At 44.0% G+C, this 121896-nt stretch overlaps 1 protein-coding gene and 1 long non-coding RNA gene across 7 annotated transcripts; one reads left to right on the top strand and one right to left on the bottom strand.

The window, feature by feature from the left end:
* Positions 1–5152: 5152 nt before the first annotated feature.
* Positions 5153–76679, bottom strand: DIO3 (iodothyronine deiodinase 3). 6 transcript variants are annotated; one of them, XM_063332989.1, is made up of 6 exons: positions 76595–76679; positions 67024–67109; positions 21170–21217; positions 11295–11600; positions 10901–11008; positions 6000–9441 (listed from the first exon to the last, which is right to left on the bottom strand). In XM_063332989.1, exon 6 carries the CDS (start codon positions 7439–7441, stop codon positions 6194–6196), a length of 1248 nt encoding a protein of 415 aa, XP_063189059.1. In that variant the 5' UTR covers positions 7442–9441; positions 10901–11008; positions 11295–11600; positions 21170–21217; positions 67024–67109; positions 76595–76679; the 3' UTR covers positions 6000–6193. The 6 variants fall into 6 exon arrangements, 4 of the variants coding, with proteins under 4 accessions (XP_063189063.1, XP_063189059.1, XP_063189061.1 ...); XM_063332993.1 differs by having other exon boundaries at positions 5153–9441; positions 10901–11600; positions 76595–76665; XM_063332991.1 differs by having other exon boundaries at positions 10901–11600.
* On the top strand, positions 24445–26671 carry LOC134514773 (uncharacterized). Its single transcript, XR_010070806.1, has 3 exons — positions 24445–25715; positions 25840–25962; positions 26083–26671. It is a non-coding gene; the product is annotated as an uncharacterized LOC134514773 (long non-coding RNA).
* Positions 76680–121896: the final 45217 nt, after the last annotated feature.

Raw genomic sequence — 121896 nt, 5'->3', positions numbered from 1 at the left:
GTGGGCACAGGAACTCCTTGGACCAGACTGTGGGATCCTTGCTTTTGTGAGCATAAGCATTATATCCTGAGAAGACTTCTTATACAAAACATTAGCTGAAGGATTTGAGCCTTGCCTAGTGATGTATTTTCACACAGGAAGGATTGAATAGTGCTTACTGTTCCAGTTAGGATGTTTTTGGCTGTTGATTGTTAGTGCATTTACCACTGTAAACCACTTCCAAAATATCTGAAGAAGCAGGTGGAAGGCCAAGAAGATGAGAAATGCATGGAGCAGTCAATTAAGCGGAGGTCATAAATGAACCCCTTTTCAAGAGCCATCATCAAGCTTTTGTCTGAAAGGAGAAATTTGCAAAGGAAGCAGGTGTCAAATTCCTGTTAGCAGCTGGATACTTGAGAGTGTTTAAAATGAAAAGCTACCTGATCTAAAACTCAAGACACCAAGAGGGTGTGCCTTAAGAAGTGGAGGGGAACATGTGTCGATGGGGTTTACAGCTCTCGTGCTGTAGGGAGGGTGCAGACGGTGAAGAAAAGTGCTGACGTTGACTGAGTTCTGGCAGGATTTAGGACACTGGCACTGTCAGTGAGGAGGAACTTGAGAATGATTTTTGAGCTCAGTATTCAAACAGCTGTCTGTCTTCCGCAGCGTGCTGTAGAAAAAAAAATCGAGGTTTTGAACCGTTAGAAAAGCAAAGGAAGTGCAATAGCCCAGATTTTGATCATAATTACACCCAGGTGGTTCTGAAGTGACTACACCCGTGTCATTGAAGTTACACCAGTGCAAAACTTGTGTGAGAACTGAATCAAGCCCTTTGTTTTCTTGCATTTGTGTACCAAAAGAGCACACTAACAGCTCTTAGTAAATAATGAATTAATAATGATATGACGATCTCCCTTATGACTGGAAGAAGTACAGAAAAATTAGTGTCAGAGTAAGAATTTGTTTGCAAGATTCTTTGAATGTGTTGTTTCTAGATGTGTATTGGATAGATGATGCTTTGCTGGACTGATTTTAATTTCTGGACTGATTTTAATTTTTATTTCAAACATCAGAAACATCAAATTTAGCCATTTAGTGTGTGGTGAACGATAGAAAACCTACAACATAAAGCTCATAGATCAAATGAGCAAGATCTCCAGTTTGTTCATTGTAAAACACCTTTAAATCTCCAGCAGAAAGTAGTAATGAAAACAACAAATGAAAGCAAGTGCTTTGGCTGTCTCCCTGCTGTAAAGCAAATAATATTTTAGTAGTTGGTTTCGTTTGTGTTTCCCCATTTGTGCCTCAGAATATGCCAGATTGCAACGTTACATCACATTTTTAATGACTGGAACCATGTCCTGAGATCCCCCTTCGACCACACCACAACTTCCTTCTTTCTTCTCCCCTCCAGGCTAGAGGACTGTATGTAATTATGCTGAGGACGTAATTCAATTAATTATTGACAGGACACGTAATCACCACTCAGATCTCTCCCTGATAAATCTCTTCGCTGCTCTCTGACTTCTGTTTGTCATGCACTAGGGGGGTGGAAAGGCAGTAAAAATGCGTTTTAAAGGTAGGACGTTTTTCAGTACTCTGTATCAGCCAGAGAGGCTTCTGACACCCTGGGCGCTTGAGAAGTAACGTGTATCCGTCTCATCTGTGCTAAACAAGTGTCCCCGAGAAAGCTCAGTGGGATGCAGGCTTATGATTCATTTTAAGTGGAGGACATAATAGGAGCAGATAACTTTGATTTTTGCAAAGGAAAAGTGTGATCTCTTTCAGGGATTCCAGGCATTCACGGCAGATTTTTCTTCTGCTGCTGATTAAAGAGAAAGTGATAAGTAAGAGCTCTGTGTTCGCTTTAAAGGAGGAATGTAGCTTTAGAAAGCTGACTTATTTAGAAAAAAAAAAAAAATTAAAAAATCCTGACCTCCGATAGCCTTTGACCAAAATCTGCTACTAGCAGAAAGTAAAGCCGAGGCTGTTTCTGTAACTATTAAAACCCGAGTAAGGACAGTGATCATTTCTGTCCGTATGACCGGAAAATGTGCAGGGGTGGGGACGTGCCCGGGGCTTGCCCGTAACTTCGGATTACAACTAAAGCATGCCAAAATCGGATAAGAAAAAGAGATAACGAGGTGAGAAAGCAAAGAAGGGCTTTATTGTAAAGTAAGGAAAAACTAAGCTGTGGGGGGAAAAAAACCCCAAACAATCTGGTAGGTAGAGGCAACCTCGGATCACTTGGAGGGTGGGCGCGGAGCCGCACGGCCTCTGTCACCCCGAGAGCCGGGGTGGGTGCTGGTGCTGCGGGCATCAGCTCCGGCCTTCACGCACCCCTGGGAGCCGAGCTCTGCGTGTCCCAGTGACCGGCTCTGCCTGGGGCTTGTCCCCCGCCTGCGCCCGGGCTGGTACCGGCCCCGCCGGGCGGCTGCGGGGCGGCACGGAGGGCACCCACCGCAGAGCCCCTACATCGCTACATGAGGAAGTCCTTTACGGCGGCCTCCTGCGAGAAGACCCGCTGGGCGGGTTTGCGAGAGCCCCTCTAGCTTTGGTTTCCACGGCACGACACGCGTGGGGCTGGGAAAGCCGCTGCGTGGGGCCGGGACCGGGCTGGGCTGGAGGCCGGCGGGCAGCAGGGGGGTGTGCGGCCCCGGCAGCCGCCCTCCGCCCGGCTCTGCCATAGCAGCGGCACCTTCACCTGGCCTGCGGAGCCCGGTGTGGCCGCCCGTCTCAGCTCCTCTCCCCTCCTTCTGGATGTGACAAAGTGACTTTTGTGCCTTCCATGTCGGGAACAACGTGCGAGGGGAGAGAGGCGTCGCCGTTCTCAGCCGGGTTTTGCTGATGCTTGTGGGAGTCTGGGACCGGGGAGAAGCGCCCGTTCGTCCCGCGTGGGGTCGCGGGGAGGGAGCCGAGGCACCCATGCACCAGGCGAGAGGGACGGACGGTGGCTGGAAACACCTTTACCGTGCCTGGGCGGGCGCTGCCCAGGCCGGGAGGAGCGGGGTGATGTCCCGCCGCAGCCTGCCCTGCTGGGGCTGCCGCGGAGATTCCCCCTCCGCGTCGGGGCTTCGTCGAGGGCTCTGTGCTCAGCGCCCAGCCGGGGGAAGCGAGCCCACCGCGGGCTTTTGCCCCGCCGCCCCGCCATCACCGGCGGTGCCCGAGCCGGGCGGAGCCGGTGCAGCCCCGAGCCCGGTGCCGCGGGAGGCCGGGCGGGCTCCGCTCATGGGGCAGAGGAAAGGTGAAGCGCTGAGGGGTTTCAGGGACCGGCAGAGCAGGCTGCACGGCCAGACGGGTCGGGAAGCCCGAAGCGGGCACCTGAGCCGGATCTTTTGACGCCTCAGCCAAAGTGGCCCGATTTCCAGGGACTCCGCGCTCCCGCCACTCCCGCCGAGGGCAGGGGCTGCAAGGGCGAAGGGGACCAAGGAGCGGGATCGGAGCCGCTAATTGAGCCCTGAGGGACCTCCCGGTGCTGCTTGTCTTGCAGGGTAGCGGCGGGAGCGGTTACACGGGCTGATGTAAACCGTGAATGTTGAGGGACAGGGGCGTTGCGGGGACAGGGGAACATTGTCATGGACACGACAGCGGCTATAACGCCCTTACAAACAGCTTTCCGCAGGTTTAGCTCAGTACTGCGGGCGCGACTCGGTCCCCCAGCTGCGGGGAGCGGCGTCCCCCGGCTTGCTTTACCTTCGGGCGGTGCATCCCTCTCCGAAACTTGGGGGTGAACAGCCCGGGCGCCTCGTCCCGCTGCTGTCAAGGTCAAGGAGGCGTTCAGAGGCACAACGGGCGGTGCTTAAAGACCCGCTCTTTCTGGGCGGCTTCGCACAGCTCCTGCGGGGGTTGCGGGATGCTCTCCACGCTCGGCTTCACCTGTCGGGCTCCGGGGAAGCGACCTCCGGCACCCCGCACCCAGCTGCTGGCCCCCGGGGAGGGGGAATGAGCCCCGCACCGCCGGGCTGGGCGCTGCCCGCCTGCCCGAGCCCCGCAGCCCTTCTCTCGGCGGGGCCGACCCCGCCTCGCCGCAGGTGCGGGTCGCGCTGCCCCCGGCCGCGCTCCGGCTTCGGCACCGGCGGGGCGCCCGCGACGGGGCGTCCTCGGCGGGGCGGCTCTCCTGTCCAGGACGGCTTTCCCTCGCCTGTTTTTTTGGCCGGGATTCACTTGCCTGCACGGCGCCGGCCAGCCGCGCACCTTCACCCTCCCAGGGCTCAGCCCCGGGGTGGTGGTGGGGAACGTCTCGTCGGGGTGAGGGAGGCAGCGCACAGTCCTCCGGTCCCGTCCCTGGGGCCACCGAGGTGCTCCCTGCCCCGGAGGTTTGGATTTCCCGCTGGGGACGCCCAGTGCTCCCCCCCTCCTTCTCCTTCTCCTCCGTCGCGGGCTGCCGCAGCCGAGCGGGAGCCCGTCGCGGTGCGCGGCAGCGGCTCGCCGCCCCCGAGCCCCCAGCAGCGCATCCTCTCCCGCTCGCCGCTTCGCCCTCCCCTCCCTCCGCGGCTGCGGAGAGGGTATTGCGAGGTAGGCAAAAAGGGAAAGTGAACGTAGCGGTCTGAAGATAGAGAGAGGCAGTCAAGGTTAGACGTGTATTTACTCAACCTTTATTATTTTAAAAAAATTCATAAAAAAAAAAAAGGTGAACGAACGTCTTACAAAACCCCCCCACATAAATAGGACATTCCGTTCAGCTCTGGCTATTGGCAGTTCTAGTACTTGACAACATCAGACGCGATTTCCTGGCATTAGAGAAACCCATTTCAAAATCGGTCATCACAAAGAAATACTAGAAATCCCAGTTAGCACTTGCTAGGCAGCACGGAGCACTTGTACACAACTTTTCAGACATACACCCGCGCACACACGCAGCTGGGAACAGATCCCGTAGGAAGAGAGCCTCCTTAAAAAATAGTAAACGCTTCTCGAAAGAAAAAAAAAAAAGAAAAAAAAAAAAGAGGGTTATTTACAAAACGCACATGGAAATACAGTATTGACAGAGCGTGGCTGGCAAATCAACATGATTTGAATAGAGAAAGGACTATGGCACATCTTGCTCGAAAGCTCGCACAGCAGCCTCCTTCGAGTGTCCCCGGGGGAAGACAGCTCCTGCCATCCGGGTCGCAATGCCTTCTCCCTCCCCACCTCTCCTCCCGCCCTCCCCTCGCCTCTCCACCCCTGCGCTTCTTGCCAGGTCCTTTTTACACTTGGATGACCACCGTGCTGGGGCTCTGGAGCCGGGTTTTGTACTGGTCTAGCCAGGTCCTCAGCTCCGAGATCTTGTAGCCCTCTGGTCCTCTGCCTCCCTGGTACATCACCTTCTCCTCCTGGATGATGTAGAGCCTCTCGAAGTAGGCACCGTAGGCGGCGCTGGAAGCATTGTCCATGGTGTCCACGGCCAGGGGGCAATCGGGCGCCCCTTCCCTCATCAGCTGAGCTGCCCGCAGCCTGTCCTGGAGGCACTGGTGCTTGGGGATGTTGTAGGCTGCGTCCGAGCTGACCCAGCCGTCGGAGGGGTGTGCTTCTTCGATGTAGACCAGCAGGAAGTCAGCAATGTCCACGAAGTGCGCGGCCAGGCGCTGGAAGGACCTCAGGCGGGCCATGAACGGGGGTCAGGTGCAGCTGCCGAAGTTGAGGATGAGAGGTCTCTTGCCGCGGGCGAAGTCCAGGATGCGGAGCCTCTTCTGCCCGTCCAGCTGGATCACCTCGGGGTTGGGGGCCAAGGAGCCCACGTGCGCCGACTTGAAGAAGTCCAGCTTCTGCCCGTGCCACACGGCTTTCAGCGATTCCAGCGTGAACATGCGGTTGGAGTCGGACACGCAGACCGGGGGATCGTCGGGGGGCGGCCCCTCGCTGGCGCTGGCCGCCTCCTCCGCCGTGGGCATCATCAGCATCTTCTTCCGAATGCACAGAAAATCCAGGAGCCAGAGCATCACGGCGGTGAGCAGGAAGCGGGGGAAGAGGAGGATGCAGGCGGCCGCCTGGGTGAGCAGCTGCAAGGTGTGAACGCCAAGGGAGTGGAGCATCGCAGCGGCTTGTGCTGCAGGGCGCTGGCTGCCTGGGGGCCCCCACGCACCCTGCTTGCCGGGGTCTGTGCTGCACAGCTGAGATCCCGCTTCTCTTTAAGCCCATTTTATAGTCAGGGATTTAAATGAAAAGTGACTCCACCTCCGGACAGAACCCGCCCCTCTGGAACTTGAGCCTGGGGATTACCTACCCCTCCACTCTAATGACCTAAAAATACACAGACAAAAGGGGAGAGAGCCCCGGCGGGAGCTGCGAGGGACGTGCAACGAAGCAGGGAGCAGCCGCTATCAGGCACTAGCAGAGAGTCCGAGATAGGGCACCGCCGGGGTCCCCGGCCGCAGATAGCGGCAGGCGCTCGCAAACAGCCCCGCCAAGGGCGATGCAACAGGCGCAGCCCGACCCCCGGCCCGGCCCGGTTCCCGTACGGGCTGTGCGAGCGCGGAGCCGGCGCCGCGCCGGAGCGGCGGCGGGAGCGGGGGCCGGGGGCCGTCCCGGCGGGTGCCGCAGGTGACAGGGACGGGCCGCCCGCGCCGCGTCCCTCCTGGCGCCTCCCTCCCCTCCCCGCCCCGCCAGCCCGCTCGCCCCCCGGGCACGGCCTCCGCCCCGCCACACGCCCCCGGCACCGCGGGGGGCACCGGGGGCTCGAACCCGCGGACCGGCTGCGCCTGCATCCTCCCGCCGCGGCGGCGGGACGGCATGCGGCCGCTGACCCCGGCCCGCGGGCAACGCCTCGCCTCACGGCGGGAGACCCGGGCCCGAGCCCCGGCGGGACCCGGTGCGGGGGGTGCCAGGTGGGCGCGGGGCGGCGGGCGCTGCCCGGCGGCGGAGGAGGGGCGCGGGGCGGCGCTCCGGCCGCTAGGGGTAGCTGTTGCCCGAGAAGCGGCGGCGGCGAGGAGCCGCGGGGCCCTGCCGCCCCCCGGCCCGGAGGTGTCCGCCCCCCACCCCCCCCGTCCTTGCGCCGGCCCGCGTCGGAGGGGGCGTCCCCCCGGCGGTGGGTGTCCCCCCGGAGGGGGTGGCACCGGCCGCCCCCAAGGGCCCTCGGGAATGAGGGTCGCGGCGGGGCCGCAGGAGGCTGCGGGGCGGGGGGGGACGGGCTGGCCCCGGGGCTGCGCGTTTGTACCGGGTGCGAAGGCGGGGCCCGGCCGCTCTGCGGAGCGCGCTCGACGCCGGCCTGGCTGGGCCGGCCTCCGCATCCCCGGGGAAGACCGTCCCGCCCCGTCCCGTCCCGCCCCGGGGCGTGCATCCCCCGGGGTTCCCCCAGCTCAGCCGCCACCGCGCTCCCCCGCTCCCCGCAGAGCTGGGTCGGTGCCGCGGGGTTCCCGGGGGGTGATGGTGGAGGTGGCCGGGGAGCGCCGCCTTTGCGATGTCCCCCTGTTCGCTGGGGGTCCTGCCGCGGCCAGGTCAGTGAGGGCGGGCGCTCGCTCAGAGACCCGCGGGGCAGCAGCATTTTTTCTGTTGTCAAGGGAAGTATAAACACAAGCTTCTGATGCTGAGTAGGTCTAGCAAAGTCCTTAAACAGATGGCTGAAGTGTCACCTCATGGACAAGGTCAGGTAGACCTATGTACTGTCCACGGAGCGGACCTGCGAGGGCTGGTTTTAGGTTGGGTGGGCTGTGTGCGAGTCGCAAAGTGCTTGCAGTACGCAGAGCTGAGCGCACACTGGCCACCTTCAACCTTCATCCAGTCAGGAGGAGTTTATGGCATGTAAATTCCTTCTTATTGGACTAGATGGAGACCTGTCCCAGAGGTAGGGAGCTTAAATTTAGTTTGGTGTGTAGACACAGCCCTAGAAAAATTACGCCAGCTCTGCTCACAGCCTTGCTGCTCTGTCGATGCAGGGTTCCCAGCTTGCAGCGTGCACATCATCTTCTCACCAGCTTCTTTGGAAAGGGATATGAGTTGTCCAAAATGCTGAACACTGCCCTCTGCTATGCAAACGTGACTCACGCATCCCTGAGCTGCTGCCACAGCTGCCACTCACCCAGGTGCTTGCCGCCGCTGACTTTGGGGACACACGACTCAAACATTCAATGTGCGTATGTGTCCTGACCCCCATTTCTGCCTGTGGCCAACGCCAGGTCTCCGTCTGCAGATTCCCAGAGACTCCAAAGACCTGCAACTCCCCCTGGGTGCAGCCCGCAGTTCTCCGAATGTGACTGTGCATGTCTCCGTGCCTCCCATCTAACATCTGCAAAATGGAAAAATTAATGCTGAGCCTCCTCATGGGAGTCTCAGCGGCTTACTTCATTTTTATGTAACTTATTACGAGAACTCTGAATAAAAGGCAAAATTAAAATCTCATTTTATTTTTTCTTTATCTGGTTCCGAATAGGCTGTTTTAGAGCAATCTAATCAGGCGCCTGGTTTGCAGCCCCCCGGTGCATCGTCTCTGGTTGGTGTCAACAGCAAGTGAAGGGAATACAGCGTTTTAGCATCTGAATGGAAATGTGTGCTCCAGTCCTCATAAAGCCACGTTCACACACTAGCCCGATTAATAACTTTTTTTGGCATTCTGTGGTGCTCAGTCCAGGGAAAATTACTGAGTAGATATTTACTATATTGTCAAACTTATTTTGAACTCTTCATGTGGGCCTCTCACCACCTCTCTGTGCAGTTATGCAATCCTGAAAACCACAAATTAAAGCCTCTAAACAGACGCAATAACAAATTGTGGTAGCTCTGAAGAAACCCCCAGGAAAAAAAATTGATCTCTCAAAGCGACCTCTTCAACTATGCTGACAGACAAAAGCCTGAGTAAACAGATGGGTTTGCAACCCTGAATATCAACAAACTTTGCTCTACTAGATCAGTCAGAGATATTCCGAGGTAAAAAAAAAGTATTTGGTCTTATATAGCATATTTGTAGCTGGATAGGGACTTTGGAAATGACTTTTTCTCCATTCCCTGGAAACAACTTTGCTTTATTTTTATGGCTTGAAGGAAGCTTTTCAATTGGGGTTTCCTATTCAACTGTGGATAGAGCAGAGAACTGAAGTATTTTGCTACAGCGTCCCACCGCTACACTTTCCTAGCAGAGGAAATTTCATATGTAACCTGAGGCCACTGTTTCGTAGCGAAACGGTGGCTCCGCGTGGCCCTACACGCCACGCACCGATGCATTCAGTCGAAGTACAGCGCTCGTGTATTTGTCCAAAATTCCGTGGGAAAGGGTGGAATTCCTTCTGCAGCCCTTTGGTTCTCGGGAGGTTTGAAGTGACGTGTCGCTGCTGTTCTCACTTCTGTGTTATGCTGGACGGTTTTCAAAATCATGTGTTTTCACTCCAGTAAACCTTCTCTGTACTTCACAAGGGCCGTACCTCCTGGTCGGATCTTGGGTTATTTTTAGGTACGTGAAGGTAGTCGGTCTTTCTAGGAATCCGTATCACTGCTACTAATAGTGTGGGAACTCGTGTCTTCCTGCGCACTGAGGAGTTCATCGACTATATCCTAAAATATGGGATTTACAGTGGCACATCTGGTTATGGGTGGTTTTTACTCTTCTGCATGTGGTCTGTGGTTCAGCAGTCACTAACTTAAATATATATATAAGTTTGTGTGTGACCGTCTGCATGCATGCACATACAGGGTTCAAGTAATTTCCCTTTTTGAGAACGTTATGCTTGCAGTTTTTCTTCATTTGATAAACGTAATTTATAACTCTTTTAAAGTTCTTTTCATAAACAGGAGCTACAAAATAAATTCAGCAACTTATAAAAACAAAACCTCAAAAAGCTGAAATTAAAAACATCAGGTCTGCTTTGATGTAGAGGATGTGTTGAAATGGTATATTTACATGTTTATTTTCTATTTTATAATTTCCTGCACAAAGGCACGCAATACTTTCTGACAGGAAACTAAATGTATTTTGGGAGAGTTCCACCTCTCATGTCATCTAAGCTACATGTCATTAATGTGTTAGAACAGAACTTTATGTGAAGGAAACGAAAAAGACTTTGCTGAAGTTTGGATCCGTCCCTGAAATGAGAGCTCGTGTAAGCAGCTACCCAGTGACTACAGAGAGGCGCAGTGGGAAATTACTCCTGTCTGCTGTATGTAAGAAGTGGGTAGATGTTATATTGCTGAAATTGGAGGCGGATGAACTCCATTTGCAGTTGTTTGCTCTTGGTGACACCTCTGCAAAGAAGTTACCGTAAGCTGGAGTCTGTGCATGGTTCTGGCTGTCTCTGGACCTACATCCCTCTTAATCTTTCACCGCTTTTAGATGACACCTGCTTTCCTTTTCCTCCCTCCCGTTTGTTTGGGTCTTTTTCTTTTTTTCCCATATATGTGACTCAGAAAAAAACATGCAAAGTCAAGCACCTAGCTAGTGCTTTGAGTAGCTTTGAGAACTGAAAGAAAAAAGTGCCATGCCACAGGTTGCTCCATGAAATCACTAGCAGAGCCATGGACTTTGACTCTCTGACCCCACCCTGGCATTCTCACCTTCGAATACATGAGAAGTATGTCATCTATGACAATGAGGTCCCTGCACTGAACCTTTTTTTAAATTTTTCCCCCACTTCTTGCTGACTCTGGCTTGAACTGGGAAGGAATTGTTTAATTTGGAGGGAGGACTGATTCCACAGCTACAGGTCTGGTAGTGCAACACTCGGGTCTCGCCCTGAGGAAGCGGAAACCAGCATTTTCTTGAGTCTGTGAGCCACCTACCAAAGCTTTGCAGCGTGACCAAGTGTACAGTTCCCCTGATGTGTTAATGGGTTTCTGCACCTGCCTCCACACTGCTGCTCGCTAGTGCCCCTGTCGTGTTACCAGCCTGTCAGGCTGTGGGAGAAACTAGATAACCAAAAGGTTCTGGATTAAAGAATTCTGGTTTTAAACCCAGATGATCTTGGTGTCTGGGTTTACCTTAGGAACCCTAAAATAGTGTTGTAATAGCACAACTTACGGTGCAGCTTGATGAATGCCAGAAGGTGCAACTTTCCACCCCATTAATCCTTCCTCACTTCTGCTTGCACTCAGTCTTGCGTCATCCTGTGGTGACCTGGTTCGGGGACTAAGGGGGCAGAAAAGGTTGACTTTAGAAAAATGAGTTATTTCCTGCCAGGTTCGTTCCCTAAACTGGCTCATGACAAAAGGGAATGATCACATGTGTGACGCAGAGAAAGCACAAGAGAAATGGCCTCAGCGTGTGGCCAAGGCAGGGGTAACAGGACCATCCCATCAGACTGCCTTAGCAGTATTATGAAACTGCCCCTGGGTGGAACAGCGTAGTGAGAACGTGTTAAGAGCAGAGATTTCCTGAACAAGCTTCACTGCAAGGAAAATGTATGTCGTCTTACCCTTTTGTGTAGTGGAGGGTATAGGAGATGTACAGGAGATGACAGTGGCTGTCACAAGGTCCTGCTGGGCAATGTAGCCGAATGGGGTGCGCAGACGGCTTCTGGGGGGAGCCAGCGATGTCAACTTCAGCAGCAGCTGCTGACACGCTTCTTCCAGCATTAGGAAATCAGATTATCCAGAAACCCCCGTGCCAAGCACATCTCTGCTACCCATCAAGCAAACTGCTCAAAAGCTGCTGTGGCTCAAGAGCGCAGGCTGGACCCCCCGGTAGTACGGTATAATTACAGTCATCTGAATGGTTTGCTCTGCAGCAAAGACAACAGTCTAGTCAGAGTTCCACAGAAGTGGAACCCCATGGAGTTATACTTAAGTGGCAACTTCATACACATTGAATACAGAGGAAGTCCTTGGCAGAAAGAGAAAATACTTCTGCCATTGTCTTTGTTCACACCGGCTTCAGGTGTGACGCAGAGGAGGATGAGGAGATGCAATTTGCTTGAATCTAAATCTCCTTTAAGAAGATTGTAACAGAATTCAGCATGTGCAGTGCTTTATAACACAGTCAACATACTCGGTTATATGACAGCAAACTTCAAAACACTGACACTGTTTAGAAAGATGAGAATAGCAGGCTGATAACTAAGGTTAGTTTTTCATCTTTTAAATGGCAGCCCAGCAAGAGCATTTTCTCAAAATGTTAAGAGGATACTTTTGAGTTCACAGACCCAAGGCTTCGTTGGGGCAGAGGAAACACCGCTCGTTTGAGCTCCTTTGCCACAGGGAAGTCTCCCTGCTGCCTGGCAGCCTTTGTTACCGCCTGATTCTCAGAGCCCCGAGGTCGGTGTGGTGGAAGCCGTGAGCCATCCATGGCAAAACTCCCGGCACCTTCCTTGTGATCAGGATGTTGCCCAAGCCGTGCAGCACGATAACAGACAAAAGGAGGGCTGAAGACTCAGGGTGCGATTTCCGTCATCTCACTTTCCTTAGCAGGCGCAGTAAAATATAAAGAATTTTAAAATAACATCATTTAATAATTCACAGGTTTTCAGGCGATTGCATGTGCCCTGCCTGAACTGACATGCACGTTTGAATTTTCAATCTGTAACAGACTCAGAGGGGGAGGCAGGAAAAATAGCATTTAAAAAAAGCATTTATTCAAGAAAAATCTTTAGGGATCATGTCTAGGATAATCTTTTTCAGGGTGACCCTCATTTTCTACTATATAATGGTTTTACCCAGCAGTGGTTTAACGGTTTTGAATTAAGCTGTAGAGTGGAGGAACAAATACTTCAGCAAGAATGGAGGAGTTTACTCAGAAAGGCAGCAGTATCAGCCCACTTTTGAATATAGAACAGAGATGATTAATCTGCTGACCTTTTATCCCCAACATCACTAAAAAGTATATTACATACATAACGTGATCTGGTTTTGTGTAAATGATCGGTTTAAGCGTGACAGACCTGTTTGAAGCAAGTGGCATGCCAAACAGGAGGCGAGAAGGCACCGTCGCTCTGCACTGAGGCTCTCGTCAAAAAACTCCCTCACTTCAAGCCTTTTCTTTGAACATAAATGTTTGTGAAGTTTTCCAGTGATTTTTTTTTCCTGGCGTTTGCCCCACGACTCTTATTATTTTTAGCCATGTAAAATGGCATTATGCAATTGCTGAAATTTGTTTCTTTCAGCCTACGATGATTTATAAGTCTTAATTTCCAGGATACTCCCTTGAAGTTACCTTCTCTTTGTGACCTCAAGATTTCTCTTCCCAGACCTTTGGTATTTATTTTTACTATTTCTGTGGTCAGGGTTTGGCAATGCTGTTTTGGATTAATGACTAAACATACATAAGAACTGGAAGGAATACACATCCTAATCTCCTAATTTAATGCGTGGCTTGTTTATCAATAGTAGAAAGAAGTTTCTGGACAGGTTTGACACATCCTAATAATAGGCCTCTGCAGCCAGAGAGAAAGATTTTGACAAATGTGAACTGCGTGTAACTCTTCACTTGTTCCAAAATAGATGCAATTTGCTTATTTTATATTGCAGTGCAGTATTTCTTTCTCAGACTTTGCCCAGAAAGAATTGGAAGTGGAAGTCAGTTAGTTTGGACAAGAATGCATTGTTTATATGGAATATTTTAATTGACATAAAATTGTGTAAACCTGCTAGCTTCTCTGCTCTTGGATGAAGAAAAGATCTTTGGCGTTACAAGGGCCTGAATTTTCTGTTCTATTTTTTCCTTTTATGCAGGAAACTGCAAATAATTTAATGGTCAGATGAAATTACTCAGCATTTTACTCAGTCGTTGAATTTTCCTCATAAGCAGTATATTTTGCTTTCAGCATACATCCAGTAATTTTTTAACTGGCATCTTCTGATGATCTTTTCACTTTCTCTGTGTATTCGTGTTTACCTTCATTGTTTATTTACTTAGGCTTAATTCCTTCCCTACCCAGCCTACTGTGAATAAAATGTTCCTCTGAAAACGATTAATTTTGCACTTTGTTTACAGAATAGTCTTGCAATGTTGTATCTGATACTCATTAGCAGGAAAACAGAAATAAAGGCAGAAACATTAGTTCTCACCACAAATCATTTTGAATTCACTGGGATCAGGATCTGACCCAAAATGTTTAGGTTAGCTCAACAGCTTAAATGGATTCGAAGGGTCTCACTCAATGTTTATGCCTCACAGCGCGTCCTCCTATGACTTTTTATTTTTAGCTGTTCAACAGTTCTTACTTTCTGTGAATTTTAAAGTTATTCTTAGACTAAGCAATACAGTCTCTTCACAGGGAGAAACTGTGACAAGCATCGCTATGTGATACAGCTCATCATTTCATAGCGCCCAGCGTTTCCACCTGAAGCTCCGGCAGAAAAAAAACCCAACCAAAGATTAAACGGGTACTTTAAACTTAGATATTAAATTTTGGTTTCCAACTCACTCTCCTCAGTGCATGAATTATTGTGGATACCTGGAGCGGTCCACCGTCCTCTGTGAAACTTAATTTAAGGGCCACAAATTGCCTCTGAGTATTAGCATATGTGCAAACCTGCTTCCCGGAATCCAACTGTACTTTTATTTCTGACATTTTAATAGAATTGATTTTGTGAGAGTACTAATCCCTTGCTACTAGTTCTTACCTGAAACCGGGTCTGAATTTCTTGAAACAAGAAAACGGTGCTTTTTTATTAAAGGTATTCACAACCCCCTTTTTTTAATAGGATTCATATACTTACATAAAGCGCGGAATACACATGTGAATAAAATGGATCAGTGATCTAAGCCTGCTCGTAGAATGGAGAGAGAGTTCTGAAATGCATATTTATTGCAAACAAACCCTGGATTTACTAGGTATTGAGGGAACATTTTTTAAAGAACAATTATGTTGTATTTGGAAAACCTGACATTTTCTTTCTTAACTAATTTTAATTGGCATTATGCTGCCACTGAGCCAAAAAAAAAAAAAGCAAGACAGCAGCAAAATATAAATTAAAGTAGGAGTAAAGTATCTTAGCTGATGAAAGCATAGATAAAAGGCTCTAAAGCCTTTCTTACGAATACCTTCTTCAAAACGGGGTGGTCCTCGGGCAGTGGTGGCCCGTGCCTATTCCTTGGCCTCTTTTACAGTCGTTGACATTGCGCTGCCAATGAAGCAGCTGTCACTTTTTACCAGCGTAATGCCTGCCAGCAGCCGGCTCAGAAGAGCTGCTTTTAATTAAATTCCTGATTTCAATTGGATTTCGGTTTGCAGTTCACAGCTAATGGGGATTTGTGGGGTGGGGTCTTACAGGGCATCTAGGAGTATTTCAGACACCTCTGTGTTACAGACATCTGTTCAGAAACATCAAGCATCACCTTAAAATTAGTTAAATTTTTGCCCCCATTACTTGCGAGAGCTCCTCCAAGATCTCACTGCCGTAATGGTTAGAATTATTCATTTTCCAGCTTAAATGTATCTACGGCAGATTTACAGCGTTTGTTCATGTGCCAACATTGTCTCTTTGCTGAGGCAGTTTTCCTGCCTCCCCTTTCTCCTCGTGTTAAGGAATCATAGAATCATTCCGGTTGGAAAAGACCTTTAAGATCCTTGAGGGCAATCCTATCCCCTTGGGCACTGCTCCACTGGGGTTACCAAGCCAAACTCTTGTGGGGTGTATTGGCACCAACAGGGACAGGCAGGTTCAGGCTCTTTCTGCTAACGATCTGAGCGAGCTGGGATGTGAATTGGCCCTCTCCTGGTGCCTACAGGGCTATGGCAGCGTAATGCTAAGCCTGAGCTGGTGAGTTCTGCTGGAGACTTCATTAACACTGTGCTAATTCAGTCTTATCTGGATTCTGGGCCAGTACGAGGCCAACTGAGGCTCACATCGGTCTGCACCTGTTTATTCAGATGTGCTCACAGTCTCTTCTTGTGAGATGGATTTTCCATTTCTCTGATCCTCCTAGAAGCAATCTTCTGCACCTGTTTCATGTCAAGTCCATTTTCCTGCATCATATGCAAAGAGATTAATTGGAGAACAAGAGATGGCTCTACCCTCTCCTCTTTTCCTTGCGTTGGCACAGCATACGGTCACTGGTTCAGCGCAATCATTCTCATCAGTCTGGTTGACGTCTGGAAGTCGCGGACAAACACATATGCAGCTTGACAGCTGAACACCTGGGCAATGAACGTGTCACGTCAGGGACATGCTGGGTGTACCCTACGCGCGCTCTGTTATTTGATCGGTGCTGTGCAGTACAGCTTGGACCTAGCTGAAACCCAAAGGACAAATGAAAAGTTTACGTAGGGTAGCTCTGGAGCCTCTCTGCTCTATCAGCCAACGCTCCATGGAGTCAACCCATCTTGGTGAGCCCAGTACACAACCGGAGAGCGCCGGGCTGTTTGTTCCCTCTCTGGCCATCTGTGTCGTTCACGTTTCCCACAGGCTGGATTTCCTGCTCATGCAGTGCATGGCATGGGATTTCCCAGACACAAACATGGGAGCCCAGGCACATGCTCGGGGGCCATGTGACAGGGCTGTGGCGGTGGATCTCCCCCATATGGAGCACAGCTGTGTCTGTCCTTGAAAGGGGTGACCTAAATTTTACACAGTATTCCAGTGACGTATGACCGGCACATCCTTTGCTGCTGGAAATACCCTCTGTGTTTTTGAATTGTACGTGTTTACCATAGCTGCCTCTCTTTAGGGGCTCATGCTAACCATGAATTTGACTGAACCATCTAGAGTTTTCCCCTCCATGCGCAGCTGGCAAGTGCCCAGCTTATAGTGACATTTTTTGCTGCCAGCTTCGCGAAATTGAGTTAGGCAATTCTGGATTTCATCCTGTTTGCACTGCTTCAGTCCTTGAAGTCATTCAGTTCTTCCAGTGAAATATCCCTGTCCTGTTCTGTACACCCACAGATCTCATAAGCTCATTCCCAATTTTTGCACCTGTGTTCTCTATGTCATTTCTGCTGACCATATTCTTGTAATGGTGTTTAGTTGTGATAATCAGCAGACAGCAGATAACCTTAGCTGATGTAAACTGTCACAGCTTTTGCTATCAAAATAGTGCTGGTAGTGTTTCCAGCTAAGGTTCTGCCAGAATGTAATTAGAAATATACCTTTAAAACATGGTATTTCTTTAACCACCGTAAACATCTTCTAAAAAAATTCAAAAGGCTTTGCTTAAAAATACCACCGTGCTTATGAAATAGTTACTCTTAAGCCAAATGAACACTGAGAGTACCATAATATTAAAAGTGTTAAAATATTAAAGATTTAGATTTCCGTTATTAGGAATATCCCCTCTCGCTTAACTCTGCTCTGTAACTGTGTCTCCTATATGCAGATGATGCCAGTTATTGCGATAAATCATGCTCCTCTTTCTCGAGTGAGATGCCAGAGAGATATTGCAACAAGCACTTGCTTCTTGGCATGACATCAGTCCCTTTCAACAGCGGCTTTGGAGCTGGCCTTTAAAGCAGTTTTATTCTGTTACCCAAAGAACCGGGCGCTATGTTGCTATCTTTTCTGTGCCACGAGGGCTGTCTTCTGCCAGCGTTATTCCCATCCTGTCTCTCCAGCTTTATGGCTGAGAGGAAAACCTAAGAAATATAAACCAAATGCAACGGTGCATCTGAAAGCAGTCTAGGTAACGACTCCAGGAGGTACAAACTGGGCCACATCTCGCATATGTTCAGTACTGGTGATTTAAGTGTTGACATTGTCATGGTGACAATTAAGAAGCAAGAAGGGGAGGATCCTAGATTTTTGTGGTTTAATGGGAATATTTTTTTGCTAATAGTCACCTCTCGTCATGATCCAACCAAGCTGAGGCCTGGCAGGCTCCATGGGTATGACCCCGTTTTAAGGGGGGAACCAAGCTGGAAGAGCGTCCATACTGAGAAAACAGGAACAGGTCCTGTACTGAGCAGTCCTGTTTTCAGTGAGCCGTGTCTCATCCGGGAAATTGGGACAGATGTTGCTTCACTAGTGGGTGCCACCATCACTTTGGCCATTTGGTCTTTGATAGGAGATGATCAAATTTGAGCACGTGACAATAGGAGGCAGTGATGCAGCCGCCAGCGTTTAATGATTCACACTTTTGAAGGTGTCTGGAACTTTTTCTCATTTCTAAGCTGTAATCCGTCAGAGGAGGACTTTGTAAAATATTTACCCTTCCTTCTGTGTGTAAAAATGATTTACTTTATTTGGTGTTTGATGCATTATTTTTTCCACTAGGAAATCAAGCCATAATTTGTTAAACACTTGCGTGGAAGTATCCCAAAATGACCCGATATGATGAATACTGTTATAGACTGTAGTTGAATAGGTGCTGCTTTTCCCAGCTGTGGGAACTGTAGAAACTGAAAATATTCTTTCTGAAAAGTTCTGGAATCAATTTTTTCTCTTACAGAGAGATTTCTAGTAAAGAATTAAAGTTGCTTAAGTATATTTCCTTGCAATGAACATTCTAAAAATAAGAAGGGATGATAAATAAGGTGACATTTATATTCAGTGCAGTGTTCATTGCCGTCAAATTCCATAACCGCAGCCCTCTTGTATAGACATTCAATTTAACAATACATCACCTTTCATTCGCAGCTCTGAATAGCTGAAAAATCCTCTTGTAACGCTTGCCCTTGGCCCCCAGTAACTTGCTGTTTGCTTGAATTACATACGATGAGTAAGCACTTGAAGCAGTGTACATCTGTACATGTCAGTAATGTGTGTGTAAGGTTTAATTTAGCACCGTATATTATATTGCAGCCTTCACTTTCTGGTAAAGGTGATGTGAGGAAATTGTTTTGCCAAGTAAGGACTGCAAAATTCATTACTTGCTGTGTGTTATTTCAATGTACCATTTTTTAATTCTAGATGGATTTTTGCCATTCAAGGGCTGAACTATGTAATGTTGGAGTTCAGCCTGGGCATTTGTGCCCCGAAGTACATGAAGATGACCGTTCTAAAGGGGTTACTAGCAGCTTTCTGCCAGTTCAGATATGTTGTGTACTGGGGGTGAAGTCACTCTCTTCTATATAAGACAGAGTAGTTGTTTGAATGCAGCATTTCTCTCCCTGTGTGCATTTCAAGAGTGCAAATATTTACTTCCTCTTCTGGTCTGATTGAGTTGTGTAAAACTGCCCTAGAATTTGCCATATTTGTAACTGGATAGTGCTATAAATGTGTGCAGGTGCCCAAAATGCAACTCTTCTCTTTAAAATATGGGGGGGGGTTAAATTTTTTTTTTTTTGGTGGGAAAAATGAGTTGCATTAAATTTGTCCAGCTGATATATTTGATCTCATCCAGCCTGGTATCATATGTAACTTGAACATCAAGATGTCATGGGAAACTATGAGTAATCTGACGCACTCAAGGTTTGACTAAGACGAATTTTCAAGGCCATACTGAGAGATAACGTACATTTTAAAAGACTGTTGGAAGTCCTGGTCCAAGCTGGCATTCCTTAATTGTGGTGGTATTATGAACGGTGCATCAGAAACTGCAGAAACTAATGTAAAGGATGTGCTTCTCTTTTCATCTGTGTTGCTGCGCTTCATTAAAAAGTTATCAACATCATGTCTAATTTTAGCAGCATCTCAGTTTCCATCTTTGAGTCCTGCACTTCTTCCTGTTACACATTCTTCCCATGATTTAATGTCATTTCTCCAAAGTGTCATTCCTCCAAACTGTACCATAATCAGCATGGGTAGATGTACATCTACTTGCGGACCACTGGAGACCAGTCTTCACCCAGATGTAACTGCAAACCTACTCGAAGACAATTCCATTAATAGCCACAGATCCATAGTTGCTGAGTGTCTTATGTGCTTGTCCAAAAGGAATTCACTCAGGCTATCAATGAACTTCACTCAATAACCACAAGTTCATAACAAATTTTGACTATTACTAATACAGTACAATACAAATGAATGTGTTAACAGTGCAGTAGTTGTTTGAAAACAGCAGTATTGCTTATGAAAGAATAGTTTCTATTTTCCTTGTACAATTTTCACACATTACTATTCATTTAAAGTGAAATAGAAATGAATAGCCACCCAGGCTTTGTAATCTGGATGTTTAATATGTCTGTTATACATCTATTTTTTTATTTTAACTTCTTCACTGTGTGTGTTTCTTCTCTCACTCGGTCCCCATTAATATCCTTCACAAATGATTGGGTTTTTTTGAAATATAACTTCAAAAGAGAAATGAGATTTTCCCAGCATGCTAAAATCTTGGGTGGTATACATTGTTGTCACTAGTCATATAATTTAAAATTAACACCATTGAAAAGTGCTGCTTTAAAGCTTCTATTGAAAAATCATAATATGTAAGTGCAGTTGGGCTTTTTTGCTGATCTGGATTTACATTTGTATAATGTACAGTTAATAACTGGCATGATCTCGTTATATATTGATTACTCTTCTTCAGTATGTCCCTTGTTTTGTATCCCATTATTCACTCGAAGGGCTTAATTAAATGAATCAGAGTATAAGCACATATTTGCTTCAACAATCGCAATTCCCCATAGATTATTTTCTTTGGCTTGTCTTGCTGGGATTTCCAGGAAAGTTCCCAGAAACTGTTTCACAGAATAAAGGGATTTCTCTTTTTAAAGCCCTTTTTGGTGTTACACAAATTTGAGCCCAGAAGAGTTTAATTTTTGAGAAATAACCATGAATACTACATGCATGTGTGCCTCTATAATAAAAAAAGTCTTCAGAATAAATTGAGTTTAAGTTGAATCCTATTTGATTTCTGTGGTTGGCTTTGGAAACATTTGGTAGTTATTTTCCATTGAAATTCGCACCCGCTTGGGGCAGCAGTATGTTTAAGTGCTTCTCCTGCTATTTCTCCTCTGTAATCTTGATTTTAAAACTCGTTTTCCATTTTTTTTCTATTTTTTCTGTGTTGTGTGTACTTATCTTTCACATGGTAATAAATAATTCTGCATTAGCTATTGGTGGTCTTGGTCTTAGTGTGCATGTATGTGTGTTGAAGGGGTACAATATATAGTCCTGTAAAGACCATTGTTCTTTGATTTTGAGAAAGAGAGAGGAGGGATTCTAATTTACATCCATATTGCTGAAATAAAAATGTGGCCTCTCCATTCAAGAATGTGGCTGCGATTTTTCAAAATGACTTGTAAGGCTTAGATGTCTTCATTTATGGGTGGCTAAACCGGGACATTTTTAAGAAACAAGTTTTTAGAGAACAAGGTTCAACGTTATAGAAATTTTAAGAGGACAAGCTGGTCCCAAAGAGCCAGTAAAATTCTCAGCTGCTGACTGTGAGTGCAGCGCAGATCTCTGGGTCTCTGTTGCATTTGTTGGGTCAAAGTGCTTTGTTCTGTATTAGACATTAAATAAAGGTGATTCATACCTCAGTGTACTGACAAGTCTGGTGACAGGCATTACAGAGAGGAGGCACCTGGAATGAGTCAAAAGGGAGAAGTTGTTTTGTTATGTTGGGATTTTTTTGCTTATTAACACAGAGATTAATTAGAAACATTTCCACGAAAGCAGGTGCAAACTTCCTCTGAGCACGTAGCAGGCTGACAAGGTACAAGTCAGCCTGAATCCAGCAGCTGTATCCCTGTGTCAGCATGACACTAGCAGGAACTATCAGCTCAGGCAAAGTAACCTGTTAACAGAGCTGCACAACATTTGCGCCAGTGCTGGGTTACTCCTTGCCAACTTGGGTAACTAAGGGGGAAGAGTGTCTCTGACTTCTCACCCATTTGCAGACACGCATCCGTGTTTGTGGGGATCAAAGCCTGGTTCTGAGGGTCCCCAAATCAGTGGAGACACACCGGTCATCTCTAAGGAGGTTTCTGTCAGACCTCAAGAGCTCTAACTGGCCTTTGTTGCAGCTGAGCGTCATACCCAGGAGCTCCAGCTGATATATGGTTTCGCAGGGCAAATACAAAGTAAGAAAAAGATCCTGCTTCCAAAACTTTAGCCTGAATTGAGAGGAAGCTTAGATGGAAATGATCATCCAGCCCAGCTCCTTTCCAGAGCAAGATTATATCCTGCAGGCTGTTTTCTAGCATTTGCCAATCTGGCTATAAAAGCACCAAGCAAATAGGATCCATTACTGGGAAGAGTCTGGGAGACTGTTCCATTGTTTAAAAGACGTCATGCAAGTACATTGTCTTCTGAAATTATTTATTTTTTTCTTATCTTAATTACATCTTATCCTTGCTTATGTTCTGAGATACCAAATTAAAATCTGATGCTTTTAAAGTTTATATAGTTGTTGGCTATTACAATTCACCTCTGTGTCCTCAAGCTGACCAACCTGGGGTGTTGGTCACTCCAGGGGAAAGGCCTGCACCGCTGCATGAACATAAATATTCTATGTCACAGGGATCAGGGCAAATGATGGCAATAAAACTCCCTTTGCCTTCTTTGTGTCTCTGGCCTGCTCTTTCCTAATAAATGAGTTCCTCCATCCCATCACAGGTTTTGCTGTTCTTCAACGAATGTTTGCCAGCAGCTGTATCTATGGTAGGAAGTGGCGGGGCCTAGTAAGAGTGTGGGGTGAATGCAAAACAGGACCTGTAGAGTAAAATGGTTGGTGCTGAAGGCTTAACTTCCACAATTATGCATGCGTTAAGGTTTTGGGATAGTTCTGGACTGTTCCCTCGAACTGGATATATGTACTGGTTGGAGGTCGTTAGGTGCACTCCTGGAACGCGCTTTCTGACTTAGTTTCTTCTGAAAGTCTTCGAGTTTGAGGCTGCTTTGTTGTGTGGACCAGAGCATAATGAGTAGAGATGATCTGGAGACTTGTCCACTTTTAAAGAAAAAGTGCACTTCTAGTCTGAACCAAAATGCTGATGCAGATACAATCCAGATCTTTTTGGGAGGGAGCTGAATGCAATGTTATATAGCAGCAAGAGAGATTTGAGTCAGACCTCAGGAAAAGGTTTGTAACGATAAAGGCAGCGAAGCACTGTGGAAGCTGAATAAATTCCATGATGAGAGTTTTTAAGGAAAAGGCTAAGCAAAACAGAATTTGGGAATAAGGTAGATTAGTTGTTCTTGCATAGAGAAATGGGAATGGATTTGGTCAGTTTATGGCATCCCTGCAAGCCAAATTTCCCCTATGATTCCAAAGTGCACCACCACATCTGTTCAGGAGGGACGACCTTTGTATAAATATCTCCAAAAGGCTTTGTTTTCTTGCTGTGTGACAGTGCATGCTATACCTGTGGTTTCTTTCAGTACCGCACCTCTTTGCGTTTCTTCCACCTGATGAACGTATGCATACATTTTCTTATGCATAACAGTTTTAAATTTTCCAGTTTTAATTTTCTGTCCTCCTTCCTGCTAGTCACTATATTTTTTTCTCTTCCTTGGCTGCTATTTGTAATTTCCCTTAGTTTAGCTACATCATGGAGTTTCACTGATGGCAATTTACTCTCCCAGCTGCTGAAAGTTTTCAATAAAGTTGAATCAAAACTGGTGTCCACCAAGTAATCTACATTGCTGGTGATAGTCTACTGTTAGCCGGATTTCAAAACACATAGCTGGTTCTCTTCAGGTCAGTTTAAATTCAGGTTCAGATGAGACATAATAGCGAATGTTCTACTGAACAGATAGCATATGATTGTTTCCTGCCATTCATTTGTAATTTGGTCAAGCAGAAAACTTCAAATTAATAAAATTGCAGCCATTCTCTTCCTCTAGGTTGTACATTATTCTGAATTATTAGGTGTCTTGAAACAGAACTGCTCCCTACAAAACACGTATTTCAGAGCTAAAACCCAAACAAGTCCCATTCCTAAGCCTCAGATCACTCAAAATGACCTCAATGTATTTGACCTTCTTTGCCATTGAATTTAAATGGGTGTTCAGGCTGTTAACTCACTAAGGTTCCTTTAAACCCCCCTCCCTTTTGTATAATGATTTGTTACTTTATGCATTTTCTGCTGTAGCTTATGAAGATCCCAGTGTCCCAAGAAAATTGACCTTTTCAGCCATGTATAGGTGTGCCGTTCCAGCATAGAGGACCAGTCTAGCCTTGCCTCTTGGCTGCTGCTTAATGCAGTCTCTGGGAAAAGGAAGAAGTAGACTCAAGTCTACCCTAGTAAAGTGCTTTAAAATCCAGGTCACTCATTTCACAATAATTTATCTTAACGTTGACTCCTGCTCAAAAGATAACAAAGATTTAGAGCTCCAAGGCCATTTCATGTGTTTGCTTCTGTGCTTTATGATGACATTTTAATTAGAAAAATGTATATTTTTCCTTCTCAGCTATTTCCATTTTACTAGGATAAATAGTATGCAGAAAGATTTTTTTCATGTCCCAAATTATCTGTATATCCCTATCCATTTCTTATGCTGAACGTAGTAATGTTAAAAAAGAACAATAAGGGGGAAACATTTTGGTACAAACATCAGTTTTGGAATGAAAACATTTTCAGCTATGAGGCTCCATTAGTTCTGCAGTTAGCAAATACTTCAATTGACACTGTTGTCAAACCAAGGACATAAAACTGAGAGTGTGATATGTTATCTGCTGCCAATTACGTAAGTTCATGATGCATAAGTTATTGCAAAAAATAAGGTCATGACTCCTAAATCAACTCCTTTTGAAGTTGTAGCTCTTCATAAAACCTCCCGCATATTTGTATATTTTAGTTGGTTAACTCTTAAGTGAATTTATGTGAGTGCTTATGAAAATGAAGTATTATATGACATTAAAGAAAAAGCAGAACCTTGCACGGTGTACAGGAATACCAACTTGTTGATATCAAATGCTTATAGAGAGGTGAATCCATTCAAAACATGGGTTTTATTTCCTAATCAAAGAGTTTAATCAAAGTTCCTTATCAAAGAGCTGTTTGAAAATAAATGTTTTTGACCACCAAGCATAAACATTCAAGTTATTACGGAACATTATCTAGTGGATAGGTAAGAGGATTAGAAGTCAACCTCCCCAGTCCTTGTCTTACCTTTTATATGGTCTTTTATGGTAATCTTACACTAGTCACTGAACTTTTCTGATTGCCTTTATTTATCTTTCTGTATGACTAAATATGACTAAATGTTGTATCTGTCATATGAAGATAGTATGTAAGTAATAGACTTAAACCTTCATTTGAAAAATGCCAGCAAAGCTGGGAAGAGCTTCAGAGGAACAAATCACCCCACTCAGAACTGAAATAGAGAGGTCCTTCTTCACGTCTGGGGCAGAGGTTTCAGGAACTTTAAGAATCAAGCTATCATGATGCTAAAAATGCTTAACACCTTCATCTTAATGCAAAGGAATTGTCAGGGAATCGTGTAGCTATGGATTTTTTTCACTTCAGAAAAAAATAGTATGACTTTCAAATATCATCTCTTCAAAATTCAGTGGAAGTATGGCCATTGGAGATGACTTGACAAAGCCTCCCCTAGAACAGCTAGTAGTCCTTGTTCTACCTTATTCAGGTCAAGGACTGAAAAACAGGTGTTTTGTAGTCTAGTAAATGACTTCACCACAAGGCTTTGGTTTTTTTTTCTTCTTTTCCTTGAGTTTTTGGGACCCCCTCAGCTACGTCTGTCTCTCTGCAACTTATCAAGTTTGTACAAATAGTTACCTATTCACTGGCCTGGAGAAAGACCAATGCAATAGTCCAATGGGCAGTCTAAGTCCTTCTTCCAATTAATGTTTAATTATTTATACAAAGTGAAACAGGTCCAACAGGAGAGACCGAAGAAGCTGTTCTTCAGAATAACTGATAGTTTGGTGGCCAGAAAGCTTGCCTGGGATGCAGGATTCTGACATTCAGACATCTTGCAGAACAGAAACTTGAAATCTGGACTCCTGTGTCACCAGTCAGTGCCTTGATCATAGGATGATTATCTGGGAGGGGTGGCACTTTTCTTACTCTTTGATGTATTTCAAGTCTCATCCTAGGCATGAGAACCTTTCCCAGGTAAGAGCTTCAGAAGAACTGGTAAGTACCCGCAAAAGGTTCTGGTCTCAACAGAATACAATTTGTCAGTGAACAAATGCATCACTTTGATGGGTGCCTGACTAGAGTTTTCACAACCATGTAGGTCCAGAGTGGTTTGGCCATTGTGATGATTCCTCAAAGTCCCGTGTTTGAAGGAGAGGTCAACAAGCAGTGCTGAAGGGCATGAGTCTCGGGAAGCCTGTAGAATGCCAAAGCATATGCCTGCGTAAGTGTCAGACTTGTAAATCATCTGTTGTTACAAAAGTTTAACAACAGAGAAATGGTCACATACAAACATTGGTTTGGGCATTAGGCTTATGAGTCTTGCTGTTTTTAAATACTTCAGCTGACATTGATATGAACCCAGGGCATAAAACCAGGAGCCTGATATGTGATCTGCTGCCAGTTGCCTTCAAACTACCATGTCTGATGAGGAAAAAAAGAGAGGAAGAGGATGGAGAAATGGGACAGGTCATCTGGACTCTGATAATTAATGTTCCTTAGAAAATAAAAGTTTTGAAACTTTCCTGGAAATGAGGTTTTATAATCTGCTACAATGGCCCACAGGGGGGGATGCTGCAACCTACACATATTGACAATTGTGGTATTACCAAGCAATTCATTTTTATGAGTAATTTCCAGAGCAACCCTCAACCATGCAGTCACGCATACAGTGCAGCAGTGTGCCATAGAAGAAAGGCTCAGCTAGGGGCCAAAGATTATACAGATTTGTTAATATTTGGAAAAAAGATCCTAACAGCAGAAAGCAAATTGAGCAACAGAGAGGGGGAGAAGGAATGGACTTGACAACAAAGCAAGCTCTGTAAGGATGGATCCAGAGGACAGTGAACTCAATGGAATGATTTCCATTGATTTCTTAAGATCTTGGATAGATCTCAAGGGAACAGAGATGCTCTGTCTTATACCTTTCCCCCTCCTTTCTCCGTCTGCATGGAAAATACATTCTTCCTCGTTCACAACAAGCATAATTTAATGACAAAGCATCACAGTCAAAATGTTGATGACACTTGTGATGTTAGAGCCAAGAATCCCTACCTAAGCAGTCCCAGAAGGAGCTTGACATTTCCAAGGGCTGAGCAGCTTGCGAATTCTAACAGTACCTTCATCTTTTTATTAGACTCAGAATAATCTTATCCTGTACTTAACTGTGCAAATCCACTCTGCTTTCTACTTTAAAACACAGAGAATAACGGAGCAGTTGGATCTATGATGTTGTTTCTCTTAAATCCTTCTCCATAAACACTTTTCTTGTAAAGGTAATGATCCATTTAGTCGTCTCCTATTTATGTCTAGTCTAAGTAGTTATAGCCGTTACTTTTAAACAGCTATTAGATACTTCAGTAGTTCTTAAACCATGCCAAGGAATACTTGGAATAAAAGAACAACGAGCAGAGATGACTGAAAATGAAGTTGTAGAACTGAATTTGATTATACATCATTCAGAATAAAAAAATAGTTCTGTCAAAGCCCCTGTAAAGGGCTGTTAAAGAAAGCGATATACTTTGCACTAAGTGAGGCTACACAGATCATGAATCATGGCCCCAGGTGATCTATCTCCAAGTTCAGCTTGGTTATCTAATTTCAAAATCCTTCCTTCTATGGGAACAGAAATTTGCTGCCTAATGTAAGTAGTGCTTGACAAACTCATCCTGCTGTGATAGCAAGTCTTAATTCATCCTACACACTGAAGAACATAATTTATCTTAACACTAGGCTTTGAGCAGGGCTAGCTGTGGGGAAGTAGAACTACTAGGGTTTCCTTTTACTGCTGAACTCAGTTGAAAACTGCAGGCAAGCCAAGCCTGGTTTAAGTACTCTGTTGGTTATTTTCTTTAACATGGTGTGAAAGACCAAGGCTGCTTTATTGCAATGGGTGTGTAAGTTACCAGCAAGACATGCTGAGATGAGGAGCTGGTGACAACACACAGGAAGAGAAATCGGCATTACTCCCCATCACTTTGGAGATACAAGAATAAAATTCCTTATAGAGAAAACCAGAACTTTTTCACTGGAGAACGCTCAACAGAGAGTCCTACTCTTTGTTGGATCTCAGTGACCGGGAGGTCAGGAGTGAACGCTTCCAGGTCCCTAAGCACAAGCTCCTCACCTTCCCCAGGCTGTACATGATTGGAGTGACTGCTCCTCATCTTCCTGTCCACTGGGATGCCACCAAATTCCACAGTCTGAGGATTTACCCATTTCCTTCACTAGCATTGAAGGTGTTGGCTTTGGCAGTTTACTCTGTGCCTCCTGGACCCTGTAAGGCAGCATCAGTGGAGACAGCTGTCCTTCACCTGGCCTAAACACACGCACGCACACACACACTAACAACAGGCATTGGCATGTCCTTCTGTAAGGTGATTCTTACCTAAGGGACACAGCACCAGCACTGTCTCAAGCTTTGCAACAGAGCAGAAGAAAAGGCAGTAGAATTGATTCAAAAGAGCAGAAATGAATAAAAAAGGCCATTCTGTCCTATTGCAGCACTGGACACTGAACATCAATTCCAGTCTAAAGTCTGTCAAATGATGAAGCACAGATAGTGGATTTGGAGTTTCCAGTTTAACTTGTGACCCAGACCTCCCTGAGGACAGTGGGAATCCCTCTGGGTTTGATAAGCCACAGTAGAGGCTCTTTCCTCAAGGACAGGTAAACACGCAGTCATTAACAGGTTGTAAAGGAGAACTGAGTTTACGTAAGGGCTTGTTTGCTCAGGTTCATCCTGCACTATCAGCTTAAACACATCTGTGAAGATCCCATGGGGGTCCTGCAGCTTTGCCTCTTTGGCTTGCTCTCAGCGTTGGTTTTAGTTCCCTGTCCCCAGAGAGATGTGACAGAGTGACGCTTGAAAACCTGGTTCTGTTCACTCTGTCTGTGTCACAGTAGGTCTAGTTTGTTTATCGGGAAGCCCCGGTATTGCAATCTGAGGAATGAAGGGGACACATACCTTCTAACTTTATTTGGAGGAGATATTTTAAAAACTTGGTATTGTTGCCACAAATAATGTCAAGGTGGAAAATCCTGATTCACAAATCAGGATACAAAGGTGAATATGAGTTTGTTGGGCACAGCCAGTTCCACAGTGCTGTGGAACAGCAAACCCACTGGCATCCTGAGCTTGGCTATATGCAGAAGTGATGATGATGGTAGACATGATGTAGCTCTATCTCTATGACAAAATTCATAGATTTTTCTATGGATCCAATCCAAACACTACTGGAGTCCCCAGAAAAAAAAAAAAAAAAAAAGAAAAAAAAAAGATGCTTTTCTGTGCCTGCACACTGATGGAATTTAATATCGGTTTTGCTGTCAAACGCAAGAATCTCAGGATGTATCCAAACACATCCAGCACATGACTGCACAGATGATGTGTACATTTCTCCTTTTTCCACTCTCACCAAAAGGTCCATCAAAACTGTGGAGATGTTTGATATTCCTGGTGAGACGAGGTCAGTGCTCCTCTCTTGGAGCTGAATCATGCAAAGTGGAAGCTAAAAGGGGACAGAGGGCATGGGAGAGAATAGGTACTATTTTTAGTGCCGGGACATTCTTCAGTAGCCCTGGCATCACTGGAAATCTGCAAGAAGAAGTTGGGGGCATGATTCATGAAATAATATACAGAAAAGATGCGGACACCTGCAAATAGCAGGCTCCCCTACAGTATGTCGTTGACACCTGTTTGCATTTGGATTTTACAATACTTGCGTGCCAATATTTCAGACTTATATTTTTTCCCTTGGTCTTTTAGGGGGTAGCACAGATGGTGACTTGTCTTGTGCGTTTTGCCCTTTACACTTGTTTCTAGTGACCATCTGACTGCCTTCGTGGTGTCCGTTCTTGTCAGAGCGCTATTGATTACATACCACGCTTTCGTGGGCAGCTGGTGTAACGGGACGGCTTTATAAGCCATCACGGGCTCCAGGTATCTATTTTTATCAACGCGAGCAATTGTTGCTCAGAAAAAGAGACCCCTGCTTCCTGGCCTGTGTGTGGCTGACCTCGGTTAGTCCGAACTCCTTTGACCCCGGCGCAGCTTAAGCAATGTGACAGCCGAGTCAGCCCCTTTAATTCCAGTCTTTGTGAGGCTCATGTGATAATCACGCACTTGCTCTGTCAGAGGAGCCGGCAAAGAGCGATTCTGTCTGTACTTGCTCCCTGCAGCAGACCTCTTTCTTGCCTTCGCTCTTCCACCAGATTCCTTTCATTTTGTTGGTTCTATTCAGGAACAAAGAGGACTTTGTTGAATTGCGTTTGTGGTTTATTTTCCTGAGCCTTGGAAGATAGCAGACTTTTGCCACTGTTTTATCCAACCCTTTATCACACGCACAATGCCCTGAACGCCTGAAGGAGGCTAGTGTGTGTTAGCCTAACTCTCTGCTTTTTTTTTTCAGGTTGGAAGCCAGGGCTGACTTCTGGATGCCAAGTTAGGAATAATTGCTGGAGTAAAAACTCAGGGAGGAGTCTGTCCACACAGCTGCCATAAAGGCTCCAGTCAGAGGAGCTACAGCCGTCAGTAGATTTCATCTTGTTTTTCATGTTCTCTGGTCTTAGCGGGTCCCAGGGTCTACGCAGACATGTGTTTATTTACAGATGCAGAACACATCCTCATCAAACGATCTTTGGGCACATGTTCAAAAGGGGGTAAAAACGCATTGACCGGCCACTGCAGCTGCTAATACTAAGCAGCTTTTATCTGAGCCCTTAAAAGTGTTTTAACATGATAAATTGCTACGATCTCCACAGATGCAGAAGGGAAGTTGCAGAAGAGTTAGAAGAGGGCCATTAGTTTATAGACTTTAAAGTAAAAGACTTCTTCAAATCTCAGGGCAAGTCAGTAGTGTGGAGACTAGAAAGAGCAGCTGACTCTAATCCTTTGCCTTAACCACTGTCCCGGCTGCCTTTCACATGACCTGCCACCCTACCTACTCCCGGCACAAAGCTCCCAACATGTTTCCTTTATTTAATGCATCAAAACATTTTTTTTTTAAGTGATGGAAAATGTAGCTGTTACTCAAGGCTGCCCTTGAGTGATAGCTTTATCTATTTTGTCTATTGCCAGAAGGACACAGTGTGGTCCTGGAGAGTCTCTGGACAAGGTAATAACAGAGAGTTGCTTCATCAAAGCTCTTCCCATGAGGGACGAGATCTATAATCTTTGTTTTTAGTGGAGCAGACTAACATCTCTGAAGGCGCAGCAGGCGTCAAAATACAGAGCTTCTGAGCTCTGTATGTGAAAGGCCAGGCAGTGTTTAATCCTGGGGGTGACCTCATGGACCTCGAGGGAATTTCATCAAGGATGTAGTTAGTCTGTATTTTGCAATAATCTGTAGGAAATAAGCTTGGCATTTCAGAGATAAAATTCGCAAGCAGTACCATTCCAGTCACCCAATGTGCTTTGTAGATGGGGGTTTCTGTCACTGTTTATTTCTAAAAAAGTCTCATGTTCAAAACTGAAACTTTCAGCCCTTGCTCGGGCAAAAATTGCACAGAAACCAGTAGGAATACTGCCTAGAGCAGAGTGAAATAAAAGCTGGAGGATCTGGTGCTGTGTTATTTGGCTCATGCTGCAAAACTTCAGCAAATTTGTCGCTAGCAAGCAAAGCGAGCAGTTTTGACAGCTTTTATTATATTGAATTACAATGACAAATAGGGGCATTGATTTGTAGAACATTTGAAAGCATGATAAACACAGTCCTAATGAGAAAGATGTTTCTTTTTATTTGACAGAACACCACTGTTTTTTTCTCACGCATACTCTAGGTGCACCAACACAAATAAAAGACCTGGTTATTTGAGGCAAAATTCCTGAAATATTATTCTCTAAATCTCTAAGCTTTCACTTACTACTTTTTATTCCCAGAAGTATTTGATGAGTTTATTGTCCACAAAAATGGTAAGAGTAATAAAAGAAAATAAAATTGTTAGTGCAAACATAGCGTACCTCAGTGCTTTCTTACGAATTCAAGTATGAATTTAAAGTCAAACATGCTTTTCAAAATCTTAATTTTTAAAAACCTTGTTGTGCAAAGGATAAATGGTGCTCATAGTAAGGGGATTGCTTTTATATCCCCTATGCAGCTATAGCCCTTGAGGTGTTCAACTCCAATTTCACCCACCGTGGTGCTTTTTGACCCCTGAAGCCTACAGTGAGTAACTTGTACTATGGAAGAAAATAAATTTAATATCCACATTCACATAACAGGCTCTTCAGAGAATGATCTACTTGGAAAGCAGCTAGTATGTTATGGGTGCTGCCATGAACAGCAACAATAGCAAGAGAATTTTCCTTATCCACCAGCAACGCTTGCAAGTGAAGGCATTTTGCCACAGCTGTTAGGAATTCAATCACTTCTAACTAGGTGTTTAGTCCAGGATGTTGGCGTTTTACAAGTGTTGATCTTGCTGAAAACAGTTTAGTTCTTCTGTCTGTTGCATTTCTAAATTTGCGTCTATTTCTCTGTAATCGAATACCTTTTTTAAACACGAAGGGTTGCACCGAGCACGTGCAGATTCATTCTGTTACCCCAGTTCCCACATGCGGCCCCATATATTTCATCACCTGCTTTAGTTTGGCTAATGGCATTAAAATGGAACCGGGAGGTTTATTGCTATTCACACGGGTGTACTCACGTGTCCAAGCCCTCCCCACGGGCACACATGCACGCCCTGCACACACAGACACATGCGTGGCCCCACGAGCACATGTGGTGTTGTGAAACTTGCTTTTTTTTCTAATTTTCCGAGGAATTTTCAGGAGACTTGGCTCAGCTGTGTCTCTGCTGGCTGAGCCTTTTCACTTACTTTTCACTTGCCCGTTTTTCTCTGCCCTCCCTGCACGCCTGCCTCAAACACTGCTGCAGCCTGCTGAGATCAATCCCTTCAGCCGCCTGGGGCAGGGATGCTTCTCCCTGCACGTCCTGACAGCGTGCCTGTCCTCTGCAAGTGCATCATCCCGGGAACTCCCTCTGTGTGTGCGGATGCGGTGGGGTGCGGGACCAGATGAGAGGGAGCTGCCAAGAAAGCCACAGGAGCAGGATGCATATAGAAATGAAGCAAGGTACGACAACTTTATATTCCTGGTTTAGGTGGGTGCTCAAGAAGCAGCTGCTGCTGGGGCAGCCTCAGCTCACCCAAACCGTGCTGAGAAGAGGCACAGCTAAAGGAATTTTTCATGTGTTGTCACATCCTCAAGGCTTGTTTTTCAGAGCACAGAAATGCTTTTTATTGTCTTGGAAGCCACCTCCTGCCCATTTACAACTTTTAAATCAGCCTTACTAGGATTCTGTGGAATTAGGGATAAGGAAATCCTATTAGGTCCCATTATCATTTGAGCTACCAGAGCAGTGTTGTTCTATATGTTAATTTGCCAAGCACACTGTTGAGGTTTGAATAACTCAGTGTAATAACCATGTAATTATTGTCTGTGCCCCTTAATACATATTCATATGTTTGTAAAAAGATTTTTAATATTTCTTTTAGAGTTCAAACACCTTCCTGCCTCTATTTAACCCTTTCAACCACTGCTCCTTTTCAAGAAGATCATGCTGTCCTAATTTTGTAGATGAGGCTGTGGAGGGCGGGTGACTCTACACTGACCACTTAACGCCTTTTTCCTTTCACCAGATTGCTTTTAGACCCTCTTTTGAATCAACTGATCTCCTTAAAAACAAAATCCAAGAGGAGGGTTTGCTCTTGGAACCTCTCCAGAAGCAAAATGAGGAAGGAAAAGCCAAGTTTGATTCCCTGCACCCAACATAGATTATCCCCCCGCTCAAAGTGATGTCTGAGAGAGTACCTGTCCTTTCATAAGCTCCAGCCCTTGGAGTGGCAGGACAGGTGGGAATCAGCTAGCACGACAGGCAGTTTATTTGGGTGAGATGGTGTTATCCCAACCGAGGCTGGAATGCTACTCCACCCTCTCCCCATCCAGCAGCCTGATTTCTTGGCTCCCATCCCCACCTTGCCGGGGGACCCCTTCCTCCTGCTCTCCTCCTGCCAACCATCTTCATCAAGGGACAGCCTGGCAGCCTCCTCACTCCATGGCCAGGGTTTCTGCAGAGCCTTGTGCTCTGGCATCGCACCGGGCAGTTCCGGGATATCTGGACTGTGGGCAGCACTGTGGCATTCCCAGAGCAATGAGGCTGTGCCTTCCCTCTGCAAGAGGGCTTCTGCCCTGGCCACGCTCAGGCCTGCCCCCATGGCAGACCTGAGATACAGAGGTGTATGCTCAAAAGAAAGGAGCCTTCTCACCAGGGTGTTTTCCTGTTGTAGGAAAGACACCTGAGGCCAGTGAAGATGCTGTCCTGATGTCAGGAGACAACTGAGTGGAGATCTTGAACTCCCAGGTGAGAAAGAAGATGCTGGTCTGAAAGCAGAAAGCAAGTGCCTAGGAGAAGGACTGACAGCTCTCATTGACAACATGGTGACACCTCCCCTCCTCCCCCCATGTTGTCACCAGTGCCCTGAGTGCTCCAGGCAGTGAAGCCCTTCTCCAGCTCCTGCCTTAGCTGCAGGGGATCTGCAGTTGAGGCACCAGCCATGCGGGCTGACCCTGCAGACCTCATCAGGACACAGCTGTGGAGGAGCTGGGGAGCAAGTCTGCTTTTCCTTTTTTTCATGCTTACTACCTCTTAGTATGCCAAATACTGTATTTTGATAGTACAGGTGGTTTGCAACAGCGCTGTGCTGCTGGGACATCCAGGGCCTGTTGTATATGAGTCAGTCCTCTCTGCAGGGTGGTGGGTGGGCAGGTCTCTTTATAGTGATGGTTAAAAAAAGAAGGGGAATATGTGGGGACACACTTCAAAGAAGCAGATGAGTAGGTAGGAAAGAAGAAAGTAAGGGCAGCAATAGCTATGGTGTTGACTTGGAGGCCTGGGGACATATGAGTGTACTTGGTAGCCCTGGGACTACCTCCCTGATCTGGAGAGGGCCAGAAGCTCCTGGTGGCTGGAACAGAAGTGGGATGAAACCTCTGTATGTCCTGTGTGACTGGCAGCGGTGCTGTAAAGGGACATTACCTGTGAGGGGTATGTGAGGAGAGATGGGGAAGACAGACGGGGAAGACAGACACTGCCAGCATGGGTTTATTGGTGACCTGGGTTATGGGTGGCTTGTTGGTGACCTGGTGCAGGTTATGCAAAAGGCAGCAATGACTTGTCTGGCATGTCTCCCCAGGTTTGTCATCCTGAGGTCAACTAGCTGAACACACGCTCTGCTGAGAGCACGCAGGCAGTCAGACCCATGCTTGTCTTGATATGGTGCCTCAATCGCTGTAGGAGGTGGCAAGCAGAGTTTGCCCAGGTGCTAAAGTGTGTTCCGTTGCCAATATCTCAGGTAGGAAGAGAACCCCAGCTCCCGTGGCACAGAGCAGAATTTTGGATAGCTGCTCTTTTGCAGTTGTCTGGTATAGTTCATGGTTCCCTTGGAGCCTTCTGCTTAGGGCTCAGAAAAGGGAAGAAGGATGTCAGTGCCATCAACCTGGGACAGCTGCCCTTATTTTGGCATCAGTCTTGCCCTTGAGGAACAAGTCTGTTCATCTGACACAATGCCTCAAGCAAATGGACTTTTTTTTGAAGAAGACGGCAGATCTATTGATAAGTATGAAATAGCAGCAAGGGCTGAAAGATGAGCACAAGGAACTTGTTCACTAGTGGTGAGATAAGCGGGAGCAGTGGTGATCATGCTGCTGCCTGCATGTAGGACAATGGCTAACAGAAAGCTTAGAACATGGCCTACTTTTAATGTGCTTGCTAGTGCTGTGGGGCAAACACGGGCTGAGCATGATGTGTGGGTCAAACTGGAGCCGTGCACGGGTAGGTTCAGAGGTCCATGGATAGGTACGGGGCTGTTTGGTGCAAATAACCCTGGCCAGTGTGATGTGGGCTCTCTGCTTTATTTGTCCCAGATATTTGTGACAATGAAGAGGGAGATACTGGGAGAAGAATAACTCTCCTGTTACATTAACAGGGGATGGATTTGGACTTCCTAAGTCCCAGTGCGTCTGTTAGATCCTACTGCAACTCCAGCACTTGGATCTGTTTCTCATATTATACGTTACTTTCCTTTGGGGAATCCCTCTTTCTCTGTAAAAGAACCACGAAGTACAAGCTGTTACAGGCTCTATTAAATTATCCAAGAGATGTTGTGCTGGAGAGCATCCCTGGAAGTCATCCCCTCGCTCTGAGGCAAGATCACACTTAGCTAGATGGTCCCTGGGAGAAATTCCTGTAACTCTTCCTTGACACCTCCACTGATGCAGCATCAGCTACAAACAGAGGCTGCAATGCTTCACTCCCCTTGCACTTAATTTATTGTTTTCCTCCTGACCTCAACATATCTTTGCTGCAAGTTGAGCTCGCACTTTCTTGTCCAACTCTTGCTGCATATGGCAAAGCTTTCTTTTGGTAACAGCCTTTCCTTCATATTGGACAACTCTTTGGAGGCTTCTTTCTCTCTATCGAAGCTTTTCTTTCCCAAAGCACTTAATTTTCCTGCTGTGCTCTGCTGGCCTCTCTCTGGCTCCCCTGCACTGCTCTTCTGGTGTGAGCTTTGTGTCCCTGTTGACCTTGTTCGCAATTTAGGTCTAACATTCAATGTGCAACACAGACCTTGGAGTGAGGTGACTTGCTCCAAAGACCAGGACCCTGGATGAATTCTAGCATGTGGTTCTCCTAAAGGATAATAACTCTATGAGGATTTGGTGACCCCTCTGTAAGTCCTGGGGAGGAGAGTGCTGGCCAAGGCCTGAGGAGTTCTTCTGTGGCATGTTGGCCCTCCCTGCTCCATCTGCTTTCTATTGAGCTTGAAAAGGAAATGAACTGAGCTAAATGATTTCAAAGTGACATTCCCCACACTGCACTCTAATTCCGTAATTGCCAGCTCCATGCAGTTCCCAGTTCTAAAATGTTTAAAATAATAGCCTTCGAAAAGAGCCAGGGCTTCGAAAGGGCCATACACCATCTCTGCTGGAGCAGTAAAATGGTGGCAGAATAATTTCCATATGCAGTGGATGGGTGTTTGGTTATTTGGGGGTCGAGCATAGTTTCTTCCTTTGCCAGGAATTTCTCTACGCCAGGAGTCAAAATTACTTTTTCCCTTTGTGAACTCTTTTTAAATGCTGCGTTGACTGATATATCAGCCGTGGTTTGGTCTCCAGTTGACCGCTCAAGCTTGCTGGGGTACATTTTTGAACAGACAAAAGAAACTTTCTTTCTTTTTTTTATTGACATGGACTACTCTGTATCTCTGTATAGATAGATGGGTGAAATAAATTTCTACTCTCAGCCCTTTGATCTGATTCATTCCCCATGTGCAGTTCTGTCAATGCCTCTGTGGCAATGATAGCAGTGGCTTGGTGTAGTCTGACATCCATTAACTACATCTTCAGTGTGATGTAACATCTGGGACAAGAAAGACAATGCTCAGCCAGCTGACAGCGGGCAGCCACCAAAGCTTTGTTGGCCAGTGGCGGTTTATACATCACAGCTCAGGGACTGCTGGCTTGGAGACTTCAGCATGCAAACCTGCAAGACTAGTTGTGTTTTTTACTAAACCATTAGCTGGTTTGTGTCACGTTCATTCTCTAATGCTACCTCCGTTTGCTTCAGGCACACCTCATGTTTTCCCTCCCCGTGTATTTTTGGTCAGATGTTTTTATTTCTTGAAATCTACCTCTTGAAACAGTTCTGCACTTTTGGCAAAACGTACCTACCAGCATGATTGACTTTACTGTATAGTATCAAGTCCACTCCTGGAACTCATCAAATTATTGTAAAGACTATTGTATGCATTCCATTAAAGGAATGCATATCTTGCCATACCTTTAAACAACCCTTCTGTTGGTTTTGACAGAGAGAATTCAGCTTTTTTTTTTTTTAAAGTAGAAAATAACAAGAATAAAAATAGCAAGCAATCTCTCCAGCAACGAGCAGTCAGAATTTATGTTCTCAGTGTGCATGGCTCTGAAGATGTGATGATTCCATTCAGCTGAGCATCAAAAAGATCAAAAGACTTTACTGAAGTGTAACTGTCACTTTGATCAGAAAGCTGTATTGGAAACTTAATGAAAATTAGTGGCTTCTTTTGACAGACGCGGTTCTTCCTGTTTCTAGTTGTGGTGTTGATACTATGGGAAAATAACCTGATCCTGTTGAGTCTAGACACTGTGGTTGGCTTTTGGGTGAGATTAGATCAGGCTTTCCTTTTTTTTCCAGTAAATATAGTTCCATTGAATTTTGGCTCCGTCCAGTTTGTTTCTGAAGTTGGACTTTTTTTTTTTTTTTTTTTTTGTCCTAATAGCAAGTTATTTCATTCATTTCAGATTTTCCAGCTTTCTCAATAATCCCTGAAATGGATGCTATTTCCTACAGTGAGCAGGAGAAATGATCTGATGTCTGAGGTCCTAGACTGACACTTGGAAAGTTTTGGTAGAATTGTGTGGAAAAAGCTGGCCATATTTTGTGGGAGAGTTCAATGACTTGGAAGTTTGGTTTTGTTGCAATTCCATTGTGCTCGACTTCACAGAAATCACTGTGGAGGCTAGGGAAGACTGTAGGATGGAGGTGGTTCGGGAGGTTGACTGCTGGGCTGGTGGCAGGGAATGAGTCAGGAATGAACAATGCAGGTCACTCCACGGGAAGCTTTTTGACTGAAAAGCTTCCTTTGCATTCTCTCACTCAGGTGGTAATTGAATATGGCTTTGAAGTGATTTGCCCCCAGCTAAATATAAATAGTTGGGGGCAAATCAACCTGCTTTTCTCAGCTTAGTTCTGAAGTTATGTAGAAAACTGCTGGTTCAGTGTATTCTGCATTCTTTCTTGGGCTGGGATCCTCGTTTCTCTGGAAAAAAACAATTTTTCTTCTTCTGCTGTTGGGTTTTTATTTTTTAAATCCCTCTTAAAAATATCTCAGATGTGAAGTTGGGGCATTGATTTCCTTAAGTCTTTTCTTTTAGTTTGTGGCCTAATCCTTAGAACATTCGCATATTACACGTTATCAGATGGTGATCTCAACTTTTAAAAAAATAAGATCTAAGAGTTAGTCCCAATGTGGGGCTCTAAGTGCCTGCAGATGAGGCATGCCAAAGGCTCTTGTCTCTCTCCCTAACCAGCTTCTACAAACACCAGCTGTAGTCATGTTCAGACATTAAACTGGCTAGATTTGGGACAAATTAATGTATTGAATTTGGATGCCCAGCTCTGAATTTTATAGGATTCAAACTGTTTATTGCATACTAGATTTGAAGCCCAATGGTGACCAGACCACAGCTTCCCATCACTGTAATTCTGCTGCTCCGGAGACAGGACCATCATCAGAGCGGATGGTGGAAACCAAGGAGAAATGTCCCTTGGAAGAGATGGCAGTAGCACTCGGTCTCAATTTCTGTTTTTTCGTCAGAAGTAAGCTGTCAGTTTTGTTGCTGTTGGCTCTCTGGTGATGCAGAGAGCCGACGTTTGCCTTTTGCAGAGCTCAAGCTGTCCCCGGGTGCTCTACAGAACCAGTTTCATGGAGGAACGTCCATGTTTTTTTTCCACAAAGTGACCACTTCCAACAATGGTTGGTGCCAGCTTGCTCAGAAAAAGTAAGCGGGTGGTTAAAGATTAGCTTGTGGCCTGAAGGCTATGGCCTTTTGAAAGTATCTTGTTTAAAAAAAACAAACAGAAAAAAACCACCAAACAGGAGGAGCTGTTTTGGGTTGTCTTCAATAAAAGGAGCAGTTGATAGTAGAATGGCATGTTTCTGCGGTGACACCTTGCGTCCCTCGCAATGAATATATCTAAATTCTTGTTTCCTGAACCGTGGAGAGGAGTCAAGCGTCTGAAGAGAGTTTCTTTGCTCACGGGTCCAAGACTTCTGCGTTCAGCGCGCTGGGCAGACAGTTTGTCTCCGCTTTCCTCGGGAGCACGTTGCCAGAGCTTGCCTGGCTGCTTCTGACAGCCAGTCCTTTCCGCAGCAGAGCGGGCTGCTGCCTCCTCCCTGGGTCTATCAGCCGCCTGGGAAGCCCAGCAGACAGCTCGGACCCCGCCATTCCCAAACCGTATACTCTAGCCCATGTGCAATGTGGGCCGTAATCCCAGCTTTTGCTAAAAAAAGAGAACATAGATGTTCTTGCATTTAGCCTGAGCAGCTGTCAGCCACGCTCCCCGTGGCCCCAGTGAGGCTGTGCGACCGCCTGGCCTCCACGGTGGGGATGAACCGTGAAGTTCTCCTCCTAATTCCTGGGTTGCTTTATGCCCTGAAGCTTGAAAGCGTAAAGCTTTCCAAAGCACTTGGCTTTATAAAACGCTTGTAATTCTGTTTTTTTTTATTACCCGTGTCAAGGCTTCCACCAGTGTAACTTCATGGATTTCGAGCAGAATTATTCTTGATTTCTATCCATGTGAGGAGAACAGGATCATATTGCAGGATGTTTCAGCCTGGGACCATTATATTTTCAATTGGAAGCATCAGCATTTGGTCTATAGACATTTCCAAACCTAAATTATTCTGATCTCTGAGTTCCACCGATTTATTTCATTGATATTTTGATTTCTTGGCTTGTTTTAGGATGGAAATGAAAGTTGAAATAACAGGATTCCCTCCAGATTGGAAATTCTGCTTTCTGAGCATGTCTTATGTTGCCTAATTTAACATATATATATATACACACACATATATGTGTATATACATGTCTCTGTAATAAGCACCTGGGGAATAAAATTTCATTACAGTTAAGTGTTCCTTGTAACAGCATTTGGCAATTTATCAGTAAACGGAGAAATGTCCAATTTGAATCCAGCAGGAATTGTATAGCAACTTCACGGATAAGCTTCGTATTGATCAGCTTTTAAAAATATCTTGTAAGGAATACAATAAATACTTGCGAATAGAAACCTTGTCTATTTACAAGCTAAACACAGCTTGCAGCGAAGAGAGCAAGAGAAGTAAACATGTGATACCCGGGTCGGTCTCATGTCCTTGAGATTTTTCTGTGTGGGAATTTGGCACAAGCAGATCTACTATGGCAAAATTAGAGTGTTTTGAGCATGCTGAGCATCCCTTTTAATCTCCCCCAGGCAGCTGTTTCACACTCCCCTCTTCTCCCCGCATGCCTCCCTCCTCTTCATCTCTGATGTTTGGAGCTGTTGCTTTGATGACCTTCATCTTTCCCAAACCAACTTCTCTGCCTTGCAGGCCTTTCTTTAAACAAAGACCTACCTATCTCTCCTTAAACATTTAGTTCAAAACCTTTGTTTCACATTTTAATTTCTCCTCTGTCACCAGGCTTTTCAGGATGGGGGCACCTGCTTTTGGTAGGAGTCCTTGGAGGGAGACAGGGAGGGTAAGAGGGCATCTTTGTGGCTAGGAATATGCAGGGGAAAGGAATTTAACTTTGTCTCTCTCCCTCCATCTAATACCAGGAGCTTCCTCTTTCTTGCGGGACAAAGTGAAATTTTCTCTTGTGGTGTTTTTTGGTTGCGTGATAGCTTAAATGTTCCTCTTCCCTGGGGGGTCACTGGGGACAACGGGTCTTGAGTGCCTCTGAAAATCCTTCTTCTTAGGAAGCCCTGCCTGGAAAGGCTGGGCTAGGTCAGGCTTGGCCCCACATGGCTACAGATCGACTCTGAATTGGGCTTGGACGCACCTGACATATGCCGACCCAATGGCTCAGCTAGTCTTTTGCTATTTTTGTCTTTTCTTTAGGGAGACAGCTTGACTGCTTAAGACGGCGCTTAATTCTCAGGTCACGATCTGCATGTCTTCAGGTCATAGGGGAATTTTGGCTTGCCAAGTGTTAAACCTTCTGTGTTTATAAGCATTAAACCTTAATGTGGTTACTGCTCACTGCTCTGTGTGTTTTCTTTCAGTCTTGTGAAGACTATGACATATAGCTCAAGGGCACTGCAGACAGTAACTCAAGCTTTGTTTAAGACATCGCAGCTAAAAATGTTTCATGGTACTAACACATTATGGTATTGTGGGACACTACGCTGTGTAAATGTAAAACTTGCGCGTTACAAGAATGAGAGATTTTATATTTTCTTGCCAAGGGAAATATTTACTTAGTTTTTTTTTATAATATTGATTTGTATATCATTAAAAAACCCATCATATTTTGTTAGCTTTTGTGTGAATTAAGGGACGGAATCTTAAATTTATTTTAAAAACAGAAACCACATCATGCAACCGTTTCTACACGATGCGGGAGTGCTGACCTCTTTAGTCACTTGCAAAGCGCAGGGATGTCTGCTTGGCTTTTCCCGTCGCTGCGGCGCTGACACCCTGCAGGTGAATGACACGTGGAGAGGACACACTCGCTTCGGGCTTCCCACCTTCTTATTTCTCTGATAGCTTTGGATCAGCACAAAATTCTTGTCCCGCTGAGCATCTGCTGACCTCAGTGATCTGCTGAAGTCAATCAGCCTCTGCTGACCTCAGTGATTTCCCTAAGAACTACCGTGAACACGGAGGCTTTCCTGTCCTTAAGACCTATATTTTAAGGGCCTGTCCCAAAACTCACCGAGTCGATGGCAAGCTTTTCACTGACCTAAATAGGCTTTAAATTGAGTCTTATTGCAGAACTTTCTCGTGGAATACAACAGGGATTTTGTGTCCTGGCATGTTTTAAGCAGAAGTGCCTTTCTGCTGCTGGACAAAGAGGGTAAAGCTGTACTGGTGTGGGACAGGCGATCAGTTCCTAATGTGGCTTCAGGGAAGTAATTCGTATGTAAGAGGCCATGAACAACTCGAGAATTGTTTAAAAAGCCACTTGGCAGCTTTTTAATCTAGTAACAGAAACGTGTGCAAATCTTATTTCAAGGTAAGTGGAAAAAACTAAATACTAAGCCATTAAATTTAATCTCTCTCCAGAACAGTGTAATAAATAAAGAAGGAAGAAAACACCTAACTACCACAGAACAATGCAAGCGTACTAGGTCTTGTAATTTTGTGTTTGCCTGGACTCCAGCCAATGCCTGGTTACACACTATAAATTTGCACATGGTATTTCTATTTGATTTGATTGGGTTCTCCAGATCTACCTCTTCTCTAGGTGGAGGGTGTGTGGAGGTGTTACTTTACTTAGCCATACGAGAAGGTTTTACACACACGCTTGGGTGAGGTCTCGCTATAAAAAGCGCTGATTATTTTGCCTTGTATGCATTGGTTGAGGGACAAGACCTATATAACAAGGTACTTTGCTCTTTCGTTGTTATGGAGCAATTGCTGGCATGTTGCAATGTGTTACTATAGGAAGCCAAATTCTGATCTCATTTGTAAATATGCAACCTTTATAGAATCTAAGAGGCTCAGATGAATGTAAATGAGAGCAGGAGTTTACTTCATTCTTTAAAAATTTAAAGTAAAGTGCAGTCACAGAAAAACAGGGGTGAAAGAGTCCTCAACAGATCCTCAATCATCAGTGTGGATCAAGGTAGGACCAATTATGTCTGTATCATTCCTGTCAGCTGTTCATTTAAATTGTGCTAGAAGCTAATCCAATATGGGAAACCCCACTCCTTCCCCAGATGACATACTCCAATGCTTCGCAGTTAGGTTTTCCTTATGTCAACCCCCAATCTTCCCTGTTGCAATTTTAATCCAATTCCGTTTTGTCCTATCTGCCATGCAATATTGCACTACTAATCTGATTTTTATTTTGCTAGCAATATTTTCCTGTGTTTTCTACCTGGAGGTGTTCACAGACGTGTTTTCCAACAGAACAATTGTAATTTAATTAAGGTGCTATGGGGCAACAAGAATAGAAACTATTACATCTACTAACAACAGTCCTATCTCTGCTTATCTGCGTAATCGAATTTAATTAAATGCCTCTGCTTAGTCAAGTGGGTTTGCAGTCTGAGTTTGCTATTCCTGTTAATGGATCCAAATTTGTTTATTTTGGGGGATTCCAGAAATTCATGTAACCTTTTTCCAAGAATGGCTGTTGTCAGCCAAATGATAGTAAAGTTGAATCGTTTGCGCTGGGTTGTGACGAGGATTTCCATTCCTGAAGAGATAGCGACTGAAAAGCAGGAGTCCGTGCAGTTACGAACCGTGGTGGGCATATACGGTGTTGATGAACGTGAAGAGGACAGAGGAGCTTTTAAGAGACCAGCCAGCCAACAGAGAGAAGGGGATTGTTCAAGGTAGGGCACCACGGACTTGGCAAAGGAGACGAAAACATCGTCCCTGTAAAGGAAACTTTCTAAAAATGCCTCACCGTTGGCTCTGCTCCACTGACATGAGTGAGGCTGGAAGATGTAGGAACAGCCTAAAGGATTAAAAGCATGAATGGGAGCTCTCTGCTGTGCCATACTGGTGGAGCTGGAGAAGTGCTCTCAGCAGTGGGAAGTCCTTAGTGAATATCCCTAGTGTAGACAGGGCCCCATGGAGCCGTTGTTAGGAGTTAAATCTGCAGGAAATAAAAAGAGGGGGAGGGAGTGTGAGAGATGCAGTACAGACCGTCCCTAATAGGAGTAAAACTGCACATAGCCCAGAATACAATATACGGAATATAATTGCAGAAGATGTTTTGAATGAACAATAACCTTTAAATTCTTTAGTGTGTGTTCTCTGAGCTGTAGAATGTTCTGATTGTTAAGGCAATTAGCTTTTAAAAATAGTTATTTTTTTAGATTTTAATTACATGCTGCATTTTGCCTTTGTTATTAGATGGGGTCAGTAAGGTTACTGAAGTAATTATTGCGCTCTGCTTGGCACTGGTTAAAGCATAACTGGAGTAACTGCATTCAGTTCTGTATGAAAAAACGTGGACAAATTGAAGAATTTAGAGGAGTGGAAGAAAGATGGTAAGAAGTTTGGCATTCAGATCTAAGAGGAAAGGTTAAGATAACTTGGCACCTTTAGCCTAAAGGCAAAGAAGAGTGTGGGGAACATAATAACGGGAGACATAAAGGAATGTTATAAAGAGGACAAGGATCAATTATTCTCATTAGTCAACAAGGATGGGACAAATAATAATTGGCTGAAGCAGAAGGGAAGTTTTAGGTTAAATATTAGGCAAAACTGTAGAAGAACTGTTCAGCAGTTGGGCAAGCTGCCAAGAGCCGTTGGACAATCACTGTCGTTGGAGTCATTCAAGGCCAGACACCCATCTACAGGAACAGTTATAGAATAATTAAATCAATCCTGCCGCAGGCAGAGGGGTAGGCAAGGGGTCCTTCTGGCCTCAGTGATCAACATTTTGTTACGGATCTACTTTTTCAGGATTCACGCCCACCCCCTATTTTGTAAACTGTGGAGTCGTCTTCAGCCTCCGCTAAAATCAGGGAGAGCAACAGTTTAAAGCTGCTCTTCGTAGGGTCAGAAAACATGTGAAACGTAAAATTATTGCCTGATCTGTGGCCACGCATTTCTTTTTACAACTTCTTAGAATCAGACTTCCTCTCCTCTGAGTGTCTCTGCTTTGTCCCTTTGAAAATATGAGCTCTGGGAGAATAAAGTAGTAACCAAACAGAGTAGAATGGCTTTGAACTTATTCACTGCTATTCACTACTTTATGGCAGCTTTTAGAAGTTGAATTGTAAATAACTTCTGCGTTTTATTGACAATATGCTCCTCATCTTCCTTGCTACTTATATGGAAGAAACTGATTGTGCCAACCGCAAACTCTGCCCTCCCGGTGTCAGCAGACCTCTTCCCATGGATTCTTTGAGATGCTGAAAACAGAGCAAACCAGGAGTAACTCCACGAAAAGTTGCTCTGGTACACAATGGTTACCAGCTGGATTTGGCCCGAAAGATGGCCTGGACAGATTCTGCTTCCAGCTTCATGGTGAATGTCAAGGGATGGCTCCAAATATTGGTCACTGTGTTTGCAAGCGGAGCACATAATTTTGAGAGGTACATCACGCTGTTTTCGGCACATCCAAGATTAGAATCTGGCTGCCTGATGGGCAACAATGAGACGGCTTACGTGCGCTCTGAGAGGCTCTGCAGAGATGGTATAAAGGGCATTGAGCTAATTTGTATTGCTAATAGTGGTCTTAAAGTGGTAATTACATATGCAATTATAAACCATGAGCCCAGCCTGTTTATTTTTCCCCTCTAGTGCTAATGAAAAACAAAGTAGTCTTAGTGTTTTGTGAGATCCTGAATGCAATGTAAGAAATCATTTGCTGACTAACTGGAAGGCAGAGGCACAGTACGACACTGCTTGGGTTAAACACAAAAAAAAAAAAAGAAAAAAAAAAAAAAAAGAGTGCTAGTGGCAAAGATTTTAAATCCCCAGACTAATGGCAAAGTCATACAAAATCCTTATATTTGCTAAGCCTGAAAACACCAAGCAACCCTTGATGTCTGGAATGCCCTGTCTGGCCGTGCTCTGTCCGCTTCTAACCAGTAACATTATCTCAGAGATACAGGGGTATGTCTGCTGTGGAGATTGCCTCTTAGTCAAGAGACTAGAAAACAGTCACAGAGCAGGAGATGCCATTGCGATGTGATGCGCGACCCCACGTGCAAACTAAACAACCCCATGACCATAACCGCAAGATGCCTTCGCTAAGCTCCATCCCTCTTTTTTCCTCCCCACTTCTGTTGCCCTTGACATAAAGTGAAAGGTGCTGGGAGGCTTTGAAGGGGGTGGCGTGGGAGGGCTCCCTGTGACTTGGGAGCCCTGGGAAGGCTGAGCTGGGAAATGTCCCCCCTGGGGTACCTGCAGGTGGTCTGTGTGCTGGCTGATTACTTCCAGCCAGAGGGCAGGAAGGACCGATGGGAGCCCACCTTGATCTCCATCGTGGCCCTTGTACACCCAGTGGCTCCGTGAGGAACCACAGCCATCTCATCTCCAGTCTTCACTCCCCCTCACTCTGAGGATGCTCAGATCATCTTCTACAAAGCGTGAGAAAAAAAAGGGGAGATGCTTTACGCAGGCAGGTTTTTCTGCTGTCGTGGAGTTGAAAGAGACCATCTCACAGCATTAGCTCTGTATGTCTTTTCTAAAAGCAGGTTGTACTTTTGACGAGTAACTAATACTTAACATCCATTAAAACCAAGCAAACAACAGTCTTCAAATTTAGTTATCCTTGGCAAATATTATTGATATGTATATGTCTAATAGGTCATGCATCTAAGCCGGGGGGGAATGAACCTTTTCTTCTGTAATGTCTATTAATGAGTCTACGTGCAAAACTTCATCCAATGGTTTTTGGAACTACAAACCCTTCCTTTCTTGGCTTAGTTCTTCAGGCTCTGCTAACTCTTTTTTTTTTTTTTTTTTTTTTTTTGCTGCTGTCTCATCCTGGACTAATTCACATGTGAATGTGAGGGGGAAGAGTACCTTCACCACCCCTTCAGTGCCGAATCCAAGCTGTCTGGAGGTCCAAGAGGCCAGGCATTTCTCCCTACAAAAGCGGATGATGTATTGGCGTGGAGGGCAACGCAGTCCTAACACCACCGGTACTTGAGAACTCAAAGCTGCTTGGTGTGGCTGTGCTTTTTCTGCTTGTGGGTCTCCTCGCCTGCTAGCACCACGTTGTAACCTCAGGCACCCTCGAGACCCAGCCCCCTCGCTTTTAATTCACTGGGGAACTTGTGACATAACAGCATTAAGGCACTGCCCGCCCTGGCTTTTTCTGCGACGGGGCTGTTTTAAACAAGATTCCTGCTACAAAGTTGAAAGAGTAGAGGAAGAAAAACCGGCATGACTTTGGGGTAGTGCAAACGAGTCATAGGAAATTCACTCTAGAGATATCTCCAGAGACTAGTCAAGACAAAAGTTACAGCACAAGCATTTGGAAGGGGGCCACTGCAAACAATTTGTCCTCATTCCAGTTGAGCAACTGTAAGCAGGGACATTTTCAACACAGGCCATTTAGGGACAGAAGGAAAGATTGGATGGCACTAAAAGAAACTACACAAATACATGGTGATAGGATGACTCGGCCACCCGCCACACATACTCTGCTGCTTCATTGTTCTTCCTCCTATCATCCCGACATCTGAAAAGGTCCCACCCCGGCACAGCGGCACAGCACAGCGGAGACCGGCATAAATTAACTCCAGGTGACAAAATCACCTTCCTCAGCTGGCCTCTGTTTGGCGGGGAGGGACGGCAAGGGTTGTATGTGTGGCGGGAGCTGAGGACAAAGGCGAAAAAGAGGATTTTTCTTGTCAAAGTGAGCAATATAGCAAACACAAGGAGAAAAGATGCTTTGCTCTGCTGTGGCATATTTTGCTCTGTGACTCTTGGGTTTAAAGGGCTGCAGTCATCCCGCTTTTTAAGGAAATGCTTGGATATAGTTATTCCAATTTCTTTAATCCTTCTCTTCCCCCTAATTTGCAAGCTGTTCTTGCTCTGCTGTTTCCCCCGGCATGCCAAAGGCACCATACCTTTCCGTGGCAAGTTTCTGCCACTCTCTCTGATTTTGTATTCATGCCGCATAAATAAGAACAAGACCTCCGTCCAGCACCTTGGCATGGGGTGGGGAGTTGGATGGGAGAACGGTGCATGATAGAAATATTACGTAAGCAAGGTCTGAATGTCTGCAGCCCCAGCTCTAGACAGCCGTTGTCCACAGATATTTTAAAACTGAGCTTCCCCCCCCCCCCCGCCTTTCTGAGCACCACAACACAATACAGTTTCATTCAGTGAAGAGCTGGCATTCGGGGGCTGGATGGCTTAGCTGGCCCATTTTGGGATGGGGCGCCTTTCATCTGCAGGTCACTGCTTTGAATTCTGCCCACATTGTTGGCAAGCGGGAGCCCTTCTCTTCTGATGGCAGCGCAGCAGCATATGCAAAATTGTTAGGAAGTCTCCGATCCTAGACACCATGTCTAGATCGTAAAAGCTACCGTAACAATTGAGTCTAAATGGCACCCTTCTTGGCAGCTGAAGCAGAGGCCAAGCAATAAAAGGGCTATGGAGAATGGACTACTGTCTAGCATCTATAAGCTAATGGTGAGGAACGCTGGTGAGGGAGTGTGAGAAAGTATGCACAGCCCATGAAGGCTCTTTTGGGTGAAGAAAGAGGATTTCAGTCTCCTAGGCTGAAAGGCCAACACCTTTCAATAGCAGAAGAATCATTTACAAATGTGAGAACAAAACCATTGTTAGTCCTCGTGCCTTTAACAATGCTGCTTCCTGTTGGCATCTTCTGCTTACTAATAACACAGTCCCACGATTTGTATCTTCACAGTGCTGCACGAGCACTAACTAATTAATCCTTTCTCACCCCTCTGAGGCAAGTAGTTTTTTATTTTTAATTGTCTGTAGCGGAGACGTCTTCCTTAGAAGAACTGCTGCAGATATGTTTGTAAAGGCGACATAACACTGGCTACGCAGTGTATGCTAACCTTAGGGTTTCTGCTTTCTGAATCAGCCATTCCAGTTCAGGTAGGCTACACCCAGCTATATGTTTTGCTGAACCAAGGTCTTAATTAAAAGAAACGAGAACTAATTCTTGGGAAAAAAAAAGCTCAGAGCAGGGCAGGGTTTCAGTATAATGATACGAAACAAACAAACAGCCCCTCCTTTCTGCCCCCCAAACAAATCAACTCCCCTTCACTGGAATAATCTCTGGCTGTCTGACCTTATTTATTCAGATGCTGACATGAATCATCATCTGAGCAAGTATTCCCTCCTACACCTGCAGTACTTGGGGTTATAGTTCTCCTTGGTTTTCTGCGGCAATGAGAGCTCAGTGTTACTTGGAGCCGTCTCCATCTGGCAGGCCATGGAGTCCACAAAAGCACAGAGGTCTTTCTGTAAAAATGGAGACAGCCCAGATTGCTTTCTCTTTACACAACATCTCAAGAGGACTCTGGACTTGTCTCTTTTGCAGTTATAGTCAAGTGTGCAGTCTCTATCCCTCCTATCTACATTTTGTGTGATGACCTCTTCTTGGGGTAAAGAACTGCGTGGGTGAGTTTGGGGGGAGGGGTTGTTCTTCTCGGGAAAGCCAAATTGCAGGATGCAGCACATCTTGAGCTTGGCAGCCTTTCTCACTTCCCCAAGAGGCAGCTGAAGGGCCCGAGCAGGGGTAAGACGTTATCAGCTCAATTCTAGCGTGCCAGAGCGTATCCTTACACACAGATAGTGACACAGTCTGTGCACCACAGCTGACCTTCGCGGGCCAAAGGAGATCCTTTGGTGGTGGCTGAGGGAATATCTCATGTCATCTGTACGCTGCTACAAGGCTGAGTGCTTAACAAATGCGTAGCTCTCCAGTGTTAGCCATAAAGCGTATACAAAAGTGAAGGCAGAAGTTAAACATTATGTTATCTGCCAGTCATTCGTTGTTTGGAGGGAATATCCCAAGAGCATGGCTGAGCGTCGGTCTCGTAAAGATCTATACGTTGCTGTTGGAATGGGGTCATTTGTCACCATCTGGGATTATACCACTAGGAGTATACGAGCGTATTCAGAGTAGTATGCAGCTCCAGGTTTCAGCCATATGGAAAAAGTGTAATAAAGTGAGAAATTCAATCCTTTAATAGAATCCAGAGCACCCTCCAGAATGTTTTCTTTAGTTTTATTTCTTTGCAATGCAGGCTTAATAAGCACTGATGTAGCATTTAAATTGGAAGAGATGCGACATCTAGATAAGCCGTGAGATCTGCTGATACCAACTGCCTTCTGATAGGAAAATCCCTTGCCGTTTCGGTGGAAAAACCCACCAGGCTTACTAGAGCCAGAGGAAGGGTATGGCACAGCTGTGGCATGCATTAACCTCTTTTGACTTTTGTCTCTATAGACACCCAGAAGGGCTCCCTTATCCCCAAAGAAATACTCTCAAGTAATTTTCACTCTGGAAATTGTCTTTGCACTCACCTCTTTCATGCATTGCTCGTACAAAATGCTAAAAGCATAAAAGAACTGTGACTCGCGACGGGATGCCGACGGTGCACAAGAAAACAGGAGTCCTTGTCTCCTTCCCTACCACCTACCCCTCTTTAGAGACTACGTTTGTGGTGGAGTAGCCGTGTTGATATGACCTCGCTGCTTTGTAGAAGACTAGGTGGGTCCGTGCAAACCCGTCAGCGACTGTAAGATGTCAAAATGGTAACACTGATGAGCTCATAAGCCAAAATTGCTTTTCTATAGTCTTGCCTGCTGGTGCCAGGCGAGCTTCCCCAATACTGGATAGAGTATATGAAACTGGATGCTATGTTGTTAAGGATTTGGAGTAATGGTGAAGCTGGGAGGAGCTCCTGTAAGAAATTAGCTCCATTGATTTAGAAGCATTGATATCTGGATGAGGCTCTGCTGCTGGCTGAGCATTGCCAGGAGCGTCTGAAGGAATTTGATGTAATTCTGAGCTTGACGTCTCCCAAAAAGGCTGTTCCTGAGATGTACCTGGCATGGCATTGTAGCCTAATGCCAGAGAAACGCAAATGTTCCCTGAAAGAAATGGTAGGGTTTTCTGAGGCCAGGAGCAAATAATATATGTTGCTGTCTGGGAAAGGTACAAATAGCTACAGCTCAGTGCAAAAAACTACATTATGGCCATATCTGGCTTAAGTGCTACATAGTTCTGTGGTCTGTTAACAGATGTTGCCAGAGCAACTTGTTATGACAAGCTGTGTTGTATTTCTGAACCCAGCAATGTTACTGGCACCACCTCCTCCATCTCCCAGCGAATGGGAGTTACCTTTGGTTGAGATACGTTCCCAGCCCATCCCAAACAAATACCCTTGAAGAGCCATCTGAGGAACTAATGAGGCTCTGAGCTAAGTTCAATGCGTGTTACCCATAGTCCTCCGATAGCCAGGTCTTCCTTGTCGCTGTACAGGTACAGAGAGCTGGTCAGGATATTATAAGAGCTACGTTTTTAGAGCTAGACCCGGGGAGGAGATGCCAGTGGGGAGAGCGTACAGATCATCAGAAAATGGGGAAAGAGGGCTGGAGGGTGGCAGAGAAGCTTTGCAAAACAGCCAGAAACTAAAAGAGTTGAGTGGCAGCCTCCTGCCTACATCTATACTCTAAATCGGATAAGGGAAGAATGTGTACCCAGATGGGCAGACAAGTTGCAGTCCAATTGGATTTGGTTGGGTAGATCCCTCCGTGTCTCATTTTTTGTAGAAAAGTTTAAACTTTTCTCAAGAAGTCCCAGGAAGATTTTTTAGAAAACTCTTTTTTTTTTTTTTTTTTTTTTAAATCAATCAGTTACAGCTGTCTTAGCCAGGTTATTTTCCCACCTTATGAAAGCCCTGCAAGTAAACTTTTTGGGAGAGCGTATGAATGGTGCGGTACACGGTATCTCAGCGAATCAGGCTAGTAGAGGATGAGCTTTTCGCACAGTGAAACAGATAAATCAATGGCAGTGATGTAGGGTGTAGGAAAGTCTGTGGGAAAAAAACAAACCACACTAGCATTTTGTAAGTCAGAGGAAAAAACCCCTATATTGTGTTGCTTAGTTACTTTTCTTTCTACTGACGCAAAAGAGAAAACAATGCAGAAGATCACCTCAAAGAACATTCCCACTTCTTTGGCCCTTCCTGTTGAGCAGCCAGAAATGAGGAAAAATGAACAAAGGCTCCTTCCAAGGGACAGCAGTGGGAATGGGTGCAGCGCATGACAGCCACCATTCACCCATCTTTCTTGGTTTGTGTGAGTCAAAGCAAAGTGTAATTGTGATGTAGCGCTTCTTCATCTCTCGATTACTTGACAGAACAATAACGCTGAAAAGATAAACGAAGTGATAAAATAAACAAATCCTCTACAGCTTTTATAATCCAACTGATTCTTTTCTCCCAAGCGCAGCCTGCCCGGTGGCAAGATGGGGAGCCGTAGCTGGTCAAAAACAACAGTCTACTGAGCCTGGAGAGGGAAATGCTTTGAGCAAGAGGCATTTCAGTCACTTTGCAAAAACTGGGCCTTTAGTCTCCCTCCGTATTTGATACGCTAAAAATAACTGTGATCAGGAGCCATGCTGATTACGGCTGGTCAGAGCCAGCAAGGAAAGCCTTGGGCCATTACTGCCAAGAGGACGGACTGGTATAGACCACAACTGGCTTATTCCAAAAAGCAAACAACCCTGAGGGTCTGATCTACAAAAGTGATGAAGTAAATGGGAGTTGTGGTTGCTCAACACTTCCACGGATCAGGCTGCTCTGTCCTCATTAGCCACGCTGCTGCTAACTCCTATGAATCCTGCAATTTCTTTTCAAGCCGATAAGATATCGTGCAGGAGTATCCCCACACCTGGCCTCTGCTGAGATCCTGCCACCTCCCAGCTGAGCATCAGCCCTGGCCCTGGTTCAGAAACTGCCCCAGCTGCTCTGAGAAAAGAGAAAGGTCTTAAAAGGCAGGTTCTGCACTGGAGCAGGGGCAGAAGTCCCCGAGTCTCTCACAGAATGAAAGCCCCTGGAATACTTTCACAGCATTGGTATTCATTTTTGGTAGCCTAACATCTGCGGATGCCTAATTTTCCTAATCCTGCCTGTGACTAGCTCAGGCAGGCTGGCTGATGAGTTCGCAGAAAGATGGAGCTAACATGTGCAAGATCAGGAAAAAAGCCAAACCCTCAATAGACCAATGAAGTCAAATGAGCAGGTTTCTGGGATTTGGACATGTCATGTCTGCCATCTAGTTACTAGTCAGGGCTTGTTCCACGTAGAAAATGAAGAGTAAATAATCCAGTACCACATAAAAGGGGTATAAACTTACTGGGACTTTTGACAAATGAGAGAAAGACTTTCAATGGTATTTTAATTGAGGTGCTTGGAAAACAATATGATTAATAATTAAAATTAAAATATGTGAATTCCTGAACTTATTTTATTTTGCCGTAAAAATAAGTGTATATGCTAAAATAATAGGCACGGACACAAGCGATGAAGTGTTACTGCAATAATGGAGTTGAAAGCCCTGGGTCCCACTCTCAAATACAATGAGGTTGTTAGCATGAGGTCTTCTTGGCATGAGGCGTGATTTGGTAAAAGTTTGACCAGTGAAGTGGAAGCCAGGACATCATAAGTTCTGTGCTGTTTTGTTCCTTGATTGATTGGGTAAGGCACAAATTGGCACAAAGAACCACTTTCAGTCTCAGTTTACCCATCTGTAAATGGAGACATATATCACAGTGATGTTATCAGACTTAATTATTGTAATGTATTTAAAGCTTCTCAGGTGTAAGGTATTGTAAAAAAAATGCAAAGTTTATTGTTCCTAACCTGAAGTACTATATGAGATTTTCAGTATTGACAATGTTGTATTCCATCTGCAACTTTAGTTGTGAATAATGTTGTGCCTTTATAAGCACACACATGTTCTAGCTGAAAAACAGCATTCTCTCTGCTTTCTAACAAAGCTTTCTGCAGTGTGGTTCAGCATTCAGAAATAAGGCTGCAATTCTGTTGAGCATTGATTTAGTTTAAATCTTCAATTTAGTCAATTGTTCTGAGCCATTTGAGGTGCCGATTTGCAGATAGTTATAAAGTAGCTAAAATACTGCTTAAAGATATAATACTGACGAACAGTTTATTCAAAATGTTTATTCAAAATGATCCCTTAACCTTACAAATCAGAGTTGTTCATTATAACGAACGCTAAGGTTTTGCAGAGGAACAGTTCATCTTTAATTTTAGATTTTCGTACGTAAAAGAAGATGCCCACAGCTATAGAAGTACCGGTGTTTGCTACGTATAAAAGGAAGAATGAGTTAAGGGTCTTCTGCTGAACATGGTACTGGCTCTGAAATACCGTGGCTGTCTCAATAGAACAAGATACTGGGTTTACGTAAAACTATATAAAAGGGCTGGACAACGATACTTTTAGTCTGTCTGAGCTCAGAAGGCAGAAGCACTCATTGAATAGGGTAGGACATGGCTCTGTTGGCCTCAGAGTCTGGCTCAAAGATGAGTTTTCAGTTCCTGGTGTCAGATCAGGTCTCCCTGACTTAGTGTCAGATGATGTCCCGGAGGGGACCTCGTAGCAGGAGCTGGGTGGGCAGTAAGGGGGATTTGGCAGGGCAATATACACGCTGCACGTTTCACCAAGGGCCACAGAGGGGAATGCAGCTCACCGAAGGAGGAGTGGAGCTGATACTGGACCGAGAAATCTGCATTTTCACCAAAGGTTAAATAATGTGTATGAGTAATCTGCGGTAACACGCTGAAGAAAAACTTGTGTCAATACCCTGCACTGCACACAGGGAATTAGGAGCCGGTGCCAGAAGCAGCCAATGCCCCTCTGCTGAGGGTGGCTGTGTTTGTCAGGGAGATAGGCCGAGTGTCCAAAAGAGACAATATCTCCAGGATATTCACCACAACCTGCATTTCAGCCCCCTGGTGAGGCAACCTGGCTCAGAGCAGCCCTGCCCCTTGGCCTGGGACTGACTGAGATGAGTTGGCGTCCCAGTAAAATTGAAGGACCTGATCTTCCCTGTGGCTTCCTTTGAGGTGGCCCCACCTGCTCAGTTTGTCTCTGATCCCAGCCCCCAGCTTTTTTTTCGCCCCGAGCCAAGCTGCCGCGGGGTATGTGACTGGAGGGGGCTGCTGCCGTCCCCGCCGGGGTTGGGCTCCAGCAAGCGCAGCCGGTCAGGGCTGCCCTCGTCTCGGATGGACGGGGCCGGGGGCAGGTGACACCTTCTTCCCTTTCACCGCTTGGGGAGGTCCTTTTCAGGCCTAATTCTCCCCCTCACTAATTTTAGTCTTATGTAATTCAATTACTTCAGTGAAGTTGCCTCCTGATTGATGTCAGTGCGAGTGAATGGAGTATCAGCCCTTGAACCTTTTACCGAAGTATGATGTTACACTATTTCTGGACATCGTCATGTGCTGGTTGTGCAACAGATAAGAATAATGCTTGGTAAGTCATTAGTACTTCAGTTCAATTTGTGCTAAAATCATCAGCTACATCCCATTTAGTTTCTAAAGCCTCCTCATTATTGCTGCAAACATCAGACCCATGACCTGCTTTCCACTCTGCGAGAGAGGGATAAGTGAATTTAATGCGACCTCTGCGTTACCAAAAGTCTGCGGCGGCTCCCCTGAAATCAGGTGGTGTCTTATCAGTGACTTCAGTGAAGGTAGGATCAGGTCCAAATTTCAAACACTTAATTTTCCAGCAGAGGAGAGTAAGGTTTAAACTGCTGCACTTCTTTGGCAAATAATGAATGGGACCTCATTATATCCGTTAGGACGTGACTTTACAGATGATTACATGCTGAAAGTATGCCACCGATAGACTGGCTCTGTCCCGAACTGTGAAATTTGCTCAGAGAATCAGAGACTGCTAACTTTCAAGACACTCCATTCATTCTCATGTCATGAATGGTTTTGTCAATGAATGGGACTACTGACCTTGATGATCCGGTATCAGCATTTCCATTGCTAGGTACAAGCACGCAGCGATGCCGTGACTACTGAGCATTATTCCTGCATTTTTTTCAGATTAAAAGTCATCCACGGTAGCATTTACCAGAATTTCTCTCCTTGTGAGGTATTACTGTGACCCTGTTAATTTACAAAGAATTTGATGTTTTTAAATAAAACAATGTACAGATTAAGAATCAAAGGAGTTGCTCCACAAATCTTACCTAGACAATCTTGGTCTGACTTTCTGAATATATATTTGCTGAACTGTTACAAAGCGAGAAATTACAAAATGCCTTTAATTAAATTTATCCTTATCGCATATTAGAGGCGAAATACAAAGAGCACAGAATTAGAAACGGTTTGACCACAATGGATCTTTTTGCTCCTGCCACGTATTCCCTGAACTCTAATTTTTGGAGGTATTATGGGGCTCAAATCGGTAGTCCATGCGTGCTTCTCAAGAGTATCTATGACGGGTGCTGCATAGAAAGCTTGTTAAGACAACGTAAGAGACTTAATGATTTATGGAGTTATTCTTACAAAACTTCTGCGTCAGATAAATACTGTTATTGCTGTTCTGCAGATGGGTAAGTTGAGAGACTGAAAGCTTAAGTAGCACGCACAAGATCACCCAGCAAGTCTAGAGAAAATAGGCTGGAACCAGAACGTTTCATTTCTATTTTCATGTTCTGTAAGTGTTAGATCATCTTTCTCCCATGATTAGCTGCTATTCTGGCATGAACTCAGGACCATTATGATAGAGCTATTTTTCATACAATGGGATGAGACTGCCATGGCTTTAATTACAAGCATGTGTTCACTCTTTTACGGCATTGTGATTGTTATGTAAGGTGATGTGTAAAATTAATGAATTTTAAATTAGGAGTTTACATTACAAACCCTTTGGGGTAGGGAAAATTTTCTTCCTCTCTGTCCACGCAGCACTTATTAACTTGGAGTCCCAGCTAATGACTGGACCTTGGAACTGCTACACCGATGCAAGACTAAAAGCAATTATGACATTATTTTTATTCAAAATAGAAGTTGTTTTAAATAAATGAAGAGGAAATCCCACCTTCAGGAATTTGCAGAAAAGACTGAAGTGCATACTGCTGGCTGAACACACTTATAGAATTTACAACTGATGGGACACACACTCTAAAGATTGAGTTTAGGAGTAGGGGCACCTTAAATGCATGCCCCACAACATACGCTCCTAAATTTTGTAAATTTAACCCAACTCTTTTGGAGGACAGCATGATGATTTCAGAAACGAATAAACGATGGTACATTTATAGCTTCTTTTCAAAGAAAAAGAAAGGTAGCCAATCCTTATGACTAATAACTATTATTTAAAGTACAATCTGAGACGCTCCTTGTAAAATTTCAGCCAGGGTCTTGGCATGACTTAGTGCCCAAGAAAAGGATATCTATATTGGGAATCAGCTGCTCTTACACAATCTTTGTGATGATTTGGAACCACTTAAAAACAAGGAGTTGATGATATAATACATTCTTTGGATTTGGAGATGTTCCCCTTATTCCTGCTTTGAATTAAGGGAATATATTGGTGGTTTAGTTAAATGTCTCTCAGTCAAAATTATACGTCTTTCTTTATCGTGCAACTGAAGCCAGATCTGTCGCTTACTGTAAAAAAAAATAAAATACAGGTGTGAAGAACTTTCAGCTGCTCTAAGGATTAGGTCATTTCTATATTGCAGTGGATTTCAAACTGTGATCCGTAGCTCACCAAAGACCTGGGGAGTGTCTGCTGGAGGTCTGTAGAGGAACTGGCTGGTCAGATAGGATCGCCTTTTTTTTTTTCTTTCTTTTTTTTTTTCCGCTCCGACAGCTTAATGGTGTTACAAGTAGCTAAAAATGTACTAAATATTTCCCAGTAGCACTTTTAAATGTTAACAGTTGTACTTGCCTCAGGGCTGTTATTCAGTCACCAAAGCCAGGAGGTGGCCCGTGCGATCAGAAGGCAGGGGTGAGTCTCGGTGACAAAATTTACGAAGATGCTGTCTGTAGTCTGAAACTCTTTAGGAATCTCTAGGCTATGTCATGCTTTAAAACCTGTTGGTAAAGCAAACATCTGACTTCGCCAAGTGACTGAGGTGTATTTATCTCATTGTGAGAACGCAGAAAGGGCTCTAATGAGTTGTAATGCTGTTTTCGGAAGTGACAGCGTCAGTGTACCTGTCATTCAGAAGACTTGCTGCTGGTAACATGCCCTGCAACAGCTAATGATCAGCATACTGCGAAGGACAGCTAAAACTATCTACTTCTCTAATGATATTCTCTAAATAATAAAATAAAGATATGATCTATTATTTCATCGCTTAATAGAACACCCAATCTGTTTTTTTTAATCTGAAAAGCTTATAAAGGATAGAAGATAACAAGTGCTAGCTATAGTAGTATAATACATACTCTGCATTTGATTAATAATTGTAAACACACGATGAGTCAAAAGGTTAGGCTACGTTTTGCTCCTGTGAAACTGCATTTAGTGTGTGCCTCAGGTTGGCAGAGAAATAGCCCAAAGTAAAATTCAGCCACCCACGGTGTGGCATTTCTAGAGCTGGTGTTCAGAAAAGACTTTGCTGTTGAAGGCGCTATTTTCCCACTAAATCTAGAAGGCAGAAAACTGTTTCACTCGTGTTTTCTTTCTGAGACAGAGAGCTGGCCATGGCAGGGACAAGCATGGGTTATCAAAATATTTTTTGCTGTGGCATATGCTCATAAATCACAGATTTCACAATGCTACTTATGCAGAGTTTATGATGGCAATTGTCTGTCCGTTACAACTGGGACTACTAAAAGGATTTGTCACTGAAATTCTTGAGGCGAGAATAATCTTTGGCCATTTTTAAACTGATGCAATACAAAATTACAAAGGAAAATAAAATACAGTTAAACCCTGGGTAAAGAAATAGACACAACTCCGGGAGCCCACTCTAGGTGACTGGTCTAAAACAAGAAATTGATTTCAACAGGCATAGTAGCTCAATCATGAATTGCCGAAACAATTAGTTAAAGCCATTACTTGGGAATCAATAGAAAAGAAACTGTACCCATTTGCTCAGTCCAGCAATTTAAATTTCTCAGGGTGCCATGAATAAACTGTGAAATGTATCTTTAAAATAAAATTTTTAAGTAGAACTGGCAGTTCTGAACCTGCTGTTACCAGGAGCCAACCTACTGAAAAAGAGCCCGATGCAACAGACTGTAAAGTGTGTCTGCTCGCTGCTTTAGCACTTAACAATTAAAAAAAAAAACAAACAAAAAAGAACAATCAACCTTTAAAACTGAAAGCTGTGTTTCAACATCAACATTAGAAGATTTTTTTTTTCTCTGTGGTTAAAGTAGTTTGGGATTTTTCAACTGTCATTTCTTACAATAGGTGCCAAATACAGCTGGTTTCCTGAAGGATGAAATTTGTTTTACAGGAAATCAAAAAAAAAAAAAAAAGGAAAAAAAAAAAGGAAAAAAAAAGGAAAAAAAAAAGGAAAAAAGCACCTGCTGTAGTAGCCTTAGCAATCTAAGTGCCATCCTACAATCCACTGCCAGAGTGCTGGTGTGAGTAATCCTCCTTGATTGTGACCTGATTGAAGCACTCAACCAAGAACATGCCGAATTACAGTTTGCTTAAATTGCATTGTCTTCATTGGGATTTAAACATGTGCTTAACGTTGAATATCTGTATTTTAAATAAGGAATTATGTATGACACCTACTTGGCAGGAATTACCCATTAATTTTCAAATATGCCTCACTGCGTGTTCCTGAGAATGCGAAGTGGTGCTAACGCTTGTAAAATTCCCATCCTAGGCTGAGTAAAATAGGTGAATTTGTTGTTTTTGTGAACGTTCATGGGGGGAAAAAATAAAAGCTTATGTTAGGGGCCAAAAGGTTAGGTGAATAAAAGAGCAAAGTGTCCCATGCCACCTGTCTCTGCTCATTCTTCTGAGAAGCATGAGTCGGTCTCCACTTCCCTTCCGCCTGTGGCTTAGGGGCCTTGGTGGCTTCTGCGTTCCTCTTCTTCTTTCATGTTGCTCTAACTGTGCTGTCATTTAGTAGGATCCATTTTCTCTATAGTCCAAACCCAGTAACCCTTGTCGCTGACCTCACCAGCCAGTGAGGATGACTCACGGTAGCGATGAGAAATCCTTTTTCTCTCTAATTTGGCCTTCCCAAGGAAAGGGGGGGGGCTTGGAGAGGGGATGGGGGAGATTCTGATATTTCCAAACTTGCTTGCTGGAAGCATTGTGTCAGTTACGATAATTTGGTGTAGCACATAAATCCTTAGGCTGACTTGCGATTCCCAGCACACCCCTTGTAGTCTAATTGAGGAATTGCATTTCTGTCAGTCACATATTCTGGTGGAAACGCAAGAATGTGAGAAACAATAGGAGCAGGCTAGTACTGAGTCAAAACAGATAAAGCCAAATTGCTTCTTGGACTGAAAGATGGGAGCAAGCAGATGAGAAGCAAGTTGGTCAGAAACCCATTGCGGCCACCGATGGCCGTGTGAAGGGCACGCTCGCTGCTCGTGGTGGCGCGTGAGCAAAGCGGGCAGATGGGCAAACCAGCAAGGATGCCATTACTCTTCTTTTTCTGAAAGAAAAAAGATAAGGGCATCAAAATAATACAGTAGGCTACAGCCTGCCGATGGGTTTCAGAGCGAGGAGAGCACTCCACAGATAGAGCGGGAGGAATGAAATAGCTGGGGTAAAATAAGCCCGTGAAGAGGGTGGGTATGAAGCGAGCGGGGCACGGGCTGTGCAGGAGGGAGGGAGCCGGGGCGGCCGGGGCTGCGCGCAGGCTGCCGGCTGCAGGCAACGCTGTGAATCAGTTCAAGATGGCTACCCAGGGGGAGCACGTGGTGGGCCTCTTTCTCCTCTGGAGACTTTTATTTGTTCTCCCTTTCTTGGTGATTTTCTCTAATCTGAAGAACAAGATGTCCTTAATGAAAACAGATGTTTTGCTCCCTTGCATATGGAAAAAAAAATCATTCTCCCAAAATAGAATAAACCCAAAGAATGCTGGGACCAGAGATGGGTTCCCGCAAAGTTAGGAGAGCAAACCCCTTCGTTAAGGCCCTCACCTGGCTGCTCCTTTCCCACCCACACGTGGTGGAAGACATTGATGCAAAGGTAAGACCTGGGTCTAAGAGCGGGCGAGCTGTGTGCCTCTGTAAAGCATAAACACCACCCTGAGCTGGCTCGCAGCTTTCCCCATCCACGGTCTCCCACTGCGAGATCCTGGTCAATGGCAGTTTTTGTCATTGGCTTCAGCGTAACTAGGAATTGGTCCCAGTATTTAATTTAAAGCACAGCACACAAAAACACAAAATCATAACATCCCTGCTACATTTATAGAGCTGCATAAGCCACTGATTAACAAATGGATGAGATACTGAACTTTGCTTTACCATCTGTCTTTAATTACATAAAATAACTTGAAGCAATTAACAAGAAAGAAACACTGTGACACAAATAAATAAAGCCTATTGATAGAAACAGATGAGGGAATACTTAGGATATTTGAATATATGGATGAAAGACACCAAAGCTGCATAATCCGCACCCAGTGATACTACAAGTATTATTGAACAGATTTACACTGCCATTGCCAATAATTTTTGAAAAGTAATAGTTACCTGTGGAGATGCAAAGAAACAAAAGGAAAGCTCTGTGTGTGTGTGACTAGAGAAGAAAATATGCGGTCCATCTATCTGCCGTGATGTCTAAGTTTTGTCTTTCATAGATAAGAGAAACTAATACCAACAGAAAAATATACAAAGCATGAGGTTTCATAACTGCAGACCTAAAACATAAGTCTGCATGCTTGTAAGTGTTTAGGCACCAGTGGGGATTAGGCTCTTTAACACTGCAGGATTTAGGCTCTAAGTCTGTTTTTTCAGCACTCAAATACACTTGTTTGCCTTCTCTGTTTAAGCACTTAGAAAAAAATGAGCGCTGTACAATAGCTATTGAGTGACTGCTGAGTGGATTAAGAACTGACTAACTGATAGATGTCAAAAAGCAGCTGTCAGCTCCGAATGAAAGCTCTGGAGTCCGTCTGCAGAAATGGGTGTTATGCCTGGCAGGCTACAAATCTGTCCTTAACGATTGAGAGACAAGTACATCCCTAGTAAAACAACGCTGGGTAAATTAGGGAAGAAATTCAGCTTGGTGGGATGATAAATAAATTATGAAGATGCGGCAGCCCAAATTCGGCGAGCGGGACCTCGGCAGACGAGATGGATTGTGGCTAACAGTGGCTGTGTTGATGCGCTAGAAATTGTATCCCAAGGGTGGTGCTTGAAAAGGCTTGGGTATCGTTGTGGGGAAGCAACTGGAGACAGGACTCGGTCTGATGGTGCGAAAGAGGATTAAAGTCGTCTTTGGACGAGTTAGCAGGGCCATACGAGTTGAATGCGACGCTGACTATATGGCAGTGGTGTGCTACAGTGCTGTGGGTGCTAGAAATCTAAAAAAGGGTGGGAGAAAAGGCGTAAGAACTGCTTGTAGATTGGAAAATATGCTTTGTTTCCTTTATCAAAACGAGATGGCTGGATCACAGTGTATAATTACCTTCACAACAAGAAAAAAAGTGTCTTGCATCAGATGAACGTATTACAAGAATCAGTGGGTGGAAATGTAAGCCAAGCAAATTTAAGGAAGCAATGAGGCTTGGATTTGTAACAGTAAGCGTGATGAACTGCTGAAACAAACTGCCCAAGAAAACGATAGCATCCATATCAAAACTGGATCCCTTTCTGGAAAATACGTGTCAGCCAAACAGAAATTTTTTGGCTCAGCGTACGGGGAATGGGGCAATGCTACAGTCTGTGACACAGAGGAGGTTAGACGGGATGAGTTAATGGCCTCAAAATTCATAAATCAAGGAAAATGTCTTAAACATTTTAGGCCAAATTCTTATTTCACACAGCTAAATCATCCACTAATCCCAAGGAAACACTGAGGCAGACAGTATCAGGAGCAGCAAGTGGTATGGGCTTGGACAGGATAAAGCTTATTAAATATACCTTTCGGGTTAGTATGCAACATCATACATTCTGCACATTATAGATTCGGGGACCAAGGCTGCCGGCTACGGTAGGCACGCTCCGAGTTAGCCCTCAGCGAGCAAGGGAGAATGCACAGCGAGTGAACCGAGAGATAAACAGCCTGGGTGGGTCTGTAGGAGGGTGGATATAGGGAGCACTGAATATGTAATTTGCTACTGTTTCAGGTATTCATGTGGAGAGAAAGAACTTTAATTGTTTTGGCGGGGAAGACTGCTGTGTAGACTGAAATGGGAGAAAGAATGTAAACAAAGGGCAACGATCAATTGCTGTGTTATCGTAGCTTGTAGAAATGTCTTGTAGGTCACGGCAGGGACTTTTGACAGACATCACTCTATTTAATATCTCTACGGTAATCTCAAAGCAGAGGTAAACAGCACAATAGCGAAATGTGCTGATGATACTAAACCAGGAAGGAATGCAAACAGGACACAGCAGATGAATGATATCAAAGGCCCGGCAGATATTAGAAAGCTGGATACAAAATACCCCAAACAACTCATTAAAAAAAAGAAAAAAGGAAAAAAAAATATAAGAAGATATATTTGAATGTACATGTTCTGGCCATGAATACTGCCGATAGACTTTCAAGGTATAGTGGACAGCATATCAGACGGGAATAAGATATGAATTTCCGTAGTGATAAAGCCTATGCACATACAGGCGTGTCACGAAGCAGGGAGGTAATAGTTCACATGCAAAGTTCTGTGTTACTACATTCAAGTCTGTGTTCAATATTGCCAGCCGCTGACTGACTGGAAGGAGCTGGAAGGAATCCCACAACAATTCAAAGGCTGGAAAAATCACTTTGGGGGAAAGACTGAGGCTGAAACCCAGCATCTCATTAAGCATAAACTTAACTTAAAGTGCATGAGCTGTGCTGCTGATTTACTGCTCCCTTTATGGCCCTACGAGGTGGCTTTAACAAAGAAACTACATATCAGCTTAAAGGGCGCACATGTTAGCGCTTTGTTAGACTGGAGCAGAAAGGGCTGGATTAAACCTGCAAGGAAACGTGACAAAAGTCTACGAGCCCTTGGCCACTGAAAGGTGCATATTGGCTGCCTGGAAATCAGCAGGCAGTGGTGTGTTTCCACAAAGCTGGGCTGCTGCATTCTTATGCATAGAACAAAGGTCTGCAGAGGCTTAAACCAACCAGTGTTATTTAACTGAAAGGGAAGAAAGCAGCAAACTCATGCCTTTTGGGTGTATTTTTTTAAGGTGAAAATTGGAAGGCTGTCAGATGGTGTTTCAAAGGGAGTTCATATTGCTGGGGGGTCTAGGATAGATTTGAATATAGCACCGGAGAATGCCTATAAAGCACAGCTTTATGTCTTTACACTGCAAGGCTGGGAGTTCTTCCCTATCCCATATATATATATATATATATATATGATCCCGATCATATGGAGTCGCCACAAAAGCTCCACAATTCAAGGTGGGAGGAACGGTTCCCTTCTGAGCTCTGAAATCATCTCTGCGACTGTTCATAAAAGAGTTCTCGTGAGGCTGAATTCCTGATGCTGATTTTCAAACCAAGGAAAATTAATCTTTAAAGAATAGGGCTGTGAAATGCTGAACTGGGATCACAGATAACGGTGGGAATATCTCTTCTGTGTAACCATTTATTGTGTTTATAACTGAGAATTATCTGAAGTAGAGAGCAGTTTGTTTTCGAAGAATGGCATTTTGGGGGAGTTAGTACTTGATTATTTTTGAAAGTCAAGAGAAGGTGAACACCCAGATCCTTAGACTCTTTTAAACATTGCTACGGACTGAGGTTTGGTTTTGTTTTTTAATTTTGCTCAGAAATAGTAGAAAACAACTCTCTTCTGGAAAAAATTAACACTTCAGTGTTTCGCCTAAATAATGATTCTAGACTTATAGTGCATTAGTATCACACGATTGTATAATTAGTATTAGCAAATCACTGTGTAAAAGAACATGTAATATTTAATTTCATCTTTCAGAAATTTAATAGTGAAAATAAGAGTGTTGACTTTGGCAGGGTTTTAGTCTTGGAAAGTTAGCAGGCACTCTTCTGGGCTTGACTAGCCAATACCCGTAAGAATTTTACAGAATACCTGCACAGATTATGAAAAAAGCAACAGGGAAAGACCAAGGGAATGATGATTAGGGTATGGCTTCCCTTTACAAATCTTGTCCGAACAAATACTTGAAAGTCATGTTTGTCATCACAGGATGGAAGCCGGGATATGGGGTTAAATTATTCACGAGTGAGTATCTACAGATCCTTCTCCTTTTTCTTCTTTCTCGTTGCCCTTTAGAGTCCAGTTTCATATTGCACTGCTTCGTTCGTTCCCTAGTGCGTTTCCTCTCCTGTTAGGATGTCCCTATAAGCTGGTTCAAGTGCCTAACTCACAACCTATTGCTCTCCTCATACAGTTACTTAGTTCTAGCATTCAGCACTCAGTCCCCTTTGGATGCTGGGTTGCTACAGCAGTTGTTGATTTTTATATGTAGTACAGTACAAAAGCTACCAAAAGAGGGCAACATATGAGCCAACAATGAGAAACGTATCCTGACAAGTTTACGGTTGTGTATTTGTGACACCCTCCCCCCCTTTCTTTTTGCTAGAGCATGAAATTGTAGCAGAGCTGGTCAGGAAACAGCATTTCCATTTTATGGGAAATTCCAACACTTGGGAAAACAGTGAAGGTGCTAAAGTTTTCATGGATTGAAAACTCGGAGAAAATATATTTGGCATGACGGAAGTGTTCCATAAATGCCAAATTATTCTCACACCAGAAAGCCTAAAAATTATAATGACATTAAAATAGTAAATTTAATAGGAAAAATGTTAAACATATGAATGCTGTAAAGTTCAAAACGAAATTAAATGAAACAAGGAGCACTTAAATGTTTTCACTTTATGGAAAACAATACTTTAAATATTATTGAATGTAAATGTTAATATAATGTAAATATAATTTGAATTTGTCTCCATTAAAAATGTTGTCAAAATAAGTACGCTCACAAAAAAGCAAGCTGATTAAGACCAAGTTGTATTTCCTAAAAGAATACGTTTCCTCTGAACATTGTTTAGTTACGTTTTCTCCGGGTGAAACGCTTGGGAGAGTTCCAAAATGCTCTTAATAATCCTGCAAAAGGCTAAGGTAAGTTGGCCACATCCCAGGGCCGTCCCCGATGCTGTGTTTGTGAAGGCAGACCAAGCGCCATCCCAAAGGCCAGGCGTGTGAGCTCAAGAGCTAGTATACCCTGGACAATGCCGAATGTGCGCTCATTGGCTAACAGTTTATCATAAACAAAGTTTTGGTTTTTTTTCAAAGTATTCAATAGTACTCCAAGGAGTTAGACGGTCTTGAACGCATGCCAGCATGGCAATGGATACGGTAAGCAAATATAATCCACCTCACTTAGGGTAAATATTTGGCTACAAATGTATTGAGAGCGCTTCAATTCTTTGTATGCTTCTATCGTGAGAACCAGAGGAAAGGCAGCGGAGATGTAAAGACTGAAGGGTGATTTTTTTTTTCTTCTCTTATCAGCTGCCCAGATAGGCCAGCTGCCAGTCAAATTAAAAACCTCACTGGAGGAAATGAATGAAGGCCTGGAGGTGTAGAAATCTGCTGTTTATACAGCTGCACCAAGTTCTGCTAATGATCAACCAGAATCAGCCAAGTCTTCATGGAGATATGCAAAATTCTGTGGCAATGTCCAGGAGGTTGACTACGGAATTTAGGACTTCCTCAGGGATTTTTCTTTTTCCTTTATTTGTCTCATCTCTTTTTTCAAGACAAACTTCTGCTCTATACTTGCTTCTATTATGGCTTAAAATGCTGGAAAGTATCTGGGAACGAGACGGGGGCAAATCTATGATCTATCTGGAGGGCAGTGAAACATTTGGAAAGTTTGGAAGTACTCACCCATCTTGAAGACAGGATGTTCTGCTTGCAGGAGCAATACCTTATCTTCTCTCATTTAGCCACGTCCTGCTTTTATATCTGTATTTCTGTGGATTCCAAAAGAAGGAAAGATTTACTTTTTCTAGCCAGAAACAAGTAGAGGTTTCTGTCTGGAGGGTTTCTCTATTGTCTGATCTATCACATGAACGATAACTTCACTTTGTTCACCTGACGGAGGGCTGCGGAACCACAGGGTGTCAAATAAGACGCTCAGTACAGGAATGACAGCTGTGCACGCTGTCTGTGTGGCTGGATGGAGTGTATCAACTCCTAATCACAATGTTTTCAAGCTGCTCCTGTATTCTGGATATGCAGGAAGCTATTTATACTCATCTGCTTGTCCTTATTTCTTGTACTGCTCATGTATTTTTGATTAATGTCTTGATACTCCCTCCCAGGCAACAATGCTACTTTTGGGAGACAAACGAGGAACAGTTATGGAATATAATACATGTATTTTAATGGCACTGGGAGGTGTGGCTAATTATCCGGTTGTGTTTATTTGTAGGAAAAAAGGTAAACTGCAGCCTTAAATAGCCTGCCTCGTGGGTATGAGCCTACACGTGTCTGACTGCCATCTTATATTCCCACTTTACCCAGCAGCCCAGTGACTGGTATTTATTCAGGAAAGGACTGGCCCATGCACACAGACACACTGATTCTCTAAGTGGTTCTGCGTATGCCATTGCTTCTTGACTTCTGCCAAACTCAAGCCTAAATTCTGGGAAGCAACAATAACACCAAGAGGAGTCACGTCAGAGTCGAAGGCGATTGCATTAGCTCTGCGAACACAAACCCGACTTCTTTTTCTTCTTTAGAAACAATTTTTACACGTGCCTTGGCTTCTCTGAGCTGGCATAGTTTTACCCTGTGTGTCGGGTTATGAAGAGGGATCTGTTACCCCCTTTGCAGATATGGTACGTGAGCCCAGTTACATCACATTTCGAGGCTGATAGATCTCCGAAGGGAACTGCAGTATCCAGTCACGTGCCTTCTGCCCCTTGCTATTGATTCTTGTGGTTAGTCTGTTTCTGATTTTATTTCTCTGTGTAGTTTAAGGGCAAGTCTGTGGTTTGCCCCATGTGCCCAAGCGAGGGAGCAAGGGTGCAGAAGACTGCATGGAAATAAATAAATCAGAAACAGATAGACTAATTACCAGGACAAATGCCAAGGGATGGAGAACACACACCATCCTCATGATCGGATACGCCTGTCCCGTTGGAGGAGAGGTGGATGTTTCACCATGTGACGTAACTGTACCACATCGCAGAAGAGAGCCAGAGCATCTTCTTCCTCGCCTGGCTGAGCAAAACCCTCTCGTGTGGTTTGCCCACACGGCGTGTCCCAGCATGGGGAGGAACGGCTTCCCTGAGGTCGGGGTGGGGAGGAGCAAGGCTGGGAAATGAGAGGCTGCCCTCGCCTCTCCACTGCCTGCCCCGACAGCCAGCAGGGCTAAGCTGACACGAGGAAGGATGTAATCTACTCCCGGTTGTTTTATGCTCAGAGCACATTACTTCCTTCCGTGGAATAAGAGGATAGTCATGGGTGTCGTCGTGAGTCATGGTCTCCTGGGGCAGCACGGCTCTGTGCCAGGCCTATAATCAAATGACCCGGGGGGTGAATTAGGGAGGCTTTTGATGTCATTCTCTGAGCGCTTCACCACAGGAGACAAAGACTTAATGTAACGTCAGGCTATCTCTTAAGCAGAACCATGAAACTAACTTTGACTTGCCAGCAGCTGGTACAGGCAGTGGCCTCCCTACACCGCTCTGGCACTTAGCATAAGAAATGTCATTATGTGGGTGGATTAGGCAGAACCTGTCAAAGTTGTGTGCGTGTTCTTTGGCTGTGTTTCCTTCCCTGGGCTAATAATGCCGAGGAGACGGGGAGTGGGTTGACACATTTTCTGGCATGTGTCACGTAACCCAGTGAAGTGGAGGACATGTCAGCCACAAGACTTTTCTGCTTTAGTAAGTCGCAGGCAGACGTGACATGCTGCAGCGGCTAGCAGTCTTAATCCTCTATGCATTCACACCGCTAGCGCCTTCATCGTGGTTTCAGCTTCCCCAGGGCTCTCTCACGGAGCCAGAGGTATGTCTGGAGAAAAGGGTAAGGAAATGTATCGAGACAGATATTGTTTAAACTCAGGGAAGCAGCAGTAGACCGAGGCATTTGCATAACATGTTACCTACAGACCCCGAAGAGCTTTACAACTTGACTGACACAATCTCCATAAGAACCACTGAATTTGGCACTGCTATACAGGGGGAAATATTAAGTGGCTGTTTTGCAGTGTGCAAAAATGCTCCATACCGGTTCAGCAGAGGATACAAAAAATAACCATACCTGATAACAAGAGGTTCTTAGGACAGAAGATGCTAAAGCAAGACAACCGGCGACTGACGAAATTTAGGACAGTCATTGTCCGTGGCTCCCTATACTGGTGTGAGGGCAATTGATACGAGTATTGAGGTGAGGGAATTTCCCAAGGTCTGGCACAATCTCAAGGTAAATTGTCCTCAGGGGAACAGGGGAGAGAGGGTACTCATTCTCAGAGAGAAGCCCGGTTTTGCACATTTCCCTGCGTAAAGTCTGTGCTGAGGAGATGCAGTTTAGTCCCTGGGCTGAGGCAATACGCCAGGTGGGTTCCGCACAAATCACCATCAGAGTAGCAGAAGATGGTATGAGCACGTCTACCCAGTGTGACTGAAATGCCACCTCCTGTCACTGCCAGTATGTTGCAGGCTGTGTTCAGTTGTCGGGAAAAGACGTATTGGCTGGGTGTCAGCTGCATGCTGCAAAACACACAGGTCATAGGTCTTGATGTGACTTATAGTAGTGACAGCACCCAATTCACCATGAAGAGTTACTGTACTGTGATTTCCCTGTAGCTCATAATTAAAAAAAAGAAGAAAAAAATAGGCCCAGCAGCTTCTGCAAGTAACTACATGTGAATGACAACTGCTACTCTGTTGTAGCATCTCAGGTCAAGAACTGCCATCCCCAGGTGCCATGTTCTGGTTCCCTGTAAAACTGAAGAACAGTAGTTGCGTAAGCATGTAAGTGGTGAAAATACAGCTTGGAGGGCACGGAGGAAGCCTGTGTGGTCAGGGAAACTGCACGACAGCGCCCCAGGGATGGGGGTGCCTCCTCCCTTCACTTGCTGGTGTTGAGCCACAAGCATGGGATTGTAGTAAGAGGGCAAGAGAAACTGCCCTGTAGCGCGCTCTCCTGCAAACACACATCATCTCTCCTGATGTGGGTGCTGTCCCTGTGTCAGACACAGCTGGTTAGCCGGTCAGTCAGCTGGTGCCTAGCATGCGGGGCTGAGGAGCTGTACCGAAGCTTAAGGGACTGCACTGGGATGCTCCAAGATGCCAATTTTGCCATAGGGGAGGAAGAGGCAGAGGATAACGCTGAGATGGGAGATGACTCTGCCACCCAATTTGTGCTTGCCTGCACCGCTTGACATTTGGGTGAAGTTGAGACAACCTGCATCAACACGATGCCTGACACAGAATTTGTATTGTCCCATGATCAGCGTGACCCTGCTCCGATTGCCAGATAACGTCACATCTCGGGTTGTGTAACACCACCATGTTCTCTACATCCCGGGCCTGCAATCATTATTGAGCTGACTGTTTGTGCACTGGGGAGGGAATTCAAATATTGTTAATCAGTGGAAATGTTAGCTACGTGTCCTTTGTGGGGAGTAAACTAACCCCATTCCTCATACATCCACATATTGAAAGCAGGAACTCATTGGAGAGAAAAAATATGTGCCAGGAGGGACAGAGGAAGAGCTTTCATCTGTGTATGAGTACATGACGTGCAGGGTACACAGCAGTGTTTAGGTATATACCACTGTTTTGTAATTCAAGGATCATGTAACTTTAAAAAAAAAAATCCACTGCTGCCACAAAATTTTTCATTTGCAGCCAAATAAAAATTAGGCTAAACTCTGCATGCTCATTTATTGCTTTTACTTCCCCCCACCCTGTTTGTTTGCCTGCTTTCTTGCACGGCAATGTGTATGTTGTTTGGTTGCTTGTTTGTTTTTATTTGAAATAATTTTCCATGTAATTTTCTGAACTCTTGCAGAGCAGAGAGACTAGTAAATGTGTATGTTTATGCACCTTTGTCCATGAATAAAGACTGATGGATAGCTAATAAAATGCATATCTCTGCAATCCTTTCATGCTTAAGATCCCCAAGCAGAAGTTGTGAGTATTCAAATAAAATAGAACTAATCCAAAATGTACATATTTAGCTTAGATAATGGCAGCCCCCAGATATGTGCCTCTTTCTGCAGTTGGAAATGTGTCAGTTGAACAAAGAGGAGGATACAGTGTGAATCAGGCTGTCCTAAAAGCTTTATGTGATAGACACACTTTATGGAGTTAGTTCCATTTCTCTCACATTTCAAAAGCAGACTCAGACCCTAATTATCAAGAGGAAAAATTCCACAAAATCATTTTTTGTAGTCAAGGATTGCAATGTATTTTAAAAGTCAGAATATATGTTAAAAGAACTCAGTTTGTTCCAAGGCTTATGGTTCAGCTGTACAAAGCTTCTCCTTGTTCCTTCCGTCTGAGAAATTATTCCTGAAAAGTCATTCTGCATATGGTTTTTTTTGCTATTTTTCAGGGAGAAAAGAATATAAATGAGCTGCAAAGCTTGTGTTGTTCTGAACTCTTTCCCTCCTCTTTCCCCGATGAGTTCATCAAACAAAATTCCACAAGAAACAAATGTTATTATGAGATTAGCAGAATGAACGCCAGAGTTGAGATACTAAACATTTTTTTAAAAAAACTGTGGGCTTAATGACGTGAAGGAAGTTGTAGTTTAAACATCAAGGTCAATTATTTCGTTAAATATTATTTAAAAGTTACTTGCCTTGAAACAAAACCAGAGCTATCCATTTCCCAAAAATGCAAACAGATTATTCTGCCCCTGTTCGTCAGCTTCACTAGATAACTTCTATCTGATCTTCAAATGAAAACAGTTTCTGTTTCAGATTCATACAACAGGCTGCCTCTAAAAAGAAAAAGATCTTAAGGTTGGACTGCTGTTTACTTTCCCTTCTAATCCTGTGAGAAGATTTGCATAAGAAAAGCAAGTAGATTTGAGTCTAGGTTTTTCTGTCTACATCGAAAGCATGAGGATCGGCCAGTCCTCCCCGTTTATTCAGAAAAAAAACAGTTGCTTTTGTAAGTCAGGTGAGCAGGAAATGTTTCAGTAAGTTCAGCAAGATTCTTTTAAAAGTAACAGGGGTTACTTATCAAGACCAAATGGAACTTAGTTAAATAATTATAATAGCCAAACACTGAGAGTCTAAAACCTAAAACCTCCAGTTCCAGGTATGTTTCCTGATGCTGTATACTTAGCTTTAAAACAACATCCAAAATTGCTATTTCCTGGACCGTGCAAAGCAGCCCCTTGTATTTACAGGTAGCCTTCACACAGTTTCTCCCAGCATCGGTCTCATTCGGGACCTCAGTGAGCAGAGAAGTGCTGGGTGGTGACAGGAGCTCCAAGTGAGACCCCTGGAGCAAACTCTGCTGTAGAATGCGAATAAGGAGTGGTACCTACAAGGGTGCTGTGAAGCAGAATAGTTTAACGTGTGCAACATGCTTGGAGGTTCTTTTGGTGCATAGAAAGGCAAATTATTATTTTATAGGAAGAGGATTAGAAGGGATGTTTTGGATCACAGGGTCAAGTCCCTTGCTGTGGGTGGTAACCACATCTCAGAAGCTGGTTCACAAACCAGTCAAATTCCATCTTCCAGCTGCTTTGATTCCTTCCCGCCAGTGGAAGGCCTTTCTGTGTCCTCAACACTCTAGTGGGCTGAAGGTGCTTTTCTGTTTCCAGCTTGAATCCCTTCCTGGCCAGTTTGTACCAATTCTTTCTCTTATAATTATTTTATTTGGGAGGAGGGGAGGGAAACTGTCTCATAATTTTAAGATTCATTTGAATTTTCCTCTGAGCCCCAGGCACCTGGTGGAAAGACGCCAGCAATGCTGTAGGCTGGTTCGATGTACCAATAAAAATAAAATAAAATTAAAAAAAAAAAAACGAGTAAGAAAAGCGCCATTCTTAGAAAGCCTCCAGCGTTCCAGCTAGAGCACAAACAGCTTCTTCTTTGGGACTCTCCTCGGGTAAATCAACAGCCCCGGGCCGAAGGGGCCGCAGCTCTTGTGGTCTCGCACAAACCCAGTTCCCCCCACACGGGGCGGGGGGCGACGGGGACAGGGGAGGGAGGGGGGAAAGGGGAGGGGAGAGGGGAACTACCCTCAAACCACGGTTGAGACCTCGCCCGCGGGGGGCGACGCTCCGCTGAGGCGAACCAGCGCGGAGAATCCCCCCCTCCCCGCCCCGGGATGCAGGTCCCTGGCCCGCCCCGCCGGGGTTCAGCCCGCGGCCCCCCGCCCCGCTCCCCCGGGGCTCAGCCCCTCTCCCCCGGGCTCCCGCCGCCGGGAGGCAGCGCGGAGCGGCCGGGCAGCCTCAGGGCTCGGCGGGGAGGCCGATCTCCGTTTTGCCCCTTGGCTCGGGTTCCCCCCCGGCCCAGGGAACAGGCGCCTTTGCGGGAGCTGCGCTCCCCAGGGCTGGGGGTGATTTTTCGTTTGTTCGGTTTTGACCACCTTCCCCCGCTGTCCCCCGCAGGCCGTCCCGGCCCCGCACCGGCGGCCCCGAGGGCGGGCGGGCAGCGCGCCACCGCCTGTCCCCGGGCGAGCCCCGGGCACGAGGAGGAGCACCCTGCGGGATTGAAACGGTGGCGAGCGGGAGGGATTCGGGAGCACTTCCCCCTCCCCGGGGTGGGGGACAGAGGCAGGCGGCCCGTGTCCCGCCGCGGCCTGTGCTCCCGCTCCCCACGGGTGAAGGCAGTGCGTGTCCCCCGTGGAAACGCGGTGGGGCAGCAGCTCTCTGCCGCCTGCAGCGGGATGGAGCACGGGGCCCGGTGGGCCATCGGGAAATGCCACCTCCAGCCCCGGACCGAAGAGTTATCAGTCCGTGGCTACACTCGGCTCGACGGGGGAGCAAAGAGCCCCCCTCGAGTCCCCCTCCTCCAACAGCTACACCCCCACCCAGCCCCCAAGCCCGGTGAGGCTGAAGCAACAACCACCAAACGCCCTCGAAAAGCCCTGGCCGAAACTCAGCAACCCCAAAGAAAATAGAAAACCAAAAAGCGAGCGAGCCAACAGCACCACTAACGAGCCACCCCAAAACGGCGGGGCGAGCCGAGCCGAGCCGCACCGCCAGCCCGGGCGCAGCGCTCCCAGCCCGCGGCCGGCCCCGGGCGACCACCCTCGCCCTCCACCACCGTCGGCTGGTTCCTAATTCCTACGAATTCAACCATATTCCCCAAGTGATAACGGGGGCGGGGTGGGGTTGAAACCCCCCCCCCGCCCCGAGCCCAATTACAGGGAAATGACAAGAAAACAGAAGGTGAGAGGGAGCGCTCCGTGAGCGCTGCCGCAAAACTTGCGCCACGCATAACGGCGCGCAGCAACGGGAGAGCCTCTCCCGAGGGCTCCGGCAGCGGGGAGAGAAGCCGAGGACGCGGGGCTTTTCCCGGGGAGAGGGAGGTGTGGTGGGCGGCGGTGGCCGGGACACCGCTCCGCAGCGATGCCCGCCGCGGGAGAACCGCCCCGCCGCGCACCTTCCGCCCCCGCGCAGCTCCGCCGGGACCTGCGCGGCTTTGACAGGGGCGATCGCGCCTGGCCGGCTCGCACCGAGCAAGAGCCTTTCCGGGAATAGGCTACTAAGAGCTCACCAGCGGGAGCGGGGAGAGTGGGGGCGCGGGGAATGAAATAAAAGGCTAAAGAAACAGCGCGATTTTGGGACCAGGACCAAATCCTAACGTGTTACATAAAAGCCACGGGCGGTTCTTATCAGCAAGCCAGGCCTGAAGAGGAACAATCCCCAGGAGCGGCTCCAAAACAACCCTGTTAAAGGAACAATTGTGAAATGCCAACTTCCCACCAGAGTATGAACAGCAGGAGCCGGGCATGTCCTGTCTGTAACCGGGCTTCTGACAACCAACAGAGAGAGGGGAGGGGAAGGGGGGGATCCTCTCTTGACAAGATTTATCAAGAAACATTTAACTGGGCTTTAATCATATTAGCAAGAGCCCAATTAGGGCTGAGAGCGAAGCGAGGCGGCCGGCGGGCTGGGGGGAGGAGGAGGAGGAAGACGGGGGAGGAGGAGCAAGCGATGGAGTCACTCGAGGATAAAGTCCTTTCATCAGGCTGCGCTCTCGGCAAGCAGAGGAGTGCGAATAATCAGTGCCCTTCACTGGGGGGACGGGGGAGGGAGCGGGCGGGGAATGTGTGTAAAGGATCATTAAGGCCAGGCAGAAGGGGGTTTTTGTTGTTGTTGTTTTTAATTATTACTGCTATTAAGGTGTTGTCTCTGGGCTCTCTCGGGCGCTGTTCTCAGGGACGGAGCGGGGAAGAAGCGAAGGGGCCCGGAGGCACCTGCTGCAACCGCGACGATCTGCTCTGCGTGTGCCCCTCCCGGGGCAAAGAGGGGCTCCCTCCCTCCCCCCCCCCCCCCGCTCCGAGGAAGAATTTCCTTAAAAGCCCTTTCCCGGGTCGCCTCTCCCTGATGCCGAGCGCTTCCCCGGCGGCATCCCCCCTCCCAGCGCGGCTCCTCGGGGGGAGCGCGGCGTCCCCTCCCCACCGCCCCCGCTCCGTAGGGCGCAGGCTGGGGGTGCGGCGCAGCCCCCGGCGGACGCCAGCCCGGTAGCCGGGGCTTGCCGAAAGCCCCGGGAGAAGCGCGGCGCTGGGGCAGGTCGGGACAAGGGGCAGAAGGTGTCTTCCCGGGGTTCAAACTTTCCATGCTTTCGCGTGGGCAACCTGCCCCCTCCTTAGGGACTCGCCCGCTCCAGCTGTCGGGGTTGGGGAGGGCGGACAGCAAAGAAATAAAGACAAAACTAAAGATGACAGGTGGGGAACAATGGAAGACGCTGGCGATGAGCCTCTCCCCCCTCCCCCGGGTTGCGCCACCTCGGGGACACGCCGATGGGAGCGCGGCAGCGGCGCCGGTCGCCGCGGAGAGCGGAGGCGACCGTGACCCTGCCCGCGGCTTTCGAGACATCGCCGGCAGCTGCCCCGGTGTCCTGCCGCTCCCCGCGGCCAGGAGCGGGGCGATAAGGCTATAGGGCAACGATACACCTTTCTCCCAAGAGGAGCCGGATCTTTGCACCGCGGGGCAGAGGATGCTGTTGTTTTATTTTTTTAACAGGGCAGGCCCCGGCGAGGGGGGTGTGTGTTTGCCATTCGCACCGATGAGCATCCCCGCTGCCGGGAGCGACACCCGCCCCCCCCCCCCCCCATCTTCTCCTTGTGCGGAGCGGTTCTCGCCCCCCCTCCCGCCTCCCCGGGGCGCCGACCCCTCCCCACACCCCGGGCCGCCGCAGCCGCCTCCTGGGGTCAAGGCGGCCTGGGGGGGGGGGGCAGCGCCTCCCCCCCTTCCCCCTCGCCCTTTTTGTGACCCTGCCCCCGCCGCACCTTCCCTGTCCCACGCTTACCTTTCCGGCCCGGCCGCCGAGGGGCTCGCCCCCCCCGCTCCCGCCCCCCGCCCCGTCTCCGCCATCCCCACCGAAGGGGTGTCGCACGCCGCCGCGCCGGCAGAGCCCCGGCTCTCGCCTTGCGCGCACTCGGCTGGCGCTGGCAGCCCCGCCGGGTTCATCCGAGGACAGCGGCGGCTCCGCGCCGCGGCTCGTCTGGCTGCCAACGCCGCGGCGGGGCTGACGCTGCCGCGGCCGGGGGGTGACTCACGGCGGGCCCGCGGCAGCCGCCGGTGAGCCGATCCGCCGGTCAAGCGGGGAGCGGGCACGGCGCGCCCGCTCTTCGCCCCCCTTTCCCCGGGCACGGCACACCCCCACCCCCCCAACCCCCCCACCGGCCCCCTCTGCTCCTGCAAACTGGGGAGTAAACGCCCGGTTTTCCGGCAAATATCCCCCCTTTCGACACCGAACGGGAGGTCCCCCACCCCGTCTTTGCGGGCCGGCACCCCCGTCGGAGGCGGGCCGGGGTCCGGCCCCGCGGCCGGCAGCGCTCCGGCGGCACCCGTCCCCCAACGTAAGTGACCGTCGGGTCCGGGAGGGGGTGGCCGTCCCTCGTATCCCTGCCCCGGGGCATGTGGCCGGAGGGGCTGCGCTCAGGGGATGGTTTGGGCGGGCGGGCCGCGGCCGACCTCCGGCCCTGGCCCCCAGCTTGGCCCGGCGGGGCTCAGCCCGGCTGGGCGCCCGCCCCGGCGATGTACCCCGGGGGGCGTCGCCTGCATTCATCCGGGCAAGGGCATACGGAGGCCAGAGCCAGCGGAACGGCGGGGAGTGGGTGGAAAGGGGGGCTGAGAGCTGGAAAGCGACCCGGAGTCAGAGTGCCAGGGAGCACCGGTGTGGCGCGGTGCTGATGGTTTGCCCTGTTCAGCAAACAAGCTGCAGGGTTTTAGCTGGATGTGGTTTCCATGGAGCCCTCGTGGCACGTCCCAGCTAGAACGTATGGCAGATGTCTTCATGGTGAGCGTGCAACGGTTCTCCCACTGCTGAGCAGAGGTCCCAGGTGGAGCCGTCTCAGATCCTTTGCACTGCAGTGTCTTTGAGAAACGTGCTTTGTGCATGACACCCTTATTCTGAAACAGGTTTCTGAAGCGAAGCTGTGGCAACCTACATCTTCCAGTCCACCCTGTCGGCTGGATGCACAGTTTTAAAAGCAGGGGCTCCCTAAAATTAAGATATTATATATAGCTCATTTATTAAGAAACTCAAGCCACAAAAGTAATGGGAATGAGTGCTACGTTCTCTGGATACTCCCTCAAGTTTTGGATATAGGAAGAAGGCATGCCTCGGCCTGTACTTAAAAATACTCCAAAGCTACTTGTCAGAAATGTGCTAAAATGATAAGCCGTGGATTTATGGACAGGGATTATGTTGTCAGTGCTTCAACCTTAAGTTCATTTTTAAGTCCAAATTTCAGTCCTTTGAGAAAAGAGAGTAGGAGGAGGAAGAGACTATTATAATAGAAATGCTGACATTGCTAACTGTGGCGGTGTGAATTCACTACTATAATAAGACCTCAGCTAGCAGCCTAATTCCAAAGAGGTGATGTTATCCAGTAATAATGTAATCAGTTTGTTGGCTGTAACATAGGAAACTGGGAATTGGTCTATTTTATTGCTATTTTTGGCCAAAATGAAAAAAAATAATAAAAAGCTATAAGATGCCAGGATCAAGGCAGGAGAGCTACCTTTGCTATTTAAAATAATAAACCAGAGCTCTTCGTGAACATTTTTCACTTCAATGCAGTTTTACAAAAGCATATTTAAAAAGGGACGGCTAGTGAGAATGCAAGCTTTCAAGCTAAGGATTGGAGGATGGAAAGGCCCAAGGGTGGAACATTGTTAAAAGTTTTCAAGAGAGGTCCCGAAAGCACAATGTTCACTTTACAAAATAGAAGTTTTCTCCTGGGTAATCGCTGAATGAGTTCGCATTGATTTGCAGCTGCAAATTTAAAGGAAAAAGAAGGAAAGAAAAGAAATGAAAAAGACAAATGCCCTGTTAGTAATTTAGAACTATGCTGCAACCATTAAGAAAATTGCATCAGATATACGAAGAATTGGAGCTGACCACTTAAGCTTTTGAGTTAATATATTTAGTATTCTCTAGCCCTCGCATCTTTCTTTCGATAATTGTTTTTAAGGAAGAACATTCTGACAATTTTTCTGGGCAGTTTGCTCTCAAATTAGAAGTAACAGCATAAGTGCATTAACTTGGAAGGCACATGTATCGGTGAAACCTTATCGGTGAAATCTTCTGTTGAAGGTTAGCCAGTGATGTCAGTGAAATCAGAATTTCACCCGCTGGAAGGTAGTACTGTTGCAGAAAATTACAAGGCTAGAGAGAGACCATATCATCGGTCTAGTTCCAGTTTAGATTTTGCCGTTGCTCTTGATGGTGTTCTTGTGTGTTTAACCTGATGCAAAGTTTGCTGAGATCAATGGGACTCATTGGGTTTTTCATGTTGCTAGGAAGCCCAGCAGTATCAAGGCCAAGATACATGAAAGTATGTTAAGGCAATTAAAACAAAGTAATGAGTATAGCCAAATCATAACTGTCTGTTTTTACAGAGCGCCTTGTAACTAACAGAACCCTACAAGAATACTTGGGTGTGTCTGAGTCAACCCGTTCTGGAAATCCTATGATATGCAGCTGCAGAAACTACACAAATTCTTGAAAAATTGTCAACAAAACCTGAAAGGACCCTAAGGGGTTTTATTCAAATTTGTTGAAATTTCTTGAAAATCATGTTTCCTGAGTTATACACGAGCTCTGTTCTGCTTATAAATAAATCACATGTTGTCCAGTAACTCTTGAAAAGTAGGCTAAAACTACTACAGTGACTTCCTTGTTCATCTGATCTTCTTAAGGCAACATTAACCCTCTTTTTGGACTTGCCCTTTAACAAAGCGTTATTATAAGTATTACAACCATTTGTGAACGTGTGTACTCTGGGCTGTGGAAAATCAGGGGCTGCCATTCGCCGTCAGGCTTAAATCCAAAAACATACGAGTTAATTTGCACCGGCACTACAGAGCGACGAATTGGAAAACGTATTTTGAGAAACGTGGATGGTTCCAGCGTTGCCCTCAAACACTTGCTGGAAGCTAGAAAACAGATGTGATATAATGAGAGTTGTTTTGTTTTTATTGTGGAAGATAATACCAGCTTGTGATTACTGACTGGCCGGGAAACAAAATTTTATGGCCACATGGACTGGATGTAGCACGTCAGCAGTCATCCAGCATGCTAGTGGAAGCACCGCATATAAATTGTAAAAAGATTCAAACAACAATTAATCACTGTTTCTCACAAAGACAAAAAGGAGAGGGCACTGAAAAATTACACGATTATATGGGTAGGGAGTATGGTAGTCTGGATGCCAGCTGCCACGCAGGAAATCCCCAAACCACTAATTGATGGAAATTTTAAGACCTTATCAGGTTAGAGATTGCTCCAAACAATGTGTTTTCACATTTTTTTCTTAAGCGTTCACTTCTGGCCACCACAGAGAGATTACATTAGCTGAGTACAGAGGTTTTTGCTTCCTTGGTGCATTGTTCTTGAAGTCCTACCTTCTTCTTTATCGTTACTCACAGTTACTTAGCTTTTTAGTTTTGATACAAAAAGTCCGCTCTGTTACTGAGACGTGGAGTATGATAGCGCAGAGGTGTGTCCTTGTGTATATAGGAGCAAAAGAAGCAAGCGAAAGAGGAAAAAAGGAAAGGAGAGGGTGTTTGGTGAGCAGAGAAGGAAGATAGGAAATTTGAGGCTCACAACGGAGTAACTGGTGATGGAATGGGACAGGAAGAGACTGGCCCACTGACCATGTAGAAAGCAGTGTTCAAAGACTGGCGTTTGATTGAATTACCCCTTATTGAAGCTGCCCTGCATTTCTCAGTGGGAATGCAACTTGCAATCTATGTGCAACAGCAAAAGACTGAAAAATTAAAGAGAGAATGAAAAAGTGAGAGGGAATTTCCTCATTTGTTTCTTTCCTTTTTCTAAAGACTGCCTAGCCCACACATTGGGTAGGGTACACTTAGAGAGAATCTTGGACAAAACTAAGCTGGAGCTAGAACAAAGTTGAAAATAAATTCCAGTAAGTTTAAAGACGATAAAGAAAAAATATTTGACCCCCCTCCGAAGGTACTTAATGTCCAGTGAAATCATCTACCCTTAGGCAAATGCCTGACAAGAACACGGTATGTGTATCTACTCTGAATTCAGAATTCAGGGTATATGTATGTAACTGCAACTCACACTTTGCCTTTCTGATAATATGTTGAGCTAGAACTTTCACATTGTCATATTTTTCTACCTTCTTTTTCACTCTTTTTTTTTCTCTTTGCTTTTGGGACAGAAAATCCTTCATGCAGTGTGGTCCAGGTTATACTGGATGTCTCATGCAGGGCAGTATCTTATTCCGTGCATGACTTACTCATGTTGCAAAAGCAGGGTGAGTAATGGGTGCTGGAATTTAGCTCTACATTGCATTTTGCATCTGGGGTTTCTCTAATAGGTTCATGAAGTTCACACACCACCGCTAGTAATTTTTCTATTTTTCTACCTCCCATTCCTGCTCTTTTGCCATTTCTCCAGAGATTTTCTGCGGTCCTAGAGGACTTTACAACTTTGCAAAATGATACAGTTATATAAAAGTGCTGTATAAACACATAGAGTGTATTTGTGATGCAAAGAGAGCAAGACCAGCATTTGACTGGGCACGATCCCTCATGGTTCTAGGACTGTGGGTCAGCATTGCATCTTTACCAGCAGCAAGGTTTGCAGCGGCTGCAGGTATTAGGGGTGCACCACGTGTGTGTAGAGGAGAAGTAGGGCTGGACTATTCATGTTGCAAATGGGATGCTTTAGATGGTACCCTGCAACACCACTCTTGGGTCTACCAGGTGAAAAACTGCTTTCCACGTACCAGTGATGCTCTCAAGTACATACTATAGGATTCCAAGTGCAAGGGCAAATTTGAAGTTAAAAAGAATCACAGAATCATAGAATGGTTCAGGTTAAAAGGGACCTTAAGGATCGTCTATTTTCAACCCCCCTGCCGTGGGCAGGGACACCTCCCACTAGACCAGGCTGCTCAAAGCTCCATCCAGCCTGGTCTTGAACACCTCCAGGGATGGGGCAGCCACAGCCTCCCTGGGCAACCTCTTCCAGTGTCTCACCACCCTCACAGTAAAGAATTTCTTCCTAATAGCTAATCTAAATCTCCCCTCTTTCAGTTTGAAACCGTTACCCCTCGTCCTATCGTTACACCCCCTGATAAAGAGTCCCTCCCCATCTCTCCTGTAGGCCCCCTTTAGGTACTGGAAGGCCACTATAAGGTCTCCCTGGAGCCTTCTCTTCTCCAGGCTGAACAACCCCAACTCTCTCAGCCTGTCCTCGTGGCATAGGTGCTCCAGCCCTCTGATCATCTTTGTGGCCCTCCTCTGGACCCACTCCAACAGGTCCATGTCCTTGTGCTGAGGACTCCAGAGCTCTGCAGTGCACTAAATTGCTGATGTAGCACTCACAGTGAGACATAGTCCTGGTCCAGATATACTTTTGGAAGTACATGCAGGTCAGACAAAGTGTGTCTCAGAAAAAGATGCAAAATGAACAAAAGTGTCCCAAATCACAAACAACTCATTATCTGATCCAGAAACAGAACAGAGGGGTTGTCTGCAGCTGCACTTTGCTTAAACTTCAGTTGGGCTTGTGCTGTAACTTACTGCCAGTCCACACAGTTCATGTTAGACTCTGGGCTGCGGGTTTTCTTACTGATGATTCTGCAGCCTCCCAGGGTTCTTGGGGCCTGCGGAGAGCTAGTGTACAAGGGTGTGTTTGTTCAGGGATCTCTATTCAGTGCAAAGAGGTGGTGACAGGAGTCGCTGTTAATTGTTGCCGTATGGGTAAATGTTGGGGGTCGCTGCGCAAGCAAGTCTCCTCTGCTCTGTTCCAGTTCAAAGTCACGCCATCTAGATGAAACTCGGGAAAAGTGTTAATACAGCTAGTGTTTGGTCTCAAAAGATGAGAGGGAGAGACAAGGAGGAAGGTAAGCATCTGAATCTGTACACAGGAATGGTAAGTCTGTTGGGTCAAGCCCCCAGTTCAGACCCAGAGGGCACATGCAGTATAGATGTGCCCTCTTATATAGATCCAGTCTTATATATTGATTCAGTCTTGTGTCCTACTAACCTTCACAGTCAGTTGTGAAGAAGGGTCTGATGCTTTCCAGGATAAGTTGGCCATTTAGCTTGTCTTTCTAACTAGTCAATAAAGCTCAAACAATGCTCTTCTAGAAATTCCCTTTGTATTAAAATTGCCTTATTCCTATGTGTCTAAGTCTATATTTGGATGTGAATTGTAGGACCTTGGGGATATATGTAGAGTTCAGTTAAATTTTGACACAGGAGCAACTGCATTATTTTCCTATTCATTTTCCTAATCTGCAAACAAGCTTTTGTGGAAGACTCTTGGCACTAAAAGTCTCTTTGAAATTGAGTGGTGGAAGTGCAAGAGTTCATAACCCTTTTTGCAGCAGCTCAGTCAGTGCCATCTGAATACTGAGTGCCTGCCTTCGGGAGGAGTGGTGAGCTCTTCCTTACTGCTGGGGCAGAGGCCTAGGGGAGAGCAGCATTGCTGCCAGCTGCTCAACAAAGGGCACAGATAGTGCAAACAACATCCTCCTCTTACCTCTGCCAGGAAGAATTAATGAGAGACTTTGTTATCCAAGCGCTTTCTGAGGCTGAGCTTCAAACTCTTTAACCTGAGAATGGATTCAGCAGCATGTATTTATTAGTGCGTTGCAGCTCACTGGGTTCTACTTTTGACAGCAATAGAAGAGTTTTCCATTGCAAACCTTTACTTTCTTGTTTATTTAATATGCATGAATCACTGCTGCTGACTTAATATGCTAACAGTTATTTAAAGAATGGTCTGGTAAATACTTTAGTTCATGGATGGATTATAAAATATATATCTGATAATGTATTGTCTGGCCACTCACTTTATGTTAAGATTTCATTAATATGCTTTTCCCAAATAACAAACAGCTCCTGCAGAGCTTGTTAGCCATGTGACGACCATGTGGTGTAAGCAGTTATAAATACACCAGTAAAAAACATTCCAGAGAATTATAAATCACTATAATGTTCAACTCCAGTAGGTTGATGAATAGTATCTTTATTAACTTATTAACCACTTATCAAAATGGTTTGTCTTGTACTTAGACTTAATTTTATGTTCAGTGTAAATTTTATATAAAGCCTGACTTTGTTTTCTTTTGCCAGACGTATTTATTTCTGAGTCAAAACTCAGTCTCTTTTGCGAAAAGGAGGAAAATCAAAGAGGCATGCTAATCAGCCTAAACTCATCCAAAGCACTTTAAAAATAGCCAGCCCACCTACTGCACTGGGAGATTATATAGTGCAGCGTACAGAAGCACAGTGTGGAGTAGCTAAGGAACCATGCAATATGTAAGCTTTTCAAAATCTACTGGAGGCACTGGCGCTCTTACCAGTACCAGATTTGCTCCTGCTCGGGCATCTGCCTCTCAGACCCCCGCTCCCTATCAGCTTGGTGCCCAGCATGTTTAATTCCGCTTCCCATGAGAAATGGCTCCGCATGCATTTTTATTTCCAAATCAGTGGCTTACAGTGGAGAGAGCTGTGGCAGAAGGTGGTCGAAGAGCGAGACGGTGTCGCTGTTCAGTCACTGGTGCAGTGGGCGGTGGTGCACTGGCGTTGTCACTTGGGCTGTTAACGCAGATGGCCCGTGTAAACTTGAGTAAAATTCTAGCAGAGGGGTCTGCAAAGGGATGTAGGCACACAACTGCCCTGTGTGGGCCTTGCTAGACTCCACAAAACCATGCCCAGCTGTCATCTCACTCTGTGAGATGCTCTGCCAGGGAGTGCGGTACAAGCTGCCTGCAGGTTCTGGTAGGGGTCTCGGGTGAGACCTTTCCTGGGCAGTCTGCTCAGCAGAGCCCTGTACAAACCCGTTGGACTGTTTGGGGGTACTGCTTCTTGACGGATCCCATGATTATCATGGTGAAATGTAAATACATTATGTATACGTACACTAATTAAATTGAACTGGTTTAATTTACAGAAACCATTTTAATCTTTTTTTTTCCTGCTCTTTCACTCCATCTAGCTTGCTCGCTCTTGTTATAAACCGCTGCTTGTCTGTTCTTTGGCTTTTATCAGTGTTTTACCTTTAATTGGCTCACATAGTTGGCCAGTTTACCTAATTTCCCAATAAACAGTCTATCGGTGAAAGAACTTTTGGCATGCGAACAGCATACATTGCAAAAGATGCTGTAGGAGGAAGAGTAGTATGTATGGGTGTTACCACACTACGGCTCAGGTCAGGTGGTCACATCACTGTATCTGTGGGGAATTTTGCACCAAAATAAACTTTGAAGTTGACTAAAACAAAGGGGATTTTCCCATGACAGACCAAACAGAATGTACTGTGTAGGGAAATGAGGAAATCCAGCCTCGTGGTTTTCAGCATCACTGATTTTGAAAGGGTTAACTACCTGCCAGTAACTGCATCTTACTAATGTAATGCATATTGGCATTTCCTTTGCATATCTCTATTACAGAATTTGATGAAACAGCTTTTGTTTGTTCACACTTGTCTCTCTTAAAATTCGTATATCATCAGTAAATGTTATTTTTTTCTGCAACAGCTTGCACTTTCTTCTCTATGCAGACAGAAGTCAAGTCATCCTATTGCTTTAGATTATCATTTTCAGCTTGATTAAAAAAGTAAATATGTAGACTTTTACTGCTCCCGACAACAAGGCTTGTAACCACTTTCCATGCTGAGATTTGTTAATTTCTGTGTCTGTAGAAGTTGGCCACTACAGGAATGCAGGGGTTTGCATGGACCTACAAAATGATATTAAGCCCTTAATACAATTTTTAATGCATTTTGTGGAGGTAGGAAAAAGCAACTGATAGTGTGAGTCCAAGTTAACACATGGAGTGCTCTTCATTGTTTCCAAAGGGAAGGAAATTCTCTACTTCTTTTCAATGTTTCGAAGACTTCTGGTGCCCTTTGGTGGAAAATATGTTCACAGGATGGGGGCTGTCTACACTGTGCACTTCAAATTATTTTAAGCATTGTATTTAGCTGAGAGCTGGATTTTCCTTAATGATTGGTGGGGTTTGAAAAGACCTCAATGTGCGCAGGGAGAGAGGAACCTGCTGTACCTCTTTTGGGTCCTGAGCTGCCAAACATAAATATGGATAAGCATGTCCCTCTGACTGCAGGGGAATTTCAAATTAAGCTTTTTCAGAGTTTTTTTCAGAGTTGGGATTTTAAGCAGTTTCTGTGTTAGGCTACAGTGTGGAAAAGAATATGTGCTCATACAGTGAGCTTCCTCAAGTCAATGCAGAAAATCAGATATATTTGGTTAATATAATAACTTGAAGTACAGTAAAGATTTTTGTAGTACCAGAATACAAGAAAAACTCCAAATTTAGAGAAAAGGTTTAGAGAAAATAATTAATCCCGTTGTGTTACAGGGTAATAGTCACTGCATTTTTTTCTATCAGCATTTGTTTCATGTCTAGGAGCGACCTCTTGTATTTTTTTTTCAGTATGTCTTTTAAGGGTGGCAGAGAGAAAGCCTTGCCAGGAGGTTGTTATGCAATTATCGCTGTATATCTTCCTGCTTGTAAGCCTCAATTCCGCTCTGATTTTTCTGTGTTTTTGTTTAAATCCTCGAAAAGATGTCATTCTCTCCCTGAATGTGTTTTTCCTCCTAAACACAAGCTGTAAATACATACACAGATAATATTATGTGATTCTTTGAGTCAGCTGCTTGCAGTTCTCATGTGTTCTATCCTAGGCAACTTTAGAAAATTATTATCAAACCTCAAAAGCTCAGACATAAAAGCTCCTTGACTGGTCTTTACCATGGAAATTGCAAGTTTTAACATGTAAGTGTATACGTAAAAGAAAAATCCCAGAGGTAACAGACAAGGAGAATTTTGCAGGGTTGTTATAGACACAGTGACATCTGTTTTTTATTGCAGTTAAGGATTCCTAATGTTATGTGCCATTTTGTGTTATGTAACCATTTATTATTAATCTGCATCTCCTATTACAAATCAATTTTCAACGTTTCCCCCCCCCATCATATCTTGAGATAGTATGTGGGTATATATTTATGCCTACTAAAATAAAACTAAAGGTGTTCCTCTATATTAAGATTTTTTGAAGTACTTGGAGATGGATTCTGTGTTCTTCATGAAGTAACTGTTGTCCTAATCATTACCAGGAATTGAACCTGGAACTACCAGAGCTAGAGGATAGCTTGACAATTTGAGCTCAAAAAGGCTAAATCCTCTGGCTAGCAGTTGTAGGAGAGTCATGCCTTTTGTGGCTCTGGCAGAAGTTACTAGTTGGAGAGGGAATTATGCTTGTGCAACTCAAAATTGTCAGTGAAATCCAAGGGAATTTGGGGGTTTGCAGGGAATGCAATATTGGGCTCTTCCAGGAGCTTCCCAGTAAGCATGAAAGAGTTTGGCTTTTTTTTTTTTGGTTTTTTTTTTTTTTTTGGTGTGTGTGTGTGTGTGATGGGTAGTGAGAAATCCTAACTCTGACATCGTTCTGGCTAAGTGCATTCTTCAGTTTTCCATTAGTGGTGGTGGAGCCCAGCAGTGAATCCTTTCAGAAGTAACTAGCTGGCATTTCCTAAATCCTTGTCTGTGTATCATGTAAAGCTCAGTGTTACCGCTCTAAAGAACGACCTTGAAAAGTTAAATGCCATTTGAATTTTGTAATGTAGGCCACAGTGTAAACTGTGGTTAAGTTGAGCTGAGGCCTGCTTTAGAGAAAGAACCTGTAATTGATTAAACCCTGCCTCTAGCTAGATAAAAATGAGTTTGAAGTAGATTAATATAAAAACAGTTAAAAGCTTCCTCGTTGTTGTCAGTTTTCAAAATGAAACTTGTCAGGAGTTTGGCAGCAAGAGCTCAAAGGCAGATCTGATTCTAAACTGAGAAAAACAAACTCAAAGGAGCAAACAGCAGTATGTACCTTCTTATGTTTGGTTGATTTAAATGAATTTTCTCAGTGAAGGCTGTGACTTTACCTGCCATTTTTTCTCCGGACTACAGTCCTTCATGAGTTGTGTCTCATAGCTTTGTCTAGCACAGAAATGTCTTCTGTACTGCTTGGCCTATCTTCTCATGGCCTTCATGAATCTTTTCTGACATTTACTGTGTGTAATTATTATGAGAACATAAACCAAGGGCAAAACTCAAAAGATAGTCTTGGATTCAGGAAGAAACTGTCTGAGAGAGAATTGAAATGGAGACAGCACAGCCTAACAGTTAGAATGATGTCAGACTTTTTGCTGGAATCTGCTTCAATCTGTGACTTTGGACGGCACGTGACCTCTTTGTGCCACACAAACAGTTTGGCCTGCTGCAGGCACAGCCACAGTTTGGTGGCAAGGTGGTGCAACTTTCTGTTACTGATTTGGACATAAATTCTGTAGTCCCAATGACGAGTGAAAAGTGAGACACTAGACCATCTCCAACAAATGCTACCGAAGTGTTTATCAAAAAACAATGTTGTTTTTACTTAGTGTCACACTGGAAAGTCATTTTAGAACATGTTTGGGCTTTGACACCCTTTCTTAATATTTTTTCCCCCATATCCTTTTGTATATACAACTAGGTCACGTTAGTGACCACAGGCATGAGTCTCCATTCCATTGCACTGGTTTTATGCCAGAGTAACCCCACTGGTTTTCACAGTATAAAAGACTGATGAAATGTGGTGAAAAATTGATCCCATACATATTCCAATCTCTGAGTGACTTAATATTTAGTGCTAAAACATTTTCAAGCTTTAAAAACAACACTTCTATCAGTCATGTTGCAGATGTAAAGTTTGCTGTCTCATGACTTGAGAGAACTGCAGCAAATGCTGGGAAGAGAGTACATCCTTAATCATGACAAATGCTGGGATATTTGATTCTTAAGTTTGACAGTCCTGTAGGAGGGTCAGCTAGTGCTCCTGTATATTGACCTCAGTGTTAAACATGTACCTTTTGCCCCCAGTCTCTATTTTAGGGTAAAATAATAGAATAATTTCCCTAGATGTAGGCTATTTTTTCCTTTTAAATGGTAGCAGTTTGAAATCTGTGTCAGACTTGCAATGTTATGGACTAAGAGGTAAGTTAACAGAGACCTTGAGAAAGTAAACAAGGCAGAAGTTAGGTGCAGAACGTTTCATTGGTCTGTAGGTCGTTCCATGACTACAGAAGTAAAACTTAGGCCTGCTGTTGTTTCAACAACATACATATTGTAAATATATACATTTCTGTTATTAGATAGATAGATAGATAGATAGATAGATAGATAGATAGATAGATAGATAGATAGATCGATCCTCTAACTACTAACTAACCTACTGCTCTATTTGCAATATGAGGAAAGCATTGTGGTATCTTTAAATTTCTGAAGCTAACGAGCCTGTTCCTGTTTAAATTAGTTGCAAAGCACTACTTGATAACAATAGGATGATAGCAATAGGAGCAATCTCATTATTCTCAAAGATCATAAGCTAATACTCCTGACAACTAACTTAGGAAACGGAGACAGACTGTAGTCTCAGAGGATAGATCATTGAGGAAGTATGACCGTGTAAAAGGGATGTAGGGGTCTGTTGTGTTTGAGACTTTGTTACACCACAGATTTCCCGCATGACTTTTAGACTAGTTAATGTGGTTTCCTTCTGAATCTGTAAACTGGGCATAGCAGCACATCCTTACATGAAAAGGAGTGATATGCTCAGATAGTGATCTGTGGCACATTTTGTGGTTGGGAGAGATTTCTCGTAAGACTCAGGCGTAAGCTCAGTCTGAAACAGTTGGGTAAATAGTATTAGTAGTTAATTAATTATTAGTTAATTAGGTCAGTTAATTAGTAACTGCTAGAGTAACAGCTGTTGCTCCTGCTTGTTGTGTAAAAGAGTTGTGACCCTTGGTCTTGTGGTGCTCCTAATGGTATTTCAGTGCAGCAGCAAAGTAACAGACCTGTAAGTCAATTATTGCCTCTTTTCTTACAGATATATCCAAATTGCTACTATGTGTCAAGTCCCTTCCAACTTGAGATATTCTGTGATTCTACAGGTGAAAAAGGGGGCCTACATGGAAGATGGGGAGAAACTGTTGTGATAGGACAAGGGGTAATGGCTTTAAACTAAAAGAGGGAAGATTTAGACTTATATAAGGAAGATATTTTTTACAATGAAGGTGGTGAAACACTGGAACAGGTTGTCCAGATGTAGATGCCCCATCCCTGGAAATATTCCAGGTCAGGTTGGACGGGACTCTGAGCAACCTGATCTAGTTGAAGATGTCCCTGCTCATTGCAGGGGAGTTGGACTAGATGACCTTTACAGGTTCCTTCCAACCCAAACTATTCTATGACTCTATCAAATGAGGTAAGCGTGTACACATTTAGGCTGTGGCATATTTGAGGCAATGAAACTTGATTTAGCCTGTTACAAAAATGATTATGTTAAATTACATTGTCTTGCGCTAGTTAAGGGCTGAGGATGTGCAAAGACTGCTTGGTTCATCTGGCATGTGGTAACTTGTTAAACCTTGGTAATTTGATCTGAGCTCATATAAAAGTTTAGATAAGAAATCACGGTTGTTCCTTCTGGTATCAGCATCTCTGACTACATGAAAACAAGTCTGGAAATATAAAGGTCTCTCATACTGGTTAACAGAATTCCTCCCTCCTTTTCTCCCTTCCACTTTTTACCAATAGAAACTGGCTGAAGAACAAAATTTCTGGTTCATGGAAAATCTTGTTTTCTTTAATTTTTTTGTGTGGGGTTCTAATCCAAATTGATCTGGGAAATAAAAAGAAATTTTCCTGCCAACCAGAAATTTTGAGACAATTTCATTCTGGAAACAACAAACATTTTATTTCTGAAATAAATGTGCTCCTTGGTCCCTGCAGCTTCTCACTGAAAATGGCATTTGACAGGTGACTGACTATTTGCTCCGTAGAGCAGTTGCGGGGCTGTATGGGATTGGTGGTGCTTTGGCAGCTCTGCTCTATGGGCTGCCTGAAAGTCCGCTGCAGAGCTTCCAAGCTCTCAGTTGGCATTTACTGGTAGGTGATCTGGAAATGCTGGAAACTACTGGGATTTCCATGTTTTCTGTACCCTTAGTGGGAAGTCACTCCTTTTAAGGTCAAGGTTTCCAGGACTTCCAGCTTGGTGGTTGAAACCATAGAAGCTTGGTGTTTTCCCGCTTTGGGACACTTGGTTGAGCAGATCTGCCTCCCGATTCCTCACTAAAGTCACCTTTATTTCAAGGGAGCCATTTCATACCTTGTTCTCCAGCATCAGGGTGGCGTTCTGTGCTGCAGAATGCAGAAAAAAGGGTCTCCTGTTGGAATATTTAAGCTGTTTCCTCTCGCTGGAGATGTACCTACCTCGCTTTCAGCTAGCTCATTGGGGTACGGGTAGCAATCCAGCTGTGGAAGCGTGGAATTTAGCGTGGGCTAATTCCTGTATGCAGTTTACCCAGCTTTTTTGGGTGCGTCCTGCATGGCTGCTAGACCACAATGGAAACTACCCACGCAGCTTCAAACAGCTAATGAAGCGGCCTCGCACCCACCACACCCAGCGTCTGGAAGATTCTGGCCCATCTTGCAGAGTAACACTATGCAGAGTTACAGCATCTGGCTTTGGCAAGTCTGCAGGCACAGACAGTCTTTGAAACAAAAACAAAACCATGCATCCTCACCACTGTTTCTTCCCTTATTTACATGACGGAATGCTGCAGTGCACACATATGGGTGAGAGCAAGAATGCACCCCACCAGTGATTGCAAAGGAACTGGAGTGGCTCAGCACCCTGCAGGATCTGCTGCTCGAGCTGATCCACAGCTTTTTCTAGCCACACCGAGGGTTTCACACATCTTAAGCAGAGCTGGCACTTGCAGTGTGAAAGCTACCTAAGAGGTGTCAGATTTGGCCTTCAAAATTAACGGTGTTTTATCAGACATTTTTACAGGCAGATTGCAAGTACATCTATCCTTGAACTCTGAGCATCCATACATTTCACAAGAGATGCAACTCCTTTCCTTGTCTCCTTCATGCATGAGTGATACGGATCTTCTGTGATTGATGTGGAGGCACAGAAAAAATGAATTTCTTGCAATCTTGCTTGTGTTGCTACAAGTGTACTTCTCATGCTGAGGAGCCGAGCACCTTCAGGTCCTTTCATTGCCTCCATGACTTGCATTTCACAGATCTTGGTCTATGGATGTCTAGAGATGGCAGGATATAGCAAATGTTTTAGATGAAAGATGATAGAAGAAAGCAAGAATTTTTTTCGGTCTTTGTTGGCATACCAGTTCACCATTTCAAACGCTTGCAGAAAGCCTTACTCTGTGAGTGTTAACACTGAGTGTTATCTGATCTTTCATGGTTTAAGTGATTTCTGCACGAATGCATTGTGTTCTCCTTGTGCAAGCACCTGTGCCTGTGAACAGATTTGAGCCCATAGACTGTTTTGGCTCTTCAGTTTGTCTTTGAAGATGTCTGCCAACCTTAGACTTCCACAGCAGGAATCTTGCGTAAGACCACATGTGCAAGAAAATCATCCCATGTAACATTTAAAAGCCATTGTTTTTTCCATTAGTTAAGAGGAAACACAGTTAGACTAGTTTCTTGCCGAATGTGTTTTTTATGGCCTTCTCACAGCTTTGATGATGTTGTGGGAGCATGTAATCATAAATTATTAAAAGGAAATCCAAGCTACTCAAAGCTAAACACATCAGTTATCTTGTTAAGAGGAAAAATGTATGTTGATGGATCAGTAGGATTAAATCACTGCAAGACATCATAACCTTCTGTTGTGATTGCATACAGGGAACCTGATAATCTCAGTTGTCTCTGTCGTAAGGGAGCAGAAAGATATTTTTATGCATGCATTTTATTACAAAATGAAACATGGAGCTCTAGGTACACAGTAGAGCAAGAGAGAGTGTGTAAACACATACGTACGTACTCATGTATACATTCTTTTGGTACATGCATGTTTCCTTCCAGATGCAGTTAGAGTCCTGGCTGCTGTGAGGGTTTGGCAGCTTTCTTGTGCAGTGTGGGTGTTTATCATTCTACTGTGACTGTTCATGTTGTGATGAGTTTCCTCTTGGGTGCAATTTTCAGGCACATGTTCCTGTCAACCAAGGTCAATGCTGAGCCAGAGAAGCGGTGCACAGGTGCTATGTCAGAGTTAGCGTCTTTCTTTTGGCTGCAGACAGTGGCAATTCTTAATTGAAATTATGATTAAAGCATCGCCCTGTTACAATACCAAAAATATTAGAATCTTTCTGCCTGGATTTCGGAGAAATGGTTCTTTAAATAAACAAGGGAAGAAATGAGTGAATGCATAAAAATAGACACTCAGGATTTAACAAAAGCCTGTTGAAGTTGATGGAAAGACTCTTTGGATTTCAGCAGGCTCTGTTTCAAGCCCTTAATGCATGCTCTGGTGTCTATAATCCCAGGTGGGAGTAGCTCTTCATTAGGCAGGAGGTGGCTTCTTACTTTACTCTCGCAAGGTATAGTGCTGGTGGCGGTGGGGAAAGCTCAGGGTGATGGGAGAGTTCATGGCAAAGAATGATTTTTTTTTTTTTTTTTTTCTGCTTGGGCGGCAACTGCATTCTAAATAAAAAAGCCCTAAGGGTAGAAATGCATCAGGGTCATTACAACTGTCATTTGGCAGTTACTAACATATATTCTTGAAAGAAACTGTTAACGTTTCTTGCCAAACAGCGAGGGCAAACTGGCTATGTTTTGGAGCAAGAATTGGACTGTAAGCTTTAAAAATCCCCTCTAGGATCAGCTGATCAAAAAATATGGGAAACTGAACATGATTAACCCGCCTACCTGCAGAAATCCATGCTTGTCCACTCACAAACACGTACTGCATTTCTGTCAAACTTGAGATGCGTAGTAGAGATTCTGGAAAGTTACACCAGTTTTTTGCCTGTCCTTGAATGACAGTAATAATAACCTGTGATGAGGTAATACTTGAAGATCAAGGATGTTGATATTAATTGACTTGGAAGAAATTTATTCAACTGTTTAGACTCTATAATGATTTTGATTACACTAGGAGTGGATGAAAGCCAGATTTCAGCCTTGTTGGTCAGATTTTTCCTGTTAGAGCAGCACCTCCTGTCCAGAGTAAAGGAGGAATCGCTTATTCCTCCCAAGGCCTTGATGTTTCTCTGTTTGTCCAGTTTAGCTTGGAACAAACAAGTCTGTGTCTAAATTGCTGACGTCCGTGATCTGTGAGAAATTCAAGGTATGAGCAAGAACACTAGTCCCAAGGGTCTATCACAACTCAGGATTCACTGTGACTCCAGTACTGCTGCTGCGCCATGGCTCCTTCAGCCCTTTTAGAAGGGCTGGAGTACAAAATCAGCCATAAAACCTGAAAAAGGGACAAACTATGTATGTGGTGGCAGGAGTAATTATAATGTTCCACTGAAGCTGGACAGAGAAGGATATATAAAATGTGGGCTGGAATCTAACTCACTGTGTTTTCCCATCGCTGTCGTGGTTCACTTGGGCAGTTTATCTGTGATTCTCTATCACTAGGTTACATAAATTAAATATTGCTCTTAAATGCTTGACTTCAGCAAGTTCAGTACAATCCAGTCCAGCCAATACAGTAAGCGACCTCCCTGGAAGCTTATAGAATATTTTTCTTATTGCTCTGAGACACTTGTTTTATTGAGACCAAGTTGGTACTTTTTAACGTGCTTTTGAATTTGTTTGGAGCATTTGACTGTGCCAAGCCCTGCAAAACTGGAGGAAATGTAATTCAGTAACTGTACAGTATAGCATTTCTTGTATGTGCTGTGAATGTTGGCACAGATGGAAACTGTATTAGGTGAACCGTGCTGATCTCTCAGAGTATTTTGTGTGTTTCTTTTTTGGACACATAAAGAAAAAGATCCTGAACTCATTTACTTAATGTCATTCTGGAATAAATCCACTTTAGTCAATGATGCTAAACTACTAAGCCGTGCTACTGATACGGCTGCATTTTATTACCTGCTTCATGCAAACCATGAATAATACAGAGAGCACTAGGTACGTGATTTTAGTTTCGGATGCAGGATGTGTGATGCAACGCATTACAGGGTTTATGCACATATGCACCGAGCATATTTTTGAGCTACTGTACTTTGAAATCTGTGCCAGACATCTATGCAGCCAGACAGTAAACAAAGAAAATGATACCTTAGGCCAGGAACCTTCAACAGCACAGAGGGCTTACCTCAGAGACTACAAACGGGAAGCGTAACATGTGTTAAGTCACAAAGGTTAGTAGGCCAACCAAGAGCAGTGCTGTGCCTGTGAGCTATACGTATGGGATCTGCAGTCAGTGGGAGTTTTGCTGCTGATTTCAAATGGGGTAGAACTGCCCCAAGTGTTTCTACAGCAGTTTCATTCCATTGGCATCAACTGAATTCCTTCAGATTTGGTCAAGGATGCAAAAGGTGAACCCCATCTGCTGTCAAAGGAGGTTTTGAAATTTTATTTTTATTGCTTCATTCAAAAAACATTCTTCTCTGACTATCAAATATGTCCTGAACTTTTTGCCTTAATCTATGTAAAAGTGCTGTTAAACTAAACCCACATTTTGATGCCATTGAAAACAGATTCCACTGCATGATGAAGTATTGTAATTCCAATGAATGTTAACTGCAGACTCTTCCAGATCCCAAAATGGGACTTTAAGTTACAAAGTTTTGATATGTGGCTTACATGTTCCTGGAAATTCTGTGAAATTAATCACCAGAACCAAACAGTGTTTTCTTCTATCGTTTGGTTTTGTTTTTTTTTTTTTCCCCCAAAGCCAATGTAAAGTTAAAAGCTAAGCTTGAAACAACCTTGTCTGGCTGCACAATTCATTGTAGACTTCAAGGAGGCTTGAAGAACTATTTCACATTCCTTAGTTGCAAGTGAATATAGCAATGAAGAAAAAGACATATTCTGGAAATGAGAAATCAAGCATAAAATGTATTCATAGAAAACAAGGCTGCCGAAGTATGATAATTCTTCTGCTGATTTTTTTTTTTTGTGTGTGTGGAGATTTTATATTTACTTAGTTTTCAGGTGATTAATTTATTTTTGATCCACCTGTAATAATGATTATTGACATGGGTAGAGTAATGTAGTGGCTTCAGAACCATCAAAAGCAAGTTGTGATGCCTGATGGGAAATGTAGTTTCAAATCTTTTCTTGCCAACATAATGAGAAACACTCATCGTGTCAAAAGTTGTTTTCCTTATGTGCCAAACACTACAATGAAGAAATTTGGAGAGTGTTTAGAGCTCTTGGCTTCTTTTTTTGGAATATCTGTACACTAGCTCTACTGAAAGAGGAAAACTAATGTTCTTAAGAGGAGGTAGAGGAGAGAGTAAGTGGAAGAAGATACTGAACTGCAGAGCAGTCAGGTAGGAGGAAAACTACAAAATGGGGTTTCTCCCAGTGGATGATGTCCATAGTCCAGTGGGTTCAATCTGTGAACATCATCCAATATCTGAGGAGGCTGGGAGGAAGAATGGCAAAGGGTTTGTGCCAGTGATATGCTGTCTGGGAAAACAAAAGATATTACCAAGAATTGGCCCTTGGATTTCAGTAGCAGTTTTGCAGAAAGAAAACTCGGACCTGTAACTGACTAATTTAAAGATATAAGTCATACTGATATTGGCCTATCTTTTTCTCTTTTCTCCCTGTATAATATCATTGCCTGAAAAGTAAATAAAACAAAAATCATGGTTCTATCTGCCTGCTTCACTGGATGGGAGTGTGCTGCACTCAAGACTGGTGCATTACTGCACCCAGAGAAAGCAACTCTACAATCGAATCTTGAACTGCCAGCTCTATTATAGTAAAGGAAAAGGATTTTTGCTTTACAGTGGTACCCGTATATGGAAGGGATTTTCTGAACAGTCTTGCATTTGAGATTCTGCATTTTCCTCAGGGATTGTCCCAGGGGTCACACATCCCCAACCTTCAGCAGTAAATAGTTGGATGAGACCTGTTAAATCCAAGAATCGGGTTTTGTCAAAATGTAGGAGATGAGAACATGTTCAGGACCAGAGAGGTGGCTAACCTTTCCAAGAGTTTGTCAGCTGCGTGGGGGCAACTGACCCCGATTATGTGAAGAACAGACTTTCACTTCACAGGCTGGATTTGCTCCCTCCCCTGCAAGCTAATGGTCAAAATTCTTTTGCCAGATTGAGAGCAGAGTTAGTCCTGAATCTGCAGCTTCCCTGCACTTTATATACATTGGGTTATATGGTGGTCATAAGTGTGGCTTGTAAAAGTATGAAAAAGGTTCTTTAAACAAAGTACAAATAGCAGAAAATGAAGTGCTCATTGACTCTTTACAGGATAGGAGGCCTATTTAGCTAATACTAATAACGTTTTTTTCCCACATTAACTAACATCGGTTCAAGTTTGGTTTAGCTGCTTTTGTTATAATTCACTCTGGCTTTTTTTAAACCCTTGCACTTTGCCTTTGTGATCTCTGTTTTCCGTCCATCTCCCTTTACTGCATTTCTCTCAAGCAGATTCCTTCCATCCACTACAAGAATGGGTACTCAAATGAACTGTTGGTTGAAATCCTGGCTCCCTGGGTGTTTCCCTCTGCTGCCTTTAGTAGTGTCAGGATTCAAGATACATTTGTTTTTCTTTCTTGCCATTACACAAATACTGCTCCCCAATAGGACTTTGAAGTTCGTATTGTATTCATTAATAAGATGTTAAATCTTTTCAAGACAGTCCCTCCTAGCCCTTCTCCACCAGCAGGATGTGTAGCCCATTGCATATGAATTGGTTCCGGGAGTGGGGCCAGAGAGCATAGGAGTGGGGCTGGGCCAGGAAGTGGGAATAGCTGCTTCCCGAAGCATAGGAGAAGGGACTTCTGGGTCCTAGCTTGTGAGGGCTGAGGAGGGAAGAAGCGTGACCATCTGCGCTGAGTATGGGTGGATAAGCTTCTCAAAGAGCTGCTAGCAGTAACGGCGAGTGGGGTCTGCTAGGACCCTAGGAGGTTCACAATTTGTGAACCAGCTGTGATTTCAAAAGTTAGTTTGACCGAACCGGGACGAACTGTCTCCAGCAGTTTTGGCTACCCACAACCTCTGTTGGCTTAGTCCCGTGTTTCTGATGCCAATACATTGCCTAATGATGTCAGCGGGTGTTTTGGGTTTGCAAGGAATGCAGGAATGGGACGTCTGAAAAACAGAATCTGTATATAGAAATGTCCTAAAACAGAAAGATGTTTTGCAGAAACTTGCATTAAACATTTTAGCAAGAAAACTGAGCTTCTTCAAGTCCCTTGGCTATTGGTTTATGAATCGTCCTTGCAGGTAGTTCACATTCTTCCAGGCTGTCTTCAGATGCTTTTGTGAAATGCTCCTGAAGGGAAATAACTCAGGAGAATCTTTCTGACCAAGATGGCATTCACCAATTGCCTGGATACCATTGAAGTTTGTGAGACTTTGGGAGCTTAAGTACTTTTTTGAATTATGCCGTGTCAGATCAGCAGAGCTATTCCAGTGGCTCTTTTGTCAAGATGATAATGTCTCTCAAGTGTTAAAGATTTTAGCTTGACTGGATTTTTGTCATAGAATTTAACAGTATGCTATTGTGTCTACGCAGGCCTTTGCTAGGCTTGATGCTTTCATCAGTTGAGTGGCATCACCACGCTTACTGCTTCCAACGGTATTTCCTGCCATAGCCAGTAGTACTGCTGCCTTTAACGTATCTTCTCATTCTTGTCAATTTTTGGAGTAGTCTTCCTTTCTTTTTTCTTGTTTTTGCTCAATGGCATGTAAGGTCTGAACAGGAGTTGGGTTCTTTGTAGTAGATGTGTCACACACGGTATGAAGCAATGCCTTTGTCAATGGGTCTGTAATGGGCTCTTTGGGCGCGGCTCACAATCCACAAGTGCTTTCTATGCCCTCGTGCAAAGAACCGATTATAGTTTGCTCCAGACAATAAGTATTCACTTTTCTAATGTGACGCTCTAAGTATTCAGGGATTCCTTACTTATTAAATGTCTGATGTGCTCAATAAATTCACCAGGTTCATCAGTTATAAGCATCCCCAGGTAGCTTCAGGGTGAAAGCTTCTGAAATGTATCAGCTTGTGAGATGTTAGTTTTTATACTCAAGATGTGCTGGACACCAGAGAGTTCTGTAACAGTGTGTTGAATCAATTTCCATGTAGTCTTCAGCCACTGCTGTGCATTGGCTTTTGTCAGACTGTAACAACCCCAACTGTGTTGGTGTTTTCTTACCTTCTGACGGAGAAATGTCATTGGCCTTTTCTGACCTTGTCCTGTGGTCACACATGAGATTTTGAAAGGTCTTTTGAAATTACTTGGCTTCTCCCTTGATACCATAATATTGCAGAGTACTACTTCCTGGATTTTCCTGCTAGAGCATAACAGTTTTTACAGTGGTAAAGTTTTAAATAGAGTTTGAAATATTTGGCATCAGGATAGAGGTTTTTGCATACAGTATATTAGTCAGTGTGACTTGTTAAACCCCTAAAAAGAGTGGGTTTTGCAAGAAACTGCATATTCCCTAGTAAATCATAGAAGTGTAGGAATGGGAAGGAGCTCAGGCGACCAGTCCATCTCTCTTTTGCAGCCAAGCCAAGGACTATTTTTGACAGGGATTTGTCAAACCTTTCCATAATGGACTCCAGTGATGAGGATTCCATGACCAGCCCCGGTGAGCTATTCCAGTGGCTGTTTTTGTTAGTTATTTTGTTCTAATAGCTAACAAATCTTCTTTTGCCACACGGTAAACGGAACTATTCTTCTAACCTTGCTAGACATGAAGAACAGTTGATCACTGTCATATTTATAACAGCATCTTGCATATTTGAAGACTTATGTCTTCCCTCAGTCTCCTTTCTAGACTAAACAAACCCAAATCTTTCAGCTTTTCTTCCTAGATCGTATATTCCAACCTGGTGTGGGGTTGGTTTTTTTTGTTGCTCTTCTCTGGACTCTTCAGATTGTCTGCATAAATCTTGAAACATATCATTCAAAACTGGACTGTATTTTTGATTTGAGGCATCACTAGTGCCAAGGAGTGTGAACTAATTACCTCTCATAAAATGCCGTATTTGCAAGAGAATCATACTGCTAGCTCAGCTTGGACATGGTTGTGTCTAAGATCTTTCTGCAGTTCTTCAGCTGACTTGCCTTTCTCTACTTTGTAATTGTGCATTTGATTTTCCTGCTGAGGTGCAGAACTTGTCTTTTAATTTCATCCCACTGATTTCACAGCCAATGATTAGTTGACAACCCTTTGAACTTGTCCTGTGAAGGTCCTTCTGCTCTTCACAGCTGGATGCCCTGAAAATTTAAAGTCTACCTTGATAGTCCATCATTCTACTTCTAACTGGGCTTTAGTCAATCTTTTCAAAATAAAGTAATAACAATACAGTTTTCATCCAAGAATGATAAAGCAATGTGTTCTGCAGAACTTTCTTCTACTAGTTTACTGATGAAAGTGTTAGGGGCGTGTTATGCAGCATTTGTCACAATCTTACTAAACTCGAGATCCTATCTTCTGTTTCTCCCTTCACCTGTGGGCCATAAACATGGAACAAAATAGAACGGTCTGACATGATTTATTTTTCACCTCCACTAGGAAGGTTGGCCAGAATACTACCTGTGTCCTTGGTTCCCCCAGCCCTTCCCTAGCGCCAGTGGTCACTTCTGGTCGGTCTGGTCTGAGTCACACGTGACAGTTTTATTAGCGCTCACGAACAGCATTGGGCAATGGCTAGATCACTAGCTGAAGTTTGGCAGTATGTCTGTAATATCATGGATTTGGTTTTCTGGCAGGCAGGCAGCTAACACCCTAGGATGCTGGATTGACAATGGATGTCTCTGTTCATCTCAGAAAGAATTGTAACAGGAAAATAATAAAAATCTTGCTGTGATAGTCCTCAACGAAGCAGACAAAAAGAAAAAGAAAACACGGCAATTTACCTAGAGTCTGTTCTACTCAGTAACAGGTTTCTCAACACTGAAATGGCCCCTCTTTGCTTCCCAAATTATTTAAGAGCAATAAACATGCTCGTCAGCTGATTTGTCCTCCAGCTGCTTTGAGAAAGTTTTTAAAGGGCTGCTTTATTTCTCCCCCCTTCATTCCTGGCAAATGCACAAATATCTAACTGAAGTCACATTACTTAAATAGAAACTAATAGAAGAGCTAGTTGTACAAGTAGTTTGGGGTCTGGTCACAAATATGCACTAAGCTGCTGGTCCTCCTGGGGTGAAATTCACCTTGGACAGAGATGAGAATTGCACATTGTTAGCTCAAAAAAAGGTAACTATCCTCCTTGTATTTTAGTCAGTCCACCTATAGAGTGAAATGGGAAGGCAGAAGAGGGATCTCCTGAGTGTTGGCCTGGTAATTCGGTGGCTATTTATTGCAAAAGACAATCACTGTAAAATAAGATGAAAATATTTTGGTTTTATATTAAGTTATCCTAAAGTGAATCATAGTCTCTGAACCAATAAATGGTGAAGAAAAGTGTTTAAAAGGGTAAAAATATTAATGAAAACATTTTTTTTTTGTCTCTTCTGGAAGTGTGCTGTGCCAGTTGCAGTAGTAAACATACCTCCTTTGAATCACTGGAGATGGAAAAACAGTCATATACTTGAGCTTAGGTGGTTCATGTGGGTTTATAACTGGTTTGTATCTTTTTAGCATTCAGAAAAATCCGGCCCACAGATTTTTAAACTATGATCCTGGCTACAGAGGCACAACACATTCTTTTCTGTTTTTAATAAGTCTCTCTCTTTGTGCAACAAATCCTTTTAAAAAGTTGTACCAGCCGTGCTAACCAATGGGTAGCAGCTAGAGGCCGGGGGGAGAGGAATTGCTTTGGCTGGACAGAGACTAAGGGATTTGTACACCCAAATTTCTATTGTTTTTAATAGGAATTTGGCTTCAAAAATCTTAGCCCTCATATGTATTCAGTCTCTAACAACTGGAGGTCTCTAACCATGCATTCCTGTCTTGCTGGATCAAATCCTCCCTGGCTGGTGCACCAGCCAGGGGAAAGCAGGTATGTCATTGCGCGCATCCTCTGGTAACAATCCTCCCTTGTCAGGTGCACTTCGCTGCTTTTTTGATCGAAAGCACTAACCATCTGCTGGCTGGAGCTTACAGCTGAAGGAAGGAGGAACCTGTATCCCACCAGGAGGGCAGAGGTTACTTAATAATCTTAAGAAGGTTTTACTATGTTATAATGTGGATTGGTTTTTCTCATTATTTCAGTGGCTTATCAGAAGATTAGGAGAGACTTTATGCAAATACAGGACACTTGTTCATTTTACCTTTATTCCATATCTCTGGCATACTGCCATTCTGATTCTTCCATGCAAATAACTGAAGGAAACGGGAAATTAATAAAAAAAAATAAATCCTTGAATAACTACAGAAATTGATTATCTCATTTCAGTTCAGATGGGAAACCTGAATGAAAACCAGGAAGTTTAAGTATATAACAAGAGCATGCTAATTTAATTTCCGAAGACCTATATGATTATTGAGGACTCTGTAATTCAGGATTATTTACAAGAGGGCTATGTATTACTGTTACTTTATTGTATTCAGTTCATCAGTGGTTTATAAGAATGTAACGTGGTAAGGTGGTTGCAGGTGAAAGGGAAATTTTTGCAATGATGTTTGCATTTTCACTACCTTTTCAAGTGACTAATTTATACAGAAGGGTTCTAGCTATACAGGGACACCATGCGCTACTGCATATGCTGATGAAAAAAATCACAAAGGAATAGATTCCTGAGCAGAGCTCTAGTGGTGGTGCCGTTAGGTTAACATATGTTCAGTGTAAGTTTGTTAACGTGGAGGATGTCGAAAAAATGAAAAACTCTGAAACCTTGATCAAGGCATCAAGACAACAGGACACATCATTTTGACACAAGAATTTTTATGGATCGTATGGGACTGGCTGTACTCCAGAGTTAGTTCCAGGCCGAAATGTAATTCCATTCTGTATCTTCCTTCGTGTTAGAAACCTGAGTAGTGAGTGGTTATTATACTGAACTGTATTACGTGCGCTATTTAAGCACACTGAGTACAGTACATGATTACAACTCTATTTTTAAGTACAGTTCTCTTTAATGTGTTTTTACTTAGAATGGCTCTGTAGGTTAATGTTGGACGCAATCCGTATACACAGTGCATATGGTTATAGAGGGAAGTTGTATTATCTGCCAGTGCTTAGCATAATGAAGAGGGCAAGCGTTCTCCAAACTGTATGAAAAGAATGTATGAACAGGCATGGTATTTTCGTTTCCTGCCCATTGCAGCTGCTGCTTTCATCCCAAGAAAATAAGTGCTCAGCGCAGAGGTGATGGCTGAAATTCTCCACCTGTTCTCATAGATATGCAGCTTTCTGGCAGCATAGCACAATTCTTTGTGCAGGCAATTGAACCACCAGAGCTAGTGGGCTAGATTAATGGGAGGAATTACATTTAAATGACTCTTTGGAGCTTAAGGATGTCTCTAGGTGTCACTGGCATTCCTCTGTCTTCCCACCAACCTTCTCTCTCGCTATCCCAGTTCTTTCTGGGCTAGTTTCTGCTAGTGAAATTCCCACAGGACCCATCAGTCTGTTTCTGAGTTTGTGCCACCTGCCTGAGTCCTGACCACATCAATCCCTGGGTCTGTAGCCCACATCTTAAAACTGAGAGAAAAGTATTCTCATCCCCTTTCTTTCCTGTCTCACTTGTGGTTACAGCAAAGTGTGTAGAGAATATGTACAATTTCATGGGAAAAAGGCCTGGTGTGTGGTGTTGAATCAACCATTCATTAAGGTTCTTTCTTACCTTTCAGACAGGAGATTTCGATTCAGATCTTTTGCCTGTTTTGGTGGATGAAAAAAATCTTTTACTCAGGAGAGTGCTGCAACACTAGCCAGGGTTGGGGTTTTTGTATGTGGCGCCCTCCTACTGATGTTCCTGCTGTATTTTCCCTATGCAGTATTCAGAGGGTAAGAAATAGGATGATTTCTGGAGAATCTGTTTTAGGATATTTACTACAGAGGAAGGAGAGAAAGGTCTCTATCCATTGAGACTAACAGGCAACTAGAAAGTGGAATAGTTTTTTTTAAAAAGAAAGAAAATAAAAAGGTGTGCGCGTATGGGTGGCGGGCAGGACAGTGGGAACCTGCTGTGGCAGTTGGTAGCTGACATTCTGCTGGAAGATGTAGGTTAAAATCTCTCAGCAGAGGAAGAACAGGAAACTGCGGCTGAGACTGATGAATGTCCTGACACTTGGGTTACAGAGTACAGTCTCCAGGCCAGTTTGTAAGAGTGTGTGTGCATGTGTGTGTGTTTGTGATCTTATACTGCACTTGTCTTTGTGTTTCCTACTGGCTAGCTTAAGTGGATTCCTGCTTAGTTTGCTGCTGTCTGCCTATCCCATTTCAGTGTGCCGGAGGCCTCTGATTGATTTATGTGTTGCTGCCAGCTTGAGACAGCTAGTGTGGTTATCACCTCTAGCTGTTTACCCCACCCTAAAGTGCTAAATAACTCCAGTGGTTCAGCAGCTGGCTTACGAACAGCTCAAATATCAGTGCAGGGAGGGTGAGGGGGACACTCAGGCACAGTAACCTCATCAGCTGTCAGAAGCTGAGCCATCTCTTCTTGTCCATTCGAACTAGTCTCCCCTCGCATGGCACAGGCCAGGTACAAGGCAGAGCCTCTGTGGCCAGGTGCCCTTCCGAATCTAGCTTAGATGCACAAGACTTATATTTATAGTGCTGAATGTAGGTCTTCTAGTACAGTCTTCTGAATTAAATGCCTAAAATCCATGCGTAATGAGGAATCATTTGACAGATGCTAAACTGGGAAGTGCTGTTAAGAGTGGGGAAGCCTGTTCTGAGTATACCTGGAAGTCGGCACCTCAGGAATGTCCCTCGGAAATGAAGCCATCAGAGGCTGGGATTCAGTTAGCTAAATATGGCTCTGTTTATAACTCTAACTGGAGAAATGGACACTCTTCCATGGTACAGAGCATTTCTGGAAACAGATGTCTCAAACAGGCTGGAGGAAGTGTGGCCTGAAATGGCCTGCTCCTCTCTGTTGCCTGTCGGCAGCCAAGGGGGCTGCCTCAGCTGCAGATTATATACCGGACCCCCAAAGTGAGATGTGCTGAATCTCTCCTGTGGCAACTGGAACTGTGCTAAGCAGAAGCCTATCTGGAGATTCAGCAGGTGAAAATTTGTGTTTAGGCCCTTCTATCCAGACACAGTTCCTTGGTGTGGTGTATCCAGGCCTTCATGCCTTGCATCTCTGAGAAAGGCATAATGTTCCCGAGTTCAGGGATTACTTGGTGTATCCAGGCCTTCATGCCTTGCACCTTTGAGAAAGGCATAATGTTCCCTGGTGCGGGGATTGCTTGCAGCAGCATGGGTTTGTTTTCCTGGGGTGTCTAGGGGGAGGTGGAGGAGGACAGGCTCCCTGCCCTGCGGCAGGAGAGGGGTGTACAGTCTGTCCTGGGTGTTTGCATCTGTGGAGCCTCTGCCGCCTCCTTTTGCACAGACTCGTACAATGAGGCATTAGGACATGGCCACTGAACGCTGATGTGGGCCCTGCCCCTCTGCTCCGCCTTTCCCCTCCACATTTTAAGTACTGCATGATGTGAAGTGCGCTCTGGTCTCCTAATTGGGCATCCTAGGGTGTCCCTTCCAGTCCTGTCTTTGCAGCTGCTTTCAGCTCTTATAGAAGAGGAGATGGTTCCTCTTAGGCACCCAAAAAAAAGTTAGATTTCTCTAAGTGCTCGCTTACTCCCCAGTGTTTTTTTTGTGTGTGGTGTGTATCTAGGGTCACTTGGCTTAGCGTTCTGTGCTCAGCATTATGATTTAGAGAGAGACGAGAAACTTCTGGGTAGAGATGTCAACAATATCAATTGCTCCGCATTTCTGGGAAATGTCTAGCTGATATAAACTGTGAAAAAAATATCTGCTGTGAAAAGCTATTTTAAATTAGAGAGTTTATGTAGCTGAGGGGAAACTCAAGTTTCCTTTTTCTGTCCAGGTTAGAATTACAAAGGTAGATGCATATAAATATTTTTTTTTTCCTTGAAATTTGTATCTAGTTATTTTCCACTTCTGTCTCTTTTTCTTGTTTGCAGATTATGTAACAGCTCTCAAGAGGAAGCTGTGAACAAACCCATCTGATATTTTGTGCCAGCTTTTTTAGTGGAGGCGTGCTGGATCAGACTGAGCTCCACCCTCTTTGTCGAGGTATGTTATATGACTAACACCATAAAATATGGTTCAATCAGAATGATAGCCTACTTAACCTCCTGGCACTCTTTTCATTAATTTCTTCTTGGATCAATTATTATGTTTTGTCTGTCACAGAACTGGGCTGAAAACTCCTCTGGGCATGGAATGTGTCATTCATTTAAACAACATCAAGGCACACTGTTCATGTTTAATTATTACTTTAATGCAAGTGCTAAACTGTTTTCAGTCACATCTAACAAACATGTTTTCTGGGGCTGGTTGCTGCATGACCTCAAGGAAGGGCAAGTTAGGCTAAGCCTTGAAATGCAGCATCAAGCTGTCATCTCAAATAGAAGTGAGCTCACTCATCCTCATGTGAACTATTATATAGATGAACTGATGGAAGCAGGATATATTAACTAACTGCCCACCAGAAAGGACATTGCAGTATGCTGATTTATGATGAGTAAATTCTAGAGTAATCCTATTGATGATACTTAAAAACATCTGTTCACAATGTTGCAGTAGCTAAGCTAGCAATATTGTGTAGTAGATGAAAGCCACCTGTTGATGAAGTCTTTTAAAAATATACGTAAATATTTCTGTTGGTACTGTTGCATCAGTTCTTTTTCAGGATATCCATTATGGCATGACACATGCATTTGGAAATGGTCAGAATATTTGTAGGCCCAGTTCCAGAAGAATTTGAGCATGTGATCAATGCTCTTGCTTTCATTTGCTCAAAAAGCTAGTTTGATGCAATGTTTAGAAGTGAATGCCATGCTAAGGTCACTTTAATGAGAGAGATAAAAAAAACATCTAAGTAGAATTTTCTTCAGGATAAGGTGCGTGTAGAAAGCTGTTCTAAGCTGTGTGCATTTGAGAGATCAGTCTGAAAGATTAAGGGCAGAAAACACCATGATACCTAACGCCTTGTTAGGGGTTTGGATTTACCATGTTTTGATGTATTCCAAAGAAGTTACATTCTGAGCAATGAACTTTGGGACATCCACCATCACTTCATAATACTGACGCGTTCCAATTTTAAACTAAGTCGTCAGAGGGCACGTCCACTTCACTTGACCTACCATTCAGCCTGATCTCATCATTACTCTATATTAGCAGTTGACTAACATAATGACAAGACATATAAAGATGCAGACTTGACTTAAAACTTCCTACAGGCATGATCCTAAGTCTTGAGAGTCTCGTTTGTTTCTAAGTAACATCTGTTGGAAAAATTCATTATATCTGTCAGTAGATTTGTTTTGACATCTGAGACCAAACTTTCCTGGGTTTTCCTTTTTCTCTTCTTCCTTCCTGCCTGTCTTTCCTGTTTCTCTGCTGAGCCACCTTGCAGTCATTGCTGATGCTCATCGCTGTCCTTTCTTCCTGCCGGTGACAGTGGAAGCAGGCAGCAGGGCTTGGCTTGACAAGTACCAAATGAAGCTTATATGTGCCAGAAATGTCTACCTGCGTTGGTGACAGCCTACCAGATATTGTACCATGATATTTTGAAAGAAGACTTGGAAGTGTGAATGACTGCAAAACCAGTTGTCTTTTGCTGCCCGTAATGTAGAACCGTTAAGAGTTTTAAAATTTCAGCTTAACTTTTGAGTTTGAAGAAAGCTTTCTTTGTAAGTTTCCTGTCCCAGAGTGCTCTTGCTTCATGCTCTTGCCACGGTACTCTGTTGGTTTGTCCCGGTTCGAAGGAATAAATCCTGTTTTAAATTTCCTTGGTTTCTTATAACAAAGGGCTCTGGAGGAAAGAAAATCTTTTAATCCTCCCAGCAATAACCTGACATGACCTTCTAAACACACTATTAACTCAAAAATATTAGCAATATTTTGTAGCTGTCTTAAGAAGAGCTTACAATAGAGATGGACCAAATATTTAGAAGAATTATTATACTTGGATCTGGGGAAATTAGTATCCACAGCACAATTACATGTTTAAAAAGGGCTAAATGTTAAAAACTGTTTAAAAAGCTGTGCAGTGGGGTATTGTTCAGTAGCACTGGCAGAGCACAGCCAGTTTTCTTCATGCTCTTTCTAGGCTTGTGATTTCCTGACTGCTTTAGCACAAATCACTTGCCTTCTCTGTGTTCTTTAGTTACTCCAATCTGTTTTGCCTTTCCTTCGTAAGTGCTAAGCTTTTAGAAGATGTTCAGAGCTTTTTTTTTTTTTTTTTTAATGTACTCAATATGAGATATTTCTTAGAAAATTTGCAGGAGGAGAGAGTTTTCTGCAAATCTGGTTTCTCTGCTATGTCAGTAGGCTGCCAACAATTGCACACAGCTTAAATGTCAAATAGGTGCTTTGTAAAAATTGCATACTGTTGTACTAATATAAGTATATTAACCTAACTCATTTGGAAAGAAACTTATGGCACTAAAGCATCGCAAAGGTAACAACTTAAAATTAGGCATCCAGCTCTCTACTCTGACTGGGGGCAGATAGAGAGACCAGGGGGGCTGGACTACATGACCTTTAAAGGTCCCTTCCAACCCAACATGTTCTATGATGATTCTATGCATAGTAGAGAAATTCAGAGAAAAGTCAGTAGGAAAAGCTATAAAGAAAAGAAATTCAAGCTTTCTGTCTGTCACTTGGGTTAAGATAAGTAAATTCAGAGATAAAATAGGGGTTTGGAGCTAGAAGTTGGTTTGTTACTTTAAGCACCTCTGGTGTGCATTTTGGTATGATGCAGGCAGCAACTGTCCATTCCCTCAAAAAATTACATGATAAATCCTGCAGCCTTTAGTCGATCATTCTCCAATATGAATTTCCATTAGGTATCTGATGTAAACCTAGTGAAGTCAGTCGGAGTCTTTCAATGGCATCAAGCACAAACTGCAAAATAAGAGCTAGACTGATGGAGAGATGTGGGGGATATGATGCCCCAAAGTGGAATGTACACAGGTGCCTCATGCTGCTATGTGCCAGCAGGTTGCCTCAGAGCTGGTAATAACCATGTTCTCTCTCTGGAGATAAGAGTACTTCAAGGGTGGAGTTCCCACTTCTGCCAATTTAGGTTTGAACCCTGATGAGCAATCCCAATCAGAGCATATGCTTGGTGCCGAGTCCTCTTCCCCCTTGTGAGAACGTTTTTGGGTCAAGAAGTATGGTATGGAGAGGTATCATGGTAAGAGAAGGGTGGCAGGAGCAGTCAAATATGAATTCCCTGTGTCTTTGGTGGTCCTTTCTTGAGCCCAGGCCCTCTCTCACGGCAGAAGAGAACCACTGGCAGTGTGGCAGGAGCTCCATTGGCTATACCTCTGGCTCTGACATAGTGTGTCCCTGTCATGGCTGGCAAGGTAGCCATAGTGTCCGCATTCACAGCTGGGATCAGCGGTAGTCTGATTGCCAGATAAGATCAGAGTGGCTCCTCCTCCCTTAGCCTTGGCACAGGTTTGTTCTCTCTTGGGCAAATTCTGAGTGCAGCTTGGTGTCTAAATCTCACATTTTCGGATGCTTGTACAGCTGTGTCATCTACGCACCATTAAAATGGCTGAGGCCTTCTTCAGTGCCTGCCTGGTGATGAGTGTGCTCTCCCCTCTCCTGAATGGGTTTGAGAGATCCTCTCCATCCTTTGTTTTAAGTCACAGCAGGTGCGGTTGTGTAACTCTACTCCTTGGGGAATGCCTTACTTAACACGCTAAGAGGTCATCTAGAGGAAAGCGTGTCAGGGACACATCTCTGCTCTGCTGACACTATAAACTTTACTGGAAAGACCTCTGGGATCTTATCTTCCTAATTATTCCCCCTTAGCCCCAGTAACTACTCAGTGTGTGGGCCTCACAGGTTGCTACTGCAGGGAGGAGATAGATTGTGATAACTCTCAGATATGTCCTTGATACAGTCCTATTTCACTAAAATAATATTCCTCTAGTCTTAATTTCTCTGAACACCCTCAAATGTTTCTTCGTTCAGTTCCAGCAGCCAGCACTTTGGCCAAAAACCTTTCTGCTTTTCTTTGAGGGCCATACTGCTGTTTTCACTAGCCTCTGTGGACCAATCTCTGGACTGTCGTCTTGTGCTCCTGAATGTTTTTTGCTTCTGACAAGTAGTAGTTGTTGTAACAAGCAAAGTCCAACTCCCACTTTTGCATTTGACTCTGGGGAAGATCCCTCAGGCTGCATGGCCCAGCTCCTCCTCCAGCCTTGTCACGCTGATTCGTGATTTAGCCTGTAGCTTCTATTGTTATATTTATTGCTAAACAAAAGGAGTATTTTCTTAATCCCTAGTTTAGGCTGAGTAGAAGATAGTTATGTCCACCAGCTTCCATGAGCTTTGTGGCTGCCCACTGTTCAAAAGGCTTGCTTGCCAAGCACCACCTCATCTCCAGCAAGGCAGTATGCAAGGAGCTTGATGGCCTGGCAAATTCAGTAATTTTCCCCAAGGCCATATGGATCTTATATTATCCATGGCTTCTAATGGGCTGCGTATTCCTCACTGATTTAGTGGTTGACTTGTGATGTTTTTGGATGAGTCAAATCTGTAATAGTGACACTACATCTATGTATGTGGTAAATGTGAAAGAAAACAGATGTCCATAAAAATCACTGAATCTGATGTGGAACGATGAACAATATTATGATTAATCATAGCTGTACAACTAATATGTAGTATCTCTACAGGATGGGGTGGAAACTGCTTGTTGCTTGTTTCACACACAACTTTTACCTTAATATTTGGATTTCTTTTTAAATTGAGCCCCAAATACTTTATAGTTAAGTATAGGACAATTTATTTGGGGAATAATGGTACAATCACTACTGTGTTTTAAAACTTCTAGTACGGTTTTGGAACCTTAAATTTATTTCAACATTAACTTTTTCTGGCAATATCTGCACTGTGCTCATGTGTGAAAGGAAACAAACAGTAGCCACTGGGTAAGTGTCATCTAGAAATGTGGAAAGAGCATAGCAGTTGTTGCCCAATCAATTTCTTCCAATACAATGTAAATTTATTTGTTGCTGTTCTTATAAACTGTCTCAGACTAAAGCTGAAACATTTGCCGCACACTAGATTAAGGACAGAATCCTAATTCAAATTTAATCAGACACTCTGAAGCACAGAGTTTCAAAATTCCTGAGATCAGAAGGCAAAGAATTTCGCAAATAAGTATCAGCCAAGTCCTGTTCCTGTAAGACTGGAGGTTGAATAATGAAAAAGCAGTGTCAGAAAGTAATAGCTGAACAAGAAAAATGAAGGGTCTGACCCTATGAACTAGCTTTAAGGTCATGAACAGGATCTTACAAAATCAACACAAATTCATTACTGGAAGAAGCCAGACTAGTCTTCAACACAGGGCATGTGTGATGAGTCAAATCTGGTCAAGTGGTGTATACGTGCAAAATTCTGAATAAACTGCAGTCTGCTAATCAAATTAACAGGCAGTGAAGGGAGAATTTCCATAATGAAGCCTGTAATTTCCTGGAGAGACTTCTCTAGATTGCTAACCATGGTTTGGAAAAATCACGAAACAAAAGAATCACTTTTTTCGCAGGGCTCTGTGTACCCTGTTACAGGATTTTGGGACATGGACAGTCTGCAGTGCAGACAGATTCTTTTGTTGATTTACCTGCTTTGGTGTCAGTATTGAGGAACTCTCATGCTCTGTAGAATTAAGATCTTGTCCTCTGGCTTAAGTAAACAATCTAGGATGTTCTAAATGCAGTAACAAAGATCTTTTTCAGAAGTACATAAGATGTAAGTTGGTAAATGGACACTGAGCGTAGGTGTTAGATATCTTTCATTTTTTTGTGCTAGTTTTTGAAAGATGGTATTTCTCAGAATAATATGAGAAGGCTTGGAACACTGATTTATTCCCACTGGAAGATCATTCTGTAAATGACACCAAATTGCAGTAATTTAGATATCTTGAGGTTCTTTCTATATTTGGATTTGTACATTCAGCAAGCTTTTAGTACAAATATATGAGTCTTTGGTAATTACTTTAATTCATGAATAGAACTTTAACTGAGCTGAATACATGAATGTACCTTACAGCGTTCAGGCTTTGTGAGACATTTCTGCTAAATCGGTTTATGAATTTCCTTTTGATGAACTTAATTGTTGACAGATTTTTCAAAAGCCAACAACAGCTTGCTTTGCTAGCTAGTGTTCACATGAACTGGATAGTCTTGTGAAGTCCTTTATTCAATTTGCATAATATTTTGCTTCTACTGTAAGATGAAATGAAATCCTTTGTAGTGAACTTAACAATGTTAGACGTTGTAAAGACATCAGTCCAAATAAAATTAAAAAAAAAAAAAAAAACCAAAACAAAAAAAACCAAACAGAAAAAATCACCCTCCCAGCTTGTCCTTCAAGATCTCGGAATATGCAAAGCTAGAAAAAATAGGTAATTTTTCTTTTTTTTCCAAAGGACTGTTTAGAAGAAGGTACTGCGTAATGAGATGTGATTTCTTACTCAATGAAGATATTTTGCTGGTTTCTTTAACAGAGCTGTAACTAGGCTTTTCGTTTGAGATCCCTTAAGTCAGAATGCATTGCAAATGCTGATATATTCATTAAATCAACAAAACAAACTAGCCATTTTGTCCTTTCACATGAAACAGACAAATTCTTTATCTTATCTATCCAGAAATTTTTGTTGTTCTTGGTAGTATTTTAGAATGTCTATCTTTGAATATTTCCTGGGAGCATAAGTTGTAAGAGAACAAAATTTAAGCTAAGCAGTGGGATCTCTAGCCATAATGATGGTTGTGGATATGTGAGTGAAGTGAAGCATGTAGAAGCCTCGAAAATAACTGACCCTGTTTTCCTCTGAACATTTCTGAAGAATTCTGGTCCGTTAATAATGCCTTAAAAGTAATAAAGACTGGGATCTGCCGATTATAGCCAAATGAGGCTAAAACTTACAGTCCTTGCTTTGTCTTACTGGAGTAAATTTCCCATTTGCTCATGATAGGATGGGGACTAAGGACTGAGTCGGGGTGGCACTATGGGAATTGGTTTGTCACCTCTGAGGGTGCGTTTGCAAACTGCTGGAACCACAAATGAGCTCAGTGTTTAGCAAGATGGTGGATGCCAGCAGGAAGCTTGGAAGTGCCAATTTTAATTAAAAACTGCGTTTTCAAATCAAGTTCCTAGTTAACAATGGGTGGGAAATTCTTCCCACCGTGTAAGCTTTCTGAATGCTGTATTGACTAGCAAGATGGGTGCAGCTTCTCCTTCCACAAAAGTGCTGCTACCATCATCTTCCCCTTCACCTCCCCCCACCAGAAGAAAAAGACTACATTGTTTGTGGAATGTCTCCTTGTTCATGTCCTGCATTTAGGCCAGAGCAGACAGATTTTATTTTGTCCTCCCCAGCCCCCTTCCTTCGTTGTTAACAACAGAGTGAACACATGAGATTAACATGGCTCTTGACATGGCTCAGTTGTTTGCCATTTGGAAAAAAAAAGTATCAAAAGATTCAGTCATTTTCTGTTTATTCCAAAGATGCGGAGAACAGAGTAGTAGGGGAGAGGTGGGGGATGCCAACAACAAAAACCAAATTAGTTTAAGAACCAGCATGTTCCCCTTACTTTAAGGAACACAGTAAACATTTCAAAAGTGCATGCCAGCTCATTATCTAACTCAGTCTTCATTGACTTCATGAAAAACAGCAGCAGTTAAGCAATGTTTGCCAAAAGCAAATTTGGGTACATGCATTGCTAAAAAAATGTGACATCCGCGCTGTACAGGTTCCTTAATCTGCCACACAGGGGCAAATCAACATTTCATCATTATCGTTTCTCTCTGTTGTTTAGCCCTTTCATGATTGCTCTTCTGGTCTGTTTTGATTGTTGTTTATCCAAAACTGTGGTATGACGTATGATTTGAATTGTTTTCCAGAAACAAACCTCTCCAAGTGTTTAAAGATGCAGAGACAATTTCAGTAATATAATCGTGAATGTAATATCTGTTTGGAAGTATCTGTTTTGCAAAGTTTATTGTTTAAAAACATCATATATGGATGTAGATTATTTATGAATTCCTTCTTTACATAAGTTTAAAGATTTAGTTTGTCATTAATTTAATGTATTTTTTAAATGAACATTCTTTTCTAGTTTATGAGTAATATAGGTAGCTTTCTTTTTCAGTCAATTTGGTGTGGCATTTGCAGTTTACAGTTACATTATTGAAATTACAATGACAAAGCATTTGAATATACTGTATAATCAAATGTCATAATCTGTTGTGATAACAAATGATAGAGCAGATTTCATGAGTTGTTCCTTATAGGTAAGTTACCCATTCTTTGGGAAACTCATACCTCTGTTTGTCCAAAACATATAAATCCACAAATATTTTGAATCCTATTGAACTTGATTTCCTTTGGGAGTAACTCTTTACTCAAGAGAAATGCAAGCATCTGCTGAACAATTGTTTTATTAAATAGCTTAAAGAACAGTTCCCTTTGGAAACCATGCAGGCTTTTTCCCATAGCTCTCATGTTGTCTGGTGTGCATGTTTGAGTCCGGTGGGCATTGATGTTTCTCATCTTAAGTCTCTCCCTTCAAAATCAACGGGTCATTTCAGTGAGCTTTATTTCACTTTGGAATCTGCATACTCTTCTGCCATATGTTTAAAATTCAGAGTTGCTGTGCTTCAGCACAGCTTATATGAGCATGTATGAATATGCGGAATACTTATTCCATTCCACATACAGTACGTCATTACTTTTTTACGAGTAAAGGGTCTTGGAAAAAATGCTTGTTTACTTCTTTTTTAAATATACAATTTCTGAATTTTTCTCTTTTTTTAAAAAAAACAAAATCCTTTGATTCAGAATTTCTTAATGAAATGGGGAATTCTGTTGGTAGAAAACAATGCCACTTTCTTATGTTTTTTGAAACATTTATCTCATTTTCCTTTGGGGAAAAATAAAACAGCTGGTAAAATTAGGATTTCAAAATGGAAAAAAATTTTGCTTAAATAAACATCCATTTAGCATTTTATCAAAAGCTGAAAAATGCTGGTGAAATTTAAATCTCCTCATCTTCCCTAATTCTCCCCTTCTTCAAAGATTCCGTTTGTTATTGTTGAAATTGTAGATCTTCATGAGGACCAGGTGACAGAATGCAGATTTTCTTTTTCTCACTTATTTCTTTTTTTTTTTTTTGAGGTAGTTATGTCCAAAACAGAGTGTATCAATATGTTCCAATATTTATTTCAGGCTTTTCTTTGTTGTTAAGCAAAGATTGCTTCACTCCCGTGGTGTGGTTACTTCAGTCAGCGCAGTACAATCTGGAAAGTACATTGACATGGAAAATCAAAGTGTTACACTTTGAGAGCAGTTTTTAAGCAACAGTAGAAAGGATGTTGGCATTGTCAGTCGAAATAACTGGACCTTAACTATTGATCAGGGAAATGGCAAAGGAAGAGTGTAAGGGGAGCAACACATGCAATACACGCTTGTACCAAAGGTCCCAGCACCTTGTTCCTGGTAGCAGCCAGCAGAAGATGCTTATGGAGAAGTGTAAGAAGCAGGGCAAGTACAGAGTGATTCTTCCTGCTTGTATACTTTCCCAGCTTCTGACAGTCAGCAGTTTTGGGACTCCCTGTGCTGAAGTTGCATCTTAAGCATTGTTTTTATGAACCACTGAGTGCGGAAGCAACAATAGGAACAATGGATCACTGTTCAGCATCAGTGGCAACTGCACTTAGAAATAAGTAACAGTGCCACTTCAAAACACTTGACATGGACAACAGAAACAGAAGAGCCAGGAAATTATGGCAGTACTAAAGCCACACCCATATCCAGAGGCAACATCTCACAGCTCCTCCAAGTTGTGAACTCCTTGGGAGCTGAGAATCCCTACCATGCAGAGAGGTAGGAGCCAAACTCACCATTATATAATGCAGCAACTTCTGCCCCCGTGGGATCTTAATGGGACATGGTGTCTTGTTCTTCAACGTAGGGGTTCCTGCGTGTGTGTTCCTGCTGAGATTTTTGTTTGGTGAGAGTTGGGCGACCTTGCCTCATACCAATACATGATGCCATCAGTCAGCTGATCTCTGGTGGTTAAGACAGACTTACACATTCTCTCAGAGTTACTGTCTCTTTCTCTAGTTCCCATTTAAGCATCTGCCCCATGTAGGATGTAAGCAATCCCATGTCGTTTCCTCCGGCAGCCCTCTTTGGGGCTTGTCCCCAATAAGTAGCTCCACAACAGTCTTCCTGCACAATTATTGACCTAATATGTGATCAGCTGTCTGTTTCTTTCCACAGCGAAGCATTTGGAAAATGACACATCCTGAAGAAAAATGGGAATTCAAAATCGGGCTCCACATTTCCTCGTGAACAGTCTGCTCCTTCACCTCTTTAGAAAGGGACAGGTAGGTTGCTGCAAGAGCCCTGCTTGGCGAGCCCTGCTGTTCGCCAGTCTCTTGACTCTGCAGGAGGCAGTGACTGCTGCTGAGTTCCTGTGAATTTTTTGCATGCAGTGCTTCTCCCTGCAAAGTGGCAACATGCTGGGACACAAAATAGAAGGTGCTGTCCTGGTGTGAGCACTGCACAGAACAGGAGGGCAGTTGTGACGGATAGGATCTGAGCTGTGATGGTGTTGCAGGTAGTTCCTGCTGTGATTTGGAGACAGCATGGGTACGTTTGAAGTTTACTTGGGGATGCAGAGTAATACGCCAACACAGGTTTCTGAACAGTTCCTCGCTGTGTAAATAGCTCCATTCATTTCAGCAGACGGCTCTGAGTGTAACCCAGCTGCCAGAGTATAGTCATCTGCCTATGCAGCTCTTCCTTGTTTTATGTAATGTTACTCTCACAAAAATGTCACTGAACCCCACAGAAATTTTGCTTGGGTGAGGACTCTGTTAAATCATCAAAAAAATTCAAAAACTGAGACCAGATAAGAATGAAAATTCTACAGTAATCATAACTGAAACCAGTTTTTGCGCTGTCACCTGTCTTCCTTTTCCTGGTGTTGTGATGTTGTGAATGGCAGACCTTGTTTCCTTTTGCAGTCCCATTCTTTTTACTGCATCCGTTATCTTTGTCTTTTGGAAAGAGCAAATAAAAACAAAGCTTTGCTTTACATTTTTGCTTGAAGATAAACTGGAACATTTTAACAGACTAACTTTAAATGACTGTTTGCTTTTGTAGTGGTCAGGGCCAGTACTTGGGGCTGTAGCTACACGGCTAAACTCCTGTGCTCCTTTTTAACAATTCAGGGGTCAATGTTCCTGAAAGTGTGGGAAGGATAGTGTTGGTGAAAAGCAGTGGGTACGCTGCCCACTTTGACTGAGGGAACTGCAAGACTGAAAGCACAAAAATGATGTAGGTCAGTCTCCGGCAAGTGGCAGAGCACAGTCTGTGAATTACACTGATGTACACAGATATGTGAAGAGGGTTTTTCTTTCTTTCTGTCCTTTTTTTTTTTTTTTATATGGATATACTTTCACAACCTGCTAAATTTAGACTGTTAAACTCATTTCTGTGAAGCCAGAGCTGAACCACACCCTTCAAATGTGAAGGGCTGTTGCATTAAACCATTGTGCTACTGAGAGGGCTCAGTCAAATGAGGACAAGTTTGCAGGCAGGTGCAATTTCCTTTTAGAAAATTGATAGATGGTGCTTCTGCATTCTGTAATGTGTTGGTTTTAGTCTCTACAAAATACAGCTTGCATTCTGTTATAACTAGTAACAAATCATGCATCTGGAACAAAGAGGAATGTAGCTGAGCAATATATTACGTTTAACTGCAATCTGGTTCAGATCCCCTGGTTCCTTTCAATTTAAACTGTGCAACAAATGTACTCCCAGTCTTCATTTTTATCACTTGTTGTAGCATTTAACAAAGGTCATTGTGACCCAGAGGAAGCTTAAGAGGAAAGTCTTGTGGTGGATCTTGGAAATGGAGTTTGACTGTGATGACGGTGGGCGTGAAGCCAAGCCCAGCTCTCCTGCGTGTCTTTCCTTTGCACTCTTTATTCTTCCTTACGCTGGGCTGGATTCAATCATGCAGCCACATCTATGGATGAGGCAGAAAACTGCAATAATTAGTACATCTCTCTTCGCTGATGGCTTTTTTTCAAAAGAATACTTTAAATTGTTTACTTTTTCTGTGGTTGGATTGTTGAATTAACAACAAAAATGTAGCCACTGTTGGAAAAAAACGGTCTTCCAGTGAATGCCCGAACATTTAATTCCATTCTCAGTAACCACCATCTTGTCAAATCTGGTGATAAACTTTTTCTTAATTGGGATTTACCTGCTCAGGTCACTAGATTCAACACCGTATTGCCCATTTTTTTCATTTATTATTTTATCAATATAGATTTTGCCTACTTAGAGGCTGGCTTATTAGACTGGTGCAAAGCTCTTCGGGATGTGACATAAATGCTGGTATCAACCAGTATTCACTTATTGACTTTATAGTGTTTCTGTTTAATGTAGACAGCAATTTTTTAACAACTAAAGCATTTCAAAACCTGTAAAAACTAGTAAGATATGAATCAGTAGAACTCCATTAGGTGTTCTGATGGTAACTTATTTCATGGTTCAGAAGTGCCAAAGCTATCCTGATTTCCAAAATTTTCAGATAGAAGCCCTTACTTTTATTATTAAAATTTATTTCGTAGACATTTGTGCAATGCTTTATACCATCTTTTGCAACAATGCAGAACCTATCCATAAGGTAGACATGTAGGTATCTAGACAGATTTATAGCTGGTAGTGTTCCCAGGTGCAAAACACTCAGAAGGTCCATTTCTAAGAAATTCTTGCAGCTTTGGTGTATCACACAGTTTAAAAAAGTTTTTACAAGTTTTTTTTGAAGGGCAGTGTCTTGCATGTTTTTTTCAAATGCAGAGGTTTTCCTGGCTCCATAACACCCCTTGGTTCTGTGTTTATCAAGTTGTTCGTGCTCAGATCTTACTAATTTATGGATTACCATACTGTTGCATTGATTACGATTCCTCTTTCCTCTGGGCAAGAAATAACCTGCAGTGCCTGAGAAGTATGTGTTCAAGAATATGGCACACATTACTTATGTTATGTCCAGTGAAAAATGTTAATATTTTTGAAGCATAACCAATTTTCTGCCTTTTCTTCATCTGCAGTCAGAGCGCTTTCTCTATTCTTCTGTTACTGTTGCTGTAGTGAAGGAATGTTTGGGAGAGGAGTTGGCACTCTGATGTACTTTAATACATTCAGTTTCTTTCCCTGTGCCCATCTGGTGTAAATATTCTGTATTTCTTTGTTCTTTCATATTTGCAAATACATACATGGATTACTGATTTTTGTTCCGTGCATTCTCCAGTGCTGTAAATGGTACCTGAGGCCTGACATCTATGCAGTCTCAAAAGACAGAATCTAAGAAGTAAAACCTGCAAGCTCAGGTGAGCTCAGCTGCTAATGTGCAGAAATAAGCTGGTTTTACCATGTTTTTTTTATAAAGGTAGGAGTTACTTTTGCAAAGAGAAGTCCTTTAGTGATTCAAAGTACATAATTTTTGTTCTAAATTTAAATATTCCTATTTTGGTGTTTTATATAATCACAAATATAAATATTTGCTTTTGTTTTACTTCTAACTGCATCATATACATCTTATTGCATAGGAAATTCAGTTGCTGCTATTACTGACATAATCTTGTAATGATGTTTCAAATTGAAATTGTAGAAATCCAGGTCTTCATGTGATGATATTCTTTCTACTCATGTACTTAGTTCTGATAATTATTGTATATTCAGTACAACGGAAAGCCAAAAGCCCTTTAAAAACATATTAATCACATTAAAATTTGTTACCAGTGCTGTTCATAACAGCTACAGGACATATGTATCAAATCATACTAATATACTTTCCCAGTATTGCTTCCCTTTCCCACCTCTGTGCTACCATTGTGATTCGTATTTGGTTACAAAAGCAACTGTTGTCTCTAATCAAAATAAGAAAATGTAGTATTCATAGTTTCAGTATGCCATGAATAATGAACAGTACATTTCCTGTGGTTCTGTGATTAGTTTGTAAAAGAGTATATTACAAATGTAGCTCTGACGTTATCTCCAGTTAAAAAAACCTAAATTGTATCAGGCCCTTTATTTACCAGAATCACACTGAGTAAAAGTTTAACTATCATGTCAAGGCTATCTTCTCAACGCAACAGGCAAAGTTAAGTGAATTAGAGAACAAAGTACAAATCTGTTTGCAACCAGCATTTCCATAAGATAATTTACATTTCACTATGTACTTATGGAATGCCACTGTGACACTTGGTTGATGTATACAGGCTGAGTAGATAAGGGAGGGGGAATCATGGTGTAACATACTTCCCTTGTTGACTCACACACCCTTCTGCACATGTTGTTGAGTCTTCTATACAAACCCAACTGTTTCTTCCCGTTTTAAGTCTAATTACCCCTGTTTCAAGTAATGCATACAATGGAAAATGTTAGAATTCCACTCATAGATGGGTGAACTGCCTAGTATGTTGGCCATTATGATCATCATGGCCATCATGAGCAGGGAAAGTTACTATGCAGTAAAGAGACTTTAAAGAGACAAAACCTGGCCCTGTTAAAGTCAATGATGGTTTTGCTGTTGACTCCGGTGGCATCAGAATTTGTAAGAATTGTTTCAATATGTCTTAAGACAAATAGGTCTCTTCTCCAGTAGCACTGTGGGCCTCTGGACTTTGGGATGAGGGTGTTCACATAGGGGCCAAGAGCAGCTCATTGAAAACTCCCTTTCTGGACCACAGAAACAGACAGGTGTTTCTGGGAACACAAATAAGAAGATGCATCATGTTATCTGGTGTATCTTACAATTTCTGATTAAGAATTTATCCCTAAATACGCCAGTTCTTTTAACTAAGTGATATGTCACCACATTGGTTTAGAAGTAATACAGTCACATTTTATTATCTTGCATGATTCTGTGGAACAAAACCCTTTAAAATCTTGTAGGATGATCTAAATAGTTCTTTTTTAGTTGCTGCTATTATTTTAAATGCCAGAACAATCACAAAAGAATCTTAATTTTATTAAGGAAATATATTTTTAAAAAGATTAAAGCTTTGCTTCTGATTGTTAAAGCCATATTAAAACAAGGTGGAAATGTGTTTGTAGTTAATTCCCAGAGGACTCGGTGTCAGAAGAAATGTCACTCTGCATTTTCCTTTTTAGGAAGGTGGCCTCTACCAGCTGTAAGCTCAGAAATGGCAATTGTCATTCACGTAAATGACTAGCAGGTTTATCTTGCCAGTCTCTGGGGCCTTCTTGAAATTTGGAAAGAGGCAAAGAGCAGGCCCATAAGAAAAAAGTAGTCCTCATGGGAACAGTGAAAATATGTTGGTATTGTTTAATTCTTTCATAACATACTAAATTAATTTATTTGTTTTTGAGCCTTTTAAAGTATAATGCCATCAGGGAATGTGTTTTTCATATAGTTCTCTTACAAATATATTAAAGTTTTAGGGAGAGCAGTCTATGAGTAAACACCACTGGTCATCCACTTTGGGTGACTGGGAGACAGAAGGCTTGATTTTTTGCTGCTTTACATTCTGTATAGTAATTGGCATCAGTGCAAAGTGATGATATCTGTATATTTTACAATCTTTTTGCACAGATGTAGACAACTGTGGAACATGCAGGATTATGGAGTATCAGATTCACCATGCTCATAAATCCTTGCAAAGCACCCTGTCATAATATTTATCGTTTGGTAGATGCTTTTGACAGCTTTTCATGTTTGGCTAGTAATGTATAGTTCAACTGTGTTTCTTCCAAACCACTCAAACCACTGCATGATATACTGTGGACTAGGTCATTAATTCTGAGAGGTGAATGAAACTTACTTTTCAGTTAACACATTGTTCAGTTGGATTATCTGAGTAGGAGAACCCTATTATTTAAATAAATTG

The sequence above is a fragment of the Chroicocephalus ridibundus genome, chromosome 4, assembly GCF_963924245.1.
Source record: "Chroicocephalus ridibundus chromosome 4, bChrRid1.1, whole genome shotgun sequence".
NCBI classification, from domain to species: domain Eukaryota; kingdom Metazoa; phylum Chordata; class Aves; order Charadriiformes; family Laridae; genus Chroicocephalus; species Chroicocephalus ridibundus.
This window is presented reverse-complemented; position numbering and strand designations above follow the sequence as displayed.

Coding starts and splice junctions, on each gene's coding strand:
- DIO3 (XM_063332989.1), bottom strand. CDS start 7,441: ATGCTGCTGCCCCGCGGGTCTCTGAGCGAGCGCCCGCCCTCACTGACC.